General features: G+C 37.5%; 2 protein-coding genes across 6 annotated transcripts; one reads left to right on the forward strand and one right to left on the reverse strand.

Annotated features, from left to right (window-relative positions):
* Positions 1-10,614: 10,614 nt before the first annotated feature.
* On the forward strand, positions 10,615-35,023 carry Slc25a15 (solute carrier family 25 member 15). Of its 5 annotated transcripts, XR_006853823.2 has the most exons (8): positions 10,615-10,724; positions 13,511-13,625; positions 19,521-19,779; positions 24,436-24,573; positions 26,760-26,929; positions 27,324-27,482; positions 27,925-28,146; positions 28,838-29,070. XR_006853823.2 is itself a non-coding variant. In XM_046454078.2 (7 exons), the coding sequence occupies exons 2-7, from the start codon at positions 13,571-13,573 to the stop codon at positions 28,960-28,962; spliced, it is 906 nt and encodes a 301-aa protein (XP_046310034.1). In that variant the 5' UTR covers positions 10,615-10,724; positions 13,511-13,570; the 3' UTR covers positions 28,963-35,023. The 5 variants fall into 5 exon arrangements, 4 of the variants coding, with proteins under 4 accessions (XP_046310034.1, XP_046310035.1, XP_046310037.1 ...); XM_046454078.2 differs by lacking the exon at positions 27,925-28,146 and having other exon boundaries at positions 28,838-35,023; XM_046454079.2 differs by lacking the exons at positions 10,615-10,724; positions 27,925-28,146 and adding an exon at positions 10,919-10,939 and having other exon boundaries at positions 28,838-35,023.
* Positions 34,574-80,405, reverse strand: LOC124099008 (phosphatidylinositol 3,4,5-trisphosphate 3-phosphatase TPTE2-like). The gene is made up of 16 exons (XM_046453963.1): positions 80,365-80,405; positions 78,125-78,286; positions 76,717-76,830; positions 74,770-74,869; positions 74,460-74,523; positions 73,680-73,744; positions 66,362-66,422; positions 65,456-65,537; positions 65,262-65,350; positions 58,020-58,081; positions 56,355-56,435; positions 52,055-52,160; positions 45,153-45,241; positions 39,456-39,548; positions 36,675-36,745; positions 34,574-34,685 (listed from the first exon to the last, which is right to left on the reverse strand). The coding sequence occupies exons 2-16, from the start codon at positions 78,154-78,156 to the stop codon at positions 34,574-34,576; spliced, it is 1,221 nt and encodes a 406-aa protein (XP_046309919.1). The 5' UTR covers positions 78,157-78,286; positions 80,365-80,405.
* Positions 80,406-144,179: the final 63,774 nt, after the last annotated feature.

The raw sequence follows: 144,179 nt of genomic DNA on the forward strand, positions 1-144,179 counted from the left end.
ATATGTAATAGTGCTCATAACAGTGCCTAGCACAGTGCGCACACTAGATGAATGCTTGCTACTGTTGTAAAAATTGAAAGGTGGAACAAAAATATCATTTGAAATTTTATTCAAAATCAAGGAAGCTTCTGGGTACGGTAGCACACACCTGTCTTATAACCCCAGAAGCTTGGGAGGCTGAGACAGGAGCATAACAATTTCAAGGCCAGTCTCAGTAGCTTAGTGAGGCCCTACCAATTTAGTAAGACCCTGCTCAAAATAAAAAATAAGAAGGGCTGGGGATGTGGCTCAGTGGTTAAGCGCCCTGGGTTCAATCCACTGTACCAAATATATATATATATATATATATATATATATATGTATATATATATATATATATATGTATATATATATATATATATATATAGAGAGAGAGAGAGAGAGAGAGAGAAAAGAAAATCAAGGAAGCTGTGCAGAAAAATATCAGGAGTATGTTAGATTATTTAGAAGGTTAGTAAAGACTGTTTTTATAAGTATGCCTTCTGATTTCCAATGCAGTACTCCTAGAGAACACCAAGTTAGTATTTTCATAATTAGTACTTCTGAACTTAATAGTAATTTTTTTATCAGTTAACCCTTAACAAGTAACCCAGAGAGAATATACTATTGTATTTTTTAAAAGAACATCAATGTATTTCTACATGTTGATATTGAAGACAATGAAAGAATTTTAAGAAATAAGGAGAATGCTCTTCCCAGCCAATTTGTGGTGCTGCAAATTCTTGAATCTATGCTTTAAAGGCAGAAATCTAAGTGAAAATTGTGTGGTTCTTGCATTTGACTGGATTGTAAAGCAGTGAGTATTCTCAGCAAAGAGTGTTAAGAATTTTTCTATATTCCTAATTATAGTGTGTCTTCAGATGAGGCCCACCTGGTTGTTCAGGAAGAGTCCTGTTCTGAGATGTAGACAGGAGTTCAAGGTTTCCTGCAGCATACAGAAGGAAGGACTAATACCAAGAGATAGACTCCCCCTGGTGGGCAGGGTCCATACAGGTTCAGAAGGACCACTGGGAAAGGGTTGGTTTGGCTGATGAAATGACTTTTTTTTTTTTTTTTTGTACCAGGGATTGAACTCAGGGGCACTTAAGCACTCAGCCACATCCCCAGCCGTTTTTTGTATTTTATTTAGAGACAGGGTCTCACTGAGTTGAGTTGCTTAAGGTCACCCTAAATTGCTGAGTCTGGCTTTGAACTCATGATCCTTCAGCCTCAGCCTCCTAAGCTGCTGGGATTACAAGTGTGTGTCCCCGCACTTGGCTTGGAATAAAATATTTGAAACTTATGCTAAGTACAATAGTTCTATTTGTTGACATTTAACATACACCCAAACTATATAGATACTGATTCCAAAGCACTCAATGAATAAATGATCTTTGGAAAGTTGATAGCTAATGAGTCAGAGGTGGAATTCAAAGACAAATGGTTCACAAAGCTGAAAAGCTATGCTATGCATAGCATTTGCAATAATATAGAAAGATTGGAAAGGGCTAAATTATACAAAATTACAGCAAAAAAATAAAATAATTTAGCATAATAATACAAGGAACTTCACTTCATATTAATGTACTTCCCACAATACCTAATCAACTCCTATTTATTTCTAATATTTAATTCTAGCTGTGCTCCACATAGTGACAGTTTGGTTTATGATGGACTGCAGAGACAACAGTGGTCCCATAATAAAAAATAGTAGATATGAACATTTCCTATTACCTGGAAAAGGACTGTGGAAAGAGAGGCAAGAAAGCAGGAAAGTGCAGGAGAAGAAAGGAAGAAGCCCCAAGAAAATTCACAGGGAAGAGTTTTACACAGGCTTTTGCAGACCCTGACAAGCTCCTTAAAAAGTCTGAAACCAGGCAGGGTGGCAAATGCCTGCAATCCCAGCTCAGGCTCAGGAGGGACGATCAAAAGTTCAGGGCCAGCCTGGGCAACATAGTCACACCGTGTGTGTGTGTGTGTGTGTGTGTGTGTGTGTCTGTTGGGGATGTAGCTCATCAGTAGAGTGACCCTGGGTTCAATCCCCGAGGGCCAGGAGAGGGGGAGTTTGCAAACATGGATCCCAATGCTGAAAGGTTTTCATTTATAGAGAGGAAAGTTCATGATACATTATCTGCTCATAAGCAGATTTACAAAGAGAAAATAATCACACCAGGCAAAGCTCCATGGATATATTTCTGTGACATCTCCCAGTGAAGAAGAGCCTCTGGCAGCTAGCTCTTCAGGAAGGATTCCAGAAGAAGGCATGGTTGTCGTAGGAGATGACAGCTCCATCCATGTTACTGACCATGAAGAACTTCTGGCGGATGATCCCAATCCCCGGTAGGCCTAGGCTAATGTTTGTGTTTGTTTCTTAGCTTTATATATATATTTTAACAATTTAATGTTATTAATTTTGGGACAGGGTCTAGGTTGCCCGGACGAGGCCTCAAACTGCAGTCTAGCCTCAGCCTCTCAAGAAGCTGGGATTACAATGGGAGGAATAGATAAACTCTAGATAGGGCAGAGGGGTGAGAGGGGAAGGGAGGGGGCAGGGGGTTAGAGATGATGGTGGAACGGGATGGACATCATATCCAAAGTACATGTGTGAAGACATGAATTGGTGTGAATATACTTAGTATACAATCAGAGATGTGAAAAACTGTGCTCTGTATGTGTAATATGAATTGTAACACATTCTGCTGTCATATGTATAAAAAATTAATAAAAAAGAAGTTGGAATTACAGGTTCCTGTCTTTAACCCAAAAGTTTTAAATAGTAGATATGTGCATGCCTGAAATCTCAGCTTCTTGGGAAGCTGAGGCAGGAGGATTGTGTATTTGAGGCCAGCATGGGCAACATAGCAAGAACTCGTCTCAAAAAATAAAATAAAATAAAACATAAAAATAAAAATAGAAAAAAAAAGTTTACAGATAAAGATATAAAGAAAATATTTTGGGATTTCTGTACAATATGTGTCATTACAAAAGTCTGAAAGTTGAAAAATTTATAAAATACAGAGTAAGCTGAGGTTAACTTATTATTGAGGAAGAAAAAAATGTTAACACATTTAGTGTAGTTTAATTGCAGTGTTTATAAAATCTACAACAATGTACAGGAATGTCCTTGGACTTCACATTCAATCCCCACTCACTCACTCACACAGAGCAACTTCCAGTCCTGAGGGCTCCACTTAGAGGCAGTGCCATGCACAGGTGTAATATATTTTTTTAAAAAGTCTTTTATATCAAATTTTTACTGTACCTTTTCTATGTTTAGATATGTTGGGCTACATAATCCATTGTATGATAATTGTTTGCAGTATTCAGTACAGATTTTAGCCAGGATCCTATGGCCTAGGTGTGCAGTAGGCTACCTATCATCCAGGATTCAGTAAGTGCTCTCTGATGTTTGCTTAATACCAATTCACCTAATGGTGCACTTCTCAGAACATATGTCATTAAGCAACACATAATGGTATTGTGCCAGTACCAAGAAACTCTTTCAATCTAGTAACTTATACATTTCAGAAAGAACTAAACAAAAAATACACTTAGAAAGAGTCAGGAAAAGTTAGAAATATTCTGCCAATTTGCTATTTGCCAATGGACCACAAGAGGGCACTTATTAAAAGAAAGCTATTTATCCTTAGTGGAAGGGTAGTGGGACACAAAATATCATCAAAGGAGAGTTTTGCAGGTGCTATGGCTACTTTTTTATGCATTCATCAAAATGAATCATATTTTGCTGATGCTTTTTTTTCACTTCCACTAAGCAATCAAATTTATATTCTGAATTATATTTTGAGTTACTAGGACCACTTATATATAGGACTGTCTCTCAATAAATATATTGTTTTGTTGTCTATGTGCCAGTATTCATTGATATAAATATATTTATTGATAAATCATATATGAAATATATAATTATATAATAAGCATATGATTTATATTTAATTTTAAAGGTTGGTAGACTATGATTATATACCAGGATTTATGATTTAATACCTCCCTTTTATAGAATTGATCTCTTTTTTTCTTCTTGATACCAGGGATTGATTGAACCCAGGGCACTTAACCACTGAGCCATATCCCAGTCCTTTCTTATATTTTTATTTAGAGACAGGGTCTCTCTGAGTTGCGTAGGGCCTCATTAAGCTGTTGCTGAGGATGGCTTTGAACTTGCAATTTTATAAAAATATAAATATCTATTATAATAATATGTATTATTATAATTAACCTACAGAGAAGGAGACAGAGGCCTAGAAAGAGAAAATAATTCACCTAAGTTTACACAGTTACTAAGAGTAGAACAATCTGCATTTGGACTTTGTTCTCTTAGCCACTAGACTATCTTGTTTTAAAAACAACTCTGAACTGTATCCTATAAATATGTGCTGAGTGCCAGAACGTGCCAGCTCTTGTTTTTAGATCAGGGATGTTCAATAACATTTTTGACAATGATGAAATGGCTCTATACCTGTCCTGCCCAATACAGGGACATTAGCAATGTGAGGCTATTGAGCACTTGAAATGTGGCTAGTACAACTGAGAAACTGAATTTTAAATTTCATCTCATGGTAACAAAGTTGAAGTTAAGTAGTCACATATGATTGGAGAGCTACCAAAATAGCATAGTTCTGGCAGAGAGGGAAACATCAGCAAAAATCCAAGATCCTTGTTACTGTGGAGTTCACATTCTGAGATGGGGAGTATCAATGAGAGGGGAAAAGATAGACAAGAGCCGTATAGGTAATAACTTACATAGCATGTAAAGGGCTACTGAAAATGAAAAGGTACCACAGAGTGGGGAGGGGCTGGGATGCATTTTAAAACAGGGTGGTCAGACTGAGATGAGAACTCCTCCATCATTGGCTATTATAACTCAGTCCCAAACAATTTCAATTCCAATCTCCCTCCTCCTCCCCTTTCTCTTAGGAGTTTAGCAAGGGGCAGCAAGGGGACTGGGAAAGGATGCTTGCCTTCTGAACTGGCTTTGCTCTGGGCCCACCTCATGCGGGCAGTCTTGGTCAAGGAGAGCCAGTGGTGCAGGGAGGGCTTCCTAGGGGTCAGTGAGCAGGTTCATCCAGGCCCAGTCCATGGCTGAAAGAGGGCCTCCACTACCGGCCTCATCCCCTCTTCAAATGTGGGTACCACTCTCTTTGGCTTTCTGGGCAACCTGGGGGCTCCTCCTCTTCCGGAAACCAGCTTCCTCCTTCTTGTGGAGCTGTGGGAACCACCGAGAGCCGGGCTGCTGTCCACTAGGCTACAGTCCCTTCGCACCTGCTGGCCACTCCTCTCCACCCTCAGAAATCTCTCTGTGGGAAACCAGAACTGGTCTTCACACTTGGGATCCCTGTACTCCAGCTGTCCCAAGACTCCCACCAAGCTCTCCCAAGACCCTCCGCTGGTACTCTGCTCTGATCCGGCAGTAACCGCACCTGGAGGACTGCAGGTTCAGCAGCTGAACAAGCATCCCTGGGAGAGAGATAAATGTATCCTCTTCCATCTTTTGTTGACCCCCTTGTTTTTATGAAGGGAAAGGGATAAGTCTGGGCACCGCCCTTCCCTGCCTGGCACACTTTGCCTTGACTGAGGACAAGTACCCATCTAAATTCCTCTCCCAGTATGGGCCAGTAGGCAGAGGGACAAAGGAGCAGCAGATTCTGCCGCCTTTGATTAGTCCTAGAAGGTGGTATTGTTAGTCACTCGTGGTGGCTTTCTTCAGAATGCCTGGTGTTTAGCACCTCTCCTCCTAAGCCTTGGCCCTTACCATCAGTTTGGGACAAGAGAATCCTACTTAACCCATCTTACACTGTTGGTATTATATCACAAATGTGATTTTTAACCACACAGTGAATCGTCAACAGAGGACCTAACCCACCCGCTCCCCGCCAGGGTGCAAAGCAAGCCCTGGGGTTTGGTTGTCTTATCTGGTTCATAGAGAAAGGGAATCTCCAAAAGGGGACACTCTTGAAATCCCCACTGACCAAGTGACCAAAACATATGAGGGAGGGAGAGAAATTTGAGAACTGAAGAGAGCACAATTGCTTTCAAACTTTCTTACGGAGGAAGACTGCAGATGCAACAGCACACCCAGAGTCCAGGGGAGCTTTGTCCCTGGCCACCACGACCTCCTGGCTCATCCTCTCCCCTAAGAATCATTTACTCTGCCTCTGAAAGTGCCTGCAGGCCCCACCTCTCCCCGGTAAAGAGGGTTTTAAAGCATCCAACATCCGTTCTCTCCTTTACGTTTTGTATTTTGGACAGCTCCTGGGCTTGTGCACATTAATAAATTTGTTATGCTTTTCTCTAATTAACCTTCCTTTTTAAAATGGGGGTTTTCAGCTATGAGCCTTTATGATGGGCAGGCAGGAAAGGGGTCCACCCCTGTTTCCACCCCTACACTGACGTGTCATCTGCTTTCTAAAAATCATTAAATTCTGAACATTTCCCACATTCTTAATATGCTGTAAGGAATTTAATTTTTTAAAAATTTGTTCTAATTAGTTATACATGACATCAGAATGAATTTCATTTCATTGTACGCAAATGGAGCACAACTTTTCATTTCCCTTGTTGTACATGATGTAGAGTTGCACCACATGTGCAGTCACACATGTACCTAGGGTAATGATGTCCTTCTCATCTACCACCTTTCCTACCCCCATGCCCACTCTCCTTCCCTCCCTCCCCTTTGCCCAATCCAAAGTTCCTTCATTCTTCCAATGCAACTCCCCCACCCACCCTGCCCCATTAAGGATCAGCATCCACTTGCCAGAGAGAATATTTGGCCTTTGGGTTTTGGGAATTGGCTTACTTCGCATAGCATGATTCTCCAACTCCATCTATTTACCTGCAAATGCCATAATTTTATTCTCTTTTAATGCTGTATTATATTTCATTGTGTTGTTCATTTACAGTATCTACTGCTGCTATACCTCTACAATGGCAGCATTGTACAGAGGCCACAGAGACCATATCCCCTGTAAAGCCTAAGTATTTACTAACTGGTCCTGTTCTAAACCAATCATGGCAACTCGATTTTCCTTCCAGTGTTTATTTTTGGGAGGAGCATGAGATCCTCTTCTGGGTCAATAATACACAAAGGAATTCTATCAGAGAGCTGCTGGGGCAGGTTTTTTTTTTTTCCTGATGAAAAGGAGATAGGTGAAAATGCTTCCTTCCTGCTTGAATGTTGCACGTGAGAATATGGTAGACAGAACTGTGGCAGCCATTTTGTAGTTAGAGGGAAAAGTCAAGAGAATCAGGGAGAAATTCACTTAGAAATGGTTGAGCTGTTAAATCAACCAAACCTGGATCCTCTTCTAGATTTCTTTTTGTGTTTAAAATTAATATACTCGTAGGCTGCTGTGGTGACTAGGGAGGTTGAGGCAGGAGGATTACAAGTTCAAGGCCAGGCTCAGCAGCTTTGGAAGACCCTGTCTCAAAATAAAATTAGAAAGGGTGTAGGAGATGTAGCTCAGTGTAGAGCACCCCTGAGCTCTATCCCTAGCAACACAAAAATAGATGAATAAATCAACATGCTGATAATTGGGCATTCTTACTTATAGCCAAACTTGCCCTAAAGCATATGATATGAGGAAATAATCTCTAAATAATGGCATAGTATTTCACCCTATTAATGATTCATAAGAACTTTAGCCATTTATAGGCATTTTCCCAATTTTTTTTCTATTATAAATTTTTGTCTTTTTTAAAAAATATAGAATTTACAAATAAAGCTCATGATATATGCATGTCAATTGACTTACCTTCTTTCTTTTTTGCTGTTCCACTACAAAACTGTCAAGGAAAAGACAAGTAAAAAGACCCCATCTAGAACCTTCTCAGAACAATTGCATTGGATACAAATTATCTCTTTTATTTGGCAGCAATACAAATCCATGTATTTATATTCCATGTTAATGTACTTCCAATGCAAATTACATTTCATTCCAGAAAAGATTTGATGAAGTTTTCAGCAAATTTGTTTCAGCAACCAAGAATATTTAATTGAAGCTGAAATTATGTAATTAAAAGCACTGTTTCTTCTTCCTCATTAACTAAAAGTACATTTGATCAAAATGTTTTGATTTTTGTGGGGGGCACATTACTGGGGATTGAACCCATTTCCCTAAGCTACTAAGGCTGGTCTTGAACTTGTGATCCTTCTGCCTCAGCCTTCCAAGTCACTGGAATTATAGACGTACACCACCATGCATGCCACCATGCCCAGCTTGTGTTTTTGATTTATTTGCAAATTCAGGTAACACACTTTGTGAAATTATTTCTTCTTGTGATATCATTAACCAGTACATTGTGAAATTCTGTTGCATTACCAAAAACTCACTTTTCCATGTAGCCAATGTGTCTGTCCTCTCACTTGCGTCACACTTGCCACCCATCCAGGACCAGCTGCACTGATATCTCTGGGTTATGCAATCCCAAATTCAGCAAACAGCTTTTTGGAGCAGAAGGGACACTGCACTGTCTTTTTGAACCCATCTCTAAAATACTATTTGTTAGACCCATGTGTCCTCAGAGCAGTAATCCTTGCCTATAAAACTCTATTCTCAGGGGCTGGGGGTATAGTTCAGTGGTAAAGCATTTGCCTAGCATGAATAAGGCCCTGGGTTCCATTCTCAGCACTGCAAACCAAACCAAACCAAACCAAACCAAACCAAATTATTCTCAGGAAGCCATTGGGTTCCTAGGGAGTTACCTTTAGAACAAAGTTTGCACGGGCACTTTTTTGATTCAGTGTTGACTAGAATGATTTTCTAATCAGTTCTCTGAGCACCTGGGGAATGTTAAGCATTTTACCATGTTTACATTTGTTTATCTATTGTTAAAATGAAGAAAGTAGAAAGAGGCAATTTTGGGAGGGATTCTAAGCCAATGAGAATTTTATACAATATGGGAAGAGATGTATTCCAAGAGTAAGAACTTCTAGTCTCTGCAACTCCCTTGCTTTGAAAAGGAAGCTTTCTGGGAGGTGTCACTGCACAGCATGATGGCTAAGAGTTGGAACTGGACAGAACTTTGTCCAACCAGACTCTTCCCTTAGGTCCTGTATGATTTGGGGCAAGTGAGTTGGCCTCTCTCTGTGCCTGAGTTTCTTCATGACTCCCATGTACACTGTGCTAGGCATGGGGTTTCAGCTGGCAAGCCAGCCAGGGAACAAATGGATGACAGTTTGTACAGAAAAGGTAACTTTGCAGATTAGGGGTTAATAATTTGAGCAAAATCCTGATCGTTTTGTAGTTTACAGAATAAATGGAGGCTGGGGGTCTCAAGGAGAGGTGGAGGAGAAGAGAAATGTAGAAGGCATGGCTTGGGATTGTAGAGAGTTTGGAACAGCTTTTGTAGGACAGGACAGGAAGGGATGAAAGAAAGACAAGACAAAGCATTAGGTTGGGGACTGATGGCCTTAGCAAGGGTGAAAATCCCCCATTGGAGTAGCAGCCTCATTTAGCACAGGGACTTCAAGGAAGCTGCTGATGCAGCTATCCCATGGCTGGGATGACCTTAAGAAAGGTTATGTGGCTCACTAAAGGTCATACAGGGACTTTGACACAAATATCCTGGCTCCAAGTCCAGTGCTTTCTCATCTCTAACAGGAGCTGGGTCTGTGCTCAATTAGGTTTTCTTTTCCTAGTCTGTAAAAGCCCCAGGACTAACTGGTAGTGCCAGACTGCTATAGGTTCCAGCTTGTTAGTTTACATGTCACTCTGGACAAACTCTCTGGTTTGTTTCTATAGTTAATTGTCTTCCTTAAGCCCAAGTTCCAAAGTGCAGATGCTGCAGAGCGCTTAACTACCAGGCTGTGTTACTTTCATAGCACTCACTGTGGCCAGGAAGGTCTGTTCTGTTGTGCACTCAATGCTACTAATAAGTCCTGTCAGATATTTCAGTCATCAACCTCGAATCATTTAAAGCAATTCGCAATAATCCAACACCATAAGCAAACAAGGCTGGAAGTTGGAAAAGAAAGGGAATAAAACAGTGTGGAAAATGAAAATAAATTTAGGCAGGCTGAAACACAGCAATGGGAAGGCAGTGGCTGAGAGTAGCTGTCTTAATTGGACCAAGTTCCTGCCAAATTGCCACGTATTAGCTCTTTGCTGTAGGCCACTAAATACTTCTTTGATTTTCCACTTTTTAATAAAATGCTAACGAACGGTAGATATGCCCTATAACTTATTAGGAGCCAGGGGAGCAGAGAGGCTGACTTGGAGTTACAGTTTTCATCAGTGCGTCTTCCAGGACGTCATTGGGGATGGCTTCCCTTGGCGGGAGGGCAGGTGGGAATTAAAACAACAAAAACAAAAATCAGGCATAAGCTTGTTGTTTTTTTCATCACTGTCACTCCAGTACGTTCGAATTCGATGAGAAGCTGCTGACGTCCAGCCCCGAGCGCGGCCCGTCCGTCCCGTAGGCGGCTCGGGGCGCAGCCGCTCTCCCGCTCCTCCAGCGCTCAGCGGCCAGGAACCGACTTCCGCCGTCCCGGCGCGCGGACCTGGCGGGCGGGCGCAGCGCGCTCCCGACGCCAGGGGCGCTCCTGAGCGGCGCGGGATGGGCGGGAGGGGTGGGCGGAGCGGAGGGCAGGACGCGGCCAACCCGAGTGTTAAGCGGCTGCCTTGGCCGCCCTGGGTAGCAGAGAGGGCGGCGGAGCCTGAGCAGGACGCAGCCACGCCAACGCGGCGGTGAGCGCAGCCCGCCCGGAGGAGGGAGCGGGGCGCGGGCGGGCCCCGGCCCGGGCGACGTGACCTTTCCGGGCGGCGGGTGACGGCGCACACGTGCCGCGGGCCTCGCGCGCTGTCCCGGGACTGGCCGGCTGCGGCTCATTCGAGCTTCTCCTGCTCCTGGGCCTCCTTTCCGCAGGGCCCACCTGGAAAACGGTGTCCTCGCCTGCCCCCAGGTCGAGTCATCTGGCCTCGGGGCGCGCGCCGCCCGTGCTCGGGCGCTGGGAGCTCCGGGGCGCTGATGAATGGGAGGCTGGCAGGTTCCCCGGAGTGGCTGCGGGGCTGGGACAGCATTCGGACCCGGGAGAGAAAGCTGGAAATGGACCCCCTAGTCTGCGTCTTGCTCGATTCCCTAGTGGCGCGCGGGGTTTGCATCCCAGCGCCTTGTGCCGGGTTTGGGGGCTGGGGTGGCGGGTGGGCCGGTGGCCTCCAGCGTTAGCCTGAAACTGGAATCCTGCGGCAGTTCACCTTCCTTAATGGGAAATGTGGCCTTATCCATCCTCCCGTCCGAGAAATTAATTTCCCCAAGAACCAGAAAGAAGTACGGCCAGCGCCGCGGTTTCTGTCTGCCAAGTCATAGTTTGAAAGAGGGGATTCAGTTTTTCTATCCCAAGTGGTACAATAAGCTCATCAATTTTGATGCATAGTGATCAGTCTTGCCTCCTCCGAGTTTTGTCCTCTCCAAGCCATAGCCACGTATAACCTGAATTAATTGTGCACATCTTCTGAGTTCATCTGTTAGTACTTACCATTATTTTCTATAATTCTACAAGCAGTTATTTGTAGGATTTAATGTGTTTAAATTTGATTTACCTACAGGAGTTGAGTTCACACTGACAAAATAGTATTAACTGCTGTGCTTTTCTTTACTTCTAAGGAAAGAATTGTCCACACAGAAAGAGACAAACGTCTTGAGGTGTATCTGAGAGGCCACCTTGGATGTGCTCTGTGCCTCTGCCTCCCAGTTGCTTGTTTCTTCCTTGAAATATACGGCTGAGGTGTTTCGGGGGCTTTTTGTTTGTTTTGTGTTGTTGTTTTGGCCAGATTGGACTACTTTAGAATGGGAATTGGTTTGTAGGTATAGTCCTGAAAGACAAGCCTTTTTAAGTTGAATCATGTCTGTGTCACTGACTAGTTCTGTGACCCTGAAGATGACCTTGCCTTCCTTTGGTCTCATTTTTCCTTGTGGAAGATGAGGAGAATGATAATCTTTTCTAAGTAAAAGTTGGAGAGCCACCACTTTATTATCCTAGTAATGGTCTGTCTCTCCAAGCCTACCAGTAACCATGAAGCACATCTTGTACTTCAACCTTGAATGCTTTATTAACTATTGCGTTTTTATTACTGGTTAATTTTTTTTTTTAATAAAGGAAGCTTCTTGGAGTTTGGTCATTGGCAAAATGCTTCAAGTGGTTTAAAAACTTCTTTGTGGTTACCATTATTTTCTGTTGACATTGATCCAGTGTACCGACCTGCTCCTCAATGTGATGAGGAATGAAATTTGTTCTCTGCTATTCATGAATATGTCACGTAGTTTTAAAACCATACAGAATTGGTTATTTTAGTCTTCTATGTTAAGTAGCTGCCTCTTTAAATTTCCTGGTTAATATTTATTAAGTCCATATCTCAGCAATAGTTGATTTTTATCCAAAGATAGAATAGACTGCAGTTTCTTCAAATACTATAGGCTCCAATCCAAATATAGTAAATCAAGATTTCATGGAGAGAGGCCTGGTAATTTGAACATTTAACAAGTATTTCCAGGTAGATTTTTTTATCAAGCAAATTTGGGATTCAGTGGCCCAGATACTGCATTTCAAAGTGTGTTTGTTGGGCAGGCATTATCAGCCTTACCTGGGAACTAGTTGTGACCACAGACTCTCTGGTTCCACCTAAAGCCTACTGAGTCAGCATCTGCATTTTTAATAAGACCCTAGGTGAATTGTGTGCACAATAACTTTGAGAAGTGCTGGAGAGGAGGTAGGTTATAAGTACGCAGTTGGTTCTCTATGCTGGGCTTTGTTTTGAGAACTTGTGATCCATGTTCATGTCAGCCCCATGTGACTATCTGTGATTGACTTTTTTATATATATATATATATAAAATATATAAAAGTTGGTCACAATACCTTCATTTATTTAGTTTTATTTATTTATTTATGGTGCTGAGGATTGAACCCAGGACTTCCACGTGCTAGGCAAGTGCTCTACCGCTGAGTCACAACCCCAGCCCCTCACTGTATTTTTAATATTCACCTTGTACAGGTAAGGACCTCTAGCTTTAGGGGTATAACGGGCCACCTTGCCAGAGGAGGCATCCACACTCAGGGACATGGAACTCCACAGAGCTAACCTCTGCTACCTGGGTGTTCTTTTCCAGGCCGCCTTTTAGGCACCCAGCAGCACAGAACCTTCTTCTGAACCCAAAAGTAGTGGGCAATGAATCACTCAGCTTCATTGTCTATCTTGAATCTCCCTCCTTAGGAGTCTGAGCATGGGGGATTGCAGGCATGGTGGTGCATGTCTATAATCCCAGTGACCCTGGAGAATGAGATGGGAGGATTGCAAGTTTGAGGACAGTCTCAGAAATTTAGTGAAATCCTGTCTCAAGAATTTTTAAAAAGGGCTGGGGGATGTAGCTTAATGGTAGAGGGCCCCAGGGTTCAATCCCTAGTTCTGCAAAATTCAAATAAGAACCATGGGGGTCTACAAAATCCAGGCTAATGGTGAACTCTTGCCTCTTCCCAGGGATATGCAGTACCTATCATAAGCTCCTAAGAGTTGCCTTCCACGTAGCCCAGCAGCACCATGAAATCCAATCCTGCCATCCAAGCTGCCATTGACCTCACAGCAGGGGCTGCAGGTAATCCCAGTAAAAAAAACCAATGTTCTGTTTCCTCAAGTACCTTCTCTGCAAGATCAAGTGAAATTGGTATAAAAATATTCCCTTTGTCATCCTAGAAATAATATGCTTAGCCTCAGAGTGAATTTATTAAATGGAAGTATAATATTTTTCAGAACGTGGCAGACAGTAGAGTAATATTCTTTATATTAAAACTTTGAATCAGGAAGAAAGGTAGGAATGTCCCCAATATATTGCTAGAAAACCGCTCAGAGATGAAATCACTTACCCACTGTCACACAGCTAGGATATACAAGTGACATTGGACTCTGTCTCAAGTTTGGAGTCTTCAAATCTTTTGTAGTACAAAAATAATACCATGTCATCTTTCCGGGAAATGCCATGTGCTGTTACTGGTGCTGGGAAAGGAAAGAGGGCACCCTTTAGAAACGAGACTGATATTCCACTGGTTCTTAAAGCCATGGGAGGAAAGGAGAGGTAGTAAGATTTGTTGGGGCTGGTCATATAAGGTGTGCCCATGGGCAGACTGGAACCTGCCAGGTTCCATTTGCAGGCCAGTCTTTAGGATAATCACCTTCAAGATGCAGGCACAGCAGATAGCTCAGCCAAGGCAAATGGTGAAATTGGGTTTACACAGTGATCATTTAGTTTTCCAGAATCCTGTGTTACCTTCGGGTTAGAAGAGCACTGGAATGCTTGTGTTTCCCAAGTGTCCCACTGATTCTCATAATGCTTACAGTTCCCCGGACTGGGGAGGCCAGAGGGGTAAGTTGCCCAATGCTCTGTTATCCACTGGGATTTCCCAGGTCAGCAGATAGGCTATGTACAGGGGCTGCCACTTCTCTCTCTGTCCTTAGTCCAACTGTAAAAAAAAAACAAAACAATCCTTTTCCAGAAAGGAACTAAATATTTTTTCAGGAGCCAAAGGTCGGTCAAAGTAGGCTAATGAGTAAGTCTGGACATGGTCTCACAGACACTGATAAGGTGCCTGGGGCAAGGGCACCTCTATGAGGTTAGAGACCATAAGGTGTGTTCCAGTTGACTAGCAGGCCTGGAAGCTGGCTGAGCTCTGCCACAGTGATCTCTTTCCCACTGTGTGCTTTTGGGTCAGTCTTTCATGCTTCGGGGAGGAGAGCTGCAGTTCCCTACACCCCCGGGTACTGGCCTTTCTCCTCTTCCCCGCACCACTGGAAGACACTGAGAATGTGCAACCATCTGTGGCCTCTGATCTCAAACCATCATAAGAACACTCTGGGTACAGTTCTTGTCTTACTGACAAGAACCACATATTTTATTTTATTATTTTATCACATAAGAGATTCTTAACTTTTGGCATTTTATGTCCTTCAGTCAGTATACAGAAGATCTAAGATCCATTGTGGTAGAATTTAAAAGCTTACTTTTTTCTGTTTATATGCATTCAGGTATTTGGGTCAGTTTTTATGTAATTTATGTTTGGATCCTGGTATAGAAATCATTTGTTGATGAAAGTGTTTTGTAAAAATTACAATATTAACATACATTGGGCCCTTAGATATACTGACACTAAATGGTCCTGCTGACTCTGGGTAGGCATTTCTCCCTTTGCTTAGCAACATAGGATCACCCCTCCCTGATGCAGAGCTGCCATGTTTTGCAACTTCCAAGGGCAACATACTCGTTTGCAGGGGCTCTGTGGGCCAGGGACTGGGCAGAGGAGGTACCCATTAGTGACATAAGAACCTGCATTCTACTGAGAGACAGTGGGAATGCAAATGGGAAACACTAGTCTCACTTTTTTGAAGGCCCCAAAGCTTCTGAATTATTGATAAAGCTTGATGGCCCTTTAGAGATCATTGGCTCTAAGGTCACTGTTTACCTAGGAAAGAGTCCCAGAGAAGGATGGAGATTTGTTCACGGTTACGCAGATGGATGGTGTGAAGTCTGGGCCAGGACTGCGGCTTCCTGGTTCCTTGTCTAGTGTTGTCTGTTTTAGTGCCGCCTGATGGGTCAGCAGCCCTGGAGAAGGTCAGGGGTGGTGTGCGGTCTTAACCTCCCTGGCTTTCTGGTCAGATAAACTGCTGGGCTTTGGTTTTTTTCTGTCAGGATCAGAGAACCCCTAGTGATTTGTGGCCACAGCCCACCCAAGGAAGTGATTCCTTTGGAAGTGTGGAGCCAGCTATGGTCCTGGGCGATTTGGGCAGAGCATACACGTGTTGTTCTTTGCGTCTCTCCTTTTTCTTTTAAAGCTTCCCCTGCCAGACAGGTTTTCCATCCAGCTCATCTCCTCTAAAGTGCCAAGAAGTTATCATTTCCCTGTCTGCACTTGTTGTAGAAGAGATTCCAGGAATGGATCTAGAGCCTGAGGCAGCTAGGATAGGGGGATTTGAAGAAGATAGTTAGATAATTGGGTAATTGTTGAAATGAGGCAATGTGGATCCCAAAAGTTGAATTGCCTTAAAGGGAAATCTGGATACTTTAAGAGTTAGTAGTTCAACATCTTTAATGTCAAGGCAGCCAGAGCCCTGACAGCTCTGTGGCAGCACACCTTATTAACCAGTGTCATTGGGGAATGAGTACTTTAGATTGTTTGTCCTCTCGAATGCTAAAATGAAAATCCTTTTTTGATAAGAATATCTTTTTTTTTTTTTTTTGAAATGGAACATTTTTTTTTAATTGGTTGTGGGATTCTGCAACTTGATAAGAATATCTTAAAAACAATATGCTTCCTTGCCTTTTACTGCTGTTTGTTGAGGGGTGTGAAGTATACCTGCCTATCTTCCCTGTGAGCTGTTCCTTCCCCTGACTGTCCCACCCTGATAGATTTGCCTTCGTGCCTTATGCTTTGCTGCCTGTGTGTCCTGCCTCACAGTCTAAATGACCTGTGGCTAAATGTTGACCACTACCCAGTAAGAATGTCTGTCCTCAAAATGAGGTGCACAGCCAGCTGTGACACCCCTGAAAAATACAGAGGCTGTTTTCACTTGTTTTTCAGGGAGAAAAGCCTGATCATATGTCTGACTTCTACACAAGTGAAGAAGTATTTGTTCCCTGTAATAATTCCTGGCTTTCTTGACTTGATAGGTCTCTGAGAACCTGCCAGGTGTGGGTCTGAGCAGCTGGTGCTGGCATTCTGAATAGTCATCACTTATGGGAAGGGGTACGCAGGACTTGGGATGTGGGGTATATTACAGGTAAAGTTAGCTCACATCCCAGGGATTCACAGGAGGGAATTAGCATTTGAATATTAGCCATCCACCCTCTCCTTGGAAAGGTCATAGATACACAGCAAATACATATTGTAACCTGTGATGTCTGCTCCCTCCAGGCTGATTGATAAAATAGGAAAACTCAGCATATGAAGAATGGAGGAACTTTGGTTAGGGCAAAGGGAAGGGTGGGGATGGGAAAAGGCAGGGGGTAGGAAAGATGGTGGAATGAGATGGACATCATTACCCTAGGTTCATGTATGAAGACACTACTTGGTGTACAACCAGAGAAATGAAAAATTATGCTCCATTTGTGTACTATGAATCAAAATGCATTCTGCTGTCATATATAACAAATTAGAACAAATAAATAAATTAATTAAAAAATATAAATAGGGGCTGGGGTTGTGGCTCAACGGTAGATTGCCCACCTAGCACATGCAGGGCCCTAGGTTCACTCCTCAGCACCACATAAAAATGAATAAATAAAATAAAGGTGTGTGTCCAACTACAACTAAAAAATAAACATTAAAAATATATAAACAATAAAGTGCTGTGGAGTGATATCAGCCAAAAAAAAAAAAATAGGGAAACTCTCCAGTTAAAGTATTAACATGCTGAATTAAAGGTTTAATGTGCTGGGAGCTGAGGCAGGAAGATTTTAAGTTTGAGGCTGCCCTCAGAAACATGGCAAGGTCCTTTCTCAAAAAAAAAAAAGGGTGGGGGGCACTGGAGATGGAGCTCAGTGGTAGAGCTCCACTGGGTTCTTCATTCCCCTGAACTGTAATAACAACAGAAAGGCTTTATGCAGTTCATCTGAATCTAGGTTATCTAAAACATGTACTCTCTTAAAAATTCTGACAGTTTCATCATCTTTTGGAATAATTATATTGCTTGGATGTACTTGGATCTTATTGTGGTCTAGCCCAGCAGTGCCTAGTAGAGAATAATTCTAAATAAATTATAATAAATCATATTGAATTCTATTCCACAAATTCAGAACTGAGGATAATTTGGCAAGACAGAGTGCACGGGTATCATTATTCCCTAGAAGAAGTGAATGGTAGTGATAGGACCACAGCAATTGTACTTTTCTTGTTGCTTAATAGACCAAGCCGTGTCTGTCTCACGGCAACTGCTGTATGTTAACCACTTGTGTAGCGAGTGCTGTGCTAAGCTGTCTCCTCCATTTTGGTTCAACCTCCTGCTAACCCTGTGGTGCCGGCATGGAGTAGGGGCATCTCAGAGGTCGCATCCCCTGTCGGGGACCTCACAACAATAAATAGTCCTTCTCAGTGGCCCCTCCCCATCTCTACTTTCCACAGTTTGGGTGGAATAACTGTATAATGTCAAGATTATGAAATCACAGTTTTTAAATATTTTATGTGACCTTCTTTTTTCAGTTTTTTTTTTTTTTTTTTAGTTTTTTATTGTTGGTTGTTCAAAACATTACAAATTTCTTGACATATCATATTCCACACTTTGATTCAAGTGGGTTATGAACTCCCACCTTCACCCCATACACAGATTGCAGAATCACATCAGTTACACATCCATTGATTTACATATTGCCATACTAGTGTCTGTTGTGCTCCGCTGCCTTTCCCATCCTCCACCATCCCCCCTCCCCACCTCTCCCCTCCCCTCCCCTCCTCTCTCTCTACCCCCTCCACTGTACTTTTTCAGTTTTGATGAAGGTCTAGCAGCCTCATTATTTGGTTGTGACATTTCCTAATATAAACAGGGGCATCTGAGATGTGAGACCTCTCAGGACAGAAAGGGTGGTAAATGTTAATCACTGGCAGTTGCCACAACACTAACCCCAGCCCAGGTTCTGAAGATATCATAGGGAAGTTACAGTTCATTCCTTTCCTTATGTATAGGATTCTTATTGAAGCTATCAAATGCAATTTTGGCCTTGAGTATCTGATATTCTTACAATATGAAAACGGATAAGTATAGGACTTATGCTAAGCACAGGTTAACTTCAATTCGTTTATGCCAAGTAAAGGTAAATTAAGGTCTACTATCTAGCTAAATACAAATGATTAATTTGTAGAGTTAAAATTCAAGCGGTTTTCCCTGGGATGAAATATTGTGCTCTGGAGGGATTAATTAGCCAGGCTCCTTGTTTTCTTCATGTGATGCCTGGTGCCCTGTTATTTTCCCATACTCATCAGACCGTGCCGTGGGGCAGTAGGCAAAGACGAGTGATTCTCTGAATTCTGTCTCTCTCACGGCAACTGCTGTGTGTTAACCACTTGTGTAGCAAGTGCTGTGCTAAGCTGTCTCCTCCATTGTGGTTCAACCTCCTGCTAACCCTGTGGTGCGGGCATGGAGTAGGGGCGGGCATCTCAGAGGTCGCATCCCCTGTCCGGGACCTTACAACAAAGCCAGGCTCCAGCTCCTTCCCTCTGATCCCATTGCCAAGGCACCTAAACACATGCACACCTTTGCAGCCTGGGGCTAGGGTGTGGAACATACATGTCTGCCCTGTGAGTAGACCCCTTCAGGGTAGGATTTGGGTGCCGGACATAGTAGGGACTTGCTCTGAGTTGATTACTGGACTCTGCTAGAAGGTTTGGGGAGGATAAGAAGTCACAAGGAACAGAGGTAACGCCTGGTGTAGGACAGCTGGCCTTCATTTCCATGGGTAGCTGAGAAAACCACAGACTCGTGCTAGAGAACACTTGTGTCCTGGTTCCAGGGGGCACAGCATGTGTACTGACTGGGCAGCCCTTTGACACAATGAAGGTGAAGATGCAGACATTCCCGGACCTGTACCGAGGCCTCACAGATTGCTGCCTGAAGACCTACTCCCAGGTGGGCTTCCGCGGCTTCTACAAGGGCACCAGCCCAGCTTTGATCGCCAACATCGCGGAGAACTCGGTGCTCTTCATGTGCTACGGCTTCTGCCAGCAGGTGGTGCGGAGAGCAGTTGGGTTGGACAGACAGGCAAAGCTGAGGTGAGTCAGGACACTGATGCCTTGTTCTTCTTCTTTTTTTTTTTTTTTTTAACAAGAACAACAACAAACAAACACAAAAACATTGTTGTATCGCCCTGGCGTCTGAGTCTCCTCAGGGGGATGCTTTTTAGATGGACAGAAGTGCTGGACTCAAACCGTACATACAGGTTGGGACCCCAGGGTTAGGTCGTGCTTCATCAGCAAAAGGCAACATGTTGCGAGAGGTTGCCTGAGCCATGTGGGTTTGAGGAGAAATGTGGAACTTCAGGGAGGGTCAAAAACACCTGAGAAAATGCAGATGAGCCCCACCTTTCTTTGGCTGAGTCTTCCCCAAACATCAGATCTTGGCTTGGGCTTGGTCTAGAGATCAAACAGTTCAGGAGATACTGGGATGTTTAGCTAGCCCTCCTTTGAATGCTGATCTATTTAAAATGATGGTTATCAGCTTCGTGGTTGCAGAAGGCAGTCTTGGTGGTGGTGTTGGTGGGACTAGAAGCCCTATTGCAGGGGCAGTGCCCACCTGACTAAAGAAGTTCCTTGTGCACAAAAATACCTCAAGGGCTCAAATGTGCCCTTTTACAGGCAGGAGTTCTGTCACGATAGAGGGAGCTTGTGCTTTCAGGGCTAGAGACTGGATGAAATGACTCCAGGAGATGGCATAGTGCCGCAGTCTGTGTGGCTGCAGCAAACTAGCCGGGGGGTGACGAATAACTTGTGTACTTGATACAGCAGGAGTAGGAGCCGTTTACTGCAGGACAGGAGCAGTATTTATACATTCCACACAGCTTATCTAATTAGCATAAACTAGATACATCAGTCAACCAATAAGGAATCTCCACACTTAATGGCTCGCTTTTGTTACTTCTCAAACCACTCCCTCTGGCATTTTGCCAGGCACCATCCAGACTTGTTTATGAACTCTAACATTCCCCTGGCAAAATGCCAGGTGTTATTTTTGACTTGTTTACAGACTCTAACAGCATAGGGCAGAGCTCTGGTCCTTTAACCCTCCAGCACAGAGGGCAGGAAGGAAAGAGGAAGTAGATGGGAGCAGGTGGCAAACCAGGAGAGGACAGCACCCCACAGTGGAGAACCAACAAAAATAAAACAGTGTATGTAGCTTCCTCCCCACAGAGGGAGGGGCTTCTACTTAAGGAGACCTGGGGTTCTGTTTGCCTCAGCCTCCTTAGTAAAGGATGACACAGGAGAGAAGCCAGGGAATCAGTGAGTACCTGTGTGGGTGCTGGTGGCAGGACTTGGCTTCCTCTGAGCAGAGCAAGCCCTTCTGGCCACAGAGATAATGACTTCTGCCTTCTTAGGTAAGCAAAGCCATTAAGGGATCAGGCCTTAATGTCCCTTCCCTTCCTCTTCTCTCAGCCTGTGAACAGTGAAGACTGGGAGGAGCATCATGCTTTTGTGATGGAGAAGCTTGGATACCTTAGAGCTGCATTTCCATGCAGTTTCTAGAAGCTCAAGTCAGTGTCCCTGAGAAAGGGTTGGGAGACGCTTCTTTGTGTCTCTTGTGTGGAGAAGCACTCTGAACACATGGATTTCATGCAGTATGGTAGCATTTAGTTGGTTGAAGTCAGTAGAAGTTCTTCCTCAAGCCTCGTCTTCTGAGCCTCTCTCGGCCCAGTTTCGGCCCAGTCTTCTTTCTGGTAGATCACAGTTGGGGTTGTGGAATGTTTTATAGGGGTCACATCTAGAGAGAGGATTTATCAAAGAGTGGTGAAAAGGAAAGAACTGCTAGTGAGAGCCCGTTGTGAATTTTTGCAATTACATCGTCAATATTTGTCTTTTCTCGGTTTGAACATGACCTGGAGTGGTGTTCTTCTTTGACCTTTGGCTGGATGGGGTCTTACACAGCAAGAGTGTTCAGGTCATGTTTTTTGTTGAAGAGATGACAGCTGATTCTTACAAAACCCCATCCTGTGCCTGTTGCCCTTTCGATTCCATTTTATACATTTATAGTACACTTAGAACCTGCAGCCCATGTGCTTCATTTTGTGCCCTGGTAGATGAGAGTGTTTATTAGAAAGCCAAAGTCCACTGCAAATCTGATCGGGCCTTGTCCTTGTACTAAATAAGGTGGTTGGTGTTGGCTCAGATGTCTCAGCCATCTCCACACCTGAGGTTAAACCAACTTCCACTTTTATTGACTGCCACCTTTGTTCCAGCAAACTTGGCAAACTCTAGTTAATGATCCTGGACGATTGCCTGTCAGCACGTTGACAGAAAGTCCCTGCGTGAGGCCAATTATGGATCTGTAGGCTGGTTAAAAGATGGCAGAATCCATTTTAAGCTTTGTTTTTCAACAAATGAACTAAGGAGTGACGTGAGGGAGAAGTGAACTGAACAGCCTGGGTCAGTTTGTATACACCAGAAGATTGTGTGTAGGACATTTGTGTACCTGGATGGCTCTGCTGTGTTCATGGTCTTGGTGTAATTCTCCAAGATCAAAAGGAACCAGTACTGCAGTACTGTAAGCAGTGTCTTCCTCCTGAAAGAAAGCAAGCCCACACCAAGCCAGATTTTGAGACCTGGATACCTCCACTTGCATCTGCCAGTGGCATAGAGGCTAGACCACCCACTAGGGACAAGTCTAGAGGGGCCTCAGTTTTATATTAATGTTTAATTCTGATGGAACAGTAGGATCATTGAATGTGGTAGGTCCCCTTGGAGATATTTTTACCCTCTGTGAGGGTGGTTGGTCTTAGCTATCCAGTGACCCCAGGAGGCCAGTATTTACTGGGGAGTTAGGGAACCAACCAGTTTTTTCCTGCCTGGTCAAAGACTGTACCACAAATACCGGCAGTGCTCCTACAAAACACTGTATTGGGGCTACAAGGGGGCTTCTTTTCTGACCCCTGTGAATTTCTGAGAATAGTGCTCAGACTTTCCCCTTATTCTTGAACTCTTCCTGGATTCTAGTTTTAAGATCCTACTGGTAACTTAGGGACCTAGTGGTCCTAAGCCCATATGAAAGGAAGTAAATTCTGTTTGTGTTTATTGCTTTCTCGTCTAGTTTGTTGTTTTCACCTAAAACCATTGAGTGTGCAGACTTCACCCACCTCTGAGGCCCATTGTCCCCTCCTCTTGGCCTGTGTTGCTGAGGTTGTGTTTATTCCATTTTCAGTTCCTATAACAGAATACCTGAGAACAAGTAATGGATAAAGAAAAGAAGTTTAGCTCACAGTTCTGGAAGTTCAAGAGCATGGGGCTGGCATCTGCTTGGTTCTGATGGGGTTTTCTAGCTATATCACAGCACAGCAGATCACATCATGGTGGGAGTATGTGTAAGAGGGAGAGATTTCATGGTGTTACAGTAGGATAGAGAAATTCCCAAGTGAGGCTTATTTTGTTGATAACAATAGTTTGTTCTTGTGGAAACTAACTGGAGTCCTGTAAGAACTACATTGATCCCTTCCAAGGGTGGCAGTGCCCCTAAGAACCTAACTGCCTTCTACTAGCCCCACCTCTTATAGGTTTCACCACCTCATTAGGGAGCAAGATTCTAGCACATGAACCCATGGGGACACATTCAGACCAAAGCAGGAGGCTGGCAGCTGACTAGGAAATCTTTTTGAAATGCAGGGACTTTTCATTATAAATTTGTACTGGGTTTTCATCTGTGGTAGTTCATTACATGACCAATTGTTCCAGGATGGATTATAAGCATGAAGGGAAGACCTGAGAACTTAATCTTTTTAAGGCTTTCTGGCAAATGTACTATAGTTGTGCATGTTTTGAGTGGGGGACCTATGGGTCATTTTTCCTCCTCTCCTTCAGGTGTTTTTGCTTTATTTTGTATGTCACCCTGTGCCTTAGCGTGGTCTACTATAACAAAATGCCATAGTCTGAGTTGCCTAAATAACAAACATTTCCCCTAGTTCTAGAGACTGCAAGGTCCAAGATCAAGGTCCCAGCAAATTCAGTGTCTGGTGAGGGCTCACTTCCTGCTTCATAGTACTTTCACACTGTGTTCTGACATGGCAGAGAGAGCAAGCTCTCTGGTCCCTTCTTCTTCTTCTTCTTTTTTTTTTTTGGTACTAGGAGTTGAACCCAGGGGTGCTTAACTGCTGAGCCACATCTTCAGCCCTTTTTTAATTTAGACACAGGGTCTCGCTAAGTTGCTTAGGGCCCCGCTAAATTGCTGAGGCTGACTTGGAACTTGCCATCCTCCTGCCTCAGCCTCCTGAGCCACTGGGATTACAGGTGTGTGACACTGCGCTAGGCTCTGGTCCCTTCTTGTTAGGGCACTAATGCCATGATGAGGGCCTCACTCTCATGACCTCTCTAATTGCCTCTTAAGGACCCTCTTCAAATATCATCACATTGAGGCGTAGGGCTTCAACACAAGTATTCAGCCCGTATTCAGTACCTAATGAAAACAGCATGGATGTGGCAGTCAGGCAGACCTGGGTGTGATTCCTGCCACTTTGTAGCTGTGTGACTTTGGACACATTATGGATCATTTCTAAGTACCATTTCCCTAGATAGGAATTAGGGTATTGCTGTCACCTCACAGGACATGGGATCCCTTGCTGCAACAGCATGTGCCGATCCCACTTTAATCCCCATGTTCCTGTTCCTTGAGGTGGAAGCTGAAGGAATGAGTAAGCTGACAGAGGTGGCTTCTGTGCTGTGTGCTTTCAGTGATCTGCAGAACGCAGCTGCTGGGTCCTTCGCCTCTGCCTTTGCCGCGCTGGTGCTTTGCCCCACGGAGCTCGTGAAATGCCGGCTACAGACCATGTATGAAATGGAGACGTCAGGAAAGATAGCCAGGAGCCAGAAGTAAGTATTGTTTGAACACAAACGAGAGATCTCTGTTGCCTTGATATAGTAAGTGTTTTTTTTTTTCATTTTATATTGTATTAAAATTTAGTAGATACGGAAACAGATTTATCTACTCCAAAATATTATTTCTAGAACACTTTCCCCTACCAATCAAGGATTATTTTCTGCAAGGATTTTCTGTGATGGTTGTACTGACTCTGAACCCCATAGGACATCTTAGGCAGATATTTAATACCCCAGAAATGGAGAAGCCTGGAAGTTATTCCCCTTTGTCCTCTTGGGTGTGTATAAGGAATGACCCTCAACCATATTGGGTTTTTTCAAATGCATCTGAGAACTGATCCCTCCTAAGTGCTGATTTGGATTCTGAGATGGATATTCAGTGCCCATTCCCAGGTTTCATGCGTTGTTCAGGTTGATCACACCAGATCCTAGTGGTGACTTCTTTGCTCTCTTCCTGCCCTCCCCTGTCCTTCATATATATATCTACAAAGGGTCCAAGTTTTGAAAACATTCACAAAACCCTCTGTAAGCACAGAACTCTTCTGTGATCAAATCGTGCTCCAACTCATCTTACAAGATTCTCACTACCCTGTGAGAATGTATATGTCATTCAAGATAACTTACTTGAATTGAAAAGCAATTTATTATCCTTATTAATCACAAAACTTGGCTATTGCATCCTAACATCTGGCTGACCAAAGTTCTGGTTGAAGATGTTGAAGTGGTGAATTCCAAGCCTGTGAATTTGCTGGGAAAACTGGTAGACAAATCAGCCATTTTTAGTTAGCAGTTTCCTCTCAGCAAGAATGGGGTTTGTAATAGTGCCCTGTTTTCTGCATCCTTGAGATTCATTTCATCCAACCTGAATCTATTATTTGTTGCCAAGAAGTTCCAAAGTATAAGCCTTGAAAATTTTTTCTTGAACTAGAACATACGCATAGTATTGTAAATACATAAATCATAAGTGTTCAATGCTATACACAGTCACAAAATGAATGGGCCTTTGTAACCAGTCCCTGGATTAAGAAATAGAACACAAATAGCACCCAGAAAGTGGTCCTCATATGCCTTAGAAGTAGTTTTAGGTAATTTAAAGATAGCTATGGTTATAACTAAAGGATTTAAGACTGGTAGACACCTTGCAAGAAAAGAATATTTGAGATGTAGCAGATGCTAAACAAAGCAAGTATAGTAACCTGGGGTAGGGCATGGTTTGGATGCAAGTGGTGTTGTGTGTTGGATTAATGTGTCACATTCTCATGGAATGGGAGCAGCACTGCAGGAAGGGCCTGGCTTATGGGGAATGCCCGACAGAGCCTTCTGAAGCTCTGAGGGAAGATCATCACCCTGAGAACTTCAGAGTGATGTGGCCTTGGGGTTTGATCCTTGAGCTCCTCAAGCCAAGTCCCTTGCTCTCTAGAAAAAGGAAGGAGAAGATTCTCTAAGTCACACAGAGTATGACTTTTTCCTGAGGATAAAACCTGCTATGGTGCAACCCATCATGAAGAGGAGTCTGTGGACCAGAAGTGTCCTGGCCTCTCCAGGAGTAGGACTCTGGTCTGCTTAAAAGGAGTTCCCTGTACCTCTGCTGCTCTCAAGAATCAATTCTGGATGCTTTTTGCATCACAGGGTATAGCTCAGCTCTTAGAATTTCTTTCATCTTGCCTTCAAGTAACCATTTACTCCTTGGCATTAAAACAAAACAATGTGTAAATGCTTGAACAAATTCTCCTAAAAAATAGCATAAATATTGAAGAGATATGGATCAAAGGAGGTAAGGGACTGATCAAAGACAATACCATTTTATTCTTGTTGAGTTTGGAGGACTCCTAATTATAATTTAGGTTTCACTTATTTACTTCTGAAAATATAGGTAGTAGCTTTCTTATATATATATTTTTGATAATGTGACTTCTAAAAATTTTGGCATTCATTTTAATAAATTATGCTTAACCATAACAACTTAATGAACCTGATAATAACAGTCTGCTTCTCTGAGATGCTTCTGAGATTCTTTATTCCATAGGAGGATACCTTTTATTTTCAGAATTCTTGATTCTACTTTACAAAATCAACTGCTTCCTTCCTTGTTCTTGATTAGTTCTGTTAATTGGGTGTGAATGTCCTTGTTCTCCCATCCTTCCTGCTGGCAGTAACTGTCACTCACTGTTCCCTCCCAGTACAGTTTGGTCTGTTGTGAAGACTATACTTAGAAAGGATGGCCCTTTGGGCTTCTACCATGGACTCTCAAGCACTTTACTTCGAGAAGTACCGGGCTATTTCTTCTTCTTCGGTGGCTATGAGCTGAGCCGGTCGTTTTTTGCATCAGGGAGATCAAAAGATGAATTAGGTAAACGTGTTTGCATTAACAGCATTTGGGTATGTGGAGGCTGCTCCCTGGTGGTGTGGTTTCCGGGGATTATCTGCTCAATGCACCTCCATTTGGGGAACCCATCTGGCACTAGAAGTTTCTGGGTGCTGAAAAGTAACATGGCAGCAGATTATAGCCCATGCCCTTTCCCCAGGTTTGGTAATTTCCTCAAGACAGGGGCTGAAGCAGAAGCAGCACATCTCAAACTGCTTTACTGGAATAACATTCATTAATTGTTCTGGATCCATTTTAAGGGGTGAAGAAATGCGGAGGTTATTTTTCCCATGGGGAAATCACTTATTTTCACTAGTTTCTGGAAGTATCATATGGCTGTTCTTGAGATCAAATACCATTTGCTGTTTTTCTTCTCTAGGCCCTGTGCCTTTGATGTTAAGTGGTGGAATTGGTGGAATTTGCCTGTGGCTTGCTGTATACCCAGTGGATTGTATAAAATCCAGAATTCAAGTTCTTTCCATGTCTGGAAAACAGGCAGGATTTATCGGAACCTTTCTAGGTGTTGTGAAAAATGAAGGTGAGCCTGGTGCGGTGGCACATGCATGTGATCCCAGTGACTGGAGAGGCTCAGGCAGGAAGGTTGCAAGCTCAAGGCCAGTCCCAGCAATTTAGTGAGACTCTGTATCAAATTGGGGATGTAGCTCAGTAGTTAAGTGCCCCCCTGGGTTCAGTCCCTAGTATCAAAAAAAAAAAAAAAAAAAAAAAACACACACAGAAAGGTGAGTCAACTAGTTTCAGAAACAGAGTAGGTGTGTATATAGAGTGATCACTCGCTTCAATACTGTCTTGCTGAGGTTTGATCAGATGTTTAATTGCTCTCTTCTCCCTGCCTCTTATCCTTTTTCTAGCACTGTATATTAATCCACATTTGTAGCTTTCTGTTTCCAGACTCCTTTCTTTAGCTTATTTTCATTATTCTCAAGAATGTTCACAATTCTTTTTCCTAATCCCTTGGGCAGGTACCTGTAAGGATTCTTTGTCTAAATAGCTTGGAGGGAATTTTTAAGATGTGGACTTTGTCCAAGGGGGCGAATGCTCTGAAGTTAGCACCACCTGCTTTATATAATACAGATATTACAGAAGATAATCTCTAACACGACCACTAAGGGCTTGAAAAGAATGTCCAGCATCCTTAATGCTAAGACTTCTGGAATCAGAAATGGACTGAGCAACTTCTGAAGGTGATTTACTATCAATTTTTAGAGTTATGTAGGAGAATAAAGATTAATAATGCTTGTATAAAGCCAGCTTTATGCAACCTGTTTGTAAAGACCTGTTTTTCTAGTATCCACTGTACATCTTCAAACTTGGGTTATGAACTTCTGTTTTGATTTTTAAAAGGGAAAGAGTAGTAACACAGACAAATTTAATTCATATCCCAAATAGAGTACAGACATCTTGTATATTACTCATACTTACCTTCCTGAAAATTTGCATGACACTTTATAATAATTTTACAAAGTACACATGCTTCCTTTATGTAATTCAGTCTTCATAAACATGCTGGGCAGTGCTAATACTAGAAATAGGTCTGTTATCTCAGTGTTGGTGCTCTAGATGCCATCTTTGGCCCCAGAGTTGCTTCTGTCTGCCCATCTTAGGATCAGCTCTGCCCTCTGTCTTCTAGGCATTAATCAGGTATTGAATTGGTTTATGTTACCTCAGCAACAGTCAGCTTTGCAAGAGACTTGATCCTTATCTAGTTTCTGTTAGTCTATATAGGAAAACCTGGATGTAAGTCCTCCTACTACTTGTGGGGTTTTAATGCTATTGTTTGGATTTGTGAGTTCAAGTGTGCCTATTCTATGCAGCTGCATGGAGTATTCCCAAGGGGGAATTGTCACAGTCTTTGATTGCCCTTTTGTCTTCTAGGAATAACAGCCTTATATTCTGGACTGAAACCTACTATGATTCGTGCATTCCCTGCCAACGGGGCACTATTTTTGGCCTATGAATACAGCAGGAAGTTGATGATGAGCCAGCTGGAAACATATTGAAGTGTCCTGGTGGGCCTGGATCTAGGCACAGGTGTTTGAGGACTCCTGTTCATCTCAGGGTTTCACGGAGTATGAGAACAACGTGGAATTATTTTGAATTCTTGGGAATTTTGTTTTTGTGTTCCCTTCTTCTATCCTACGTCTTAAACTTTATGGAAAGATGTATATCTTACATCATATATTTTCTCCCCAATTGTGTTGTTCTTACCCTTGATAGAATATGCAGGGTGGCAGATGGCCCAATGAACCTAATTTGAAAGGCTGAATATAGTTTTATTAGGGCATTATTACTTCATGAATCCGTATATGTGCATTTTGGATAGTTATATATTAAGAGAAATTGGTTTCATGTTTAATTTAAAATATCAGAAAACCCAGAGGTGACAATTTTTCACTGAATGGTTATAAATGATTGCTTAAACCATTCTAGTTGTAGGGTCTCTAAAGTCTGCTGAACCTGTGTACTGAGGTTCAAGTTTTCACATAGTACCTGAAAACTAAAATATCCATCTTGATTTTTAATAGACTATACCTGCATACTGGTGTGGTTTCCACATTCTTACTCAAGCTTCAGAGTAGGTATCTTGGATTTTCCCAAGAAGCTTTACTCTTAAAATAGTGCCATTCATTTTCTAGGTGGGCTCATATTCCACACTTGACTGTGTTGCTGGGTGTATCCCTAGAAGATCAGGCCTTTGGGAAGCAGTAGTGGCCTTCACCAACTTTCCTTTTTCTCCTTTCCCAAAGAGCTTTCCCTGTGCTGGGCTGTAGATGAAGGAAAGGGCCCGGAGATGGGCTCTGCTGGGCTGTGCTGTTTGATGATGGCTGACAGCAGCTCTTAATTCTGTCTCTGGGTCCTGGGTAGAATTATGGGTGTTCTATTGGCCCAGATTCGGGGCTGTTGATCCACTTTGTACCACGTTGTCCTCTCTGCCCCACCAGTCAGAAAGCCTTCTAGGGAACAGAGAGTGCCAAAGTCAAAAGAAGCCTTTGCTCCCTGTTTGGTGATCAAGTTAATGTGTTCATGGGCAAAGCCCTGTTCTCTCAGAACTGGAAAGAGCTTAGTGCTTAGATTTCACAGTGAATGATGGCAGGACTGACCCATCCTGAAGTTTACCTCAGAATCCACAACTGCTTGCCATGCTTTTTCAGTGTTTGAGCCTTTTGCTTTTGGGGCTGGCGGTTTAAATTTTAATAAGTATAGATGGGGTGTGAATTTACAAAGAAGTGTAACATAAGAAAAGCAATTTTATCAAACTAGGTGGTATTGTAATATAGGGTCCAACCAGAACAAAGCCCACAGTTCATCTGCTCTCCATAGATTTGGAATGGGCAGCTGTGATCTAACAGGGTCATTCTTGTCACCACTAAAGTCAGCCTTATCATTCTGTGCTACTCCAGGACCAGCAGGGCCACTCTCAGTAAGAAGGGTTCTTAGACAGCCTATAGAGCAAAAGTCAGGCAGGCTGACAATTTTAACGAGTCTTACCTGGTGTGTCTGTCCTTGTGGGCAGAATGTAAATGCTGGGCAACACCTCCTGTTTCCTTCAGCTTTCTGCTCTCAGCCAAGCCTGTGGCAACTCTTAGCCATGGTGTCAGGAGAACAGGGTCAGGGAATCAAGGTGCTACCAAATGGGCAGGGTGGAGAGCCAGGGACATTTGGGGTGCGGATGCTTGTCATGCCTGATGTGCTACAGAGCTAGAGCTGGTCCTCCACTGGCTTTTTCTTTATGAAAAAACCCATTTTTTTCTACTTTTCTCTCTATACTAAATGCTCAGTAGCTGCTGAATGGCACTTCGTCTGAACAGGCATGAACTGAAGCAAACAGAACATGGGACTGGCTTCTAATCAGAGTACTGCTTTACAGTCCACAGCCTCCTTCCTCAGTGCCCAGGAGCTAGTCCATGTTAGCTCATTTGGCAGTAGATCTTCTCATGGGTTGTCCATTCAAGTTTAACTAAACATCTTCCATAGAAATAGTGTGCAGCAAGTGGAAGTGAGGAATGGAAACCTAAGTCTGGAGAATTTATTTTTCTTTCTATTTGTTTAATTTGTGATTCAATATTTGGGTACAGTGTGTACCATTTCAGATCTGTACTCCAGACAAAAATATAATAACTTGAAACACTGTGTTAAAGAAATTTGAGTGTTCTGTCATTAAATTATTTACCTAATGTGAGTTGATGATGTTTCATTTAAGTACTTTATGTCTATGCTGAAAATCAACAGTTAGGATTGTTAAGGAGTTACGTATAGTAATGTTACATATAGTAATATTTCCAGGTGATGTTTTATTGTAGCAGGCATTTTTCGTCTGCAGGATTTTAGATGCAAAGTAATTTTACTGTAGGATAGTTGACAAAAACATATGGAGCCTGTACCCGCTGCAGTTAATGGCCCTCTAGAATTCACTCTCTCCCTTTTGCAGCCTCCATTTTTTTTAATTGGTTGTTCAAAACATTACAAAACTCTTGACATATCATTTTTCATACATTCGATTCAAGTGGGTTATGAACTCCCATTTTTACCCCAAATACAGATTGCAGAATCACATCAATTACACATCCACATTTTTACATAATGCCATATTAGTAACTGTTGTATTCTGCTACCTTTCCTGTCCTCTACTATCCCCCCTCCCCTCCCCTCCCATCTTCGCTCTCTACCCCATCTGTTGTAATTTTTAATTCTTTCTCTTGTTTTTTTTCCCCTTCCCCCTCAAATTCTCTTATATGTAATTTTGTATATCAATGAGGGTCTCCTTCCATTTCTATGCAATTTCCCTTTTCTCTCCCTTTCCCTCCCACCTCATGTCTCTGTTTAAAGTTGATCTTTTCCTCCTGCTCTTCCTCCCTGCTCTGTTCTTAGTTGTTCTCATTATATCAAAGAAGACATTTGGCATTTGTTTTTTAGGGATTGGCTAGCTTCACTTAGCATAATCTTCTCTAATGCCATCCATTTCCCTGCAAATTCCATGATTTTGTCATTTTTTAGTGCTGCGTAATACTCCATTGTGTATAAATGCCACATTTTTTTTTTTTTTATCCATTCATCTATTGAAGGGCATCTGGGTTGGTTCCACAGTCTAGCTATTGTGAATTGTGCTGCTATGAACATCATTGTTGCAGCCTTCATTTTTAAAAACAGTTAAATTTCTTGCTAGTAAGTTTTGGATAATTCTATTCCAAGTTAGTAAAATTTACTTAAGAAAACCAGTGTCATTCTAATACATTTCTTAGGTTCTTTGAAGAATGATTCACTTTGAGTTCTAAGAAAGCGGTACCCCAAGAGGCCTAACAAGTTTTCTTTATATGAGCAAAACCAGAATTATGTGGCAATGCATAACTGCCAAAAATTTTGATGAGTCCTGGAGGATTAGGTTATAGTTCAAACAGCAAGGTTCTTAAAATTTTGTTTTCTTCCCTCATTGCCAGAATTAGAGAAAGGCTTCACCGAACTAGCTCCCCCTACCCTGCCTCCCCACTGCCCCTTTGCCTAAATCTACTAACAATCTATCTTCTGAATTATTGCTGCTAGAATTTAAAATGAAATATTATGCAACCTATTCTGCCATAACCATGCTTCTGTAACTCAAATTACAGGGAATGATGTCAGCAATAACATGCAAGGAACTTGAAAACATGCTTTGTGGTCTTTTCCTTCACAAGAAGCCAGATTAGGGGGAGAAATGGAAAAGGTCTATAGTTGGACTACAGCATTGGCTATTGGAAACCTTGTTTTGGGACACTTAGGGGAGAAACAGGGCAGCCAGGCCACCCAGCAGCTTTGCAGCCTTTTGGTTTGTCCAAGTTGCACTCTTTTGTGCTTGCTATAGAGTTCAGAGCTTTATTCCCATCCGTGTCACTTTGGCATTCACAGCCCTTCCTTTTTTGTGTGTGTTGGGGGGGGGTACTGGGGATTGAACTCTGGGGCACTTGACCACTGAGCCATATCCCCAGCCCTATTTTGTATTTTATTTAGAAACAGGGTCTCACTGAGTTGCTTAGAGACTTGCCATTGCTGCGGCTGGCTTTGAACTTGCGATCTCCTGCCTCAGCCTCCTGAGCCACTGGGATTACAGGCGTGTGCCACTGCGCCCAGTTTCATAGCCCTTCTTGTTATATTTCCATGAAAAAAAGAAAAAAAAAACACTATCATAGATTCCACACTTCTGAGTTGCTGCTCCAGGTAATCCAACTGGTTCGTGTGCTTATTACAACAAAGTTGTTTAGTTGGAGTGGACTGCTCCAAACCCCAACTCTTCTATTTTCACAAACTTTTTTACTGTGTGCTTTTTGTAGAGTCTTTCAAGAATGAGTTATATAGCCATGCCCTGCATAATGACATGTCAGTGAGGGACCACATATTCATTGGTGGTCCCATAAGACATTGCTTAGTGACACTGTAGGGGTTGGCTTAGTTTATGCAAGCACACTATAATGTTGCACAGTGCTGGAATTGCCAAATGATGCTGTCCTTAGAACATTCCTCGTTAAGCCATGCATGATTCTACTGTGTTTTAGCAGAGACACTGGCTTTATTAATTGCTACCTTTTATTTCCTGATGAATTCAACTTGGTCTAGATTGTTGAGAACCTTGCCAATAAAAAAAAAATTCAAATAGGGTAATTTTGATAAAGTCAAAATAGGACTATTTCAAAGATAATCATAGCCTCAGGATACAGTGCAAAGGAAGGTGCTTAGCGTAAAATAACAGCCTCAAAGAGAGAATGATCCCTGTGGACACAGGTCTAACCAGTGTGTGTAGCTAAAAGGTGATTTCCCTTCACAGAGTTCCCCCAGCTTTGGTGAAGTTAGTTGTGAGCAGAGGTGGTAGGTTTTAAAATAAATCTAGATTACTCAATATTTCTTTTGACTTCGCTTATGATGTTACTCAAAGCAGAAGTTACTGAGGGTTTTTTATCCTTTGTGTTTACCAAGGCCCTCTCACTCTCCGTGTGTGTGTGTGTGTGTGTGTGTGTGTGTGTGTGTATGTGTGTAATTAAAGGGAGCCTGTCCCATAAGCTACCTGTGCAGGGCTTGGAACAAGGAAGAGAATTGTGTTTGAGGTGAGGGGCTGGTGCTTGAAACATCTCTCTCAGTTCAAAACTCTGTTGTCAACTTTTTTTTATGTTTATAGATAGTTTGTGAATCAAATAGAGGCACAAAATAGGAATAGTTTTCTAATAAATATGAAATCGTAAATATAAAATCAGAGAACAAATAATTGTCCAAAAATGTATAAGTATGTGGATACTGGTGGGATCAATTTTAAAGAGCTCAGTTATTCTGATGTGAAGGGTCTGTTATTTCAAAGTTCCTCAAAATGATACCTAATGTTCCTGTGTACTGTGTCCCGAATTCATCTAAGTACAAGATAGAAACTTGCAAGTATATTCCTTCAAAAAAGAAATCACCATTGACATTTTACCTGTATTTAATAGATTTCTTAGTAACGTGTATATACATATCTGTATATATACACATACACATACCAGCAAGGACATAGGTTTAGAAGAAAAAATACACAAAAAAATGTATTAGAGATTGGAAAGAAGATGATTCAGTCTGAGAAGGGGAACTGTATTTAATCAGATACCAGATATAGCATTAATTTTGGGTTGTTTCATCAAAATACACTTCTACTGCAAAATCTGGACGGTAAATTTTCCATGTTTTTGGTTTATGGGGATTGTCCAATTGATTTCTTGTTAGAGTAAGCCTAAGGATAGAATAAAATTCATTACATTTTATTTTAGGGCTAACAGAAAAGCCATGCAGTTAGTAGGGTACTTTTGTTGGCACTTTAGAAAAGACTTGCCATGTTTAGAACCTCTGCCCTTTTTTGTGTATGTTGGTTGGCTCCTTCCACCTCCCTGTTAAGGGACCAAATACCTTAATCTTCAGTAACAATATGTTACTGATTCTTTTAACATTGTCTCTCATGGAATTAATGACATCTAAGTTTAATAAAATATCTAAATTTCTGTAAGTGACATAAATCAGGCAGATACTAGATATGTAACAAAATCCAGTAATAAAATATTGTCTCTTAAATGATGAAGTTGGTGTTTTTGGCTAAAGAATAGTTTTATAGCTATTTTTTTTTTAAAAAAAAACTTTACCAGGCAGTATATAAAAACAAATGTGATAGCTCTCTGTAGAAACTTATAATAAAGTGAGAATAAAAGTGATTTAATGTGTTAGTTCTTTAATAATATAAATATGACAGTTTGAAAACTGTATCCTTTAGCAAGAACCACTTTTGAGGAACAACGGGAAATGAGATTAAAATCAACTCTCTCTATTGGAGGGACTTTACTCATGTTAGGAGTCAAAGTTCATTGTTGGCATATACCCAGGAAAAATATTTGTAAAAATATTCCTTCAGGGGGCTGGGGTTGTAGCTCAGCGGTAGAGCGCTCACCTAGCATGTGAGAGGCCCTGGGTTCGGTCCTCAGCACCACATAAAAATAAATAAATAAAATAAAAGCATTGTAAGCATTGTGTCCAACTACACCTAAAAAAATATTTTAAAAAATATTCCTTCATATCCAAAGTCCACTCTCTCAAGATCTAAATGTGTGTATCACAAGTGCATAGACCACACATTCCATTTACTCTTGTCTTATTAGACTTGAGGCGTTATTATATCCAGTTCAGATTTGAAGAAAGAGTAGGATTGGATAAAAGAACAATTCATATCACTTACAATCACAACCACTTCTCCAATTATAACCTGAATGAGTTTAGTAGTTATTTTTCCTTTTGTATTGGATAATTTGGTACTACCTAAAATCTTATGTTTTTTTTTTTTTCTCATCACCACAGGAAATACTGCTTAAAATGGAGAACTTCTAGACTCAGGAGTAAGTTTCAGATGTGGTACAAATTTCATTGGAATAATAATCTTCAAATCCAATTAATAAATTAAAAAAACTGTTTCCCAATTTAGATATTAGAAGCTCATGTTTAAATGAGAGACTATTAGGTCAGCAGGTATAGCCACTTGCCTAGCATGCAATTGTGTTCAATTCCTAGCAAAAAAAAAAGGAGGGGGGAAGAGACTTATTTTAGCCATCTTATGTAATACTTAAAGGTGTTTTATAACTTCTCTAGATAGAAATTGCCAATCAGATTTTAAACTAGCTCCCTTGATTACTTATTTATTTTGAGTATTGGAGATTAAACCCAGGGGTTCTTTACCCCAGTTCTTTTCAATTTTTATTTTGAGAAAGGGTTTTGCTAAATTGCTGAGGCTGGCCTCGAGCTTGGACTCCTTGCCTCAGCTTCCCAAGTCACTGAAATTACAGGCATGCATCATCAATTGGCTTACTTAATTACACTTTAGCATAGAATTTGTGATCAGCCATTAACACTGAGTGCCTGCTATGTTCAGTGTACTGGATGCACATTAACCTTCACAGGAGGAGTCCATAACCACGCTCAAGATCCAAGTGTAACACATTTTAACTTGGAGTCATGTAGCACAAAACTTAAGGCTAATGCAACTGTGAATCTCAAGAACAGCTGTGTTTTTTAAATAACCACATTCAAATGAACAAGGCAATGAAGAATTCTGACTTGAATGATTCAAGAATTTTTTTAAATCTGTAAATTAAATTTAAAACAGTGGCAAACACTTGCCATTACACCTTATACAACACATTGAAACTTAAGTTGTTTTGACTGGATTACATTATATTCCTACCTGTTATTTTTTATAAAAGATGTGTGAAACCAGAAAAAAAAACAACAGTTGTCATAGTATTTAGGAAGATCCTAAAAAGACATAGTTAAAGAAAAGAAAGTTATTTTCATAATAAAATTAATACCCCAAACTAATGTTTCTGGAGGGATTAAAATTCCTTCCTTTATATATTTATCAAATAAAGTAGCAATTAAGTATACAGCACTCTACAATCTAAGACAATACACTTAAGATATAAAGAAGGAGGCTTAAAAGAATGCTGTTGCTTTCTCTGTTTTTATCAAACATTTTGAGGAATGTATTTTTTAAGTGTTGAAAATGTATTATCTTTATTTTGTTGGTATTTTGAATGAAAACATAAGGGTCCAAAATAGTGCAGTGAAATAAAATAGGTAAATTGAACTTCATTAAAATTTAAAACCTTTATGCATTAAAGGGCTCCATCAGCAGGGTGAAAATATAAGCCACAGAATGAAAGGAATATTTTCAAATCACATATCTGATGAAGGTCTCAAATCCAGAATATATAACTAATTTTGAAATCAACAAAAAAGATAATCCAGAGAATATATCCAAATAGCCAGCAAGTGCATTAATTGATTCTTAGTCACAATGTCAATAAGGTAACACTTCACACCACTAATATCACTGATTGAAAAAAAAAAAAAAGCAAAAATAGAGTATTGGTGAGGATGCAGATAATTGGAGTCCCTCATATATTCCTGGTGGGACTGTAAAATGCTGCAAGCCACTGTGGAAAACAGTTCGACAGTTCCTCAATAAGTTAAATGTAGAATTACTATATAATAGCAATTCCCTTCTAGAAAAATGTATTTTTGATAGATATTTATAAATTTACACACTGGTCTTTTAAACTGGATTAGATGGTGCTAAACAGAATCTACCAAGGACCATGCCTATTTATATGCAAACATGTCATAATGAATTCTTAAAATATTTTGCCTTGGCATCATTTTAAATGTCAGACTTTCTCATATGAGAAGCCGGGCTCCATTATTATTGACAGTTTCCAGTTCTCTGCTTACTCCCAGTTCCTCAATGTAATCAATTCAGATATCTGTCTTACATAGCTACCTCCTGGTGACCATCTTCCTATGGGACAGCTAGACACAATGCACTTAACTTGCCCCACTGACCCCCATACTCCAGGGGACCTGTGCAGATATGCCACAGAGATTGCTTCTCAGTCACGGTGTGTGACTTCTTGGACCTTATACTTGTTTGCTTTAAGCCCACTCCAATTAGAAAAACTACAAGGAAAAACTATACTCTGGACCCCAATAAAGTCTTTGATCCTCAGGTCTCTTTTTCTCTCTATTGCTCCTCTCTGCTGGTTGAGCAAACATGTCCTTGGCTCCCACCTTCCCTTTGGCACTGTAAGGTGTGCTTCACTCTTCTCTCTGGGATCTGTAAGTAATAAAAAACTGCTTCTGTTACTTCATGTATTTTGTTGTGTGGACTTCTCTGTTTTATTTGACCAACACAACTGAATCTAACCCTCTCCTCAGGGCTGTCTTAGGGAGTGGCCAATAAACTGGACATGTCAGACATGAATCCTGGGGGTGCTTGCCAATATAGACAAGTTTCCTGTGAGAGGGACACCTTGTCACCAGACACTCAAGCATAAGGATGTCCCAGGATAAATAAATATTCTGTGAAAAACCCAATGTAAACATCCGAAACCACTTAACATGGAGCCTCATTAAAAGAAGGCTAGAATTTATAGCCAGTCTTCAGAGAGAGAGAAACCTCAAGACCAAATTAGAGAAAAATACAATACATATTCATTTAAAGAAGGAACAGCTACACTGAATAATTAACCACCAATACTGATGATAATAAAATATTTAAAAAAGTGCTTTCATGTCATGGCTTTTAATAATAACAAAAGCTGGATATTACTCAGACCCCCAGGCCAGTGAGCTTTACATTACTGTTTCTGCTCAGCAACTGCTATTTGAACAAGAACTCAAGAGTGGCCCCATTAATCAAGGGGCAACCATCAGAACAGGAAATATCGAGGTCACTTGCTTCAACACATTTACCATTTTAATATTTAATAGATTCTCTTCCAACAGGGAAAAAAAAGAGATAAAAAAGAGCACAGGGAATAAATTCTAAATCTACCAACATAGTTACTTATTGGAAGTTATATTTGATGATTTGATAGTAAAATGAAATTAGCAAGGTATAGAAATTTGTTATGCACAGAATAATACTCAGATATAATAATAATAATAATAATAATAATCAGATATAATATTATATACTCATGATATTCAGAGTAATGGCAATGGAAAGCATTATCATTTTTCATAAATATTAGATTAATGCATACTGCTTATATCATGAATCAATTCAGAGGAAGGTAGAGTCTCCCTCACTTTAAAATATTTTGTACATTATTGACAACAATGCATTTCAAAAAAATAAAACAAAAATATGATCACTGTTTAGCAGTAAAACATACCTTTAGGACTTTTTTACCATCTTGATTTTTGTACTTTTTTAAATTTTAAAATTAATATATGTAAATTGTATAGAATTTAGAAAAAAGAATGAACAAGAAAACCTTTAAGTTACATGTTCTTCTTTTACAAATTTTTGTTGTAGATTTGATTTGTTGTTTTTCTCCCCTACCCTGGCCATTGATCAATATCAATTCCCCTGTTGGGAATTATAGCAGAGGAAATCCAAAATGAAAAATCACTGAAAAGACCAGAAAATAACAATGGCAGAGATTGTTTCTTGATTACTCACTGTGGAGAAAAACTGCACTTTCACATCATCATACAGAACTGGACTGTTGATTATAATAAATATTACTCTGTCTGATTCAATGTCATGAAATATCTGTGAATAAACACATGAAATTCAGAACCAAGAACCCAGTTGATGATAAGTATAATAATGAAGTTTGTTTTCACTTACCCAGACTTCCTAAACTTATCAAGTACTCTTGGTCTCATAGCCCAGTCATTTCATGTATAAGTAAATGCTAATCATCATTTCTGTGAAGCTGCGATACTACTGAGCTATCCCTACCTGTTTGAGAGTTAGAATGAGGCACTGTTGAGAGCAAAGTATTTGATTTTCTACTAGAGTTTAACCAAGTATAAACATACTGTTTAAAGTATATCATCTGATTTTCATATATTGAGACCTCTTCTAAGAATGTACTATGAAGCCAAATTTTAAAGCTGGCATTGTTATTCAAAAAACAGTGCATAGCAGATGTTTTATCAAAGATCTTGTCCATTGCTGGCTGATGGATGGAGTGACCAAAGATAGGTCAAGTTTCTGGGAAGCTTTGAAACTATATTAAGTATTTCTTCATTAGTGATTTTTTCATCATATAATAATGGCATCCACATTAAGAATGGTCTATATTAGTCCCTTTGAAAAATACAGAAGGCACAGATTCTGTCCCTTCAAGGAGTTGTATATATAAGGAACAATACTAGAATGATAAATAATTGAGTGTCAAGCTGTATATGAAGATTGCGTGTACTGTTCAGCATTGTGGAGACAGGGGTATGAACAGGAGATATTGAATGAGAGAGCTTCACCAAGGAGGTAGAACTTGAGTTGGGCATGAAAAGATGGGGATAAAAGAATAGTCTGAACATGGGGGGAAAGACCAGCAAAAATATGAAGTAGAAATTAGAGTCATGTTCCAAGAGGGGATGACCCATGCTACTCAAATGGAGTCTATAGGTCAAGTTATTGATACAAATAAGCTTAGGTATGTTAGGGATATCATATCTTGAGCACTCATGAGCCAGGGAAATAAGAGTATAGTTGTAGCAAACTAGTGCATCATTTCCTGTGTGACAAAAGGTGACCTGATGGGCTGGGGATGTGGCTCAAGCGGTAGCGTGCTCGCCTGGCATGCGTGCGGCCCGGGTTCAATCCTCAGCACCACATACAAACAAAGATGTTGTGTCCGCCGAAAACTAAAAAATAAATATTAAAAAAATTCTCTCTCTCTCTCTTTGAAAAAAAAGGTGACCTGATAATTATCATATATGCCATTTATTTAGTAATTCTAATTTTCACAACACTTAGATGTGATCTTTATTTCACAGATAGAAATGTTTAGTCAAATATGTTACCTGGCATGACCATAGACATACTGTGTGTTTTCTTCTCTACCTACAGCTTTTTGAAATGAGAGCAGTATTTCTGGATACATATTATAGAACTCCACACACTGTATTGCATAAGGAGAAAGGGCAAGAAGGCTACTGTAGAAACCTTGGAAGTGGCAGTGGGAACATAAAGGAAGAGAAAGTAATGAGAATTTTCAAAGATAGAATCTGCATTGGTGATTAATTGGTGATTAATTGGATTTGGGGGGCCAAGGCAAATAAAGACTCAAAGACAATATCAAATTTTATGACCTGAGAGGAAGTATATTGTGGCATTTGCAGAAACAGTGAAAAAGCTCATTTGATAAATCATGATTGATAAATCATAATTGATTAATGTGCATAAATTGTTAGGATACAGATTGACCTTGTTGTCTTTCTTGTATCTACTACACAGAAGATGCTCAAATATCTGCTCAAAGAACAAATGATATTTTAAAGAAGAGGAATGGATGAGTAAAACCAAGAAAAGAGTATTTGCAAATGAAGTAGAGACCAAAAGAACAAAGGATTGATGAAAGAGTTGATTTTTGAAAGATAAAACAAAATTAACAAACCCTTAACTAAAGTAACCAAAAGAAAGAGTAAGAATGCTGAAGTAAGTAAAATTAGAGGGGAAAAGGTGGTGTTAAAACAGATACTATTGAAATCCAGAGGGTCATTAAGCAATATTTTGAAAAGCTAAATGCCAACAAATTGGAAAATCTAGATGAATGGACAAATTTCTGGACACATATGGCCTATCAAAATTGAATCAAAGGATATAAGTAGATCAATAATAAGCAGTGAGTTTGAAGTAGGAATAAAAAGTCTCCAAACAACAAAAAGCTCAGGACTGGCAGATCTACTGCTGAATTTCACCAGACTTTTAAAGAAGAACTAATATCAATGTTCCTCAAACTATTCCATAAAATAGGAAGGTAAGGATCCCTTTCAAACCCATTCTATGAAACCAGTAAGTATTACCCTGCTACCAAAACATGAGAAGGGCACAATACAACAACAAAAAGGAAACTATAAACCAATATCCCTGATAATGCAAAATCCTCAATAAAATACTTGCAAATTAAATTTAATAGCACATTAATAAGGTCATATACCATGATCAAACTGATTTCATTTTTGGGTTGCAAGATTGGTTCAAATATGCAAATCAATAAATATTAAACAGCACATAAATAGAGTCAGGGATAAAAAAAATCACATGACCATCTGAACAGATGCAGAGAAAACCTTCAATAAAATTCAACAGCCCTTCATTAAGAAAGCCCTGAATAAGATAGCAATAGAAGGACCATACCTCAAAATATGACAAACCAATAGACAACATTATACTATATAGAGAAGAACTGAAAACACTTCCTCTAACATGAGGAACAAGAAAAGGGTATATACTATCACTGCTCTTATTCAATGTAGTACTTGAAATTTTATCAAGAGCAATTAGGAAAGAGAAAGAAATAAAAGGGATATAAACAGGAAAGGAAGAAGTTACATCACTACTCTTTACATATGATATGATTCTATACTTGGAATACTCCACTAAAAGGTTCTTAGAACTAATAAACAAATCCAGCAAAGTAATAGGAGACAAAATCAACATTAAAAAATCAGTAGCTTTTCTATACACCAATAATGAACTTGTTGAGAAAGAAATCAAGAGAACAATCCCATGTATAATAGCCTCAAAGGAAAAAAAGAGAAGAAAACCCTAGAAATAAACCTAACCAAATGGGAAAAGCCCTCTACAATGAAAATTATAAAACACTGAAGAAAGAAATTAAAAGAAGACATTAGAAGATGAAAAGACATTCTATGTTCATGGAATTATTAATATTGGAAGAATTAATATTGTTAAAATGGCCACACTGCCAAAATAATCTACAAATTCAATGCAATCCCCATTAAAATTCCAGTGACAGAAAAAAAAGACATTCTTCACAGAACTGGAAAAAAAAACAACACTAAAATTCATTTGGAAGTTCAAAAGACTGTGAATGGACAAAACAATCTTGAGCAAAAAGAACAATGCTGGAAGCATCACAATATCTGATCTCAAAATGTAGAATCACTGTATGGCATGGTATTGACATAAAAAAGACATATAGACTTATATAATAGAATAAGGAACCCAGAAATAAAGCCATGCCTCTACAGCCATCTGATTCTCAACAAAGATGTTAAAAACATAAGTTAAAGAAAAGACAGACTCTTCAACAAATGGTGCTTGGAAAACTGAATATCCACTTATCAGATAACCAAAAAACTTCCTTGATTCTATTAATTCCTAGTTTTTTTTGTTGTTATTTCTTTACTTTAACAAGAACAGAAGGTTGAAACTAGACCCCTATCTTATCCTGTATAAAAATCAACTAAAAGTAGACCAAAGACCTTAATATAAGACCTGAAACTTTGAAACTACTAAAGGAAAATCATAGGGGAAACACTCTGAGAGATTGGTATAGACAATGATTTCCTGAATAGGATTATAATATCTCAGGAAACAAAGGGAAGAATTGACAACTGAGATTGCATCAGCATAAGAAACTTCTGCATGGCCAGGAAACAATCAACAGAGTGAAGAAACAACCTATATAGTGGGAGAAAATATTTAGTAGCTATTCACCTGACAGAAGATTAGTATCAGAATACATAAAGAACTCAAAAAACTTAAAAGGTCAAGTAATTCAACATTAAAAATGGGCAAATGAGGTTGATACTTCTCAAAAGAAGTACAAATGGCCAATAAATATATGAAAAGTACTCATAATCTTTAGCTATCACTGAAATGCAAATCCAAACTACATTGAAATTCCATCTCACTTCAGTCAGAGTGGTTATTATGAAAAATACAAAAAATTAATGCTGGTGAGGATAGGAAGAAAAAGGAACACACAGATTGTTGGTAGAGCTGGACATACATACAGCTACTATGGAAATCAGTATGATGTTTCCTCAAAAAACTAAAAAGAGACCTGGCTATCCCACTCCTGAGTATATATCAGAAGGAAATAAAGTCAGCATACAAAAGAGATACCTGCATACCCATGTTTACTGCATCACTATACACAATAGCCAAGCTATGGAATCTACCTACGTGCCTATCAACAGATGAATGGATAAAGAAAATGTGGTATATATACACAATGGAGTATTATTCAGTAATAAAGAAGAATGAAATCATGTTATAAGCAGGAAAATGAATGGAACTAGAGGATATCATTTAAGTGAAATAAGCCAGACATAGAAAGACAAGTATCAAGTATCACATGTTTTCTTTCATATGTGAAAACTAGAAAAGAAAAAAAAAAGTGACCTGAAAATAGAAGAGTGACTATTAGGAAAGGAAACCAGAGGGAGAAGGGGAAGAGGGGAGGGGAAGAGAGAGTTGAAGAGAGGGTGGACATGATAAAAATACCATATATGCATATGTGGAAATGTCACAATGAAACTCACCAATTTTTACAATTAATATGCATTAATAATTATTATAAAAAAGAATAGAGTATTTACAAAGAACAGAAAGCTAAGGATTAGGCCTAGGTGAATGCCCCCAGTGAGGGGAGGAAAAAAAATTTTTAAAGTAGGGTTGGAAAGGGTAATAATGTTGGTAAAAGAACTTGAAACAAGAACCCAGGAGGGGATTCTAAAAGTTTATGTTCTTAGATCCACAAAGGAAACTTTCTTATTGTTTCAGAAAATGTCTATAATCTTAAACATTTCTTTTACATTTTAGCTAAACCTTGCCTCTCAGCCCCCATTGCTTTGGGTAAAGAAGTTTCTGTGTACTCCATATACTCTTGTATACTCTCAGGATGCCACTCCATAGAACGTGTGAGTTAGAATTACTGGGGACATTGCTAATTTCTGGGCCCCATTCCAGATTTCCTGAATCATACTTTGGAGGTACAATCTAAAAAAATGTGCCTCTTTACAAGCTCCCAGTCATACTAAATTTTGAGAATCAGTTCTATACAATAAAAGATAAAATTACCAAGAAGATAACATGGCAAAAGCTGACCAGATAGATGAATTCAAATCTTGACAGATTTCTGGGAGTAAGCTTAACATTTATGGAAAAGTAAAAGCAAAACAACTCTCTGAACTGGCTAAAATTCTGGAAAATGCTCTGAAAAAGTACACTTATTTCTAATTTGCATCCAAACCAAGCACCAGGTTAGGTGGTAACCAGAAAGCAACAGGGCATCTCTCTGTGGTGAGTGATGATTTGGGCAGGTCAACAGGCTGATTTGACATTGAGCTTTAAAATAAACACCAGAATTTTTGGATCATTGCTTTCTCTTACCCTACAGTTACTGGAACTAGAAGAAAAGACAGTCTTCCGATGCATTACTATATGTATTTTTAGATCAGTTCCATTGCCTTTTCCAACACCTGAATAAAAGTAAAAAGATATGATGGTTAGAGCAAAGAGTAATGTCGTGCCAATTAACTTTATGGATTAAAAAGAGAAAAAGTTTTCCAAGCTACCATAATAGTGATATTGGATCATTCGGTCTTGCATGAATTTTGTTTTGAAAAACAAGTATTCAAGCTCAATTCTGTCTCCTAAAGCAGAATTTATTAAGATTGGAGAAAAAGAGGAAAAATATGTGTAGTTCAGCTTCTAAGAATTAGAATCCCATTGCTTACCTTTCTGTAAAAAAAGAATTAGGGAAGGTGATTTGCAACCCTTTTTGCTAATGCATTGCTTTATTCAGACTTCTAATCATAATGTTTTTAAATAATAAATGTCTACATTCCTGTTGCTCTATTTTAAGTCCATTTCCTACAGCAACCTCTACGAAAATATGGGAGATTTATATGCAAATATTCCTGTGAAGTTTAGTACATATTTACAGATAAATGATCTTTTTAAAGAAATATTTATTTTTTAGGTGTAGATAGACACAGCACAATACCCTTTATTTTTATGTGGTGCTGAGGATCGAACCCAGGCCCTGCTCATTCTAGGGAAGCACTCTACTGCTGAGCCACAATCTCAGCCCCTACAGATAAATAATCTTAGTTCCCTCTTTTTTGGTTCAAATGACCCACTTCCTTCAGCATTTCCTTAAAGACTTGGTTTCTGAAGCCTCCAATTGATTTTTTCCCCTTCCTTTCATCCTGCATATTTCACTTTGACAAATAATCTAATAGTCATATATTAATCATTCTCAATTACTCAATTCATATTCTGTTTTCATTTAATTGTGTCATTAACACCATGTTATCAATGTGTCCTTAGAAATCATGTTTTTTCTACAGACCAATATCTCTAATGAACTTAGATGCAAAAATCCTCAATAAAATTCTGGCAAATCAGATACAAAAACACATCAAAAAAATTGTGCACCATGATCAAGTAGGATTCATCCCTGGGATGCAAGGATGGTTCAATATATGGAAATCAATAAATGTTATTCACCACATCAATAGACTTAAAGATAAGAACCATATGATCATCTCGATAGACGCAGAAAAAGCATTCAACAAAGTACAGCATCCCTTTATGTTCAAAACACTAGAAAAACTAGGGATAAGAGGAACTTACCTCAACATTGTAAAAGCTATCTATGCTAAGCCTCAGGCTAGCATCATTCTGAATGGAGAAAAATTGAAGGCATTCCCTCTAAAATCTGGAACAAGATAGGGATGCCCTCTATCACCACTTCTATTCAATATAGTCCTCGAAACACTGGCCAGAGCAATTAGACAGACAAAAGAAATTAAAGGCATAAAAATAGGAAAAGAAGAACTTAAATTATCACTATTTGCGGATGATATGATACTATATCTAACAGACCCAAAAGGGTCTACAAAGAAACTACTAGAACTAATAAATGAATTCAGCAAAGTGGCAGGATATAAAATCAACACGCATAAATCAAAGGCATTCCTGTATATCAGCGACAAAACTTCTGAAATGGAAATGAGGAAAAACACTCCATTCACAATATCCTCCAAAAAAAATAAAATACTTGGGAATCAACCTAACGAAAGAGGTGAAAGATTTATACAATGAAAACTACAGAACCCTAAAGAGAGAAATAGAAGAAGATCTTAGAAGATGGAAAAATATACCCTGTTCATGGATAGGCAGAACTATCATCATCAAAATGGCAATATTACCAAAAGTTCTCTATAGGTTCAATGCAATGCCAATCAAAATCCCAACGACATTTCTTGTAGAAATAGATAAAGCAATCATGAAATTCATATGGAAAAATAAAAGACTCAGAATAGCAAAAGCAACTCTAAGCAGGAAGTGTGAATCAGGCGGTATAGCGATACCAGATTTCAAACTATACTACAGAGCAATAGTAACAAAAACAGCATGGTACTGGTACCAAAACAGGCGGGTGGACCAATGGTACAGAATAGAGGACACAGAAACCAATCCACAAAACTACAACTATCTTATATTTGATAAAGGGGCTAAAAGCATGCAATGGAGGAAGGATAGCATCTTCAACAAATGGTGCTGGGAAAACTGGAAATCCATATGCAACAAAATGAAACTGAATCCCCTTCTCTCGCCATGCACAAAAGTTAACTCAAAATGGATCAAGGAGCTTGATATCAAATCAGAGACTCTGCGTCTGATAGAAGAAAAAGTTGGCTCCGATCTACATATTGTGGGGTCGGGCTCCAAATTCCTTAGTAGGACACCCATAGCACAAGAGTTAATAACAAGAATCAACAAATGGGACTTACTTAAACTAAAAAGTTTTTTTCTCAGCAAGAGAAACAATAAGAGAGGTAAATAGGGAGCCTACATCCTGGGAACAAATTTTTACTCCTCACACTTCAGATAGAGCCCTAATATCCAGAGTATACAAAGAACTCAAAAAATTAAACAATAAGATAACAAATAACCCAGTCAACAAATGGGCCAAGGACCTGAACAGACACTTCTCAGAGGAGGACATACAGTCAATCAACAAGTACATGAAAAAATGCTCACCATCTCTAGCAGTCAGAGAAATGCAAATCAAAACCACCCTAAGATACCATCTCACTCCAGTAAGATTGGCAGCCATTATGAAGTCAAACAACAACAAGTGCTGGCGAGGATGTGGGGAAAAGGGTACACTTGTACATTGCTGGTGGGACTGCAAATTGGTGCGGCCAATTTGGAAAGCAATATGGAGATTCCTTGGAAAGCTGGGAATGGAACCACCATTTGACCCAGCTATTGCCCTTCTTGGACTATTCCCTAAAGACCTTAAAAGAGCGTACTCTAGGGACACTGCTACAACAATGTTCATAGCAGCACAATTCACAATAGCTAGACTGTGGAACCAACCTAGATGCCCTTCAGTAGATGAATGGATTAAAAAAATGTGGCATTTATACACAGTGGAATATTACTCTGCACTAAAAAATGACAAAATCATGGAATTTGCAGGGAAATGGATGGCACTAGAGCAGATTATGCTAAGTGAAGCCAGCCAATCCCTAAAAAACAAATGACAAATGTCATCTTTGATATAAGGAGAGCAACTAAGAACAGAATAGAGAGGAAGAGCATGAGAAGAAGATCACCACTAAACAGGGACGAGAGGAGGGAGGGAAAGAGAGAGAGAAGGGAAATTGCATGGTAAAGGAAGGAGACCCTCATTGTTATACAAAATTACATATAAGAGGAAGTGAGGGGAAAGGGGAAAAAAAACAAGAGAGAGAAATGAATTATAGTAGATGGGTAGGGAGAGAAGATGGGAGGGGAGGGGAGGGGAGGGGAGGGGGGATAGTAAAGGATAGGAAAGGCAACAGAATACAAAATACACTAGTATGGCAGTAGGTAAAAAAGTAGATGTGTAACCGATGTGAATCTGCTATATATAGGGTAAAAATGGGAGTTCATAATCCGCTTGAATCAAATGTATGAAATATGATATGTCAAGAACTTTGTAATGTTTTGAACAACTAATAAAAAAAAAAAGAAATCATGTTTTTTTCAGTCAGTTCCCTCTGTCCCATTCTTATTGCAGACTTTCTACTGATGTCTATAAGAAATCAGTAAAATGTATAACTAAACTAAGTCAAATGCTTATCACATGAGAAGTAAAGAATATTGATTTGAGCCCTTAAATTCCCATACATTGAAAACTCATGCAAAAGTATCTGCATAACTTAAAAATTAAAAAATAGCATGAAGTGATAGGTCTCCATCTCACCCACTCTTCACCTATGTAGTTCCTCAGTCCCAAATATATAATCACTCATATTAACTTCTTATTCTTTTGCATGTATAATCAAATATGAATATATATTCCTCCAAATTTTATATATGTGTAAATATACAAATATGAATGTATTATCCCCCCTTTGCCATAATACTGCCATGTACCTTGAATTTTTTTAAACACTTATCAAAATTTGGATTTAAGTCATAAAATAAATGAGAAACCAATAAAATGTTACATATAGTTGGCTCAAAATACTACACATTAATCAATATGATGTACTGAATATACAAATAGATGTATTCCACTTGATACAACTAATTTGCATTTGCATGGAAAAATTATTTTTGAATTATTATCAATTTTACACAGCTTAAAAGAGCTATAAAATAGCTTAAAGACAATGAAAAGTAGAGATAATTCTAGAAAGGTGCTCTGGACAAAAGATTACTCATTTCAGAGTTTTCCACACATCTTACACAAAGATTATTTTTATTCCAAAATAGACTAATCTCGTTAGGTTTAAACTGAGTATTTACACGAGCCCAGGAAGAATTTTGCTCTGCCATATAGGCCTCCATAGGTCTGTTCTACAAATAAAACCCATACAATAATGACCAGTTATGGTCATAATCTTGAGCTTCTATCTGGAAGTCTCCATGAGGAATCTCAAGTTTGACTTTAAAGTTCTCCATTTCATCTTGGCCCACTGAACCCACTAGAATTCACCTTCAGTGCTTATAGATTTGGATTAGTTCCTCTGTTCTCAAGATCTGTACCTTATAGCTTTAAATAAACAGTGTCTCCATGGGGTTAAATAAAATTCAAAACATTATTAAGAGAGCAGTCCCAGTCTTATAATATCAGACTAAGGTAGTAAATAAAATTTGAGAATTTATTAAAAATATTTTTAAGCTTAAATTTTTGAGAAATGATTCTCATTGTTTACATTGGAGAAATCATTAAAATTTCATAGACTAAATGTCTCTTGCCTGTGTGGAACAGTTTAGTACTAGGGTTTGTATAGATACTGTTATTCCCATTGATAACAAAGAGGATATTAAGGCAGAGTATACAATCAGGTATTACACAGGCTGTCATGACCCTTTGTAGTTAGAGCTAAATTTTCTCAGGAAGAAGTGGCTCCCACAGCACAATGTGTTGCCTCTCATGCTGCAGAAAAAAATTAGTCTTCATCTTTTTGGTGGGTCCCACTGAGTGTGGAAAGGAAGGGGATTGAGGCACTGCTGTCCCCAATCTTTACTACCTGTTGGATAAGCCTGGAATCTCTCCTTGTGTGATGTCTGATTCCAGTTGGGGTTTTGAGTTAGGTCTGTGTTAGGCTCCACTACAGCTCTGTCCCTCACAGGTGCCATGAAGCAGTCATGGTGGACTTGGAAGTCTAAAAGTCTTTTCCCAAACAGTTGCTCATTCATGTACCCAGGCAGTCTCCTGTTAGGACAGGCTGGGTTTCAAGAGAGCTTGCAGTGTGCTTATTTGGAACATAAATCAAAATTTTCCATAGGAACATTGAGTTTGCTTTCAAAAGCCAGAAACCTATGTATTTGTTTGTGGTAATCCATCCAAATTCCTGGGGGAAGTAAAACTGTAAATAATTTGAAAAAAAAAGTATTTTATATTTTAATGAACAATATCTCTGCAGTTTTTATTTATATGTCAAAGACTTTTTTCATTTCTGATAAATTGGACAAAATGTCAAATAAAGTATTATGAGATCTTGTTTTGTAATTCCTCAGAAGGCCAGACTACAGCCTAGGCTGTATTGGTGGATGCTAGGACCCTGCCAGCACTTGGTACCTTCCTATGGTCTTCCATCTGGCTGGTTTAAGAGTTTTGCTTGAAAGTTTCAGAAGCATTGCCCCCTTGCTGCCTCCCTGGCAGTGGAGTGGTGAGGTTCCATCTCCTGTTTTTCCACCTCCCCTGAAAATGAACTGTGCAGGGGAAGCACAGGAGGGGGTGAAGAAAGAGATGTGGGGTTGGAGCCCATTCCTCTCCCTGCTTCCTGTCCTTTTTCACATCCCAGAGATGGATAATCTGAACAATTTTCCCAACTTCCCTGGGTAATGGTGGTTTTCAGCCATAGCTTCTCTCTCCTTGCATTCCAGAAGCAGTCAAGTAGTTGGTTCTTGGGAAGTTGGTAAGGATTGTTCTTCCTGGTAATACTTGGTAGCAGCTAGGGGGTTAGAAGACACTCTCCCCACTTTCTCCCAATCCTTTTCGTTTTCATCTAGCTTCATGTAGAAGGGAGCCAAGTGCTTCCCCTTAGGAAGCTTTTCTAAAAACTCACCCCATCTCTGTGTACTCTAACACTGTGGTCTGCTCTTTATATTCTTATTTCTTTCCTCTGTCAACCACGCAGGGACTCCTTAAAGGCAGGGAACACTAGCACAGGACCTGGCCCCAAACAGGTACTCAATAGTTATGTGACAATAAATAAATACATATTTACTGATCAGGTATTTAAGACATCTTTATGGAGATGCTGGGGGTGAGGGTTATAGGAAGAGGAGAGAGGAGAAAGGGAGAGACTCTGGTGATGAGAAAAAAGGGTCGCTGAAAGAAGTAGGTGATAAAATGATATAGGGACACCTCTGCCAAGATGAAACTGAAACAGAGGTGGGTATGGGAAAGAAGTAGTCTTGAGTGCTCACAGGACCTTCTTCCCTCCACCAAAGGATCTGCCTTGAAAAGTCTACTCTGGGCTGAGGCCAAGGGAGCAATAAGAACAGGAGAGAAGGGAAGGGAAGTGAAGGGAAGAGATAGAGCCCTCTCTCTTCAAACTGATGATAGGAAAGGGAAGAAGAGGGACATCTAAGAGTTGTCAATGTGACTACTCACTGCCTGTCAAAACGGACAATTCCAGGGGGAGGAGTTCATGTGTGAAGAAATGTAAAAATACAGCCATGGGTTAGAATAATCTGTGTATATAACTATGTTCCCAAGTAGTGGGAACACTGGCCCTCCTACCCAACCCGTCAATTATAAATAAAGCACTTACCATGAATTGAATAAATGATGAATTTTTTTATAATGAAATTTTGTCTTAGAGGTAGATCCCACTTGTAGTCACTTTTCACTTTTTCAAAATACCTCACATATCTACTCTGCAAAGCAAAGAAGCCTCAATTACATGAGAACTAAAGATCTACAGTCAGAATTCCTAATTAATCAAAACCTCTCTCTTTTGAAAAGGGCCTATTAAGGGTAGTAGGAAATTAAGGAAACACAGTATGCCATCACATAACTAGGTATTTTTATGCTAGGGTCTTACAACTAAATATCTATGATGGAATTCAGTGCTGTGAAGAAGTGATATGAAAGGAGCCAGTTCTTGTTCTCAGGCTTCTTATGATTGAAAGGGTAACTAATCAATGAACCATCTAGAATATTATCAATATGGGGGTAGAAGCTTAGTTTATGACTGAGTTAGAGGAAGGTTTGTGGTTTGGTGGAGAGTAATTTCCCAGTTATGGGAGAACAATATACAAAAAGTCCTCAGAGGAAAACATCCCTATATCAGCAGTAAATTAGATGTCATTCATCTCTGTCCCTGCTAGGTAGTTTCTTCACTTTCCATTTTTCAAATTCTGTTTTTGCAAGGAAACCTTGGAATTCTCTCAGTCTCATTCTTCCCCTATGGCAAGTTGCTCAAGGATCTTTCTTCAAGGATTTGAAGAGTTCTGGGATGAATCAACTGGGATGTGCTAATAAAATTAAGTGCCATACTTCCTGTATGGTTTGGATCTGGAATGTTCCCCAAGAGCTCATGTGTTGAAGACTTGGTCCTCAGTGCAGCAATGTTCAGATATGGAGCTTTTGGGAAGTGATTGGATGATGAGGGCTTTGACTTCATCAGTGGATTAATCCACTGATAGCTGAACAGATTATTGGGAGGTGTGGAAACTGTAGGCAGGTAAGGCAGGGTTGGAGGAGGTATGTCCCTGGGGGAGAGCCCTTCGGGACTATATCTTATCCCTGGCTCTTCTTCCTCTCTCTGCTTCCCAGCTTCCATGAACTGAACAGTTTTCCTCTGCCATACCCATTTGCCATGATGTTCTGCCTCACCTCAGGCTCAGAGAAGTGGAGGCAGTTAACCATGAACTAATATCTCTGAAACTGTGAGACAAAACAATTTACTCCTCCAAGTTGTTTGTATCAGGTATTTTGGTCACAGAAATGAAAAGCTGGCTAGCATACTTCTCATTAGAAGGGCAGTCAGGGGAATGGTTCCCACAAGTTAACCTGAGAGTGGATGCAGTGCATTCACTAGAATGGCCCACAGTGCAGGGGCAGAATGTGGTGGTGTTTAAGAATTACTACCCAACAGAGGTGTCTTTGCCCGGGGCCTTGACAAGAAACTTCCCAAACATTCACCTGAGTCCTTACATTGCTATCAGAGTGAATCAGAGTGTATGCCAGTTTGGAAGTAATATTAGGGAAACTGCATGAGTGCAGAAGGGGAAAGTGAGATGTATAGGGATTGAATTGTTGAAGGAGATTCCCTAAGTTCCTGCTAAGATTCCCTAAGTTCCTGCTACCAGATTCTCCATCTTCCACTAAAGGCTTTAACCCACCAGGTTCTTCAAGCTATTGCTGCTCTCACACTGCTGCAGAACTTAATACAACCAACACATAGTAAGAAATCAGTACAAAGAAGATATCAGGAAAGTGGTGAGACACTTTGGGATGTGTAGGGTAGGAAGTCTGGCAAGACACAGTCTTACTTTTAAAGGAGATACAAAAGTCACCACTTTTTTTTTTCAGTGTGGTCACTGAACCCAGGGTCTTGCACATGCCAGACAAGTGCTCTACCACTAAGCTAAACCCCAGCACAGGGCTGGGGATATAGCTCAGGAAAGCAAAAACCCACAAAAGACTATAACTGAAAAAGCAAATGCTGGAAAGGAAAGGGACTACAGGAAAAGGGACCCATGTGAGACAATGAATGAGGGTGTAAAGTATTGATAGGCTAGGAAACAACAGACTGTCCTAATGTGTCTGAGTATGGGACATAGATGCACACAAACCAAATTGTGGAAGCAATCAAATTGTAGAAGCCAAGAGTAGCAACTTAAAACTTCACTGCCATTGGCAGCAGGGAGCCATTACAGATTTTAGAGCTAGACTTTGGTAAGTTCATGCATTACTTTTAGCCTAGGGTCTGTGGTTATCTTTTCCTTTTTTTTAAGTTTTTTTTTTAGTTATATATAGACACAATATGTTTATTTTTTAATTTATTTTTATGTGGTGCTAAGGATCAAACCCAGTGCCTCACATGTGTGAGGCAAGCTTTCTGCCACTGAGCCACAACCCAGCCCTATCTTTCCCTTTTATTTATTTATTTTTGGTAGTGGTGGGGTGGTTGTTATGGAAGAAAAGTGTAGTAGTAAAGCTGAGTTATTTTGTCTCAATCTAAAAATCAGTAGTAACAGTATTCTACTAACAAGGTCAAGGGCATCTATTCAGCTCCCATCACTATTGGAAGAAAAAGTCTCATTCACAACCATATCCACAACTACTTAAGAATTCCCAACCAGTTTTCTCTTGGTTTGAGGGCAATATAGAGAAGGCAACATGGACAACAATGGGCTGCAGAATCCAAGAGATCAAGACTCTTAGTTCAAGATGTTGATTTCGCTAAACTTCAATTTCCCAGGTTGTAAAATGGGAATCATATTAGTGCCTACTCAGAGTTATTCAGAATACCAAATGAGATAATGAATATAAAGTCCTTCGCATGATTCAACAAAATCTAGAATTTTGTAAGCTCTATAGTATAGAGGTCTTGTTTCCTGGTATAAACAAATTATAAGGAATAAAAAAGAGGCAAGAAATATTTAAACTAAAAACATAACAATCAAGTGAATATGTGGATCTTTTTTGGATCCTGACTGAAGTAAACTAAAGTGCAAAAGAATTTAAGACAACTATGGAAATTTAGACATGAACTAGAAGTTTGATATTGTTAAGGTATTATTAAGATATAATATTTTTAGATATTATAAATGGTATTAAGATGTTCTTCTGTTAGATGTCATACTGAAATGCTTGTGGAATAAAATGATCTGATGATAAATTTCTTTCAAAATGATCCAGATTTAAAAAATGAAGGAATGGAGAGTGGTTCTCAGGGTTTTGAGAAGAATGGGGAGGGGGCAAATGAAACATGGTATGATGATTACAAAAGAATTTATTAGTGGGGTATGGAGGGGGAGCACGGGAGGAATAGATGAATTCTAGATAGAGAAGGGGGTGGGAGGGAAAGGGAGGGAGCAGGGGATTAACAAGGATGGTGGAATGTGATGGACATCATTATCCAAAATACATGTATGAAGACATGAATTGGGTGTCAACCTACTTTATATACAAACAGAGATATGAAAAATTGTGGTATATATGTGTAATAAGAATTGTAATGCAAAAAATACATGTGTAAAGACATGAATTGGCGTGAATATATATTTTATATACAAAGATATGAAAAATTGTGCTGTATATGTATAATAAGAATTGTAATGCAGTCTGCTGTTGTGTATTTAAAAAATAAAATCAATTTAAAAAAAGAATTTATTGTATTATTCTCTGGACTTTTGTATATGTTTGGAAATTTCCATAATAAAATGTTTTTAAGAGGAAAAAATAGCATAATAGCATACATTTCATATGAGTGTTACAAGTATTAAATGAAATGTATGTAAAAGTGCAATAATGTTTGCTATGTTATAGAATTTTTGAAAAATGTTTATTTCCCTTTTATATTCTGTTTCGTAATACAACCTTCTCTTCCCTCTCCCTCCCTCCCTCCCTCCCCCCTCTCTCTCTCTTGTGTGGCATGCATGTGCTGTGGGTAGGCACGCACGCACACACAGAGGATTCATCTAGAAACAGTCCTTGTGATGTTATATGAGCAATGAATTGTCAATTGCCCTAGAGGAGTTGGTGAAAGACTTGGTTCCTCTTTACAGGGAAATCAAAGGCTGGTGACTTTAAGTAATCTTCAGGGGTCTGGAACGCTAGGTATTGACCTTCCAGCTTCCGAAGGATAATCAGATCCTGAGTTCCGTAAACAACCATGAATATGAAATGGAAAGGAGAATGCTCCGGGGAGAACACAGGGCTTGCCAGTATAGATAGCACCAGAGGGGTCGTTGTAGCTTCTGGAAGAGAGCAAGGTCTATGACAAGTCACCCAAGTGTTGTTGCCTGATCACTGGAGAAGAGTCTAAAATGAAACCAAATAACAGGTACCAATTGTAACCCACCCCACAAAGAACTCTCCTTCTTAAAAAGAAAACTTACCTGTGAAGGAGTTTCTACTCCTTGATATTTAGAGCTTTTGCTTTTATCTGTTCGTCTTTGTCCAAAAAAATAAAGGCTTTCCTACAGAAAAGGGGACAGACAATATAACCATGGTTCATCTGCACTCTTCCCTTTTCTATGTTAGGCATTCTTAAAGCTTCTAAGGGCATGCTATCTCCTTAAGTTAGCAGTCTTTGGACAGAGTCTACCTCAAATAACAAAATTAATGAAGCCATATCAAGGATTTCTCTATTTCAAAGACTCATTTACACATGGAGTTTAGAGCTGTAAATCATCTGGTACAATACTTCTTCCTACCTGCCATTTTACAAATGAGAAGACTGAGGTCAAATGAAAACCAAGTGACCTGTTAAGTGGCCTGTTAAGTGAAAACCAAGTGACCTGTAGAGATACTGCAGCCAGTTAGTAGTAGTACAGACCTAAGGCACAGATCCCCAGCTGTCAGGCTAAGGCTCTGTATCAACTGCTTTTAAATGTTTAATTTTTGAAGCTACAACCCACATTAATGATATTAGCACACGTGTGTGTGCACGCACACACACACAATGCTTACTTTTTGATATTTTCTATTCTGCTTATTCCTTTTTATTAAAAATGCTGGACATAATCCAATAAGTAGACTTTATAACAACTCACTGTTATGATCCATAATTTGAAAAGCTGTGTCTTTGTATATTCATTTTTGTTGGGTCAGGCATTGGCCCAGCCAATCCAGCCTGAGAACAGACATGGTGCTTCCCTAATCCCCAAGGGGCCATGGAGAGCAAGGATTGAACACCCATTTTCAAAACCTGTGTGTCTCAAGTTAAAAAACAGAAAAAGTGGGATTAGAAAGCTGAGCAAGTTTGTAGAACCCAGAGCTTCTTTTTGTAGCCTAGGCCAAGAGATGAGCACAGTTGTTGGGTATGTGTCCTATAAGTGTAACTTGTCAGCAAGATCCTGTCAGTAAAACAACTGAAAACTATGCTTTAAGAAGTAGAAACAGCCCACCTTATCCCCTCAAAAATTTTCAGAGGTCACATATTTCCATAAATTGATTATGCAGAGAGAATAATATACAGAGGAAACTATGTTTTGAGTTGGAAACAATACTTTTTATCAACTTAGTAATTCTAAGGATGGTCAAGGTCCTTTGGAGACTTATCTAATTAATCTGATAGTAACTTGTAGGAAGGAAGAAGCCATGTTACTGGTGGTGAGGAGAAGGAAGCATCTTGATTCCTGGAGTTTTTTGCATTTGCATAACTTTGCTCTCCCTCTCTTACTTTAATCCTGCCCCTACCAAGTCCTGCCTTTTAAAATAATGTTGATATTATATACATCATGGATATTTTTACTAATTAAAAATTCTGCAGTAATATTTCTTAATTATTGATATTTTTGGTATTCCATTAAATATTGTGCCTCACTGATATCACTCCAGTCTAGAGGTACTCAGGACAGTTACTAACTGCATAATAAACTTAATAAACATAATAAATACTACAATAAACCAGGAGGTATCAAAACAAGGCTTCCTAAAAATGACCTCTCCAATTTCACTTAAGCACCATAATTCAAAGAATCATCTTAACATTCTACAAGTGATGTTTCAGAATCAGCAAGTTCAACCAGACAGTGTACAGTAAGTAATGTCTTTCCTACCTCTGCAGTTAAAAACATTCCACAGGCAAGAAGGCAGGCACAAACCATAGTTCCAGTTCTTCCTAGAAAATATAAGATGTTAGTTCAAGAAGTCATTTGTTCATTGTAGTACACAGTATAAAAATATACTCAGAAATACTCAAAAAGTTCATTTCATTTGTGTTTTCATTCACCCTGAAAGTGTTTGTCCCAAATATTTCAACTCAGAAATAGTCAAAGGTGTTTCACTACTCTGTGACCGCATTAGGAATTCTGTGTCCTATGGGCATGAAATACATGTTCTTGTGTTTATTTTTATTCCATCACTAATGCTGGGTGTTGAAGTAACAGAAGATACAACTGACTCTTCTAGAAGATTCCAAAGCTAGTGCTACTTACTTATTAAGAACTAATTAACTAATTAACTGAGCACAGCAGCACATGTCTGTAATCCTAGGAGTTCAGGAGGCCAAGGCAGGAGAATCTCGAGTTCAGAGCCAGCCTCAGCAAAAGTGAGGTATTAAGCAACTCAGTGAGACCCTTCTCTAAATAAAATACAAAATAGGGCTGGGAATGTGGCTCAGTGGTGGAGTGTCCCTGAGTTCAATCCCCAGTACCCTGCCAAAAAAACTAATTATATAGTGTTTTTGTAACTAACATAAATAAAACACCAATGAAAGATAAACAGAAGCTGAACCTGTAATACCATCTAAGCATTTACAAGACCTACTAGTCCTTCCATTTTAGAGTTTTAAATTGTTATTAGAAAAAAATTTTCAAATATAACAAATGTAGAGAGAATAGTATAATGCATTCTTATATATGTTTCCCAGATTCTACAATTATCAGTATTTTTTTGTTCAGTTTCTCTCTTTTCTTCCCTCCCTTCTTTCCCTCTCTTTCTTTTTTATGTGAGAGTAAATGGCAGTACTGAGGATCAAACCCAGGGCCTCATGCATGCTCAGCAGGCAATCTACCACTAAGCTATATCACCAGTCTTCTCTTTTTTCTGTGCTGTAACATTTTAAAGCAAACCTTTGACTCTGCTTCTACACTTCATCTCAAAGTATCTTATTTTATTCCAATTTGTATTTTTTTTCTGTCATACAAAATTTGATTTTCCGAAAAAAATGTTTCTTCTTTTATACAATAATTTGTAGCGTTTGATTTACATAATACACATTGAACTTATTTTATGTAATTCAAATCTACTTTTTTACCTGAGAGGCACAAAACTTTCTACTCTATCCTATCTTTTCATACATACATACAGAGCACAATCTTTCATATCTCTAGTTGTGCACAAAACAGAGTCACCCCATTCGTGTCTTCATACATATAAAAGAGCAGTTTATACTACCTCTTGCTATAATCAATAAAAGCTGCCTGAGCTGGGCATGAAAGTAGACACCTGCAATCCTAGCAGCTCCACAGCCTGAGGCAGGAGGATCATGAGTTCAAAGTGATCAGCCTCAGCAAAAGAGAGGTGCTAAGCAACTCAGTGAGACCCTGTCTCTGAATAAAATACAAAATAGGGCTGGGAATGTGGCTCAGTGGTTGAGTGTCCCCGAGTTCAATCCCAGTACCCCCACACCTCCCAAAAAGAGGCTACTGCTCATTAACTGCCAGTCTCTCAGCTGCATTGATTGTTAATATTTCAATTTTGGAAGACATCTCTGGGTCTCTGTAACTCTTTTTTTTTCCCACTTGAAAGAAACTTTGGGAAATTTCCTTAACCAATTATGGATATACCATGAACAGATTCACATCCTTGTGGATAATTACAACTACAGACATAGTAGATGTTCTTTTATCAGTCAAGCAAGTAGGGAACTATAAAAATACTATATACATACCTTAAATATTTTATTGTAACTTCAAACTTCAAACAAAGGCTTTAACTTTTTAAGTATGAGTTCTCTTACCCAGAAACTTTTCTCAAAAAACAAGTCCTACTGTATAAAGGCTACTGTATCATCTATAATCTCTCATTTCAGATTATTTAGAGAAACCTAGGTGCAGAATTCTTCTAGATTTTTCTACTAGAATTGTTCTCCCATCTAGAAAGAACAAATTAAAAAATGCCAAAAAATTGTTCTCACAATGTTTTATAGTGATCTTTCTTGCATTTAATTCAGCTATAATTTTAGTTGTAGCCATTCAACTTCATTGAATATTCCTAAAACATTCAACTTAGTTTTCATAAAATTAAAATTTTTTGTTCACTTTGACATTTTATAGATTTACACATTGATTATTCAATATAATTATTATTTTTTGTCCTAATTTTTTAAATATATTTTTTAGATGTTGATGGACCTTTATTTTATTCATTTACTTATATGTGGTGCCGAGAATTAAATCCAGTGCCTCACATGGTTGTGGCTCAGTGGTAGAGCACTTGCCTAGCATGTGTGAGGCACTGGGTTCAATTCTCAGCACCACATATAAATAAATGAATAAAATAAAAGTCCATATAATTATAACAAGTAGGTTAGATTGATGTTAATATGATAGCTTCTCCACAACCCCAGCCACAGGTCTCCATTTCTTGAAAAGGGCTCTTGTGCCACATAAAACTTATATTAAATAAATTTGTATGTTTTTCAAATAACCCAATCAATAAATGGCTAAGGAACTGAACAGACACTTTACAGAAGAAGAAATACAATTGATCAACAAACATATGAAAAAATGTTTATCATCTCTAGCAATTAGAGTAATACAAATCAAAACTACTCTAAACTTTCATTTCACTCCAGTCAGAATGGCAATTATCAATAATACAAGCAATAAGAAGTATTGGCAAGAATGTGGGAAAAAAGGTATACTCATACACTGTTGATGGGACTGCAAATTGGTGCAACCACTATGGAAAGCAGTATGGAAATTCCTCAGAAAATTTGGAATGGAACCAACATTTGACCTAGCTATCTCACTCCTTGGTTTATACTCAAAGGACTTAAAATTAGCATACTACAGTGACTTAGCCATATTAATGTTTATAGCAGCTCAATTCACAATGGCTAAACTATGGAACCAACCTAGATGTCCTTCAACAGATGAATTGATAAAGAAAATGTGGTACATATACACAATGAAATATTACTCAGCCTTCTTTAAGGGTTAGGCTTAGAATGAAATTATGGCATTTGCAGGTAAATGGATGGTGTTAGAGAATATCATGCTAAGTGAAATAAGCCAATTCCCAAACACCAAAAGCTGATGTTTTCTCTGATAAGTGGATGCTGATCTAGACAGGGGCAGGGGGATAGGGAAGAATGAAGGAATTTTGGTTTGTCTAGAGGGGAGTGAGGAGAGGGTTGGGATTGTGGGGATGGGAAGGACGATAAAAAGAGAGAGACATTATTACCCTACATACATGTATGATTACATCACTGGAGTAATTCTAAACCATGTACAGCTAGAGGAATGAGAAGTTGTATTCCATTTGTGTACTATATGTCAAAATGTAAAATAAATAAATAAAATAATTTTAAAAAAATTTTGTATGTTTTTTTCCTGTCAATCTGTCATATGTCAATTTGATTCTTAGGGTCCGATGAAAAGTCCTAAAGGGGCAAAGGTAAAATTTTGCCTCCTTTATACCACCTTTTATGACTTTTTATAAAAATCCTTAAACTTCTTTTCCAAGCTGTATCTGTCATCCTTCCCCACGAAGTAGAACTTACATTCCAAATTCCTGACTCTATAAAGCAGAAAACTAAAGTGATTATCCACATACCAACAATGGGTAGGGGTGTGTGTGTATGTGTGAGTGTGTGTGTGTCCCTTAGTTATTTACAGCACTTAAAATCTAATTGAAGTAATTTCTTATTTAAGATCTTCAGACTAAAACAGTCCTTTGAGAATTTGACTGCCTCAGTGATACAACAAATGAAGGTATACCTTGCAGCATTCAGTAAAACACGTTGAAATGCTAGAGAAGTTTAAATATTCACCTGTATTATTTAAATAAAAAGTTGTTCATTGCTTACCTATAAAGTTAAGGAAAGATAAGTTTAGTATTATAAACTGATGGTACAATGTTGAAGGATACTATAACAGCCAATATTATTGAGTCATTGTCATTTCTTGCCAGGTACTCTACATTTTTCATTTTAATCTTTACAACATAACTATGAAGTTTGTACTGTCATAATATGTGCATTTTACATATCATAAAACTAAGGCATAGAGAGTTTAAATAATTTACTCAATACCACATAATCATTAAATGACACAGTTTGAGGGCTGGGGCTGTGGCTCAGCGGTAGCGCACTTGCCTGGCATGTGTGAGGCACTGGGTTTAATTCTCAACAACACATATAAACAAACAAATAAATAAATAAATAGATATCTATAAACAAGTTAAAAAAACATTTTAAAAAAATGACACAGTTTGAATTCAAACCCAGATATTTTATTTCAAAATCTGTGTTTTTAACCATTATGTTATAATAGCTGAAATTCTTCAACTGTCTTTTATTTTTTAGTCCTTCAAACAAACAAAAAACAACTGACAAGGATAGACTTTTATATATTTATATATATCAACATCTTTTGCAAGTTTGTTCAGTCAGGGATATATATATATATATATATATATATATATATATATATATTTATTTATTTATATATTTATTTATTTTAGATGTAGTTGGACAAAATACCTTTATTTTATTTATTTATTTATTTTTATGTGGTGCTGAGGATCAAACCCAACACCTCACACATACTAGGCAAGAGTGATCTACCGCTAGGCCACAACTCCAGCCTCAAGGATAGACCTTGATTAAAAAAAAAAAAAATCTATAAAAGAAGACTAAGTAAATTCTCAGTGAATTCTAGTGTTTGGACCCAGTTGGAATTATATTTCAGAAAATTTAAAATCCCTGACTGATCAAACTTGCAAAAGATGTTGATCAACATCATTAGATATTCCCCTGGTAGAGAACATGAGGGGTGCTTTTAACCTAGCACTGATCTATCTGACTTACTACTTTGAAAATCAAGAGATGGTAGATTCTCCAAACTGTAAGACAGTAATTTCGATGTTAATTCAGGGAGAAATTTTAACACAGATATACTTAAAAGGATTGGTTGTGTTCACCTTGATGAAGAGACCATGATCATTCAAGCCCGATATGAATTTTCAAAGTTACAGTAGATTTATTTCATTTATTTTTGGTAACCTTCATGGTATTCTTTATCACTCTGTTCTCTGTATACCATACTCTCATGATAATCTTTTTATAACATCTCTGCTCAAATATAATTTTATTGGTGACACTCTCTTTGACCATCTATATATCAATAAGCAACCTCTCCCTGACTTCATATTCTCCTTTTTATTTTTCTTTTATTTTTCAGTTGCACTCATCACTATCCAATAATACACACACATGTTTTTTTTCCCTTGTTAAACAATACACTATGGTTTCCCCAGGGGACAGTAAATGTATTTGCTTTGTACATTGTCACATCTCCTGCAATTGGACAGTATCTGTTTAGTGTATGAATGACTGAACATGTTTGCCCTTTAAATTTATCATGATATCTAGTCCATGGACCACTCCTTTTTCTTTTTTTTGGTTTCATTTCCTTGTCTATCTAGATGCAATTCAATATTGTGGTTAAACATTGCCAGTAACATTACAACTTTGAGACTTCTGGGTCCTTTTGCTGTACCCACTCTGTAAAAGCCTAGTACTAATTTTAGAAAAGGAGGCTCAGAGACACAAATAAATGGGTGGGGCAAAATCACTGATATAATGTATATTTAATAGCACCATAAGAGTAACTTTATGCCCATCATTTTTAAACTTTAAATGAAAAAAATACTATTTAAAACATTGGTTCAACAAGAGAAAGCTTAAACACTACAATAAAATTGCATTAAAAATTACATTTAGTCCAAGTCTTTCTCATCACCTCCAACCAAAGGACAAGGTAAAATTCTTGTAAAGTCTATAAGAAAGCAATGATTCCTATATTTTATGAATTATTGTAAATAATGATAAAATTCCTAATTCAATACATTATTATAACTGATTCCCAAACTTCACAATTACAGAAGATTACTTTAGTCCAGTCTCACTTATGAATGTAGATGTTTTTAAAAACTCAACTGAAATATTTTTGCAGTTAATTCAGTAATGTAGAAAATACAAAGGATGCAAGTATCATCTTATATCAGAAATCCATATTTATTTAATATATTCACAGATTAAAGGAGACATACCTTACACTTATCTTGGTAAGTTCAGGAAAACATATTCATTAAAACTTACCATACATTCACGACTTTAAAAATTAAGAAAAATTATGAAATTTCCTTAACTTGCCAAAAAGAATCTACCAAAATACCCACTAAATACATCATGTTAATGATGTAATGTCTTAGTATTCTCTTTGAGGGCAAAAACTAAAAAAAAAGAAAAAATTCCTACCATTCACTGCCTCCATCTAATAATGTGCCTCAGGACATAGCTAATATAGTAAGAAAAGAAAACGAAATGAAACATACAAGGATTAAAATAGAAGTAACAAACTTTCATATTTGTAGACTGGAAAAATCCAACCAAATTTACAGGCAAACCTGTAAATGTAAATAAAGAATTTAGGAAGAATGCTAGATATGAAGTCAACATTAAAAAATCAATAGCTAAATCCAGGATGTAGACTGAAATCTTCAGAATAGTTACTAAAAGAAAAACTGGGATGGGGGTGTATCTCATTGGTAGAGTGCATGCGTAGCATGCATAGGCCCTGGGTTCAATCCCTGGCACTGAAAAAAAAAAACAAGTTAAACACCATTTATATTTTGACAGATATAAATTGGCAATTTAAAAATGAAAAACCCAGGGCTGAGGTTGTGACTCAGTGGAAGAGTGCTTACCCAGCACGTGTGATGCCTTGGGTTCGATCCTCAGCACCACATAAAAATAAATAAATAAAATAAAGATATTGTATCCAACTATAACTAAAAAATAAATATTAAAAAAAATGAAAAACCCAAATAATCAATACTCAAAGGCAAATATGCTTGACCTTCTTTAGCTTTTTTTCCCTTGCTTTATTCCTTTCTTTACTCTTTCCGGCCCCTTCCTTATTTCCTTTCCTTCCTTCAGTCTTAAAGCTAATATTTTAAAATGTTAAAACTACTATACTGATTAATAGCAATGTTTATCTTGTTCTTGTACCTCTAGTTATCTTTTCAATTTCTTTACAAAAAAGGAAATAAAAGAAAAGCATTATTACCTTTGCCTCCCTTACAGTGAATCACTAGGATATTTTTATCATCTTGAGCCATCCACGCATTTGCTTCCTTGGAGAACACCACCATCTCTCTGATTTTAAATGTAAGATTTTCAGTTGAATTAAAATATTTTTTAAGAAAATCAAGCCCGATGTATTAACTCTTTTTTTAATAGTCAATGTGGAATAAAACTTACTTCAAAGTAGGGACATTATGATCATCAATCATGATTCTATGGATCCTATTATGGAAGTACTTAGGATCATAACTTCTTTCACCTAAAACAAAAAATACATATGTCATATCTCTTTTCCTAATAACATAGTAAATGATGAAGTTATGAATAGTTTGAATTTTCCTTTAGGAATTCCCTATCTATCTTCAGAAGAAGCTTTTTGAGTAGCTCTTACTGCTCTAAAATAATTGTAGAGAATCTCAAAAACATAAAGACAGTTGTGGTTTGTCCATAGCAGGTACTCTACATTTGTATTAGTTTTGTTTAATAGATTCCCTTTTAGCTTTCTAGAAGGCTACTCATTATATAACTGTAGGATAATTAGAAACCAAGGAGTAGAGGAAAATGTAGCTAACCAAAATGCTTGCCATTGAAGATGTTTATTTTATAATATACAAGTGGAAGAAAATAACAGGAGAGATAGAGTGGTAAACTAGAGTATAATCTGTTTTCTAAAGGGTCGTTTTATTTATTTATTTATTTTTCCCATTAGGTTCCCTGTTTTCATCAAAACCCACTCTTGATGGGTTAGAGAACATGTTTGTTTAATCGTCTAATGTCTTCAACACAATTTGTCAGGAAAAACAGATTTTCCTAAACCTGAACACTTGAGCAGACCTTTCCTAAAATTGTTTGCCTCCATTCCACCTCTTTGGTCCCACAAGGCCTGCTTCCCTCAGAGCAAACTATACTGTTGAACTAACTTTTCTTACAAACAGGGCAGCACAAGATGAAGATTTTTTTTTTTATCAAATTCTCCACCATTAAATACTTATGATTAAATATAATGTAAAAGTGGAATCTTCTTCTTATATACAGTAATCTGTTTTCTATCTATGATAACAAAGTATTGAGTCATATACATACTGCATAGATTATACACTTGATAGTGGTTTTCATGCTTCAAGTCTAAGAATCGTGCAACTTCCTAAAAAAGACAGACACAAATTTTATATATCCAGTATAACCCATGAGTAACCTAAAATGATTATTAATTTTTATTCACCTGTCACTGGTAGCTTCAGGGAAATTTGAGACATATGAGGGTATGTGCATTCTAAATCATATGTAACCAGCTGATTATTTTCAAATAGCCCACAGAGCCAGCTTGGCTATTCAGATTAACCTGTACTATACATAGACATTGTTTAAGCTACCAGAGAAGGAAACTGGCTGGTTAATTAGCTTAGGTAAATTTCTTTCAAATCATTAATTCATGGCAAGTAATAAATGGTTGCTATTCAAATCTAATTCTGAATAGATATCTCCTATATAATTATCTGGATATTACAGTCTAAGCACTATGTAAATAAATAAGCATAAATATAATATAGTTGTGTGTGGTATAAATGATAGAAAAAGATAAATTATATCAAATTTTAGATAAGTGATAGAAACATGGAGACTTTTTAGCTTATCTGATTTTTATGTTATAGGGCTGGGGTTGTGGCTCAGCGGCACAGTGCTCGCCTCATTTGTGAGGGACCCTGGGTTCCATCCTCAGCACTACATAAAAATAAATAAATAAAATAAAGGTGTGTGTCCAACTACAACTAAAAAATAAATATTTAAAAATATGAATATGTATATATGTGGGCATATGTAATGTACATAAATGCATAACTTTTAAAACAAGAAACAAATAGTAGTTATTATTGAAAATAGAGTTAAGACCACCATATTAATCCAATAATGTTTCTAGAAAACTTATCTACCTGAAACATGCACATACATATTTCTGTGCAATAGAAAAAATAACTGTCACAACATTAAAAAGCTGATTAGTACCATCAGAGCGTGTTTACTGGCTTAATATTTAGAAAAAGTAAACTAAGCTATCAAAGTAATCACATTGTAAATTAGTTATTTCTGTGTCAGAAGGAAATGATAAGTAAAAAGACAAACACCTTGAGTCTGCACAGAATGGGAGTTTTATACACTTCAAAAATTCATGTGATGTTTTTCACTCAAATAAAATCCAGATACAAATGAGAAATCAAATGTAAAACCACCCAAATATCTCTAAGAAATTTACATAAACAGTATTCAATTCTTTGGATAATGACTTAAGTGTTGAGTAAATGGAATAGCAATAGGTTTAGGTTTGACTTTGTAAAAATGGGCAACTTCTGTTTTAAAAAATGCCAACTTCTGTTTTAAAAAAGGGCTGGGGACGTGGCTCAAGTGGTAGCACGCTCTCCTGGCATCCGTGCGGCCTGGGTTTGATCCTCAGCACCACATACAAATAAAGATGTTGTGTCTGCCAAAAAATAAAATATTAAAAATTCTCTCTTTTCTCTCTCTCTCTCTCTCTCTCTCTCAAAAAAAAAAAAATGCCACAACAAACAGGGGAAAAGATTTATCATTAAAGTCAACTGAATGGCAACCATGCCGAGTGTAATAAATTAATAACTCATTAATTTAATTTAAGTTAGTAACCACAATTTTAAGTAGTACCTTTTCAACCAATAGATAAATGGACCAAAAACCTAAATAACCACAAAAGAAAAAAATCCAATGAATTAACAACCTATGTAATATACAGCCTTGCTGATCAAAAAGTGAAAACAACAATGAAATGCCATTTTCACTTACGAAATCAGCCCTTTCCTTTCAAATGAGAAAGTCCAATGCTGGCCAATATGGCATGAAAATAAAACTTTTGATTTGTTGCTATTACAATCCCATGGATTTGGCAATATGTAGTAAGAACCCTAAAAATATTCATATTCTTTAACTAGGTAATTTCACTCCTAGGATTCTAACTAGAAATAGTCTTCTGCTCAATAGTGTTATTTATAATAGTGACAGTGCAATGAAATATCATGCAACCATTAGAATACAGTCTTGAACTGCATTCTCTCAATAAGAAAATTCTCTCTCACACTGATAAATTTATGTGCAGCTTTTTTAGTATACCTATATGTAAGAACAGCATATCTGCTTCTTTGGTGAAAATAATAATATACCTAGGTAATTAAGTTTTAGAGACTCCTTGGATCTCCTTCATATTTCTCTTAATGTCCCCAAAATTATTTTAATGATTTGATTTTCCAGCATGAGCCCATCCTTGACTCAATGTATAGATATTGTTGTACTTTTGTTTTCTGATCTAAGTAGTTCACTGAACAACTCTAAATACCTCCTAGCCAAATTAACTGAGAAGGAACACAGGCATCTAGAGAAAAGTTCAACTCTACCAAGAATCTACAAAGGCCACAATCTGTCACTAAATAGATAATTTGGGTCCTCACCCAGAATAAAGAGTATTCAATTGAACCAAGGCCAAAAAATTAAAAGATAGCCAAGAAGATTTTAGGATTGTAGGTAAGGTATATCTGATTTTCCTTAATAGCTCAACCTTTGTGTGGGCTAAGTTTACAACCTCATTTTCTGTGAAAGCAGAAAATTTGTCTTTCACCTTTGGGTTTTCTTAAATCTGCCAAACACTTCTTTCTGCCCAGAGTAGCACATTTCTTGATGTAGGAGCAAAGGCACATCTTTACTGGTATGATGTGGCAGTGGTGGCAAATTTGTTGATGCTTCCACCATCATATTTTTTTCCCCATTAATTCTATGGGTCCCACATCTGTATAATTCTTGCTACTTTGAGGAAGCATTTAACATTTTTCTGCTAGCCAATTTCCCATTTGTGAAAATTTATCCATGCTTTATATACTCATCGTTGCCCAAACCATAATTCTAAAACTGTCATCTCTTTTAAGTATAATCATGTGGAATCACATGACTCCTGGACATCATCCTGGGAGTTAAGTATGCTCAAACCTGAATTCTTCACCCTTTAGTCAACCTTGATTTAAAATAGTTCTTATCTATAACATGACATTCACTGTGTAGGATATCCTGTTACCACTCAATATACCATCACTTAAGTAGCTTCATAGCCTAGTTCTCAGTCTGCCCAGGTAATTGAACTAATAGTTTAGATTTGAGCCTATGCCTTGGCAAAAAAGAAAGACTAAATATTAGTTCAGCCAGTAGGTATGCTTTTTTTTTTCTTTTTCTTTTTTTTGGTGCTCAGAATTGAACTTAAAGGTACTCTACCTCTTGCTACATCCCCAGCCCTTTTTATTATAAAATAGGGTCTTTCTAAGTTGCTGAGGTTGGCATCAAACTTGTGATCCTCCTGCCTCATCTTCTCGAGTATCTGGGATTAAAAGTGTTTTCACTATGCCTGGCAAGTTATGTTTTTTGGGTGGCTCATGATTTGTGGACTTTATGAAAATAGGTGATTCATCTTTGGATATTTTGATTAAAAATGGTAAAGAGATCAATGACTTATTAGGGTATTTGTCAATACCAAGCAAGTAACAGTAAAAAAAAATGATAGAAACCAATAATCTAGAGACCAGAAGCCAAGAGTAATGTTTATATTTGTATTTACATGCTAAATGATGGGCCTGGGTTTTATTTTTTCTTTTTAATATTTGGTACTGGGGATTGAATCCAGGGGCACTTAACCACTGAGCTATATTTCAGGCCCTTCTTATTTTTTGAGATAGGGTCTTGCTAAATTGCTGAGGGCCTCACCAAGATTCTGAGGCTGGCTTTGGATGTGCAATCCACTTGTCTAAACCTCCTGAGCCACTGGGATTACAGGTGTACACCACTGTGCCCACTAGGTCCTGGGTTTTTAAAAACACATTCCAGATATTATTAAGTACCACTAAAATACTAACCACCAAATCTATAAAAAGAAAAAATGGCTCCATATAGACAAACTGTAATTAACTGACAATAATTAATTCAACATACTAAAAAACATTATTAGCAATCAAAGGATGCTTTATACCTATAAGATGATTCTGCCAGTTTGGGGAAGTGAATTAAATTTGTTAAACATGCTCCTTTGACAGTATTATATTTGTTAAATATAGATTACTCTAACTCAATATTTTCAGTTTCATATATTTTAAAGTTATGTGAGCTATGACTTCCCTGTCAAAATTTCTGGCTCCCAAATTTAAACCTCTTTGTTTTTTCCCTCCTTTTCTAATTGGTGCATTATAGTTGTACATAAGGTGGAATTTGTTGTTACATATTCTTACATGCACACAATATAATTTGGCCAATATCATTCCCTAGTATTTTCCCTTTTTCCTCTCTTCCTCCCTCCCTCTGTTCTCTTTCCTCTACTGTACTGATCTCCCTTGATTTTCATGAGATTCCCCCCTGCATCTCCCTCCCACCTTTCCTTTTCCTTTTCCTCTCTAGCTTCCACATATGAGAGAAAATATATGACCCTTGACCTTCTGAGTTTGGCTTATTCACTTAACATAATGCTCTCAAGTTCCATCCATTTTCCTGAAAAATGATATAATTTCATTCTTTTTATGGCTGAATAAAACTCCACTGTGTATACATACCACATTTTTTTTGATCCATTTATCTGTTGATGAAACACCTATGGTGGTTTCATAGTTTGGCTACTGTGAATTGTGCTGCTCTAAAACTAGATTTGTATGTGTCACTATAACATGATGACTTTAATCCTTTGGAATAAATATTGAAGAGTGGTACAGCTGGATCATATGATGTTCCATGCCTAATCTTTTGAGGAACCTCCATACTGATTCCCATACTTGTTGTACTAATTTACTCCCATTACCAGTGTAAGTGTTCCTTTTTCTTCACATCCTCTCCAGCATTTATTATTGTTTGCTTTTGATGCCTGCCATTCTGACTGAAGTGAGATGAAATCTCAATGTAGTTTTGATTTGCATTTCTCTAACTGCTAATGATGCTGAATATTTTTTCATATATTTGTTGGATATTTGTATTTCTTCTTTTGAGAAGTGTTAGACCCCTCTTTTCATTTGTACTTTTTGATATTTAGAATTTTTAAATTTATGTAAAGTGGATTTTGTAGAATGTAATGTGTTTTGCAGGATGTAATGTGACTGTCAAGCAGTATATAATTATATGCTTTCTGTGTGCACATGCTTGCATTTTAATTATAGTGTTCTATAAAGCAATAAATCTCAATGTTTTCATTGTTTTAAAAAAACAGCTATCAGTTTATAAAATATATAAGATGAATCTGACAGAATTTATTTTGAAGATTAAAAGCCAGTTACAAAAGACCTACTATATGATTCCACTTACATGAAATTCAAGGAAAAGTAAAATTAATCTGTGATAAGTCAAAATAGTAATTGTTTCTGGTGTTTTGCAGTATTGTCTGGAAAGGGGCAAGAAATTTGCAATACCTTTATAGGGGTGTTGGCTACATGCATGTATACTTATACATAATTTCATCAAGTACACAGTTAGTGCAATTTACAGTATACTTCAATAAACATAAAATTTTATATGCATATGTATATTTATGTATATAGTCATGTGCCACATAATGACCAACAGTGGTCTCATAAGCTTATGTTCCCTAGTGTCCCTGTAACTGTTTTAGTTTATTTAAGTACTATATTTCACTGTTTTTTTTTTTCAGTCTCAAAATTAGTTTATGGGCTGGATTGTGGCTCCATGGTAGAGCACTCACCTAGCATGCATGAGGCACTGAGTTCTATCCTCAGCACCACATAAAAATAAAATAGAGGTATTGTGTCCACCTACAACTAAAAAAAATGAATAAATAATTAAATATTTAAAAAATAAAAAATAAAAATTAGTTTACAGCCTTTCATTGCATAATTACCACATGGTATAATTCTGTTCATCATGTATTCACATATGGATGCACATTTGTCTTCTTATGCACTGGTACTTGAGCCTAGAAATTATCCTCAGTATACTTCCAAAAGTTGACTTGGGTGTCTGTTTGGTGTGCCATAGTACTAATGGTAAACACATTTTTTTATGAGTAGCACTAAGGACTGTACACCAGATATGAAAATAAATGATGCTGGCACCGAATCTTCCAACACACAAGATTAAGTTTTGCAAGTCCATAGCTTAGAAAACCATGGTAAATTTTCTCAAGGTAATATTTCAACTATAAAGCACAAATCAAAAACAACTAATGGTTAACTTTTTTTTTCCCAGACCAGGAAAATGAAAGCTAAACTCTTATGAAGAAATGATATGTGTTAACTTGGATTGTTTGATTTTAACATATATTTATGAGTATTTCATATATTCTAATCTTGCATCAAAGGGAGTTTAAATAATTTTTAAGTAATATTAATCATCACGATTAAAAAAAATCTTAATAACGGTCATATCTCACTTTTTTTTGCAAATATTTGGCAAATCTGCAATGATTATGTGGTGAAATAGGGTGTATCTGTGATGCTCACACAATGATGTGATCACTCAATACAACATATCTTATCATTAAAAGACACATGATTGCATTTATATATAGGCATACATACATACTGATATATAATTACATTTTTATTGGGGTAAAATAAATGTAATAACACACACATAAATGCTAACTTCTTAATGTCTTTCAGCTGGAATTTCTTCAATAGCAAACATCCCTATATGTTTGAAATTAATTTAGTCATCCACAGAGCCCAAAATGTTATTCTTCCATTATAATTTAGAATACCAATCTAAAAGCATACATTTTAGTTACAGCTTTCCCTTTCTTCTCCCGATAAACAATGAAAAATGACCATAATTCTTTGCAATTTCTCCCATTCTACTCCTTGAATACAGACTGGTTTTGTAGTTTGCTTCGGCCAATAGAATGAAGTAGATGCCACATTATACTAGTATAGAGTCTGGGTCATAAGAAGCTTTGCATTCTTTTGCTTGCTGTTCCTTGGACCTTTGCTACTGCCACCATGTAAACAAGGTCAACCTAGTCTGCCTTGGGAAGAGACACTATGTAGAACCATCTAGCCAGGCATTTTAGACTAGCCAGTACTCCGATGACCCAAAAGCTATCCACAGATGCATGAGCAAGTCCAGATGAGATAGCCAGTTCTGTCCCTGATTATCAGAACCACCCAGTTAAGCCCAATCCAAATTCACAAACCATGTCATAAGTGAAATAAAATGTGTTGTTATAAGCCAGTATGTTTGAATGGTTTGTAAATAATAAAATCAAATTGATATCAACCCATTATGATTTTTTTTTACCTGAAAGAGCAAACTTTTAGAAAAGTATTACCATCTCTGGGTCAGTATCAAGCTTATGACTTCACTGTCCATATTCACCGAGAAGTGAATATTTGTATATTAACATCCTTACCTGAATTGGATTCCTATAGAAAGACTGCTTTCCAGAAGATGGAAATGACATGGCAATAATACGCTCTGGAAGTCAAAGTAATCACTACTATGAATGTCATTATAGATGTGAAACAATATACAAAAATCTAATCTACATTTAATCAGACTCCCTTTTCACAGGAAAGAACTTTCAGGATAGAGAAAAAAAAGCTAACACATTCTCAGTGTACAATATTTTATATTATATTTATGTAATTTATTTAGTTATTCAATAAATTTAGATAATATATTTAGTTATTCAAAAAAATTATCATTGAACTGACTGTATGCCATATGCCACAGATTTGTATTGACATCAGTCTAGAGCTTCCCCTGTAGTTGGAATTTATTTCTTGAACACCAAAGAAAAACCAGGAAGTCTGGGATCCAGTGATGATAGAAACTCCAGGTGCTTTCTATCCCTCTTGACTCAGAAAACCTGAGACCTACAAAACAGTGACCTCATTCTTTTGGGTTCAAGGGAAAAAAGGAGTCTCTCTGGGACTTTTGGAACCCAGGATGACTATCACAACTCAATAAATTCTAAATCAAACTCAAATAGAGTCAGCTGAAAATCCATTCCACCAAGTAGACCTGATTTGAAATGAATGAAATTTTCCATTACCAGGGAATGTGTCTTCATGGGTAAAGGATAATTTAAAAGAAAATACTTCAACAAGGCAAAACCAAAAGAAAATATTATTACTCATAAGAACAACTAGAAATTAATATAAATAAATCAACAGTTAAAGTCACAAACCAGTAATGTAAGTGAGGTCCAGGTCAAATCCATCCTTTGTGTATCTCCTTTTGTTTCCTGAAACCTGGGAATTTAAAGAAATTTTACAATGTGTAAGATATAAATCAACATAAAAATAAAACATTATGTAAATATCTATAACCCTTATATTTTCTTAAACACAAAAGAAATGTGTGTGTGTGTGTGTGTGTGTGTGTGTGTGTGTGTGTGTGGTATTGAGGATTGAACCTAGGGCCTTGCACGTGCTAGGCAAATACTCTACCACTGAGCTACTTCCCCAGCCCAAAACAAACATGTTTTCCTTACTCACCAGCCTTCTGGTCAGCTTTTCAAGTTGTCTTTTTTGGTAAGCCAAATGAAACATTCTGATAAGACTGATAAGTCGCAGAGGTCGAAATAAAACGGTGAACCTGAATAAATTTATAGATAAAATTTAAAGATCCATTTTTGTTTCAGAAACAGAAGATTTTGTCAATATGGATTAAGTTTAACATTTTTTTTTAAGTGGTACTGGGGATCAAACCCAGGGCCTCACACATGCTCATCAAGCACTCTACTACTGAGCATACCTCCTCCAGCCTTGTATTGTTTAGAGCAGTGGTTCTTAGCCAGGGGTAATTTTGCCTCAACTCACCTTGCCACCCATCTAGAGGATATTTGACAATGTCTGGAAATACTTCTGGTTGTCATAACGGTTGGGTGTATACATTGGTGGGGTGTTACATCTAGTGAATAGAGGAATGTTGCTTAATACCCTACACTGAATAAAACTGCCCTTTCCTGTAAACAAAGAATTATTTGCCTAAAATCTTAATAACGCTAAGGTTGAAAAATTCTGGTCTAGAGGAAGTAATAATACTCTTAGAATTTTTGGATTTCTTTTATGGTTTAAGACCAGCATGTTGGGGCTGGGGTTGTGGCTCAGTGATAGAGCACTTACCTAGCATGTATGAGGCACTGGGTTCAGTTCTCAGCACAGCATATAAATAAATAAAAAATAAAGGTCCATTCACAACTAAAAGTATATTTTTTAAAAAATCAGTATGTTTTTCATTTTCCCCTATGAAAACAAACTAAGGATTCTTGTTCACCTATGTTACTACTCCCTTCAGTAACAGAGGTTCACTACAGCCTGTATATGCTCATCAGGCAGGCTGCAGGCTGAGAGACTTCCCAAGTGCATTGGTTGGTGTTTCTCCTATCATTGGAAATACCATAGCAGAGAGCTGCTGACTAGTAGTGTCTAATTTAAACATAAACAAACATCACCTAGAAAAGCTTGTTAGACCCCAGGTTGCAGGTTCCAGAATAACTAATTTGGTGGGTTTAGGTTAGACATGAGGTGTTTTTCTTGCATTTCTAGCAAGCTCTCACATGATGCTGAGGTTGCAATTGGAGGACCATATTGACTCCAATTATTTTCCAACTCCAAAGTCTATCATATAACACATTTAGTTGGGTTCTGAATTGAAGCCATGAGAAGCTAGGTTACCAAAAGGTGGTAGCTATTTGATTAATGAATAAGCCAAGAAAGCCCTTCAATGTCTACATCCTTATAGACATTTACTCTTCTTCATTGCCACAGTGAAAGAGAGGGGTAGGGGGAAGGAAGAGGAAGGAGAAGGAGGAGGAAGAGAGGAAGGGAGGGAGAGAAAGAACTATTATTCACACACATTTACTTTCCTAATCTCTAATGGTTCTAACTTTGCCTCAGCTTTCTTCATTTCTACTACAAGTATACTTCAAAACTCTTCCTCTGTGTTGTATCTGTGTCACCTCCTGTTTTCCTGTTCAATGTGCTATGTTTTGGAGAATATGATTAGAGTCACTCAAATTTTCATATGCTTAAATCAATATACTCTATGTTGTAGGAAAAATTCAGGTAGATATATAGAACTTCATGTGTAAGGAATTTATGGCTGAAGCACAAATGGAATTTAGAGGGAATTTTAAAATGTAGTGAAGTTAAAGTAAGCACAAGAGGCCAAGTCCCCACTCTCTTTGAGTGCTCCATCTTCTTTTTTCACCAAAAAGTATTTAGTGTATATACCTTTCACTGGCCCCTAAATGCCACCATCTTTTATAGTTTCAAAGTATGTGGAAGTCTATCTTAACATTTCATTTTCAAGCAGCTTATTTGGCACAAAAGCAGAACACTCAAAGTTAAAAAGATGATACAAAATTAAAGCCATTGGAATGTAAAAAAAAAGAATGAAAGAAATGAAAAACTTCTAGAGGTAAGCCACATGTTTCATACCTGGAGACATTGCTGTGAAAGTCAAAAAGCATGTATAAGAGGTCAAATGCCAAAGTCACCCCAATAATGACAGAATCGAAGACATTAAATACATCAGAAAAATAATGTTGTTTCCTGCAATATAAAATAAAATGTTTATTCTCCCCAAGAAGGGATAGGAATATTTTAAGAGCACAAGTTTTTGACTTATCTTCAGTATGAATTCTACTTCAATGGTTTATTTAAAATGCATTGTTTACACTAGAATAAGGGAAAATATAACATTAATAGAAAGTTTTCAAGCAGTTTAGACACACACACACACACACACATACACATACATATGAGAAAAAGCAACAATATGGCAACTTAAGCTTAGTAAATAAGAGATATAACCAAACTATTACACAAGAGGCAAGCTTTGTTTTCTCCTAGGCAGATGGGATGCTGGGCAGTTGGACGGTGGAAACTGAATATTTCACAGCCTCAGAGGATTTGGGACAGTGAGGAGTATATGAGAGGAGCTTGTGAGAAGAAGAAACTTTCACTATTTTGAATTCATGGTCTGGCCATGAATCCCAAAGGGCTTACATGGCCTCTGGTTGACTTCCAACTACCACATTTCCTTCCTCAACACTGGCTCCTTTAAACCTCAGCATTGGTCCTCCAGGGAAAGCTTCTGATGTTGAGGCAGCCTCTTTCAGGTTCTGAGTAACCTGACACTGAGCAAATGTCTTCAGATCAAAGGCATGAGGATTAAAAAAGAATCATCAGGAAAGGAGACAAACTACCAGAATTGCTCTGGAAAAAGTGAGTCTGGGGAACTTTCTTCATGACTTCCACGACAGTCCAGCCCCAAACCTTGGCTTACCCCTACCTTCTCAGCAAAAACAGAAGAAAAGAAAAACAACAACAACTGCTGTGTTGTCCTGCCAATGAGATGAGTATGCCTCAGATCTCCTCTACACCTTAACAAAAGTTGTCATTTTAGCTGATGCAGGGATTATTCATGATCTATTATTTTGTATTTAACATACTATAAACTCTTGTTTGGAATTCAATTCTTAATGAAAGTATTAATATTTATACTTTACACGCACGTTCCTCTTCTTAATGTACATGCAGACATATCATGTACATCATGTACATATGCCTGGTTCCTTTTAAAAATTCCTTTAAATTTTATCTTTTGAAGGGACCATCTAGAATATATTGTAGGAGACTGTAGTGACAATTGCAATAATAACATTATTAAAGCCCCGTCTATAATAAACTAGGTTTGGATTGTTGTTTCTCTGTGAACTATGCCTTCTAGGAGAATTATTTTGATAAAGAGAAGCCCATTTAGTTGGGTTAACCTGATAATTATTTTCGGATGCTTCTTATAACAGTACAAAATAGCTTTAAGTTAAAAAAAAATCAAACTTACCCTACTACATATATTTGAAGAAGAATATCCATGACGAAAAATAAAGCAATAGATAAAGAACTTATACGACATGCCAAAGAAACATGTATTTGGCGCTCAGTCAAAATTATGTCATTAACAACAAGAAACACATCCACAAAGATCAGCAAAATTCCAAATATTCTAAAACAAATAAAGATAATAAAAATAATGGGGATTTGCCTCCATAAATAGACAACATTAAAGCTAACGATTAGATACCAAAATGTCAATATGTAGGATTAAACTGTTCATTGGGAGAAAGAACTGTATTGCCTTAGAATCTTAAAAAAAAATCACTAATTTTTACTGAATAAGAACAGTTGTTTGTGAATAAAATTCCCATCAAATCACTGTAATGTATGTTATCATGTTCTCCTACAACAGATACATCAGACTAATCCAAGATAGAACTGGAACTGTGTGTGTAAACTCTTTTTAAATTTTGAAAATTTCAATCATTTCTCATCATAAATAAAACATTAATCTGAAAAAATTTTAAAGAATTTAGTAATAAAACCCAAGTGAAGGCAAGACTAATGTAAGACTATTTTCTTTTCCCCACCTTTTTTATTAGTGCATTATAATTATAAATAATAGTGGGATTAATTTTTACATATTCACACATGCATGTGATATGATAATATAATTCGATCAATATTATTCCCCAGTATTTCCCCTTTCTCAACCCTCTTCCCTCACTGTGTCCCTTTCCTCTCCTGGTCTCCTCTCCATTTTCATGAGACCACCTCCCACTCCCTCCCCTACCACACTTTCTTTTCCTTTTTCTTCTCTAGTTTCCACATAAGAGAGAAAACATGTGACTCTAAGCCTGAGTTTGGCTTATTTTGCTTAAATTAATGTTTTCAAATTCCATCCATTTTCCTGCAAATAACATAATTTCATTCTTCTTTATGAATGAATAAAACTCCATTGTGGGGCCGGGGGGTTGTGGCTCAATGCTTGCCTAAGCTTGTGCAAGGTACTGGGTTTGATCCTCAGCACCCCACATAAAAATAAAATATTGTATCCACCTAAAACTAAAAAATAAATATTAGAAAAAACTCCATTGTGTATATATACCACATTTGCTTTCTCTGTACCTTGGCTGATGGACACCTAGTCTGGTTGTGTATTTTGGCTATTATGCATTGTGTTGCTATAAACATGGGAATGCATATATTGCTATAGTAATGATGACTTAATTCTATAAGACCATTTTGACCAGTAAGATTTTTTTAATCAGTGAAATTTTCAACAAATACATTATTACATATTCATGGGCATTCCTAGAACAGTGATGGGCACATGAGAAGGAATTCAAATCCATAAATATTTCCACAAATGAACTCTTAAGTGCTTTTCTCTTATATATTTTAAAAACATTCCCTGATATTTGACTATATTTTTTGCATGAAACTATTATTAATTTAAAAGGAAGCAATCACATTGGTGTATATTTGAATCATAGTAGTAAATCTTCTTCTCACATAGAGAAGAAACCTAAGTAAAATATTTCCAGAATTAAGAAGTAATTCTGGATGCATAAGGTATTTAATAAAATACTTTACCTATAATTACAGAATTTTAAAATGCATGCTTCATTATTTTTACTTTTATTAGTAGGAAAAAAAATGAATCTTCCACTAGTTAGACTTAGGCAAATGTCATTGTTTTGGGAAAAAACATTTTTTAAAAGCTTTATTTATACGTAGTAGTTGGGTTCATCACTATATGCTCATTCACACATAGAAATTGATTTCAGTTCATGATCCCTCCTTTTCCCTCCCCCTTTTATTTGGAAATATTAATGTCCAACTGAAACCAAAATTCCAAAAAAAATTAGATTATATTCAAAATGTGGGTATACAGGCTATTTAGCAACATTTTGAGAGTAGAAATGCTTTTTTTTTTAATACTAGGTATTTAACCCAGGGGCAATTTACCACCAAGCTACATTTCCAGTCCTTTTTATTTTTTATTTTGAGACAGGGTCTTACTAAATTGCTTAGGCCCTTGCTAAGTTGCTGAAGCTGGACTTGGACTTTTGATTTTCTAGTGTTGGCCTTCCGAGACGCTGGGATTACAGGCCTGGGAAATATGCTTTTTATTTTGTTCTGTTTTGCTTCCTATTAAAAATGTTGATATTAAATGTCATAATCAAATTAAAAAAAATAAAAAATAAATGTCATAATCATTTCCTTTTCTAAAGTCTCACATACCTGAATGGAAAGGATGATACAATTAAATCCACAATATGCTTAATCTTGTCTCTATAAAAATTAATAAAAACAAATTAATAAAATTTCCTCTAAAATATATTATGAACTTAACAAAAACTCAAGGCCTTTATAAGGCCTTGAATTTAACAGAAAAAAATTCAGAAGTTGTATAACAAATTGCTTTTTACTAATAACTAAAATTTTTACATTTATACTTCATGAGATTTTTACCTTCCTATTTCAAATATACATGAATAAAATGCTGAACTTTGGATATTTGATAGCATTTCCCTTGCACATAAAGTTCCAACTCCAACATTATGGTAAAATTAATAGTAATTAGTTAATATTATCATTGAAAATTTATGGTAATATTAAATTTGGGGTCATCAACTAAAGAAATATCACATGAAGATGGAAGAGAATGGTAAAAGAGAACTGTATTCCAGCCCGAGCCCTTTGGTTAACAAACTGCAGGATATTGGGCAAGTCATCAAACCTTGTCCAGACCTCCATTTCCATAGCAATGCAACAAGGATTTCAGGGATGGACACAGATTCTCCTATCCTCTATATTCACTTCTTGAAACTAGACACATTATGTCTAGTTTCAAGAAGTGAATATAGAGGATAAACATTAATGGGAGGTTTACTTGGGGTTGCAAATGCACTTTGGAGGTATCTTAGTAAAACATATTTCAAAAAAAAAATACACCCTAAAGATGAGGTTCTTTCTATTAATCAAAGGAAGGAGAGCCTGTTTGATGGTGCTTCCACTAATGCCACATTTTACCCTACTGCTAGAGACAAAGTAGCCATCAGGAACAATTTCTTGCCCTGCTAAAGCTTTTAACATAGGATCCAAATTCCACCCCAAGTAGAGTAAGTCCCAAGACAGCATTCATATCCTGTGCCCAAGACAGGAGAATGGAGAGAATAAATTCTGAGTAGAACTGAGGCATGACCAAAATCATCCATGGATGAATGCAGTTAGATTAACTTGAAATATAGGGATAATTGTTATAATCTTCCAAGATTCAACTGTATCTACCACCTCCACTCTGGTTTGGAGAGCTAAGGATGATGTGGATGGGGAACCACATGGCTAAAAGATAAATTCTCCCCCAAGGCTACCATTCTCTTACTACAAGCCTCTTTTGATCCCACACAGTCTATTGCATCTCTTGTAGCAACGAAATGCTATAATAAATCTGAACTTGCCTGACAAAATTGACCATATGGAACCATGCCTCACAGGATCATGAAGACACAAGGGGATGAGTTGGGGTCACTTTAGTTCCTCCAATCTCTTTCAGTGTCCCCCAAAACTATTCTAAATAGATATACAATTTAGCTTTGCAGTTGTTGTTAAAAAGATTGTGTTATGTAAACGTAGCTTCAAACAGTGAGTGCAGATTGCAGGGTAAGGACCATGAGTCAATAAGCCTATATCTGGGAAAAGTACTGCTCATATCTGAGGAACGGACAAATACTTCAACATGCAGCAACTCAAAGCAGGACAGCCATGTACCTTTCTTAAAAACAATTATTCAAAGCAATGTTCAAGTCAACAGCAATGAAGCAAAATAAAGATGTAGGAATAAGAAAGATGCCTCATAAAAGTGGTAAACAAAATCAAACTCAAAACATAAATAATAAAAATGTTGTAGGAAATATAGCAGGTAGAAATGCAAATAAATTATCTTAAAAGCAAAGACAACAGAATTCTCAATAACAAAAGAAATAGAAACAAATCAACTATAGTATGGATTTGCAGGTTTTCTCATCAGTTTAGGGATTAATGCTTGGAAGAAGACAGAAGTGAAGTTAGATTGCATTTTTTTTTTCTGAAGTACAAGTTCAAGATGTTAATGGAGAAGCAACACTACTATTATGTTTTCTAAACATTAAGATACAAATGCTTATAGGTCTATAACTTTCACATCAGTAAAAACATCAACAGAGTAAAAACAAATCAATTAACTAGCAAAATTCAAAGAAAAATATAAAGAAAGTATTTTTAATACAGAAAACGAAATAAGATGATAAAAATAAAACCAAATATGTCAATAGTTACAAGTACACATTATTCTCAGGTTAAATATTGGCAGTACTTTTAGATAAGTTTAAAAACTAAATGTGAAAAAAAACTAAATGTACTTTGTGCTATATGTGAGACAAAACTAAATTTAAATGATAGTTTGAAAATAAAAAGACTGACAAAGATATGAGATGCGAAATCTTAAAACACTAAAAGTCACAATATTAATATCAAAGTAATTCAAAGCAAAAATATTAACTATGATGAAGATATGTGATATCAATAGACATAGAACCTGTAAAACACAAATAAGACTGTATTAGGGGCTGGTCCTGTCTCTCCCCATTGGATGCTATATCTTGGGTACAGATGCTGGAGGAAAGGACGTGGCCATGACCCAAAGCACTAACTGCACTGGGATGATTCTATGGTCTTCCTGCTTTCATTTGGAAGGCTCTGGCTTTTTATCCCAATCTATCCACAACACACAAGGCCAACATTACTAGATTATAGTATAAACTCAAGTTGAATTTAGTAGAATCAGGCTTTAACCTGGGAGAAAAGTAGATTACTACACTTTTATATCTCAAGATGAGATTTCTGGGCAGATGTTTTATTTAAACGCATGAAATAAATCTACAACATAGACATTTTGGTGGATATATTTAAAATCTTGGAGTACAGAACAACTTTCATACTTTTTTAAGTGTGAAACTAATGCATAGCTGGGCCTAGTAGTGGCACATGTCTATAATCCCAGGGGCTCAGGAGGCTGAGGCAGGAGGATCATGAGTTCAAAGCCAGCCTCAGCAAAAGCAAGGTGCTAAGCAACTCAGTGAGACCCTGTCTCTAAATAAAACACAAAACAGGGCTGGGGATATGGCTCCTTGGCCAAGTGCTCCTGAGTTTAATCCCTGGTATGCCTAAAAAATATTTTAAAAAATAATAATGGCATATATCCCAAATAAAAGTATAGATGTATTCAATTGTTTGAAGATTATAATTTCCAGGATGCAAACCTGAAGAAGTTAAAAAATATATCATCTCAAAATATGCTGAATTGATATGTTGATTAGTTCAAGCTGAAATTACTCAAGGAAGTGTAACTTCAGAAAAAGTCATTTGACCTTTTGCTATGCGCAAAAAGTCATAAAGTTTTAGGAGGAATGTTGTTATGATTTGTATCTGGAATGTCCTCCCAAAGCTCGTGTGTTAAAAGCTTGATCCCTAGTGTAGCAAAGTCCAGAGGCAGGGTTTTGAGGAAGTGATTATATCACTAGGATTCTGACCTCATCAATGAATTAATCCATTGATATATGAATAGACTACTATGAGGTGGTAGAAACTACATGGAGGCATAATTGGAGGAAGTATCTTGTCCCTGTCCCCTTTCCTCCAACTCCACCCTCACTCTCTACTTCTCACCTGCCTTGAGTCAAACAGCTTCCTCTGCCACTCCTTGCCCCCATGATATTCATCCTCATCTCAGGCCCAAAGCAATGGATTCAGTCCACCATGGAGTGAAACCTCTGAAAGAGTGAGCCAAAATACCTCTAAGTTGCTTATGTCAGGTATTTTGGTCACAATTATAAAAAACTGACTAACTCATATGTTCTTCCCATATCAAGGCTGGATCATGAGACTGGGTAATAAGGACTGCAATGAAACAAATAATTTCTGAAGTAACCTAATCTTCCACTAACTTCTGTATCCCCATATATCTCTTAGTTACATCCCTGTAATTGACTACCTTATCTAAGTGATCTCTTTGTCCTGCTACTCCTTCAAAAATGCATTGTCTTTTGTAGAAAATATAAAGGCATCATGCTTTGGTCACTTCTTTAGACTTCACTCTCTTGTGAAGATCCCCAAGTTCATGTAAACTTTCATGGTTTTCTCTAGTTAATCAGTTTTTGTATCTAGCCAAAGAACCCATATAAGAACTAAGGGAGGCAGAGAGGATCTCTCCCTCCCCCTTACAAAGCAATTTTTTAAAAAAATCTGGCAATATTTATAAATAGGAAGAAGTGGGAAAATAGCAGAGAAATGAGAACAGATTAACCACATCTGTCTAGGCACATCCATTGCTCTTCCATATGCTATGCATCACCTCTAGCAGTTTGACATATTCTAGCTCCAAGACAGTGGGAAGCTAAGGATTTTCTCAGAGACTGTATCTCTGCGTTGCTTCTCACCTCTTTTTTGTGGACCCACATTTAAAAAATTTTTAATTTTTTAAAAATTTGTTATTACTAGTCCTACATAAGATTAAAAAGGATTGACATATCAAATAAAGAACTTTTCAATCCAATGACAGATACAAACACCCAGATTTTAAATGAACAAATGTACTTTGAAAATAATGAATTTCTATTTTTCTATTATAAACTTGTTATGTTTTTTTAAAGCAGAAAACCTATAAAACTTTATAGAGTTTTTAAAGCACTTTCATGAATATTATTTTACTTTTTCACCAATTTCATATAATACATAGTAGGTAAATAACACAGATAGCATTATTACTAGTTTCTATTTGAATAATCTAAAGTTTAAAGAGGTTTAGTGACTTGCTGAATGTCAAGTGAATATGAGATGACAAAGACAAACTTTTGATTCCTGCTCTTTTTCCGAATCCAAGACCAAAACCCTAGTGTGACACAACAGTGTTTCTCATAAGGACTACTGAAAATGTCTCCTATATATATGCAATGAGCTTTTGTAGTTTTCAAAAAAGAATGCTTTATGTTGTTCTGAGTATGGTAAGAAGGAAATGCTTGCTTTGCTCAATCCTTCCAAACTTTGCCACATCCCTGAACAGCCATTACACAAAATGAATAGGTAACATGCAGACATAAAATTTAATAAAGGGCAGTATGAACTCGTCATTGATTGTTCATGATGTAAAAAGTTACAGGAAACGGAAATTCCAAGTAATTGAATTATTTTCATTCATTAGTTGGCCTTTTGTTTTCTGTGTAATCTTTGTTTAGACACCAACAAATTGCAACAGTGACTAGTTAATTTTTAGTTTCCTCTTTGGCAGTAGATATTCTCTTTCCAACATGATCATAAACTGATGAATAGTTAAATAACTGGCCAAGAGAGCAGCAGAAGAAAAATCTCCTTAACATTTCTTCAGTTCTGGTACAAGTGATTTTAAGAATGTATTGTTTTGTGGGCTGGGGATATAGCTCAGTTGGTAGAGTGCTTGCCTTGCATGCACAAGGCCCTGAATTTGATCCTCAGCACCAAAAAAAAAAAAAAAAAAAAAGAATGTATTGTTTTGTTATAGTGAGTACAAATAAAAATGCAATCAAATCAGTGCAACAGAAAGTACTCCAGGTAACACTACTCAGAAACATAAAATTAATAAAATTCCAATAAGCATGAAGGGGATTTATTCAGCAAAACAGGTTCCCTTTCAATCAGTCCCATTTATACTTAGACAAAATCTATAAAACTGGGAATCAGAAGATATCCAGGAAAAATGAGAAAGAACCACTATGAAGGAATAAACAACCTGTTATTTATTCAATTCTGTTATTTAATTCTGTTAAAAAAGAAACTTTGAAATAAAATTACTGTCTATAAAGGATATAGTCAATTTTGAAACTACAAAAAAATGTTTATTTGTGAGTAGATGGAAATCTTTTTTTTCAAACATGGTTCCTGTCTGTAAATTCAGTTGGAGTACTCTTCCTCCCATATACTTTTATATCTTTTCATAGTTTTCCTTTCTGTATCAGTACAAACCTTGTTTTCCCAAAGGTAAGAGACATACCGATGACTCCCTCCCTTCCATCAAACTTCAAACTAACTTACTGATATGTTTTGGAATAGTCACAAAAGTCATCATCATCATCTTCGTCATCAAACATGGGGAGATTGTCTAACAAACTTCAACCACCAACAAATGCAAAAATACATCATTAGAGATTTGCAACATGGAACAGTGAAAAAATTATTTAAACAACAAGAATTTTCTAAATTTAAATATAACTTAAAAAAACTTTTATAATCATAGCCCAGAAAACTCTTATTTTCCCATGGGTACTTACAAGACTGAATTTTGTAAATTTATCTCTTCTCTGTTAGTCTCTGTGTCACTCTGTCTCTGCCTCTCTTTATATACACACACATATATGTTCTTTATATTTCATATATATCTCCTTTATATCATTTTATATTATATAAATATGTATACACATATATCAAGATTCTTCAATGACAACATCATTGAAAGTTGAGATATATCAAAAACCTATCAAAGTAGTCAAAGATTACCAGTATCATTTTATTCAAGTAAGTGTTAAGTATTAAAAATATGTAAGAGCCAAGTGACTTCAGAGACTTAACTTATTTTTTTTGGTTGAAATACACACAATTGTTCTACAATTTATTATCTGTTTGAACTCTAAAAACTTATATGTTAACTTGGTATTTGGAAATTGGCATCAGTTTTACCTAAAATTAAGCCTCATGTGATGTAGCGACGATTTTGGTCCTCACAAAACAGCCTAGTGAATCAAGTTTAAAGTGAAGTTTTTATACCTCACCAATCAGGTGTACCAGCACTTTAGGGTAAATTTATTTCAAAATTCAACTTGACATTTTGAAGGTACTCATAAATCTTTCCCTTTCTAGTTTCCTGATTCTCAAATCCCTCTACCACCCTGTATTTTACAAATTATGGGCTTTTTTCCCCCTCCATTGGATAACAGGTTTCAAGTAACAGGACTGAGATAAGGACTCCATTTGGAGTGATAATGGGTTTGGGTTTGGAGCACCAGTCTCACATGGTGGCAGAGCTCTGGAGGGTGAGGAATAGATTGAGGGTTTATTAACTGTTCTTTTTTTGCTGCCACTTCTCTCTGCCTGCTGCTACCTCCTCCTTGTTCTATATGAAATTATTACCTCTCTTGACCTCTCTAGAAGAGTGTCATATATAAATTCTCATATTTTCTTAAAGCTTTTGTCAGCTACTAAGGATGACTAACAGATTAGGAGTAAGAAGCATTTTTCTTACAACAACTAGCATACATTTTTCTTACATACAACTAACGCAGCAAAATATCTACAGACACTACAGCAAGAACACTTTAGAAAACAGTAAAGACATTCTATATTGTCACTGATGCTCCTGAAAATGAACTTTCCAAATGTCAATTTCTTTGTATGTGTATGTTTTCATGTGTGTGTTTATTTTGATCTCACCTTTCATTAGTGATTATCTCCTGACTTTTTGTTGTCGATTGAGATGATACACTACTAAAGGTTAAAAAAAAAGTATAGTTAGACACCATATGATTTTCTGGACTCGATTTTTGGTGCAGATTAGCTACAATTACTCTTTAATTTACAAAAATATGATAACTTTCTTTTCAGTACTGGAGATAGAACCAGGGTTTCATGCATGATAGGCAAGCACTCTGCCACTGTGCTCATTCCAAATGTCCATATATGTTGACTTTTAAAAATTCAATTTAAATATTTCTAAGCTGGCTTTTGAAGGAGAAGCAAGAATTTTCCCTATGTTTTCTAAAGGTAATGAACCAATCCAAGTTATAAAGACCATAAATGGTAGATAATGGTAGATAATCTAGTACAATTGAATTGACACTCTTGAGCATTTCAGTGTGAAGGAGAAGAGATGAGAAGATCTAATAGTAAGTTAAAGCAAAAAATAAATATTTTTTTAATAGGTTCAGATAGACTGATCAGGTGTTTTGGGTGTTCTCTTCAATTAGTTCTGAAAACTCTGAGATAGATGTTATGATATTAATTTTATAGACAACCACCCCCCCCCCCCCCGCGGTATAGAGAAGCTACATATTTTGTTTAGTACAATACAATTTTAAACGACCGACTCAGATTTCAAGGATAAATCTCTTACTCTGAAGCCTGAACACTTTTAAGTATGTAATGATGCCAACTCTATTTATTCAGGTCAGATAAATACTTCTAGGTAATGGTTCTTTTTAAGCAAAAGATGGTTTAAGATAGGAATTTTTTTTAAACTAAACATTAAGGCAAGAAAATATTTAGATTCATTGTTTTCAGTTGGGGAATTAAACACAATAGATTAAAAAATTATTAAAAAAGCAAAACAACAACATAGAAACATGGTTTCAAACATAAATTCATGATAGGCAATGTCTGATTTGATCATAAGAACATTCTATTCTTTAAACACAAGGATAAAACACTCTCCTGAAATGTGTTTTATTATACAGAGAAATTACGTTTTCAATTGATATATTCAATTGGTTATTGTCTTAGGTATTCTTTTCAATTAATGACATAAATTTTCATGATGATTATTTAATGACGTGGCAGCTCCTGGGCTAAAGCATATACTTGTAAATCAAGTAGAATATAATATGTAAAATATTCAATTAAAAAAGTTTAAAATTTAAATATGTCAAAATAGTTAATATCACAAAATTCAAAAATAGCTCTTTATTACTGAACCTAACCCCAATGTGTAAGAGCATTTTTTTTTTTTTTTTTTTTTTTTTTTTTTAATTTTTTATTGTGGGTTGTTCAAAACATTACAAATTTCTTGACATATCATATTCCACACTTTGATTCAAGTGGGTTATGAACTCCCACCTTCACCCCATACACAGATTGCAGAATCACATCAGTTACACATCCATTGATTTACAAATTGCCATACTAGTGTCTGTGAGCATTTTATAGTTGAATTTATTTCAAGATTTAACTGCTCTCTCTCTAGTTTTTATTAACTCGTGTTAATTGTAGGGATTTGTGTGATTTTTCCATACATGTATACAATGTGCATTGATGATGTCAATTGTCCTTTTTCTACCCTTGCCCTCCCCCTGCAGCACCCTTCCCAATACCTAGTAATCAATATTCTACTTTAAGGTTGACCTTTTTTTTTAGTGTCCACATACAAGAGGGAATATGTGATACTAGCCTTTCTATGTCTCTCTCTTTTTTTTTCTTAACATGATGTCATCCAGTTCCATACATTTTACTGCAAATGACAGAACTTCATTTGTCTATACGACTTAATAATACTCCAGTGTGTATCATGCTTTCTTTATCCATTCATCTGTTGGGGTGCATATGCTGATTCCATATCTTAGATATTGTTTATAGTGCAGTAATAAGGAGCAGAATAAACATGAACACATGTGCACCTCATTATGTAGGTTGTTTCTTTTTTAATATTTTATTTTAGTTGTAGTTTCACACAATACCTTTATTTTATTTTTATGTGGTATTGAGGATCGAACCAAGGGCCTCGCACGTGCTAGACGAGTGCTCTACCGCTGAGCCACAACCCTATAGGTTGTCTCTTTATTGTTTCCTTTGTTGTGCAGAAGCTTTTTATTTTAATATAATCTCATTTGTCAATTTTTTGCTATTGTTAAGTTTTTTTTTGTTGACTTCATTTCCTTTGAATACAGACCCCAGAGTGTTATAGCTGGATCATATGGTAGTTCTGTTTTAGTTTTTTGAAAAACCTTCATACTGTTTTCCATAGTGACTGTACTAATTGACATCAACTGTGCATGAGAATTCCCTTTTCTCAAATACTGGTGAAAGATATTGGCCAAATTATATTATTATATTGTGTGCATGTGTGAATAGTTAATAACAAATTCCACCATTATGTACAATTACAATGAACAACAAAAAAAGAGAATTCCCCTTTCTTCACGTTCTTATCAACAATTTGTTAACTTTTTCTTTTTGATAATAGCCATTCTAACTGGAATGAGATTATTTCATTATTATTTTGATTTGCACTTCTCTGATGGCTAATGATATTGAGCATTTTTCATGTATTTATTGGCCATCTATAATTTTTGTTTGGAAAGGTATCTATTCAGATTATTTGCCTATTTTTAAATTGGATTACTTATTATTAGTTTTATTGAGTTCTTTATATATTCTGAATGTTAACTCCTTTGTAAGATAAATAGCTGGTAAATAGTTTCTCATATTGTGTAGGTTATTACTTCACTCTGTTGATGTTTTCCTTACTGTACAAAAGCATTTTAAGTTGATACAATCCAGTTTTTCTTTTGTTTCTTGTGCTTTGGGAGTCCTATCCAGAAATTCATTGCCTGAACCAATATCTTGAGTATTTTCCCTAAGAGTTTCAGGGTTTCATGTTTTACATTAAGATCTTTGATCCATGTTGAGTTTATTTTTGTACAGGGTGAGAGACAGGGGTCAAGCTTCCAGTCTTCTGCTGTGGTCATCCAGTTTTCCCAGCACCATTTGGTGTAGAGGTTGTCCTTTTCCAAATCATGTTTTTAACACTGTTGTTGAACATCAGTTACCTGTCGATGTGTAGGTTTATTTCTGAGTTCTCCATTCTGTTCCATTGATCTATATGTCTGTTTTTATACTATGCTATTTTGGTTACTTTGGCTCTACAGTATATTTTGAAATCAAATATTGTAATAACTCCAGCTTTACTTTTTTTCCCCTTAAGTTTGCTTTGTCAATGCAGAGGTTTTTGTTTGTTTGTTTGTACTGGGAATTGAACCCAGGGGCACTTAACCACCAAGTCACATCCCCAGGCCTTTTTAATATTTTATTTAGAGACAGGGTCTCTCTAAGTTTATTAGGGCTAAGTTGCTGAGTCTGGCTTTGAACTTGTGATCCTCCTGCCTTAACATCCAGAGTCGCTGGGATTACAGGCATGCACCACTGTGCCCGGCTCAATTCAGGGTCTTTTATACTTCCATAAGAATTTTGGGATTTTTTTTCTAGCTTTGTTAAGAATGTCATTTATATATTATGGGGATTGCATTTAACAAGCTTGAATTTTAATTTTTAGGTACCCCTTACTTGGCTCATCTCATTTTATGATTCTCAAGTATATCTTCCATCTTTGAATATTCACAAATTATGCCTGTCTTTCTTGCCCCTCAAACACGGTCCGGTAATTAGGAATCTGAGGCAAGGTCTCCATTGAAAGTGATGATGGGTATGCATTTGGAGCACCAGCCTTACATGATGGCAGAGCTCTGGACAGTGGAGAATATAGTGAGGGTTTATTAGCTTCTGTCTTTCTGCAGAGGGCTGTCTGCTCCCTGCCTGCAGTTACTTTCGTACTTCCAAATGGATAACTTCCAAATGGATAACTTGGCCTATTCTAACAAAGTGTCATATATAGATATTCTGGTACTGATCTAAGGGTGTTGGCTGCTAATAACTAATGATGAGACTAGGAATAAGAAGTCTCCCTCTTTGACCTACTCCTTTCTTTCATGAACCAAAACATCAAGAATATTCCATCAGAGGCGATCACCAACATGGCGGCGGGCGGAGAGGCAGCGTTTTCAATACCCCCCCAGTGATGGGGTCATAAAGACGCATAGATAACGCTTAGATTCTACCAACGGGGATCTCCTAGCAAAATTCCACTGCAGAGAGACAGGCCGGGAGCTACTAGGATTTTTTGAAGCGACAGACTGCCCCAGACGAGCAAATCCCTGCCAGGAGACGCAGAGGTCCAGTTCCGCCAGCCACAGTCCGCGCACCGCGGTGCGGCTGCCGGCCCGTCCGCCAGCCGCAAACGTGACTGGGTCCCGCTAACCTCCGAGACACAGCTTGGCAGGAAGAAGTCTTTAGCCAAGCCTTCATGAAATAGCGAGCTGGGAGCTGAAGCCAACCGGGGACAGACCAGTCCCACCCCTCCCTTCGGACACTCTGGCAAGGAGCCTGGGGCCCGCCATAGCAGAGAGGTAACGTCATCGGAGGTCGGCCAATCCACTTTAGCAGGTGTGTGACTCCCTTCCCATCCAGATACAAGCAGCCAGGAAACTTCATGGACCTCTCAGGGGTCGTGTCTGTAGGGAAGCAGAGGGGATCCCCAACCCCCAACCCCCCATATCACCAGCGGTGACTCCCAAGGTCTTAGCCGCCAGTTTATCACAGCACTGGGGCTTAAATGGGACACGCGGTGGGGCTGCAAGTGTAACTAGATCTCTGGGGAACCGCTTCTGGTGAACAGGACCTGGCTGGCTGGCTGACAAGAGGAAGTGGGGTAAGGGCTGGAGAAGTGAAATGGCTCTGGACTGACAAGTCCGAGAGACTACCAGGAGACGCCTTACAGGGATTGCTATGGGCAGGTAGAGAGCAGAAGCTCCGCTCAGAGGGCACAGCTCCGCCTACTGGAAGAGAAGAAAATGGATCTCTAAGACTTCAATATTTTTTTTTCTTTTTTCTTCTTCTCTCTCTGTTCCTTTCTCCCCTTTTCCTTCTCTCTTTCTTTCCCGTTTCAAGTTTTATTGTTCTTTTCATTCTCCTCTAATCTATCTCTCTCCTTCTTTCTTTTTAAGAGCACCTTCATTCCCCTACCCCCCAACTTTCATCCCAAGCATTACGTCTTCCATTACGTGTAATTGTCTAAATGCAAATAGGTGAATGTCTCGAGGCTGTCTATAGGGCTCCTAAATACCTAGCTACTACCAACACCTTGATCCAATTGCCTGTTAGTATCCACCTTCAGTAGAGCAATCTGCTAAAGTAGCCAAGACATACTAACCCTCGTACCATCATAGCACCTAACCTAAACATAAAGTCCTAAAACAAACAACAAATCACTATATGCATACAAGATCCAGAAGCCTTTTATGAATTGAATGAATCAGCTTTAAAGTACAATAAAGCCCAACATTTCTAGACATAATCTCCCACCACAAAGGAGAGACAACAGAGATATACAAAGCCAAAACAAATGTATAGGAGAAAGCAGTTACAAAGCAGTCAAACAGAGCTGGAAAGTAAGGTGAACAACATGAAAAAACAAGGGAAAAAAGGATTACAAACAATGCAGGACAATTTAAATCTACAGGAGGATCTAGAAGCATCAGAAACATGGACAGGGAAAGAAATCAAGGCATACCTAACTCAGATGGAACGGAATATTAGAGAAGACATGAGACAGCAAGTCCAAGCATTGAAAGTATATTTTGAAAACGAACTAAACAAACAAATTCAAACTGCAAAGAACGAGCTTTACCAGGAGATAGAGATTTAAAAAAAAAACCAAACAGTAATCCTAGAAATGCAAGAAACCATAAACCAGATTAAAAACTCTAACGAGAATATTACAAATAGACTAGATCAAGTAGAAGTCAGAACATCAGATAATGAAGACAAAGTTTATCAACTTGAAAAGAATATAGTCAACACAGAAAAGATGCTTAAATCTCACGAGCAATCTATCCAAGAGATATGGGATCTCATAAAAAAACCAAATCTGAGAGTCATTGGGATAGAAGAAGGCACAGAGGATAAACCAAAGGAATGGACAACTTATTAAATGAAATAATCCTAGAAAACTTCCCAGAGATGAAAGATGGGATGGATTGCCAAATCCTGGAAGCCTACAGGACCCCAAACATCCAAAACCATAATAGACCAACTCCAAGACATATAATTATGAAGATAGCTAACATACAGAACAAGGAGAGAATATTAAAAGCTACAAGAGAAAGGAGGCAGATTACATTCAGGGGTAAACCAATTAGGTTAACGACTGATTTTTCATCACAGACTTTGAAAGCGAGAAGATCCTGGAACAACGTATTTCAAACGCTGAAAAATAATGGATTCCAACCAAGAATACTGTATCCAGCAAAATTAAGCTTCAGATTTGACAATGAAATTAAAACCTTTCACAATAAACAAAAGCTAAAAGAATTCGCAGCCAGAAAACCAGCACTGCAAAGCATTTTGAGCAAAATACTACAAGAAGAGGAATTGAAAAATAGTGCCCAAACCTAACAGTGGGAGGTATCTCAGTAAAGGGGGAGAAAAACAACCAAAGAGGAAAAACTAGCCAAACTAAAATAAATAAATAAATAAACATGACTGGTAGTACAAACCATATTTCAATTGTAACCTTAAATGTTAATGGCTTAAATTCACCAATCAAGAGACATAGGCTAGTAACCTGGATTAAAAAAACAAACCCAACAATATGCTGCCTTCAGGAGACTCATATGATACGAAAAGACATACACAGGCTGAAGGTGAAAGGTTGGGAAAAATCATACCACCCACATGGCCCTCGGAAGCAAGCAGGAGTGGCCATACTCATATCGAATAAAATCAACTTCAAACCTAAGTTAATCAAAAGGGATAAAGAAGGACACTATTTACTGTTAAAAGGAACCATCCACCATCAAGACATAACAATTATCAATTTGTATGCACCAAACAATCGTGCTGCAACGTTCATAAAACAAACTCTCCTCAAGTTCAAGAGTCAAATAGACCACAACACAATAATTATGGGGGACTTCAACACACCGCTCTCGCCATTGGACAGATCCTCTAGACAAAAGCTGAACAAAGAAACTACAAAACTCAATAACACAATCAATAACCTAGACTTAACCGACATATATAGAATATATCAACCATCATCAAGTGGATACACGTTCTTCTCAGCAGCACATGGATCCTACTCAAAGATAGACCATATATTATGCCATAGGGCGACTCTCAGTAAATACAAAGGTGTGGAGATAATACCATGTACCATATCTGATCATAGTGGAATGAAACTGGAAATCAATGATAAAAGAAGGAAGGAAAAATCCTACATCACATGGAAAATGAACAATATGTTACTGAATGATCAATGGGTTACAGAAGACATAAAGGAGGAAATAAAAAAATTCTTAGAGATAAATGACAATACAGACACAACATACCGGAATCTATGGGACACAATGAAAACAGTTTTAAGAGGGAAATTCATTTCTTGGAGTTATTTCCTCAAAAAAAGAAAAAACCAACAAATAAATGAACTCACACTACACCTGAAAAACCTAGAAAAGGAAGAGCAAAACAACAGCAAATGTAGTAGAAGACAAGAAATAATTAAAATTAGAGCAGAAATCAACAAAATTTAAACAAAAAAAAGCCATTGAAACAATTGAAAAAACTAAAAGTTGGTTCTTTGAAAAAATAAATAAGATTGACAGGCCCTTAGCCATGTTAACGAAGAGAAGAAGAGAGAGAACTCAAATTACTAACATATGGGATGAAAAAGGCAATATCACAACAGACACTACAGAAATACAGAAGATAATTAGAAAGTATTTTGAAACCCTATATTCCAATAAAATAGAAGATAATGAAGATATCAATAAATTTCTTAAGTCATACGATCTACCCAGATTGAGTCAGGAAGACACACACAATTTAAACAGACCAATAACAAAGGAAGAAATAGAAGAAGCCATCAAAAGACTACCAACCAAAAAAAGCCATACACCGGATGGGTAAACAGCGGAGTTCTACAAAACCTTTAAAGAAGAATTAATACCAATACTTTTCAAGCTATTTCAAGAAATAGAAAAAGAAGGAGTTCTTCCAAATTCATTCTATGAGGCCAACATCACCCTGATCCCGAAACCAGACAAAGACACTTCAAAGAAAGAAAACTACAGACCAATATCTCTAATGAACTTGGATGCAAAAATTCTCAATAAAATCCTGGCGAATCGAATACAAAAGCATATCAAAAAATTGTGCATCATGATCAAGTAGGATTCATCCCTGGGATGCAAGGCTGGTTCAATATATGGAAATCAATAAATGTAATCCACCACATCAATAGACTTAAAGACAAGAATCATATGATCATCTCGATAGATGCAGAAAAAGCATTTGACAAAGTACAGCGTCACTTTATGTTCAAAACACTAGAAAAACTAGGGATAACAGGAACTTACCTCAACATGGTAAAAGCTATATATGCTAAACCTCAGGCTAGCATCATCCTAAATGGAGAAAAACTGAAGGCATTTCCTCTAAAATCTGGAACAAGACAGGGATGCCCTCTATCACCACTTCTATTCAATTTAGTTCTTGAAATACTAGCCAGAGCAATTAGACAGACAAAAGAAATTAAAGGCATAAAAATAGGAAAAGAAGAACTTAAATTATTGCTATTTGCGGATGACATGATAATATATTTAACAGACCCAAAAGGGTCTACAAAGAAACTGCTAGAGTTAATAAATGAATTCAGCAAAGTGGCAGGATATAAAATCAACACGCATAAATCAAAGGCATTCCTGTATATCAGCAACAAAACTTCTGAAATGGAAATGAGGAAAACCACTCCATTCACAGTATCCTCAAAGAAAATAAGATACTTGGGAATCAACCTAACAAAAGAGGTGAAAGATTTATACAATGATAAACTACAGAACCCTAAAGAGAGAGATGGAAGAAGATCTTAGAAGATGGAAAAATGTACCCTGTTCATGGATAGGCAGAACTAACATCATCAAAATGGCGATATTACCCAAAGTTCTCTACAGGTTTAATGTGATGCCAATCAACATCCCAATGGCATTTATTGTAGAAATAGATAAAGCAATCATGAAATTCATATGGAAAAACAAAAGACCCAGAATAGCAAAAGCAATTCTAAGCAGGAAGTGTGAATCTGGAGGTATAGCGATACCAGAGTTCAAACTGTACTACAAAGCAATAGTAACAAAAACAGCATGGTACTGGTACCAAAACAGGCAGGTGGACCAATGGTACAGAATAGAGGACACAGAGACCAATCCACAAAACTACAACTACCTTATATTTGATAAAGGGGCTAAAAGCATGCAATGGAGGAAGGATAGCATCTTCAACAAATGGTGCTGGGAAAATTGGAAATCCATATGCAACAAAATGAAACTGAATCCCTTTCTCTCGCCATGCACAAAAGTTAACTCAAAATGGATCAAGGACCTAGATATCAAATCAGGGACACTGCGTCTGATAGAAGAAAAAGTTGGCTACAATCTACATACTGTGGGGTCGGGCTTCAAATTCCCTAATAGGATGCCCATAGCCCAAGAGTTAATAACAAGAATAAACAAATGGGACTTACTTAAACTAAAAAGTTTTTTTCTCAGCAAGAGAAACAATAAGAGAGGTAAATAGAGAGCCTACATCCTGGGAACAAATTTTTACCCCTCACACTTCAGATAGAGCCTTAATATCCAGAATATACAAAGAACTCAAAAAATTAAACAATAAGATAACAAATAACCCAATCAACAAATGGGCCAAGGACCTGAACAGACACTTCACAGAGGAGGACATTCAATCAATCAACAAGCACATGAAAAAATGCTCACCATCTCTAGCAGTCAGAGAAATGCAAATCAAAACCACCCTAAGATACCATCTCACTCCAGTAAGATTGGCAGCCATTATGAAGTCAAACAACAATAAGTGTTGGCGAGGATGTGGGGAAAAGGGTACACTTGTACACTGCTGGTGGGACTGCAAATTGGTGAGGCCAATTTGGAAAGCAGTATGGAGATTCCTGGGAAAGCTGGGAATGGATCCACCATTTGACCCAGCTATCGCCCTTCTCGGACTATTCCCTGAGGATCTTAAAAGAGCGTACTATAGGGATACTACCACATCAATGATCATAGTGGCACAATTCACAATAGCTAGACTGTGGAACCAACCTAGATGCCCTTCAATAGATGAATGGATAAAAAAAAATGTGGCATCTATACACAATGGAGTATTACGCAGCACTAAAAAATGACAAAATCATAGAATTTGCAGGGAAATGGATGGCATTAGAACAGATTTTGCTAAGTGAAGCTAGCCAATCCTTAAAAAACAAATGCCAAATATCTTCTTTGATATAAAGAGAGCAACTAAGAACAGAACAGGGAGGAAGAGCATGAGGAAAAGATTAACATTAAACAGAGACAATTGGGGGGAGAGAAAGGAAGAGAGAAGGGAAAGCATATGGAAATGGTAGGAGACCCTCAATGTTACACAAAATTACATATAAGAGGTTGTGAGGGGAAAGGGGAGGGGTAAACAAGGGAGAGAATTAAACAACAGCAGATGAGGTAGAGAGGGAAGATGAGAGGGGAGGGGAGGGGGGATAGTAGGGGATAGGAAAGGCAGCAAAATACAACAGTCACTAATATGGCATTATATAAAAATTGTGAATGTGTAACTGATGTGATTCTGCAATTTGTATTTGGGGTAAAAATGGGAATTCATAACTCACTTGAATCAACTGTATGAAAGATGATATGTCATGAGCTTTGTAATGTTTTGAACAACCAATAAAAAAAAAAGAATATTCTATCAGCAGCTTAGCATGACAAGACATTAGAGAGAGAGAGAGTATGAAAGGAACCCTGCATTCTCATGCATAGGCTTGACGGTATATATCTCAAATCACAATCCCTGTGTAGGTTATGTGTGTGTACAGGCAAATATCTATGGACTTGCATACACACACACACACACATGAATTCATTTATATCTTACTAGGTGTTGGTGAATCTACCTGAGGATGCTCTTTTCATTCAGATGCTTTAAAGCTAAAAGATTTTTTTTAAAGTACATAGTAAGATACTATGTGACTTCCTATAATTACTGTTTTATTTCAAATTAGTTACAATCAAAATTCAGTTTAAAAAACAGTTGACCCCTGGGGGCTGGGACTGTAACTTAATAGCAAAGTGCCTGCCTAGCATGCAAAAGGCCCAAGCACTGTAAAACAAACAAACATGTAAATCACTTATTTGATATCTATTAAATCATATTTCCCACAAATGATGCTTTATATTTTTAATAAATATTTTAGTATTATTAAAAAAGGTAATGATTCAAGATTTAAGTAGAGTTGTTTAATACTGAACCTGAACCAATGCACAAAAACCTTTTAAGTTAAAATTTATTTCAAATTCAGTGTTAGTACATAGGAACCCATCCTTCTTATCCCATTTAACGTTCTGTTGCCTAAGTCCTTCCTTCACCTCCTTACTTTCACATGTCATGGTTGTCTTTACTCTTTCTCAGAGAGGGTATAATAGCTACAGGTTGAGTCAGAGCTCTTTAATAATGATATTGTTTTTGGTTTGGGGGACACCTGCTTAAGCTGGTAGTAGATGTCTAGAGGGTAAAGGACACGTGTAAGGTCCATTATCTTATTCTTTTCTGCTGAAGTTTCCTCCATTTCTTATCCATGACTACCTCCTCATTGTTCCAAAATAGGATTCTCTCTTCTCTTCACTCAATATGATAAAGTTCATACACAGGAAATATTCCTGAGGGTTTTCTTTTGTCTGGTGGTTACTTAGGGTGTCAAACTCAAACACACCAGGAGGAAAAAACATGTATGTACCTTTTAACCCAAATTGATCCAAAAGAATAGAAAGGTGCCTACATATTCTAGAAAGAGACCATTCTGAAACAGTGTCAATGACATGGTATTGCTATACTCCTATGAACTTCCAAATCTCAAGGTTTCTCTTTTGCTAGGTGCATGTGTATATGGGTACATATGTTGATGTATATATGTAAGTGTGTGCATATATAAATAATATATATTTATATCCTTCTATCTGTAACTTCTTATTGATATATGTTTTTAAATATATATCTCACGGTTGATTGGTAGTTCCATCATGTTCTGTTGCAAGATCACACGGGGAAACTCTATAGGATTTAAAATTACATACAGTCAGATGCCATGTGACTTCCTAGATTTAACTTTCTAGTTCAATTTAGCAATAATTACTTATAAATTCTAAACTGGTTGACCCTTTATTTGTAGGTAAATCAGTTACTTGGAAACTTCTATATGCTTTTTTTTTTTTCCAGAAATGACTATTCTTATGTCTGTAACAAATATCTTAAGTGTATGAAAAAGTTTAATGACTCAAGATTTAAATTCAGTTCTTTATTACTGACTCAAATCATAATGTGAAAGTATTTGATGACTTAATTTCAAATTGAACTGTGGTTTCTAGCTTCAAATCCTTCTTACTCTAACTAAATTCTTAGTCCCTCTATTGACTCCTTATTTTCATCATTATAAATGTCTTCCCTCAACACAGAGTCAAGATGCTATATGTAGAAGCAGGGGCTCCATTGAACATAATGATGGGTGTGGGTTTGGGGTACCAGCCTCACATGGTAGCAGAGGTCTGGAGGGTGAGGAACAGTCTTTTGACTTCATTCTTCTCTGCTGAAAGCTCCTGCCGATTATTGCCTCTTCCTGGCTCCAAATAGGATTTTCTCCTCAATTTTCTAACTTTAGCAATAGAATATCATACACAATAAGTAGAGTCTCATTAATAGAGGCTCATGCATATTAATTAATGGTGACAAACACCAAGAGCAAGAAGTTTCCCTCCAGGAATTGTTCTTCCCTTTCATATCTTAATTCCATAGACAAAGAATATTCCACACAAAGGTTTACCATGATAAAAATTTAAAAACAACATCAGGAACTGTATTCTCATGGTGTTCCTAGGACTGAATATCCAAATCAAAAATATCATTATACGTAGAATGTGTGAATGCATATACACATATATATGCATATATATATTTTTAAACACAGATACACATATATTAAATTATATCTTACGTTGCATTGGAGACTTCACGCCAGGAAACTGACTTCATTTTACTAGGAAGAGTTCTAAAAAATTAAAAAGGAAAATAGCAAGAAACAATATGACTGCCTTGGCCTAATTTTTGGTTCAAATTAGGTAAAAATATAATTTATAAAGTGAAATTTAATACACATGTAATTAGTTATTTGAAAACGCATATCTTCTTGTCACAGAAATGAATCTGTGTTTCTAATGACCTTTGGCCTGTGAAAAAAACAATGATCCACAATTAAGTTTAATTTTTTATTATTAAACCACAACTGAAAGAATTTCATAAGTAATTTATCTCAGTTTAATTAGTTTCTAGAAGCAAAACCCATCTAAATTGATGATTCTTAGGTCTCTCCATTGACTCCTATTTTCACCATCATAGCTGTCTTCTCTATCCTCACTCAGTTCAAGTAGCAACAGACCTGAGATAGGGCTCCATCTAAAGTGATAGAAGATTTGGGTTTGGGGTACCAGCCTTTAGTGGTGGCAGAGCTCTGGAGGGCAAGGTACACTTCCAATGCTTTTAGATCTATTCTTTCCTGACATCTTGACTGCTACCGCCTCCTTAAAGGTTCCAGTTAGGTTTCTTCCCTCCCTTAACCCACTCTAGCAGAGTGTCAATATGCAGTAGCCAAGGAGGACAAACATTAGGAGTGAAAAAAAAAATCTCCCTCTATGATTTATTTTTTCTTTTATCACCTTTATCCAAAAGTCAAAGTACATTAGATACAGAACAAGTGTGAGGCACTGGGTTCCATCCTAGCACCACATAAAAACAACTGAAGGCATTGAGTCCATATACAACTAAAAATTTTTTTTTAAAAAAGAGTAAGAGATGAAAGTAAACCTGCATTCCCAAGGATGTTCTAGACAATGAACCACCAAAAAGTTATATCTGTGTGTATTCATACACATGTATTAATTATTGATAACTTACTCTACATTGCTGACTCCACTTGTTCTTTTCAAAATAGATGAGGCCAACCTAAGGGATTAAAAAGGTACACAGTAAGACACTACAGAACTTCCTAGACTACTATTATTATTACTATAATGACAACTTCAAATTAGTTATCATTACTTTTCGCTAAAAAACTGGTTGACACTAAAACACTTCACACTTGTAAATCTATTATCCAGAATCAGATATACCATTTCCCCTGGAAATGACCTATGTAGGGCTACACTATTTTGATCTTATCAAAAATGTAATGACTCAAGGTTTAAGTAGCAGTGGTTCACCACTGAACTGAGTCAACACATAACAATTTTATGATGCAATTATTTTAAATTCAAATTCCATTTGTAGATACTCAGCCCACAAGTCCCATCTAAAATCCTAATTTCTAAATCCCTCTGTTTCCTCCTTACTGTCACTATCATGGTTGTATTCCCTGCCCCTCAGTTAGGGTCTAGCAGCTACAGGCCTAATATGGGGCAAAATCCAATGATATTGCTTGGGGGTTGGGGCACTTATCTCCTTTGGTGGCAGAGCTCTCAGGATTCATTTTCTGTTTCTGTCAAGCTGTCAGAAAAGAACAGATCTAAAAGCATTGTGCAGTTTTCTGTTCATTGCTATTTTCTCTTTGCTCCGAAGAAGATTCTCTTCTCCATTCACCCAATCTAAAAAAAAATCTCATGTAGAGGTATTTTAAAAACATCCTGAGGGTTTTGGCTGATGGTTACTCAGACTGTTAAACACACCAGGACACAGAGGAACTTCTCCATAACAGGTACCTCTGTCATCTCTGTTGATCCCAAAGATTTAAAGTGCTTACATATGCTAGAGAGAGACCACTTTGAAACATTGTCAATGATACTTTGTATTGCCAGGGATGCTCCAGACTATGAACTTTTAAATCTCAATCTTCATTTCCCTCTGTGCATATGTATAGGGTCAGATGTCCGTGTGTGTGTGTGTGTGTGTGTGTGTGTGTGTGAGAGAGAGAGAGAGAGAGAGAGTGTTAGTTTATATTATTTTTATTCTGTGGTGCTGGGGAAGGAACCCAGGGCCCAGTACATGTTAGGCAAATGCTCTACTACTGAATTACACCCCCAGCCCTGTGTTATATATGTGTACCCATGAACAGTATATATCAATACCTATAACTTCTTTTACTGGTCCTTATGTGTTCATTTATATGTATATTTTAGTTCTACATGGGCACAATATCTTTATTTTTTAATTTATTTTTATGTGGTGCTGAGGATCAAAGCCAGGGTCTCACATATGTGAGGCGGGCGCTCTACCGCTGAGCCACAACCCCAGCTCTTATGTGTTCATTTGATCCTGTATATATCTCACATTTTGCCAGCAGCTTCATCACAGGGTACTGATTTGAATTCATAATGGTAGAGTTAAACTATTTAAAAATACAGATATGTAGTCAGATATCACATGACTTACTAAATTTTAGGTTAAATTAACTATAATTTCTGAATAACTTCTAAACTAGTTGATACTTAACTAATATTTAAAAAAGTTATTGGGAAATCAGAGGTCTGTGTCTCATAGAATATAATCTATATTTCCTTTCAGAGTTTCTTGGTTGTAAAAAAGTTTAACTTCTAAAGATTTCTGTTCAGTTACTCCCAGTTGAATGCTAAGGACAGCATTTTGTGGTTTGATTTACAATTTAACTGCAGTTTCTCAGTATAAATACCTATTAGTCCTGATTCTCAGATCTCACCAAACATTCCTTATTTTCACCACAATAGGTGCCATCTCTGCTCTCACCCAGAGATGATAATCTGCAGGCATGTGGCAGGTGCTCTGGTAGGTGTGGGTTTGGGATGTTCACTTCACAAGGTGGCAGAGCTCTGGAGGGTCAGGAGCAAATTCCAGGGCTCTTAGCTCCAATTTTTCTGCTGATGAATCACTGTTAGCCCCTTCTTGCTCCAAATATGACTGTCTCCTTCCTTCATCCAATCTAGTGAAGTCTTACATACAAGAAATTTGAGTGTTTTCCTGCCACTAATGAAGGATAACACATTAACAGTAACAATCATCCAGTATGATCTATTTCTCTTTTTTCTAATGCAGTCTAGCAAAGATGGAAATTTATCTACAGATGTCACAGTGACAAAATTAGGAACACTGTCAAAAATACTCTGTGTTGCCATGGATGCTCTGGACTATGAACTTGCCAAATCTCAATCCCTACCTTTTTTCTATATGTATATGTGGGTCTGTAACCAATACATGCCTGTGTGAATATGCATATGCAAAGTATCATATGTTTCCATCTCTCTAACTATATAAATTTCTTTTATTGTCTGTGTAAATGTGTATGTGTACATTATTGGTAGCTCAAAAGGTACTGATATGGAAGTGCTACAGTATTCAAACTACATATAATTAGACACCACCTAACTAGACCTTACTTTTGGGTTAAAATTAGCTATAATTTCTTTATAACTTACAATCTAATTTACCCTTAATACACATCTGAAGCAGTTATTTGAGAAATTTTATACCTGTTTTTCACAGAAACTTCGTATGTTTTTCCTTTTTTAATTGATTTTATTTTTTAAAATACACGACAGCAGAATGTATTACAATTCTTATTACACATATAGAGCACAGTTTTTCATATCTTTGTATAAAGTTCATGCCAATTCATGTCTTTCTATGTATACTTTTTTTGCATTACAATTCTTATTACACATATATACCACAATTATTCATATCTCTGTATATAAAGTAGGTTTACACCCAATTCATGTCTTCATACATGTACTTTGGATAATGATGTCCATCACATTCCACCATCCTTGCTAATCCCCTGCCTCCTCCCTTTCCCTCCCTCCCCTCTTCCCTATCTAGAATTCATCTATTCCTCCCATGTTCCCCCTCACTACCCTACTATGAGTCAGCCTCCTTATATCAGAGAAAAGATTTGGCATTTGTTTTTTGGGGATTGGCTAACTTCACTTATATATGTTTTTAATGAATATCTTAGACCTTGAAAATCTTTTTTTTAAACTGAGGCTTTATTTTATTTTGTCCAAATAAAGTCTCTTTTAAAAATTTGTTCTAATTAGTTATACATGACATTGAAAAATCTTAACGATTCAATATTTCACATTAGTTTTTCTTAGTCTTCTTCCCCTTCTCACTCTCCTTTTATTTGTTTTGGTATAGGGGATTGAACCCAGAGGCTCTTTACCACTAAGGTACATTTCCACATCCTTAGCCCTTTGTTGTTTTGTATTTTGAGACAGAGTCCTGTAATGTCCTGAGGCTGGCCTCAAAACTCATAATCCTCCTGCTTCAGCCTCTTGTGTTGCTACAACAGATTATTTCTTTACTAACCACAATGTGAAAGGATTTTGTGAGTACTTTATCTTACATTTAACTACAATTTCCAGAAAGAAAACCCCATCTAAATTGACAATTCTTAGGTCTCTCCATTGACTTCCTATTGTCACCATCATAACTGTCTTCTCTATCCTCACTCAGTTAAAGCAGCAACACACCTGAGGCAGTCGCCCCTCAGGTATCTATTGTGATGAAAGATTTGTGTTTAGGGTACCAGCCTCTTATGGTGGAGGGCTCTGGAGGGTGAGGAACACTTCTAAAGCTTTTAGCTCTCTGTTCTTTTCCGTCAGTTGACTGCTACCACCTCCTTGTTCCAGATAGGTTTCTCTCCATCGCCCAATCTAGTAGAATGTCAGCATGCATTAGCTAATGGGGAAAAATAGGAGGAGCAAAAAAAAAAAAAAGTCTTTCTATGACTTATTCCTTCTATTGCTACCTTTATCCAAAGTTAAAATATATACAGAAGCTTACTATGTAAAGACATAAGAAAGAAATGAAATGAAACCTATATTCCCACGGATGCTCTTAACAACAAACATCCAAAAAGTAATCCTGCTATAGGTTTTGTGTGTGTTCATGTATATATGTTTGTGTGTGTGCATACACATATACATATAAAAATTATTGATAACTTATGATGCATTGGTGATTGCACTTGGTGTTTTGAAAGCAGGTTTATCTACTCTAAGTGTTAAAGAGTACATAATAAGACAACACATGAATTTGTAGGCTTACTATTTTTTAGTTCATATTATATTTATCATTATTCTTCAACTTAAAAACTGGTTGACATGAAGATACTTCACATGTAAATCTGTTATGCAGAACCAAATATACTGTTTTCCCTGGAAATGACATTATGTTTGGCTACAACACTATTTTCATGTTATCCTCAAGACTAAGTAGCAGTTGTTCAATACTGAACCTGAGTCAACACATAACTATTTTGTGGTGCAATTTATTTTAAATTTAATTTCAATTTGTAGACACTCAGTCCTTTAATCCCATCTAAAATCCTGGTTCCTAAATCCCCCTATTTCTTCCTGTCAACCATCATGGTTAGGGTCTAGTAGCTATAGGCCTGATATGGGACACCAAAAATTAATATTGTTTTGGGATTGGCACCTATCTCCCTTGGTGTTGGAGCTCTTGGGGGTAGGAGATGCATTCAGGGTTCATTTTCTGGTCCTTTTGTGCTGTTTCCAGTTTACTGCTACCTCCTCTTTACTCCAAAGAAGACTCTCTTCTCCTTTCACCCAACCTAATAAAGTCTCATGCAGAGGTATTTTGAAAATGTCCTCAGGGTTTTCACTGATGGTTACACAAGCTGTTAAACACACCAGGAGGTAGAGGCATTTCTCCATGACAGGTACCTCTGTCATTCTTGTTGATCCCAAAGATTCAAAGTGCTTAAATATGCTATAGAGAGACCACTTTGAAACAGTATCAATGACACTTTGTATTGATATGCATGCTCCTGAGGAGGAATTTCCAAATCTCAATTTTCTTTTTCTTTTTTATGCTTCCCATGCTCCCCCTCCACCCCATTATGAATCAGCATCCACATATCAGAGAAAACATTCGGTCTTTGGCTTTTTGGGATTGGCTGACTTCACTTAGCGTGACATTCTCCAACTCCATCCATTTACCTGCAAATGCCATGATTTTATGCTCTTTTATTGCTGAGTAATATTCCATTGTGTATATATACCACATTTTCTTTATCCATTCATCTATTGAAGGACATCTAGGTTGGTTCCACAATTTAGCTCTTGTAAATTGTGCTACTATAAACATTGATATGGCTGCGTCACTGTAGTATGCTGATTTTAAGTCCTTTGGGTATAGACCAAGGAGAGGGATAGCTGGGTCAAATGGTGGTTCCATTCCCTGTTTTCTAAGGAATCTCCATACTGCTTTCCATATTGGCTACACCAATTTGCAGTCCCACCAGCAATGTATGAGTGTACCTTTTTCCCCACATCCTTGCCAATAATTATTGTTGTTTGTCTTCATAATAGCTGCCATTCTGACTGGAGTGAGATGATATCTTAGAGTAGTTTTGATTTGCATTTCTCTAATTGCTATAGATGATGAACATTTTTTCATATATTTGTTGATTATATATCCTTTTCTGAGCACTGTCTGCTCAGGTCCTTGGCCCATTTGTTGATTGGGTTATTTGTTTTTTTGGTGCTTAGCTTTTTGAGTTCTTTATATACCCTAGATATTAGTGCTCTATTTGATGTGTGAGGGGTAAAAATTTGCTCCCAGGATGTAGGCTCTCTGTTCACCTCACAGATTGTTCCTTTTGCTAAGAAGAAACTTTTTAGTTTGATTCCATCCCATTTATTGATTCTTAGTTTTAATTCTTGTGCTATAGGAGTCTTATTAAGGAAGTTGGGGCCTAATCCCACATGATGAAGATTAGGGCCTACTTTTTCTTCTATTAGATGCAGAGTATCTGGTTTAATTCCTAGGTCCTTGATCCACTTTGAGTTGAGTTTTATGCATGGTGAGAGATAAGGGTTTAATTTCATTTTGTTGCATATGGATTTCCAGTTTTCCCAGCACCATTTGTTGAAGATGCTATCTTTTTTCTAATGCATGTTTTTGGTACCTTTGTCTAATATATGATAATTGTAATTTTGTGGGCTAGTCTCTGTGTCCTCTATTCTGTACCACTGGTTTACCAATCTGTTTTGGTGCCAACATCATGCTGTTTTGTTACTATTGCTCTGTAGTATAGTTTAAGGTCTGGTATAGTGATGCCACCTGATTCACTCTTCCTGCTAAGGATTGCTTTAGCTATTCTGGATCTCTTATTTTTCCAGATGAATTTCATGATTGCTTTTTCTATTTCTATGAGAAATTCCATTGGGATTTTTATTGAAATTGCATTAAATCTGTATAGTGCTTTTGGTAGCATGGTCATTTTGATAACATTAATTCTGCCTATCCAAGAGCAAGGTAGATCTTTCCATCTTCTAAGGTCTTCTTTGACTTCTTTGTTTAGGATTCTGTAGTTTTCTTTTTTAAAAAAATATTTATTTTTTAGTTGTAGTTGGACACAACACCTTTATTTCACTTGTTTATTTTTGTATGTGGTGCTGAAGATCGAACCCAGGGTCTCACATGTGTGAGGCGAGCGCTCTACTGCTGAGCCACAACCCCAGCCCCAGGATTCTGTAGTTTTCATTGTATATATCTTTCACCTCTTTCGTTAAGTTGATTCCCAAGTATCTAATTTTTTGAGGTTATTGTAAATGGGGTAGTTTTCCTCATTTCCTTCTCAGAGGACGTGTCACTGATATACAGAAATGCCTTTGATTTAAGGGTATTGATTGTATATCCTGCTACTTTTCAGAATTCATTTACTAGTTCTAGAAATTTTCTGGTGGCCATGTCTCAGTAATAACCCTGTATGTTAATGGCTTAAACTCACCAATCAAAAGACACAGGCTAGCAGACTGGATTAAAAAAAAAAGACCCAACTATATGCTGCCTACAGGAGACTCATCTGATAGGAAAAGACATACACAGACTGAAGGTGAAAGGTTGGGAAAAATCATACCACTCACATGGAGTGCAGAAGCAAGCAGGGGTTTCCATCCTCATATCAAATAAAGTAGACTTCAAGCCAAAGTTAATCAAAAGGGATAAAGATGGACATTACATACTGCTCAAGGGAACCATACACCAACAAGACATAATAATCATAAATATATATGCCCCAAACAATGGTGCAGGTACGTTCATCAAACAAATTCTTCTCAAGTTCAAGAGTCAAATTGACCACAACACTATAATCTTGGGTGACTTTAAGACACTTCTCTCATCACTGGATAGATCTTCGAAACAAAAGTTGAATAAAGAAGCTATAGAACTCAATAATACAATCAATAACTTAGAATTAACTGACATATATAGGATATTTCAACCTGCATCAAGCAGATATACTTTCTTCTTAGAAGCACATGGATCCTTCTATAAAATAGGTCATATAATATGCCACAAAGCAATTCTAAGCAAATACAAAAATGTAGAGATTCTACCTTTTATCGTATCAGATCATAATGGAATGAAATTGCAAATCAACGACAAAATAAAAAATAAAAATTTCTGCATCAATGGAGACTGAACATGTGCTTCATATTGAACAATGGGTTACAGAAGACATCAAGAAGGAGATTAAAAATTCTTAGAGGTAAATGAGAACATAGATACAACATATCAAAATCTCTGGGACACTAAGAAAGCAGTATTAAGAGGAAAATTCATTGCATGGAGTTCATTCCTTAAAAGAAGAAAAAGACAACAAATAAATGACCTCACACTACATCTCAAAGCCCTAGAAAAATAAGAACAAATCAACAGCAAAAGCAGTAGAAGTCAAGAAATAATTAAAATTAGAGCTGAAATTAATGAAATCAAAACAAAAGAAACAATTGAAAAAATTGACAAAACAAAAAGTTAGTTCTTTAAAAAAAATAAATAAAATTGACAGACCCTTAGCTATGCTAACAAAGAGAAGGAGAGAGAAAACTCAAATTACCAGCATACGTGATGAAAAAGATAATATCACAACAGACACTACAGAACAGAGGATAATTAGAAATTATTTTGAAAACTTATACGCCAATAAAATAGAAGACATTGAAGCATCAACAAATTTTTTAAGTCATATGATTTTCCTAGATTGAATCAGGAAGATATAGACAATTTAAACAGACCAATATCAAGTGATAAAATAGAAGACACCATCAGAAGCTAACCAACCAAGAAAAGCCCAGGACCAGATTGAAACACAGCCGAGTTCTACAAGACCTTTAAAGAAGAACTAATACCAATACTCTACAATTTATTTCAGGAAATAGAGAAAGAGGCAGACTTCCAAACCCATTCTATGAGGCCAATATCACCGTGATTCCAAAACCAGGCAAAGACACATCAAAGAAAGAAAACTTCAGACCAATATCTCTAATGAACATAGGTGCAAAACTTCTCAATAAAATTCTGGCAAATCAAATACAAAAACATATCAAAAATATTGTGCACCATGATCAAGTGGTATTCATCCCAGGGATGCAAGGTTGGTTTAACATATGGAAATCAATAAATGTAGTTCATTGGGTTGGGATTGTGGCTCGGTGGTAGAGTGCTCACTTAGCACTGGTGGGACCCAGGTTCGATCCTCAGCACCACATAAAAATAAAGGCATTGTGTTGTGTCCATCTACACCTAAAAAAATAAATATTTTTTAAAAAATGTAGTTCATCACATCAATAGACTCAAAGATAAGAATCATATGATCATCTCAATAGATGCAGAAAAAGTATTTGACAAAATACAGCACCCCTTCATGTTCAAAACACTAGAAAAACTAGGGATAACAGGAACATATCTCAACATCGTAAAGGCTATCTATGCTAAGCCTCAGGCCAACATCATTCTAAATGGAGAAAAATTAAAGGCATTCCTTCTAAAAACTGGAACAAGGCAGGGATGCCTTCTTTCACCACTTCTATTAAACATAGGTCTTGAAACGCTGGCCACAGCAATTAGACAAAAGAAATTAAAGGGATAAGTACAGAAAAAGAAGAACTTAAATTAGCACTATTTGCTGACAATATAATTCTATATTTAGAAGACCCCAAAAGCTCCACCAGAAAACTTCTATATTTCTTTTCAGAGTATCTAGGCCTGTAAAAAAGTTTAACTTCTAAAGATTTCTATTTAGTTACTCCCAGTTGAAGCTAAGGACAGCACTTTGTGGTTTGATTGATCTCCAATTCAATGGCCGTTTCTCAGTACTAATGCCTTTTAAGCTATGTAACTGCCTGATTCTCAGACTCCACCAACCATTCTTTACTTTCACTACCATAGGTTCCATCTCTGTTCTCACCCAGAGACAAGAAACTGCAGGCATGGAGCAGGTGCTCTGGTGGGAGTGGGTTTGGGACATCTGCCTTACAAGGTGACAGAGCTCTGGGGGGTCAGGAGCAATTCCAGGGCTCTTAGCTCCACCCTTTCTGATGTTAGTTTCTTCTTATTACAAATATGATTGTCTCCTTCCTTCACCCAATCTAGTGAAGAGTTATATACAGAAAATTTGACATATATATTTATCATCAATATTATATCCTTCAGATAAATTGATTTCTTTATCATTAAAAAAAGAAATTTGAGTTTCATAAATGTTTTCCTGCCACTAATGAAAGATGACACATTAACAGGAAGAATTATCCCAAATGACCTACTTCTCTTTTTTTCTAATGCAATCTAGCAAAGATGGAAATTTATCTATAGATTTCACAGTGACAAGATTTAGGCACACTGTCAAAAATTTACTCTGTGTTGCCATGGATGCTTTCGACTATGAACTTCCCAAATTTCAATCTCTGTTATTTTCTATATGTATATGTCAGTCCATGACCAATACATGCATATGTGAATATGCATATGTAAATAGTATCCCTTTCTAGCTCTCTAAATATAACTGTGTATATATATATTTGATTGTATATATATAATTGTATATATGTACATTTCCCTGGTAGCTCACAAGGTACTGATATAAATTCATACTGTGCTACAGTAAGTGCTACAGGATTGAAAATACATATAATCTGAAATGACCTGACTATCTAGACTTCACTTTGGAGTTAAAATTCGCTATAATTTCTTTAAATTTTCAATGATTTACCCATAATCTATATCTGAAGAAGGTATTTAGGAAACTGTATTTCTGTTCTCCACAGAAACTTCATATGTTTCAAATGAAATTTGTTAACCTGGAAATTTTTAATGATTCAAGATTTCAGAGTAGTTCTTCCTCTTTGTCATCTTCTTCTCTTTGTTTTTGTACTGGGGATTGCATCCAGATTGAGATACACCACCATAATCTCAGCCCTTTTTTCTTTGATATTTTGAGACAGGGTCCTGCAAAGTTTTTGTGGTTGGCCTTAAACTCATCATCATCCTGTCTCAGCTTTGTGAGTTACTGGGACGGATTATTTCTTTACTATTGAACCTAACCACAATGGGAAAGCATTTGGGGAGTAATTTATCACACATTTAACTACAGTTTCTAGAATCAACCCCCATCTAAAATTCTGTTTCTTAAGTCTCTCCATTGACTCTCTATTTTCACCATCACAGCTGTCTTCTCCATCCTCACAACAGACCTGAGGCAGGGGCTCCATTTAAACTGATGGAAGATTTGGATTTGGAGTCCCAGCCTCTCATGGTGGGAGAGATCTGGAGGGTGAGGAACACTTCCAGTGCTTTTAGGTCTGTTCTTTCCCAACACCTTGACTGCTACCACCTTCTTGTTCCAGATAGGTTTCTCTCTTGCCTTAGCCCACTCTACAGAGTGTCAATATGCAGGAGCTAAGAGTAATAAACTCTACAAGCAAAAAAAAAAAACCTCCCATTATGACTTATTTTTTTTCTGTCACCTTACAAAAAAATCAAAGTATATTATATACAGAAGTTTACTTATGAAGACAAAAGAAAGAGATGAAAGTAACCTGCATTCCTATGGATGCTCTTGACAATGAACATCCAAAAAATCATCTCACCATAGGTTTTGTGTGTGTGTTCATATATATGTTTGTGTGTATACACATACACACGGGTATTAATTATTGATAACTTATGAAGCATCTGTGAGTCCACTTGATCTTTTCAAAGTAGTGTCCACCCTACAAATTAAAAGTGTATATAGCAAGACTAATAGACTTCCTAGACTATTTTAGTTCAAGTTAATTACCATTACACTTCAACTTAAAAACTGGTTGACACTAATATACTTCACATCTAAATCTGTTATCCAGAATCAAATATACCATTTTCCCTGGAAATGATACTATGTATGGCTACAACACTATTTTCATCCTTTCAAAAATGTAATGACTCAAGGGGCTGGCACTGGGGCTCAGTGTTGGCACACCTGCCTGGCATGTGTGAGGTGTTGGTTTCGATTCTCAGCACTGCATATAAATAAATAAAATAAAGGTCTGTCAACAACTAAAAAAAAAAACTCAAAAAACCGTAATGACTCAAGTTTACGGAGCACTTTGCCGGGAGTCATCCCTGAACTATGAGTGAACCAAATCAACGTGAAAGCCATTAGGCAGGAAAGCCTGGAATTGGGAATTTCCAGAGGCAACCCTACTGGTTTGAGAATGTCCAATTCATGTGAATTCCTACCTACCTCCACAAAGTTCTGCACAGCATTGGAGACCGGGTGACCCACTGGAGCAATGCAGCCTCTTGAAGATGGGTGTGGCTTGCAAAAATGCCAATCAACCTGTTTGCAGCAAGACCCCTGCTACACAGAGAAGCAAGACTCCTCCCATTGAAACCTTATCCCTGCCTTTGAATCGGAGCCATTTTTCTGTCATTCAGTTCTAGCTCCTATCAGAACTGGAAGACCTCTCAGACACTCCACTAGTTTGCTAACTCTGTCTCTATTTCTTACTAATTATTTCAAACTTTATATTTCTCAGATGTCTCATACTTCCTGAGCAGGAATCTACCCTGGTGGGGTGCTGGCAACCCTGCAGTAGCACTTGTTCCCTACTGAACCTGAATCAACACATAAAAATTTTGTGGTGCAATTTATTTGAAATTCAATTTCAATTTGTAGACACTTAGCCCTCTAATCCCATCTAAAATCCTGATTCCTAAATCCCTCTGTTTCCTCCTTACTGTCACCCATCATGGTTGTCTTTCCTGTCCCTCAGTTAGGGTCTAGTAGTTACAAGCCTAATATGGGGCAAAATCCAATTAATATTGTTTTGGGGTTGGGCTCCTATATTCCTTGGTGTTGGAGCTCTCAGCAGTAAGAGACACATTCAGGGTCTGTTTTCTAGGTCCTTTTGCACTGTTTCCCATTCACTGCTACCCCTTCTTTGCTTCAAAGAGGACTATCTTCTCCTTTCATCCAATCTAATAAAGTCTCATGCAGAGGTATTTTGAAAATGTCCTGAGGGTTTTCACTGAGAGTTACTCAGGCTGTTAAACACACCAGGAGGTAGAAGGATTTCTCCATGACAGGTTATCTCTGTTATCCCTGTTGATCTCAAAGATTCAAAGTACCTACATATGCTAGAGAGGATCACTTTGAGATAGTATCAATAACATTTTGTATTGTCATGCATGTTAAAGAAGATGAACTTCCAAATCTCAATCTTCATTTCCTTCTCTGTTTACATATGGGGTTAGTTGTCCCTGCAAGTATGCATTTATATATGATTTCTATTTTGTGTTGCTATGGCAGAAACCCAGGACCCTGTGTTTGGTAGCAGTGCTCTACCACTGAGCTACATACAATCCTGGCCCTATGTTTATATGTAGTGTACTGATTAGTAAGTATTCATTTGATTTCACTTTTCCCCCTTAGATTCATTGCAGAGTACTGATTTGAATTTGAATGAAGTGCTAAACTATTTAAAAGTACATAGTCAGATACCACATGACTTACTAATCTAAAATTTTTATGTTCCAATTAGGTAAAATTTCTGTATAACTTCTAAAGTGGTTAACCTTTAACACACATGTTATTTGGAATCCTGGATGCCTGATCTTCAGAGAAAGGAATCTTTAATTATTTTCAAGGATTATCTTGGCCTGTGAGAAAGTTTACCTACTAAAGATTTCTGTTTAGTTACTCCCAGTTGAAGCTAAGGACAGCATTTTGTGGTTTGACTGATTTCCAATTCAACTGCAGTCTCTTAGTACAAATGCCTTTTAGTCTATGTTTCTGATTCTAGGATCCCAACAACCATTCTTTATTTTCACCACCATAGGTGCCAACTTTGCTCTCACCCAGAGAGAAGAAACTGCAGGCGTGGGGCAGGTGCTTTGGTCGGTGTGGGTTTGGGACATTTCACCTCACGAGGTGGCAGAGCTCTGGAGTGTCAGGAGCAACTCCAGGGCTCTTAGCTTCACCCTTTCTGTAAGTGAATCCACTTGCTCCAAAGATGATTTTCTCTTCCCCTCACCCAATCAAGTGAAGTCTTATATACATGAAATTTGAGTTTCATTAGTGTTTTCCTGCCACTAATGAAGGACAACACATTAACAGGAAGAATCATCCAGTAAGATCTATTTCTCTTTTTTCCTAATGTAATCTAGCAAAGATGGAAATTTATCTACAGATGCTACAGTGACAAGATCTAGGGACACTGTCAAAAATACTCTGTGTTGCCATGGATGCTCCCAACTGTGAACTTCCCAAATCTCAATCATTCATATATATATATATATATATATATATATATATATATATATATATATATATCCATGACCAATACAAGCTTGTGTAAATATGCATATGTAAATAGTGTATGTTTCTGTCTAACTGTAACTATGCAAATATCTTTTATAATATACATATATGTATGTGTATATGTATATTTCACTTAGGGTACTGATATGAATTCATAATGAGTAGTGCTACAGGATTTGGAATGCATATAATCAGACAGCACCTGACTATCTAGACTTAACTTTGGGGTTAAAATTAGCTACAATTTACAATATGATTTATCTTTATTCCACATCTGAAGCAGTTATCTGAGAAGTTGTGTATCTGTTCTCCACAGAAACTTTGTATGTTGTAATGAATATGGTAGACCTTGAAAATTTTAATGATTCAAGATTACAGATTAGTTCTTCTTCGTCGTCTTCATCTTCTTTTCCTCCTTCTCTTTCTTTTTGTTTTGGTACTAGGGATGGAACCCAAGTGAGGTACACCATCACTAGCACTTTTTTATTTTTTAGACAGGGTCTTGCAAAGTTTCTGAGTCTGTTCTAAAACTCACGATACATATGCCTCAGCCTCTTGTGTTGTTGGGACAGATTATTTCTTTACTGTTGATCTTAACCACAATGGGAAAGCATTTTGTGAGTAGTTTATCCCATATTTAATTATAGTTTCTAGAAACAAAACCCCATCTATGTTGTTGATTCTTAGGTCTCTCCATTGACTCTCTATTGTCACTATCACAGCTGTCTTCTCTATCCTCACTCAATGTCAAGCAGCAACAATCCTGAGGCAGGGACCATCTAATGTGATGGAAGATTTGGTTTTAGAGTCCCAGCCTCCCATAGTGGCAGGGCTCTGGAGGGTGAAGAACACTTCCAATGCTTTTAGGTCTGTTCTTTTCCAACACCTTGACTGTTACTGCCTCCCTGTTCCAGAAGACATAGTGACTCTAGCAGAGTGTCAGTGTACAATCGCTAAGGTCCAACACTAGGAGCAAAAAACCTTATGACTTATTCCTTCTTTGTCACCTTTATCCAAAAGTCCAAATATAATATGTACCAAAGTTTACTTATGAAGATTTAAGAAAGAGATAAAAGTACACCTGCATTCCCATGGATGCTCTTGACAATGAATGTCTTAAAAGTAATCTTTACAAGGTTTTATGTGTATGAGTGTGCATGTATGTATGTATGATTTATTGATAACTTATGAAGTATCGGTGAGTATACTTAATCTTCTCAAAGAAGATGGGATCAGCCTAAGACAAGAAAAAGTACATAATAAGAAAGAACATGACTTCCTATTCAATTTCAATTTGTAGACACTCAGCCTTCTAATCCAATCTAAAATCCTGATTCCTAAATTCCTGTTTTCTCCTTACTGACACTCATTGTGGTTGTCTTTCCTGCCCCTCCTTTTCTACTGTTCTATATATATTCACTGGATCCTTTATATTCCTTACATTTTTGCCCTTAGGTTCATTACAGGGTACTGATTTTAATTCATATGAAAAGTGCCAAACAATTTAGAAGTAAATATAGCTAAATACTTCATGACTTACTAAATTTTTTAAAATATGTTTTTAGTTATAGATGGACACAATGCCTTTATTTTATTTATTTATTTTTATGTGATGCTGAGGATCGAACCCAGTGCCTCGCACATGATAGACAAGCGCTGTACAGCTGAGCCACAACCCCAGCCCCATGACTTACTAATTTTAATTTTTACATTCAAATTAGGTACAATTTCTGTATAACTTCTAAAGTGTTTTACCCTTCACTAACATCTAATCCAGTTATTTGGAATCCTGGATACCTGTTTTTCAGAGAAAGGAATCTTTATTTCTTTCAGGTGGTATGTTGGCCTGTGAAAAAGTTTACCTATTAAAGATTTCTGTTCAGTTACTCCCAGTTGAAGAAAAGGACAGCACTTTGTAGTTTGATTTCCAATTCAACTGCAGTTTCTTAGTATGAATGCCATTTAGTACAGATACCACAAACCATTCCTTATTTTCACCACCATAGATGCCATCTCTGCTCTCACCCAGAGATAAGAAACTGCAGGCACGGAACATGTGCTCTGGTGTGTGTGGGTTTGGGACATCCGCTTCACAAGGTGGCAGAGCTCTGGAGGGTCAGGAGTAATTCCGGGGCTCTTAGCTCTAAAGTTTCTGTTGATGAATCTACTGTTAGCTCCTTCTTACTCTAAATATTGTTTCCTCCTTTCACCCAATCTAGTGAAGTCTTTTTTTTAATGTCTTTATTTTGTTTATTATTTTTATGTGGTCCTGAAGATTGAACCCAATGCCTTGCACATGCTAGGCGAACCATCTACTGCTGAGCACAACCCCAGGCCCCTCTGGTGAAGTCTTTTTTTTTTTTTAATTTTTTATTGTTGGTTGTTCAAAACATTACAAATTTCTTGACATATCATATTCCACACTTTGATTCAAGTGGGTTATGAACTCCCACCTTCACCCCATACACAGATTGCAGAATCACATCAGTTACACATCCATCGATTTACATATTGCCATACTAGTGTCTGTTGTGCTCCGCTGCCTTTCCCATCCTCCACCCTCCCCCCTCCCCTCCTCTCCCCTACCCTCCCCTCCTCTCTCTCTACCCCCTCCACTGTATAACCCTGAGGGTCTCCTCCCATTTCCATGCAATTTCCCTTCTCTCTCCCTTTCCCTCCCACCTCTCATCCCTGTTTAATGTTAATCTTCTTCTCCTGCTCTTCCTCCCTACTCTGTTCTTAGTTACTCTCCTTACATCAATGAAGACATTTGGCATTTGTTTTTTAGGGATTGGCTAGCTTCACTTAGCATAATCTGCTCTAATGCCATCCATTTCCCTGCAAATTCTATGATTTTGTCATTTTTTTAATGCAGAGTAATACTCCATTGTGTATAAATGCCACATTTTTTTTATCCATTTGTCTATTGAAGGGCATCTAGGTTGGTTCCACAGTCTTGCTATTGTGAACTGTGCTGCTATGAACATCGATGTAGCAGTGTCCCTGTAGCATGCTCTTTTTAGGTCTTTAGGGAATAGACCAAGAAGGGGAATAGCTGGAACAAATGGTGGCTCCATTCCCAGCTTTCCAAGAAATCTCCATACTGCTTTCCAAATTGGCTGCACCAATTTGCAGTCCCACCAGCAATGTACAAGTGTACCCTTTTCCCCACATCCTCGCCAGCACTTGTTGTTGTTTGACTTCATAATGGTTGCCAATCTTACTGGAGTGAGATGGTATCTTAGGGTGGTTTTGATTTGCATTTCTCTGACTGCTAGAGATGTTGAGCATTTTTTCATGTACTTGTTGATTGACTGTATGTCCTCCTCTGAGAAGTGTCTGTTCAGGTCCTTGGCCCATTTGTTGATTGGGTTGTTTGTTCTCTTATTGTCTAATTTTTTGAGTTCTTTGTATACTCTGGATATTAGGGCTCTATCTGAAGTGTGAGGAGTAAATATTTGTTCCCAGGGTGTAGGCTCCCTATTTACCTCTCTTATTGTTTTTCTTGCTGAGAAAAAACTTTTTAGTTTGATTAAGTCCCATTTGTTGATTCTAGTTATTAACTTTTGTGCTATGGGTGTCCTATTGAGGAATTTGGAGCCTGACCCCACCGAATGTAGATCGTAGCCAACTTTTTCTTCTATCAGACGGCATGTCTCTGATTTGATATCAAGCTCCTTGATCCATTTTGAATTAACTTTTGTGCATGGTGAGAGAAAGGGATTCAGTTTCATTTTGTTGCATATGGATTTCCAGTTTTCCCAGCACCATTTGTTGAAGATGCTATCCTTCCTCCATTGCATGCTTTTAGCCCCTTTATCAAATATAAGATAGTTGTAGTTTTGTGGATTGGTTTCTGTGTCCTCTATTCTGTACCATTGGTCCACCCGCCTGTTTTGGTACCAGTACCATGCTGTTTTTGTTACTATTGCTCTGTAGTATAGTTTGAAGTCTGGTATCGATATACAGGAATGCCTTTGATTTATGTGTGTTGATTTTATATCCTGCCACTTTGCTGAATTCATTTATTAGCTCTAATAGTTTCTTTGTAGAGCCTTTTGGGTCTGCTAGGTATAGAATCATGTCAGCTGCAAATAGTGATAATTTAAGTTCTTCTTTTCCTATTTTTATGCCTTTAATTTCATTCGTCTGTCTAATTGCTCTGGCCAGTGTTTCAAGAACTATGTTGAACAGAAGTGGAGAGAGAGGGCATCCCTGTCTTGTTCCAGATTTTAGAGGGAATGCCTTCAATTTTTCTCCATTCAGAATGATGCGAGCCTGAGGCTTAGCATAGATTGCTTTCACAATATTGAGGTATGTTCCTGTTATCCCTAGTTTTTCTAGAGTTTTGAACATAAAGGGATGCTGTACTTTGTCGAATGCTTTTTCCGCATCAATCGAGATGATCATATGGTTCTTATTTTTAAGTCTATTGATGTGGTGAATAACATTTATTGATTTCCTTATATTGAACCAGCCTTGCATCCCAGGGATGAATCCTACTTGATCATGGTGCACAATTTTTTTGATATGTTTTTGTATCCGATTCGCCAGAATTTTATTGAGGATTTTTGCATCTAGGTTCATTAGAGATATTGGTCTGTAGTTTTCTTTCTTTGAAGTGTCTTTGTCTGGTTTAGGAATCAGGGTGATGTTGGCCTCATAGAATGAATTTGGAAGTTCTCCCTCTTTTTCTATTTCCTGAAGTAGCTTGAAAAGTATTGGTATTAGTTCTTCTTTAAAGGTTTTGTAAAACTCTGCTGTATACCCATCCGGTCCTGGGCTTTTCTTAGTTGGTAGTCTTTTGATGGTTTCTTCTATTTCCTCAATTGATATTGGTCTGTTTAGGTTGTCTATATCCTCCTGATTCAATCTGGGCAGATCATATGACTTAAGAAATTTATCTATGCCTTCACTATCTTCTAATTTATTGGAGTATAAGGATTCAAAATAATTTTTGATTATCTTCTGTATTTCTGAAGTGTCTGTTGTGATATTGCCTTTTTCCTCCCGTATGCTAGTAATTTGAGTTCTCTCTCTTCTTTTCTTCGCTAGCATGGCTAAGGGTCTGTCGATTTTGTTTATTTTTTCAAAGAACCAACTTTCAGTTTGTCAATTTTTTCAATTGTTTCTTTTGTTTCGATTTCATTAATTTCAGCTCTGATTTTAATTATTTCTTGCCTTCTACTTCTTTTGCTGTTGTTTTGCTCTTCTTTTTCTAGGATTTTGAGATGAAGTATGAGATCATTTATTTGTTGGTTTTTTCTTTTTTTAAGGAATGAACTCCAAGCAATGAATTTTCCTCTTAGAACTGCTTTCAATGTGTCCCATAGATTCTGATATGTTGTGTCTGTGTTTTCATTTATCTCTAAGAATTTTTTAATTTCCTCCTTGATGTCTTCTATAACCCATTGATCATTCAGTAACCTATTGTTCATTCTCCAAGTGATGTATGCTTTTTCCTTCCTTCTTTTATCGTTGATTTTCAGTTTCATTCCATTATGATCAGATAAGATGCATGGTATTATCTCTACTCCTTTATATTGTCTAAGAGTTGCCCTGTGACATAATATATGATCTATTTTTGAGAAGGATCCATGTGCTGCTGAGAAAAAAGTGTAACTGCTTGATGTTGGGTGGTATATTCTATATATGTCAATTAAGTCTAGGTTATTAATTGTGTTATTGAGTTCTATAGTTTCCTTATTCAACTTTTGTTTGGAAGATCTGTCCAGTGGCGAGAGAGGTGTGTTGAAGTCTCCCATGATTATTGTATGGTGGTCTATTAGACTCTTGAACTTGAGAAGAGTTTGTTTGATGAACATAGCTGCACCATTGTTTGGAGCATAAATATTTGTGATTGTTATGTCTTGTTGGTTTATGGTTCCCTTAAGCAGTATGTAGTGACCCTCTTTATCCCTTTTGATTAACTTTGGCTTGAAATCTATTTTATTTGATATGAGTATGGACACTCCTGCTTGTTTCCGAAGTCCATATGAGTGATATGATTTTTCCCAACCTTTCACCTTCAGCCTATGCATGTCTTTTCCTATCAAATGCGTCTCCTGTAGACAGCATATTGTTGGGTCTTGTTTTGTGATCCATTCTACTAGCCTGTGTCTCTTAATTGGTGAGTTTAAGCCATTAACATTTAGGGTTATTATTGAGATATGGGTTGTTCTTCCAGCCATATTTGTTTATTTCTGTTACTAAACATGGTTTGTTTTCCTCTTTGATTATTTTCCCCCCCTTTACTGTCCTACCTCCCACTGTTGGTTTTCATTGTTATTTTCCATTTCCTCTTCCTGTAATGTTTTGCCGAGGATGTTTTGAAGAGATGGTTTTCTAGCTGCAAATTCTTTAATCTTTTGTTTATCGTGGAAGGTTTTAATTTCATCTTCCATCCTGAAGCTTAATTTCGCTGGATACACAATTCTTGGTTGGAACCCATTTTCTTTCAGTGTTTGAAATATGCTATTCCAGGATCTTCTAGCTTTCAGAGTCTGTGTTGAAAGATCAGCTGTTATCCTGATTGGCTTACCCCTAAATGTAATCTGCTTCCTTTCTCTTGTAGCTTTTAAAATTCTCTCCTTATTCTGTATGTTGGGCATCTTCATTATAATGTGTCTAGGTGTGGATCTCTTATGATTTTGCACATTCGGCGTCCTGTAGGCTTCTAGGATTTGGGATTCTGTCTCATTCTTCAAGTCTGGGAAGTTTTCTCGTATTATTTCATCGAATAGACTGCTCATTCCTTTGGTTTGGAGTTCTGTACCTTCCTGTATCCCAATGACTCTTAAGTTTGGTCTCTTAATGTTATCCCATATTTCTTGGATGTTCTGCTCATGGTTTCTTAACAGTCTTGCTGAGTTGTCTATGTTCTTTTCCAGTTGAAATACTTTGTCTTCATTGTCTGATGTTCTATCTTCTAAGTGTTCTACTCTGCTGGTAGTATTCTCCATTGAGTTTTTAAGTTGGTTTATTGCTTCCTGCATTTCTAGGATTTCTGTTTGTTTGTTTTTTATAACCTCTATCTCCCTGTATAGTTGATCCTTTGCTTCCTGGATTTGTTTGTGTAATTCATTGTTGAAGTGATCTTTCATTGTCTGATTTTGCTGTCTAATGTCTTCCTTGATACTCCAGATCATCTGAAGCATGTATGTCCTGAATTCTTTATCTGACATTCCATCTGCTGCAGCTGTTACCTCTTCTAAAGTTGCATTGACCTGCATTGCTTGTGGTCCTTTCTTTCCTTGTCTTTTCATACTGCTTGCGTTTCTTTCTTGCAGGCGCGGGCGGCGGCTCTGCTCTCTCCTTATTCCAATTGGGGTGTCGTGACTACCACGCCGGCAGGTCACTGGGCCTGTTCTGGGCGCTGGCGGCGGCTCTGTTCTGCCCCTACTCCAATTGGGGTGACGAGTGTACCACGCCAGCAGGCCACCGGGCCTGATCTGCCGGTCGGTTGCAGGTTTGCCTACCCTGCAGGCGCGGCTCTGCTCTGCCCCTACTCCAAATGGGGTGACGTGTCTGTCGTACCGGCAGGCCACTGGGCTTGTCCTGCTGGTCGGTCGCAGGTCTGCCCACCTTTTGGGCACGGGTGGCGGCTCTGCTCTGCCCCTACTCCAATTGGGGTGTCGTGACTACCCCGCCGGCAGGGCCTGATCCGGGCGCGGGCGAAGGATCTGCTCTGCCTCTACTCCAGTTGAGGTGACGTGTGTACCACGCTGGCAGGCCGCTGGGCCTGACCCGCCAGTCTGTCACAGGTCTGCTTACCTTGCAGGCGCAGGCGGCGGCTCTGCCCTGCCCCTCCTACCACGCCTGTGTACCACTGGGTCGCGGGTCTGCCCACCTTGCGGGCGCGGGTGGCGTCTCCGCTCCGCCCCCTCTCCAATTGGGGTCACGCGATCACCATGCCGGCGAGCCGCTGGGCCTGCTCCGGGCGCTGGCGGCGGCCCGGCTCCGCCCCTCTGGCTCGACGACAAATTGAGAGAGACTCGGGTGTCTGTGCCTCACCCCCCCTACCAGGAGACCAACTGTTTCTGTCGCCGCTGGTATTGATGAAGTTCTCTCCTCCGCCGCTTTCTGATGACATCAGATCTCTGCCATGTTGGTATCCTATGCGAATGGCAGCATTTCGTTCCCCTTGCAGGGCAACCAAAGCAACGGGTGAGTCCTGACCGGCCCTCAGCAGGACCCGGACCGAGAAGCAGTTTCCACGGGCTCCTAGCCCTGGGCCAGGGCAGTTCCGGGAGCCGGAACTCGGCCGCTCCGTGCTCGGTGTACGCTCCGATAAGAGCAGGCTCCAAGAAGCAGCCTCCGCGGGCTCCCCAGTCCTGGGCCAGGGCAGTTCCGGGAGCCGGAACTCGGCTGCCCCGCACTCGGTGCACGCTCCGATAAGAGCAGGCTCTAAGAAGCACCCAGGCACTGAGCCCGAGCAATCTGTCCACAAGCCGCAGGCGAATGGCAGCCTGAAATTACCTGTTCTATGGCTGAATGAGCTGCGGTCAGTCGAAAACAGGGATGGTGACGTCAGCTCTCCAACACGGTGGCCGCTGGCCTCCTCTGTGGTCTGACTGGTGTGGAGAACCGAAATGGACCGCTTCCTTCCCCCGTCTCGAACCCAGAATTCAGCCCTGAGTACGGTGCTTGCACGGCTGGCAGAAACTGCAGCGCTGTATCCCTGCGTCACTATCTCCTCGTTTCCCAGCGCGCGCTGCAGACTCTAGCCGCGGGGCGATTTGCTGAATAAGCAGTGTTACCCTCCGTGCGACAAATCTCTTGCGTTTGAGTCCCCGTAGCCGATCCTCGTGCAATGGAAATCCTTCCTCCAGGTTCCAGAGCACCCCACTATTGCTGGAAATTCCTAACAAGATAGCCTTTAGCCGTCCTGACTTGTCATACTCCCACACAGTGACGCAGCACACGGGGGCAATGCATTCCCCTCGTCGCCATCTTGTCTAGTGAAGTCTTATATACAAGAAATTTGAGTTTCATAAGTGTTTTCCTGCCACTAATGAAAGAGGACACATTAACAGGAAGAATCATCAAAAATGACCTATTTCTCTTTTTTCTAATGCAATCTAGCTAAGATGGAGATTTATCTACAGATGGCACAGTGACAAGATTTAGGAACACTATCAAAAATACTCTGTGATCCATGGATGCTCCCAACTGTGAACTTGTCAATATTAGTCTCTACTTTTTTTTATGTGTACATGTGGGTCCTTGACCAACACAGACATGTGTGAATAGGCATATGCAAAATAGTATACATTTCTATCTCTCTAAATATAACTGTGCATATATCTTTGATTGTATATATACTTGTATATATGTACATTTCACTGGTAGCTCACAAGGTACTGACATGAATTCAAACTGGGAAGTGCTAAAGGATTTAAAATACATATAATTGACACTGACATCATAGATTTCATTTTGGAGTTAAAATTAGCTATGATTTCTTTACAATTTTCAATCAGATTTACCAGTAATCTACCTCTGAAGCAGTTATTTGAGAAGTTGTATATCTGTTCCTCACAGAAACTTCATATGTTTGTAATCTTGAAAATTTTAATGATTCAAGATTCCTAATTAGTTCTTCTTTTTCTTCTTCTTCTCCTTATTCTTTGGTTTGGTACTGGAGATTGAATCCAGAGGCTCTATATCATTGAGATACACCACCATAGCCCTAGCCCTTTTTATTTTTTATTTTGAGACAGGGTCCAGCAAAGTTCTGAGACTGGTCTCAAACTCACGAACCTCCTGCCTCAGCCACCTGAATTGTTGGGATAGATTATTTCTTTACTGTTGAACCTAACCACAATGGGAAAGCATTTGGGGAGTAATTTATCTCAAATTTAACTACGGTTTCTAGAAACAAAACCCCACCTAAAATGTTGAGTCTTAGGTCTCTCCATTAACTCCCTATTTTCACCATCATAGTTGTCTTCTATGTCCTCACTGTCAAGTAGCAACAGACCTGAGGCAGGGATCCATCTAAACTGATGGAAGATTTGGGTTTGGAGTCCCAGACTCTCATGGTGGGAGAGCTCTGGTGGATGAGGAATACTTCCAATGCTTTTAGGTCTGTTCTTTTCCAACACCTTGACTGCTACCACCTTCTTGTTCCTGATAGGTTTCTCTCCTCTCTTAGCCCACTCTATAGAGTGTTAATATGCAGGCACTAAGGGGGACAAACACTAGGAACAAAAAGAAAATCTTCCTCTATGACTTATTCCTCTATTGTCGTCTTTATCCAAAAGTCAAAATATATTATATACAGAATTCTAGTATGTAAAGACATAAGAAAGAGATGAAATTAAACCTGCATTCTCATGAATACTCTTGACAATGCACATCAAAACTAATATTCCTGGCTGGGGTTGTGGCTCAGTGGTAGAGCACTTGCCTAGCATGTGTGAGGCACTGACATTGATCCTCAGCACCACATCTAAACAAATAAGCAAATATATGTCCATCAATAACTAATAAAAAATTTAGGGCTGGGGATGTGACTCAAGCGGTAGCGCGCTCGCCTGGCATGCGTGCGGCCCGGGTTCGATCCTCAGCACCACATACAAACAGAGATGTTGTGTCCGCCAAATACTAAAAATAAATATTAAAAAAAAATTTAAAAACCCTAATATCCCATAGCTTTTATATGTGTATGTGCATGTATATATGTGTGTGAGTGTGTGTATACACACATACATGTGTTAATTCATTTGTAACTTACGATGGAATGGTGAGTCTACTTGGCGATTTTATGTTAGATGCTGTAGTCCTGTGGGATTAAAAAGATCCATAGTTAGACACCACATGACTTCCTAAACTTACTATTTTAGTTCAAATTAACTAACATTACTTTTCAACTTAAAAACTGGTTGATACTAAACAATTCACATATAAATCTGTTATCCAGAATCAAATACACCGTTTTCTCTGGAAATGAGCATATATGTATGGCTACAACACTATTTTTGTCCTATCAAAAATGTAATGACTCAGGCTAGGGCTGTAGCTCAGTGGCAAAGCACTTGCCTAGCATGTATGAGGCACTGGGTTCGATTCTCAGCACCACATAAAAATTAACAAATAAAATAAAGGCATTCTGTCCATCTACAACAATAAATAGATAGATAGATAGATAAATGTGATAACTCAAGATTTAATTAGCAGTTGTTCACCACTGACCCTGAAACAACATATCACGATTTTGTGGTGCAATTTATTTTAAATTCAATTTCAATTAGTAGACACTCAGCCCTCTAATCCCATCTAAAATCCTGATTCCTAAATCCATCTATTTCCTCTTTACTGTCACCCATCATGGTTGTGTTTCCTGCCTCTCAGTTACGGTCTAATAGCTACCGGCCTGATATGGGGCACCATGCAGGGGGCACTTATCTCCTTTGGTGGAGGAGCTCTCAGGGTCTGTATCTAGGTTATTTTGTGCTGTTTCCCATTCACTGCTACATCCTCTATGCTCTAAAGAAAATTCTCTATTCATCCAATGTTATAAAGTCTCATGCACAGGCATTTTGAAAACGTCCTGAGAGTTCACTGATGGCTATTCAGGCTACTAAACATACAAGGCACAGGTGTTTCTCCATGACAGGTACCTCTGTCATCCCTATTGATGCAAAAGATTCAAAGCACCTACATATGCTAGAGACAGACCACCTTGAAACAGTATCCATAACAATTTGTATTGCCATACATGCTGCTTATGAAGAACTTTCAAATCTCAATCTTCCTTTTCTTCTGTGAATGTATCAGGTTAGTTCCCCTGTGTGTGAGGAGGTTTTGTTTGTATATGATCTTTATTTTGTGTTGCTTGGGGAGGAACCCAGAACCCTGGGCATGGTAGGCAAATGCTCTTCCACTGAGCTGCACACCATAATCCCTGTGTTTATTTTATAGTTATAGGTATCAATACATGCCTGTGAACAGTGCATATGGATACCTATAAGTCTACTTCTACTGATCTATATATATTCGTTTGATTCTGTGTTTCACATTTTTCCCAAAGGTTCTTTACAATGTGCTATTTTGAATTCATACCAGGAAGTGCTAAACAATTTAAGAGTACATATATCAGATACTGTATGACTTACTAATTTTAAATTTTACATTCAAATAAGGTAAAATTTCTGTCTAACTTCCAAACTGATTGACCCTTAACTAACACCTAAACCAGTTATTTGGAATCCTGGACACCTGTTATTCCTATATCAGGATCTTTATTCCTTTTCAGGGAGAATCTTGGCCTGTGAAAAAGTTTACCTACTAAAGATTTCTGTTCAGTTACTCCCAGTTGAAGCTAAGGACAGCACTTTGTGGTTTGATTGATTTCCAATTCAACTGCAGTTTCTCAACATAAATGCTTTGTAGTCCATGTCATATCCTGATTCTCAGATCCCCAAACCATCCCTTACTTTCACTATGACAGGAGCCATTTCTGCTCTCACTCAGAGACAAGAAACTGCAGGAGTGGAGCAGGTGCTCAGGTGGGTGTGGGTTTGGGACATCAGTTTCCAGAGCTCTGGGGGGTCAGGAGCAATTCCAGGGCTCTTAGCTCCACCCTTTCTGCTAATGAATCCCTTGTTAGCTCCTCCTTGCTCCAAATATGATTGTCTCCTCATTTCACCCAATTTGAGGAAATTTGAGGTCCATAATTGTTTTCCTGCTACTAAAAAAGGATGACACATTAACAGGAAGAATCATCCAGTATGACCTATTTCTCTTTTTGTAATGTAATGTAACAAAGATGGAAAATGATGTATAGACATTACAGTGACAAGATTTAGGGATACTGTCATAAATGCTCTGTTTTGCCATGGATACTATGAACTTTACAAATCTCAATCTCTTCCTTTTTCTATATGCATATGTGGTTCCATTGCCAATACATGCATCTGTGAATATGTATATGTAAGTAGTGTACACTTCTATCTCTCTATAATTGTGTATCTATCTTTGATTATACATATATGTATATATGCATACATTTCACTGGCAGTTCTCAAGGTACTGATATGCATTCATACTGGGAAGTGCAAAAGTTTTTAGAATTCATATAATCAGACACCATATGACTTCCTAGACTTCACTTTGGGGTTAAAATTAGCTATAATTTCTTTACAACTTACAATCTGATTTACCCTTAATATATATCTGAAGCAGTTATTTGCAATGTTGTATATTTATTTTCTACAGAAACTTTGTATATTTGTAATGAATATATAGACTTTGAAAATTTTAAGGAATCAGTTCTTCTTCTTCTCCTCCTCCTTCCTTTTCCCTCCCTCTCCCCTTCCTCTGCACCCCCCTCCTCTTTCTGTTTTGGTACTGAGGATTGAACCCACAGGCTCTTTACCATTGAGGTACACCCCCACATCCCTAGCCCTTTTTTATTTTGTATTTTGAGACAGGGTTCAGCAAATTTCTGAGTCTGGCCTCAAACTCACGATCCTCCTCCCTTAGCCGCTTGTGTCATTGTGACAGATTATTTCTTTTTTTAAAAAAATATTTATTTTTTAGTTTTTTTTAAGGTGGACACAATATCTTTATTTTTTTATTTTTATTTTTATGTGGTGTTGAGGATCAAACCCAGCGCCCTGTGCATGCCAGGTGAGCACGCTACTGCTTAAGCCACATCCCCAGCCCATTACAGATTATTTCTTTACTATTGAACCTAACCACAATGTGAAAGCATTTGGGGAGTAATTTATCTCAAATTTAACTACAGTTTCTAGAAACAAAATACCAGCTAAATGCTGAATCTTAGATCTCACCATTGACTCCCTATTTTCACCATTACAGCTATCTTCTCTTTACTCAATGTCAAGCAGAAATGAACCTGAGGCAGGGGCTTCATCTAATGTGACAAAAGATTTGGGTTTGGGGTACCAGCCTCTCATGGTGGCAGAGCACTAAAGGTGAAGAACACTTCCAGTGCTTTTAGCTCTGTTATTTTCCAGCATCTTGACAGCTACCACCTCCTTGTTTCAGATAGGTTTTTCTCCTCTCTTAGCCCACTCTACAGAGTGTCAATATGCAGGAGCTAAAGGGAACAAACACAATGAGCAAAAATCCTCCCTCCATGACTTATTCCTTTTCCTGTCACCTTTATCCAAAAGTAAAAGTTTATTATATACAGAAACTTGCTATGAAAATATATGAGATGAAAATAAACCTGCATTGTGTTAATTCATTTGTAACTTACGATGGAATGGTGAGTCTAAAGGGCCATTTAGATGCTGTAGGCCTATGGTATTGGAAAGATACATAGAAAGACACAATATGACTTTCTACACTTACTATTTTAGTTTAAATTATTTGTCATTACTCTTAACCATAAAATCTGATTGACACAAAACACTTCACATGTAAATCTGTCTCCAACATAAAATATAATATCTTCCCTGAAAATGACACTACGTATGATTACAACACTATATTCATCCTATCGAATATGTAATGACTCAAGATTTAAATAGCCCTTGTTCACTACTGAACCTGAGTCAACATATGATGATACTGTGGTATAATTTATTTTAAATTCAATTTCAATGTGTAGACACTCAGCCCTCTAATCCCATCTAAATTCCTGATTCCTAAATCCCTCGATTTTCTCCTTACTGTCACCCATCAGAGTTGTCTTTCCTGCCCCTCAGTTAGGGTCTAGTAGCTACAGGCCTGATATGGGGCACCATCCAATTAATATTGTTTGGGGGAGTTGGGGTTGTAGCTAGTCGTAGAGCACTTGACTAGCATGTGTGAGGCACTGGTTCGATTCTCAACACCACATATAAACAAACAAAATAAGGGTCCATTAACAACTTAAAAAATGTTTTAAAAATATTGTTTGGGGGTTGGGTACCTATATCCCAGGGTGACACAACTCTGAGGGGTAAGAGACATTTCAGGGTCAATTATCTAAGTTATTTTGTGCTCTTTCCCATTCACTGCTACTTCCTCTTTGCTCCAAAGAAGATTCTCTTCTCCATTCACTCGGTCTAATAAATTCTCATGCAGAGGTATTTTGAAAATGTCCTGAGGGTTTTCGCTGATGGTTACTTAGGCTGTTAAACATATCAGGAGGCAGAGGCATTTCTCCATGACAGGTATCTCTATCATCCCTATTAATCCCAATGATTCAAAGTGCCTACATATGCTACAGAGAGACCACTTTGAAACAGTATCAATGATACTTTTTATTGCCATACATGCTCCTGATAAAAAAAACTTCCAAATCTCAATTTTCATTTCCATTCCCTGTGAGTGTATATGTGTGTGTGTGTGTGTGTGTGTGTTTGTATTTACATGATTTCTAGTTTGTGTGATGGGGAAGGACACAGGAATTTGTGCATGGTAGGTAAATTCTCTTCCACTGGCTAAGCCCTGTGTTTATATATGTACGCCCATGAAGAGTACATATTGATAAAACTACACTTCTACTAATCCATATGTATTCACTGGATGCTGCATATGACTCACATTTTGCCAGAAGGTTCATTATAAGGTGCTGATTTGAATTGGTACCAGGAAGTGTCAAACAATTTAAAAGTACTGTCTTCTTCATCTCTTCTCATCCTTCACTTTCTCCTACTTCTTTGGTTTGGTACTGGAGATTGAATCCAGAGGTTCTTTACAACTGAGGTATCTCCCCATATCCCTATCCCTTTTTTATTTTGACTTTGAGACAGGGTCCTTCAAAGTTTAAGTCTGGCCTCAAACTCATGATCCTCCTGCCTCAACTTCTTCTGTTGTTGGGACAGATTATTTCTTTACTGTCGAATCTAACCACAATGGGAAAGCATTTGGGGAGTAATTTATCTCAAAATTAACTATGGCTTCTAGAAACAAAACCCCATCTAAAATGCTGATTCTTAGGTCTCTCCATTGACTCCCTATTGTCACCATCACAGCTGTCTTCTCTATCTTCACTCAGTGTCAAGCAGCTACAGACCTGAGGGATTCCGTCTAAAGTGATGGAAGAAAAAAAAATAAAGTGATGGAAGATTTGGGTTTGGGGTACCAGTCTCTCGTGGTGGCAGAGCTCTGTTTAGATATGTTCTTTTCTGACAGCTTAACTGCTACTGCTTCCTTATTCCAGACAGGTTTCTCCCCTCCCTTAGTCCACTCTAGCAAAGTGTTAATATGCAGTAGCTAAGGGGGACAAACACTAACAACAAAAAATCTTCCTCTGTGACTTATTCCTGTTCCTGTCACCTTTAATGAAAACTCATAGTATATTATATACAGAAGCTTACTCTGAGAAGACATCATAAAGAGATGAAATTAAACCTGCATTCCCATTGATGCTGTTGACCATGAACATCAACAACTAATCTCCCACAGATGTTGTGTGTGTGTATATGTGTGTGTGCATGGATATATGTGTGAGTGTGTATACATACATACACGTGTGTTAATTAATTTATAACTTACAATGGAATGGTGAGTCCACTTGCTGAATTTATGTCAGATGCTGTAGGCCTATGGGATTAAAAAAGTATATAGTAAGACACCACCTGACTTTCTAGACTTACTATTTTAGTTCCAATCAGTTATCATTATTCTTCACTTTAAGAACTAAAACATATCACATATAAATATCCAGAATCAAACATACCATTCTCCCTGGAAATGACCATATGTATGGCTATAACACTATTTTTGTCCTATCAAAAATGTAATGAGGGCTGGGGATGTGGCTCAAGCGGTAGCACTCTCACCCGGCATGCGCGGGGCGGTGGGTTCGATCCTCAACACCACATAAAAATAAAAAAATAAAGATAGTGTGTCCACCAAAAAAAACCCTAAAATATAAATATTAAAAAAAATGTAATGACTGAAGGCTGGCATTGTGGCTCAACGGTAGAGCACTTGCCTAGCATGTGTGAGGCCCTGGGTTTGATCCTCAGCACCACATAAAAATAAATAAATAAATAAATAAAGATATATTGTGTCCAACAATAGCTAAAAAATAAAAAAAAATTAAAAATGTAATGACTGAATATTTAAATAGCACTAGTTCACGTCTGAATCTGAATTTTGTGGTGTAATTTTTTTAAATTGAATTTCAATGTGTAGACACTCAGCCTTCTAATCCCATCTAAAATCCTGATTCCTAAATCACTTATTTCCACTTTACTTTTATCCATCATGGTTGTCTATCCCTCCTCTCAATTACAGGCCTGAAATGAAGCACCATTCAATTAATATTGTTTTGGATTTGGGCACCTATATTCCAGGTGATACATCTCCAAGGGGTAAGAGACATATTTCAGGGTCCTAGACACATTTTTAGGTCCTTTTGTGCTGTTTCTGGTTCACTGCTACCTCCTCTTTGTTCAAAAGAAGATTCTCTTTTCCCTTCACCCATGCAGTCTCATGCAGAGAGGTACTTTGAAAATGTCCTAAGGGGTCCACTGATGGTTACTATCACTGCTAAACACACCAGGAGGTAGAGGCATTTCTCCATGATAGGTACCTATGTCATACCTATTGATCCCAATGATTCAAAGTACCTACATATGCTAGAGAGAGACCAGTTTAAAATAGTATCAATGACACTTTGTATTGCCATGCATGCTCCAGATTATTAACTTCATTTCTATCTGTGTGTCAGGTCGGTTATCTCTGTGAGTGAGGGTGTGTGTGTATGCGTGTGTATGTATGTTTATGTATGATTTCTAATTCATGGTGCTAAGGAAGAAACCCTGGGCCCTACACATGGTAGGCAAATACACTAACAGTGAGCTATATCTGCCCATGAACATATATAATGATACCTATAACTCCTTTTCAACTGTTCTCTATATATTCATTGAATCCTGTATATTTTTGCCCTTAGGTTCATTACAGGGTACTGATTTTAATTCTTATGAGAAGTGCCAAACAATTTAAAAGTAAATATAGCTAGATACTTTATGACTTACTAATTTTAATTTTTACAATCAAATTAGGTACAATTTCTCTATATCTTCTAAAGTGTTTCACTCTTCACTAACATCTAATCCAGTTATTTGGAATCCTGGATACCTGTTTTTCAGAGAAAGGAATCTTTATTTCTTTCAGGTGGTATGTTGGCCTGTGAAAAAGTTTACCTATTAAAGATTTCTGTTCAGTTACTCCCAGTTGAAGAAAAGGACAGCACTTTGTAGTTTGATTTCCAATTCAACTGCAGTTTCTTAGTATGAATGCCATTTAGTACAGATCCCACCAACCATTCCTTATTTTCACCACCATAGATGCCATCTCTGCCCTCACCCAGAGATAAGAAACTGCAGGCATGGAGCAGGCACTCTCGTGTGTGTGAGTTTGGGACATCTGTCCCAAAGTGACAGAGCTATGGAGGATCAGGAACAATTCCAGGGCACTTAGTTCCACCCTTTTTGCTAATAAGTCCACTATTAGCTCCTTCTTGCTCCAAATATGATTGTCTCCTCCCTTCACCCAATCTAGTGAATCTCATACACAGGAAACATTAATTTTATAAGTGTTTTCCTGCTACTAATGAGGGGTTACACATTAATAGGAAGAATCCTCCAGTATAACCTATTTCTCTTTTATCTAATGCAATCTAGCAAAGATAGAAAATTACCTACAGATGTTACACTGACAAGATTTAGGGACACTGTCAAAAATATTCTGTGTTGCCATGGATGCTCTGGACTATGAACTTGCCAAATCTCAATCTCTACCTTTTTGTATATGTTTATGTGGATCCATGCAATATATACATGTGTGATTTATACATATGTAAATAGTGCACATTTCTATCTCTCTATGACTGTGTATATATCTTTGATTATATATGTTGTGTGTATGTGTACATTTCACTGGAAGGTCACAAGGTACTGATATGAATTCATACAGGGAAGTGCTACAGAATTGAAAAGAAATACGATCAGATACCACCTGACTATCTAGACTTCATTTGGAATTAAAATTAGCTATAATATCTTTACAACTTACAATCTGATTTACCCTTGATCCACATTGAAGTAAGTAGTTATTTGGGAAGTTGCATATCTCTTCTCCACAGAAACTTTATATGTTTGTAACGAATATCTTAGACATTAAAAATGTTAAATCATTAAAGATTTCCGATTAGTTCTTCTTTGTTGTCATCATCTTCTTTTCCTTTTCCTCCTTCGTCATTTTCATACTGGGGATTGAAATCAGAGGTTCTTTATCACTGAGGTACATTCCTGCTTCCCAACCCTTTTTTATTTTTTATTTTGAGACCTGAAAATTTTCTGAGGCTGGCCTCAAACTCTTGATCCTCCTGCCTCAGACTCCTGAGTCACTGAAACAGATTATTTCTTTGCTCTTGTACCTAACCACAATGTGAAGGCATTTGAGGTTTAATTTGTTTCTAATTCAATCATCCCTATTTACAAATTCCTTTTACTTAATCTCTCTTCCTGATTCTCAGGTCTGTCCAATGACTTCTTATTTTCACCATCACAAATATATTCTCTGGTCTCACATAGGGCACCATAGTTTGGATCTGGAATGTCCTCCAAAGACCCATATGTTAACAGTTTGGTCTTCAAGTTTGTTCTATTGGAAGGTGATGAAAATTTTAAGAGGTATGGTCTAGTGGGAGATTTAAGATCACTAAGTTATATATTTTTTAGATTTTAAAAATTTGTTCTAATTAGTTACACATGACAGTAGAATGCATTTTGATACATCATATATAAATGAAATATAACTTCTTATTCTTCTGGTTGTACAAGATATTGAGTCACATCAGTTACATACACAGGGTATGTCCAATTCATTGTACTACCATTCCTACCCATATACCCTCATCCTCCTCTATCTAATCTAAAGTACCTCTATTTTTCCATAGCCTCCCCTTAATTGTGAATTAGCTTCCACATACCAGAGAAAACATCTGGACTTTGGTTTTGTGGGATTGGCTTATTTCGCTTAGCATGATATTCTCCAGCTCCATCCATTCACTGGCAAATGCCATAATTTCATTCTTCTTTAAGGCTGAGTAATATTCCATCATATATGTATACCATACTTTTTAAATCCATTTATCTGTTGAAGGGTACCTAGGTTGGTTCCATAGTTTGGCTATTGTGAATTGAGCTGCTATAAACATTGATATGGCTGTGTCACTGTAGTATGCTGATTTTAAGTCCTTTGGGTATAAAACCAGGAGTGGGATAACTGGGTTAAATGGTGGTTCCATTCCTAGTTTTCTGACAAATCTCCATACTGCTTTCCACAGTGGTTGCACCTATTTGCAGTCCTACCAATGAATGAGTGAACCTTGACAACATTATTGTTACTTGTATTCTTGATAATTGCCATCTGACTGGAGTGACATGAAATCTTAGAGTAGTTTTATCTAATTTCTAGAGATGTTGAACATTTTTTTTTTCATATATTTGTTGATTGATTGTATTTCTTCTTCCGTGAAGTGTCTATTCAGTTCCTCAGCCCACTTATTGTGTTATTTGATTTTTTTGGTGTTGTTTGAATACTTTATATATTCTGGATATTAATGCTCTATGTGAGGTAAGTGTTGTAAAGAGTTTCTCCCATTCTATAGGCTGTCTCTTCAAGTTATTAATTCTTTTGCTGAGAAGAAGATTTTCATTTTGAATCCATCCCATTTATTGATTATTGATTTTATTTCTTGCACTTTAGGAGTCTTGTTGAGGAACTCAGGTCCTAAGCCAACATGATGAAGATTTGGGCCTACTTCTTCTATTAGGCCCAGGGTCTCTATTCCAGTACCTAAATATTTGATTCACTTTGAGGATTGTTCATAGATGTTTAATTTCATTTTGCTGCATATGGACTTCCAGTTTCCTAGCATCATTTGTTGAAGAGGCTATTCTTTCTCAAATATATGTTTTTATGACCTTTATCTTGTATGAGGTAACAGTATTTATGTGGGTTTGTCTCTGTGTCTTCTATTCTGTGACAGGGGTCTGTCTATTTTGGTACCAATAGCATGCCATTTTTGTTACTATTGCTCTGTAATATAGTTTAAGATCTGGTTTGTGATGCCTCCTGCTTCACTCTTCTTGCTAAGGATTGTTTTGGCTATTCAGAGTCTCTTATTTTTCCAAATGAATTTCATGATTACTTTTTCTAGTTCTGTGAAGAATGTCTTTGGGATTTAAATAGGAATTGCATTAAATCTGTATAATGCTTTTGGTAGTGTGTCTATTTTAACAATATTAATTCTGCCTATCCAAGAACATGGGAGATCTTTTCATTTTCTAAGGTCTTCTTCAATTTCTTTCTTTAATGTTTTCTAGATTTCATTGTGATCTTTAACCTTTTTTGTTAGATTGATTTCCAAGTTTTTGTTGTTGTTGTTGTTTTGTTTTTTGAGGCTATTGTGGATGGAGTAATTTTCCTAATTTCTCTTTCAGTGGATTCATCACTGATGTATAGAAATGCATTTGATCTACGGGTGTTAATTTTATATCCTGCTACTTTGCTGAATTCATTTACTAGTCCTAGAAGTTTTCTGGTGGAATTTTTTTGATCTTCTAAATTACAGAATCATGTCCTCAGCAAATAGGAATAGTCTGAGTTCTTCTTTTCCTATTTGTATCCCTTTAACTTCTTTCTTCTAATTGCTCTAGTTAAAGTGTCAAGGACTATGTTGAACAGAGGTGGTAAAAGAGGGCATCCCTGTCTTGTTCCAGTTTTTAGAGGGAATGCTTTCAATTTTTCTCCATTTAGAATGACGTTGGCCTTGGTCTTAGCATAGATGGGTTTTATAACATTGAGATATGTTTCTACTATCCTAGTTTTTCTAGTGTTGAACATAAAGGGGTGTCGAATTTTATCAAATGCTTTTTCTGCATCCATTGAGATGATCATATGATTCTTGTCTTTAAATTTATTGACGTGATAAATTCCATGATGAATTATGTTGAATCAACCTTGCATCTGTGATAAACCCCACTTGAATCGTGATGCACTATCTTCTGAATATGCTTTTGAATGTGATTTGCCAGAATTTAATTGAGAATTTCTGCATCTATGTTCATCAGAGATATTGGTCTGAAGTTTTCTTTCCTTGATGTGTCTTTGTCTTATTTTGGTATCAGGGTGATACTAGCCTTATAAGATGAGTTTGGAAGGGTTCTCTCCTTTTCTGTTTCATGGAATAATTTGAGAAGTATTGGCGTTAATTCGTCTTTGAAGGTCTTATAGAACTTAGAATCCATCTGGTACTGAGCTTTTCTTTCTTGGTAGGCTTTTGATGATGTCTTCTATTTCATTGCTTGAAATTAATCTGTTAAAATTGTGTATGTCCTCCTGATTCAGTTTGGATAAATAATAAGCCTCTAGAAATTTGTTAGTGTCTTTGAGGTTTTCTATTTTACTGGAGTATAAATTTTCAAAATAGTTTCTAATTGTCTTCTGTATTTTAATACTTTATTCATGCTTTTTTCTTTTTTCATCACAAATTTTAGTAATTTGAATTTTCTCCCTCTTCTTTGGGTGGCTAAGGGTTTGTCAATTTTATTTATTTTTCAAAGAACCAGCTATTTGTTTTGTCAATTTTTTGAATTGTTTCTTTTGTTTCAATTTCATTGACTTCAGCTCTGATTTTAATTGGTTTTTTTGTCTTCTACTATTTTCAGTGTTAATTTGTTCTTTTTCTAGGGCTTTGAGATGTAATGTTAGGTCATTTATTCATTGACTTTCTATTCTTTTAATGAATGAGCTCAATGCAATGAACTTTCCTCTTAGCACTGTCTTTGTAGTGTCTCAGAGATTTTGATATGTTATATAGGTGGTCTCATTTACTACTAAGTATTTTTTTATTTCCTCCCTGATTTCTTCTGCTATCTGTTCATCATTCAATAGAGTATTATTTAGTTTCTAGGTGTTGGAGTAGCTTCTATTTTTTATTGTTGATTTCTAATCTCATTTTATGATCTTATAGAATATACAGTATTATCTCTATGTTTTTGTATTTGCTAGGAGTTACTTTGAGGCCTAAGATATGGTCTATTTTAGAGAAGGATCCGTGTGCTGCTGAGAAGAAAGTGTATTCACTCGTTGATGGATGAAACACTGTATATATGCCCATTAAGTCTAATTATTGATTATATTATTTAGTTCTACAGTTTCTTTGTTTAGTTTTTGTTTTATAGATCTATCCAGTAGTGAGAAAAGTGTGTTAAAGTCACCCAGTATTATTGTGTTGTGGTTTATTTGATTCTTGAAATTGAGAAGGGTTTGCTTGATGTATGTAGATAATCCATTATTTGGAGCAAAAATATTTACAATTGTTATGTCTTACTGATGTATTATTCTGTTAAGCAGCATGAAATGTCCTTCTTTGTCCCTTCTGACTAACATTGGCTTGAAATCCACTTAATCTGATATGAGGCTGGAAACCCCTGCTTATTTACACAGTCCCATGTGAGTGATATGTTTTTTCCCATCTTTTCACTTTCAGTATCTTTGTCTATGAGGTGTATCTCTTGGAGACAGCATAATGTTGGTTCTTATTTTTTTGATCCAATCTGCTAATCTTTGTCTTTTAATTCATGAGTTTAGGCCATTAACATTTAGGGTTATTATTGAGATATGATTTATATTCCCATTTATTTTGGCTTATTTCTCATTTTTAATTTTTTTAAAGACAATATTTTCCTTTTTGAGAGAGAGAGAGAGAGAGAGAGAAAGAGAGAGAGAGAGAGAATTTTTTAATATTTATTTTTTAGTTTTCGGTGGACACAACATCTTTGTTTTTTTTTTTTTTTTTTTTTTTTTTTTATGTGGTGCTGAGGATCGAACCCCAGGCAGCATGCATGCCAGGCAAGCGCGCTACCGCTTGAGTCACATCCCCAGCCCCTCATTTTTAATTTGACTTGGTTTCTCCTTTGTTTATCTTTTCCTTAAGTGTAGTTCCTCCCTTTTATGGTTTTCATTTTTTTTCCATTTCCTCCTCATGGAATATTTTGCTGAGAATGTTCTGTAGTGCAAGCTTTCCAGTTGTGAATTCTTTTGACTTTTTTTTTTTAATCATGGAAGGTTTTTATTTCATCTTCAAACCTGAAGCTTAATTTTGCTGAATATAAATTTCTTGGTTGGCATCCATTTTCTTTCTTTTTTTTAAAAAAAAATTTAGGGCTGGGGATGTGGCTGAAGCAGTAGCACACTCGCCTGGCATGCGGGTGGTGCTGGGTTCGATCCTCAGCACCACATTAAAAAAATAATAAAATAAGGATGTTATGCCCACCAAAAACTAAAAAAAATAAAATAAAATAAATATTAAAAAATTCTCTTTCTTAAACAAAAAAAAATTTAGTTGCCAATGGAACTTTATTTATATGAAGTACTGAGAATTGAACCCAATGCCTCCCACATTCTAGACAAGCACTCTACCACCCACTAAGCAACAACCCCAGCCCAGCATCCATTTTCTTTCAGAGCTTGGTATATGTTGTTCCAGAACCTCCTAGCTTTAAGGATCTGGATTGAAAAATCAGCTGAGATCCAATTGGTTTCCCCCTATATGTAATCTAATACTTTTCTTTTGCAGCCTTTAAAATTTTATCATATATGCTAGGCATTTTCATTATAATGTGCTTTGGTGTGTATCTTTTGTAATTTTGTGTATTTTGGGGTCCTGTAAGCCTCTTGTAGTTGGTTTTCCATTTCATTCTTCAGGTTTGGGAAATTTTCTGATATTATTTCATTGAAAAGATTGTGCATTCCTTTGGTTTGTATCTCTTTCCCTTCATCTATCCTGATAACTGTTAAAACCCTTAAATTTGGTCTTTTCATGTTATGCCATAATTTTTGGACATTCTGTTTATGGTTTCTTACCATCTTTCTGTGTTGTCAACTTTATTTTCAAGATTATATATTTTTTTCTTCATTGCCCAAGGTTCTGTCTTCCAAGTGGTCTAGTCTGTTGGTGATACCTTCCATTGACTTTTTAATTTTGTTTATTGATTCCTTCATTTCAAGAATTTCTGCTTGTTTTTTTTCATAATATCTGTCTCTTTATTGAAGTCATCTTTCTTTTTTTTTTAAAGAGAGAGAGGGGGGGGAATTTTAATATTTATTTTTTAGTTTTCGGCAGAAACAACATCTTTTTTTTTGTATGTGGTGCTGAGGATCGAACCCGGGTCGCACACATGCCAGGCGAGCGTGCTACTTCTTGAGCCACAGCCCCAGCCCCTTGAAGTCATCTTTCAACTCCTGAAATTTATCTCTGATTTAACTCCTTACATTATCCTTTATGTCAAAGATCAGTTGAATTATATACATACTGAACTCCTTCTCTGATATTTTTCTACTGTGTTGTCAATGGATTCTATTATTGGAGCATCCTGGTTTGTTTGGGGCACTTCGTTCCCTTGTTTTTTCATATTGTTCATGTGTCTTCACATCTAGCAGTGCGGGTCTGCAGTAGAATAGTTTCTACCCTATAGACTTATAGTGTTCCTGAAGGTCTCCAGTACATTGTGCTAAAGGGGGAGATCAACATTAAGAGCACCCAATGCAAAAAAAAAATACAGCCTTAAACTAAATGGCTCCTATTAAGATATCAAGCACTTCTATCCCAGGCAATCCTGGGGGCAAAGCACTGGGACCTGTGCACCTGTCACAGAGATGTAGCTGTTCTGTATGGGGCATATCAGGACTAGGCACTGAAAGTGCAGGTCTGCCATATAGCTGTAAGTACTGGGCCTGGTTGGTGGCTAGGAAGGGTTGGGAGTCTGTAGATTGGCAAGCCAGGGGGCCCCTGTTGGGTGCTGGACTGATGCCGGACCTGGTGAGACAAGGGGATCAGTGGATGCTGGACTGGTGAGGGAGTTGGGGGCCAGGCTGGTGCCAGGGCCCAGTGAATGATGGCCTAAGTGGTCTCAGGAAGCTGGTGAATGCTGGACTGGCTGGATGTGCAAACTGAGAGCAAGATGCCCTCATCCAACCTTCCAACCCTCTGCTGCTAGTCCTGTGTTCCCACTCACTTCAGGACTCATGGAGCTGGGGAGAGCCTGGCTTTCACCCAGCTTTCTCCCGCCTCTGCAGCAAGATGGTGGCTATAAGCACCTCCAAAAGGAAGACCTAGGTGTAACCAAACCTGTAGGCACCTTGACAATGGACCTCCAGGCTCTGGTTAGTGTCCCTAGACAGAAGCAGCCATGTACTAAGATGGCAGCAGTGACAATAAACCTACAGGCACCCCAACACTGGGCCTCCAGGCCCTGGTGAATGTCCCAAGATGAAGGCAGCTTCATCTCAAGATGGTGATGATGGTAGGGGCAGCAGTGTCCTGAGATGGAGGCAGCTGTGCTTAGAGATTTGGCAGCCTAATGGCATGTTTTTGAAAATGATTATAGTAATCCAGTATCTTCCTCTCTCTTTGCTTCTTTATCTTGCTCTAGGATACACCCTCTACCATGATGTGTTGTCTTAGCACAAACCCAAAAGCATTAGAACCAACCAACTATAGACTAAAACCTTCAAAACTATGAGTTGAAATAAACCTCTGCTCTTTTAAGTTGATTGTTTTAAGTATTTTGTTATAGTAACAGATAGCTAGCTAACACCTACAGTCAAGAAACTGCCTGTTTGAGGCTGAGGCTCCATCCAATGTGGGTTTGAATTTGTGGCATCAGCTTCACATGGTATGAGATGTCTCTAGGGTGAAGAACACTTCCAGTGCTGTTAGCTCCATTCTTTTCTTTGAGGATTTTTTTTTTAAGTAAGGGTCTCTTTGATAAGACTTCCAAAGCACAGGTAACAAAAGCAAAATTAGGCAGATTAAATTAAAAAGCTTCTGCACAGTTAAGGAAACAAATAATAATAGCCAAGAGACAACTTTATTCTGCAATCTGTATTTGGGGTAAAAATGGGAGTTCATAACCCACTTGAATCTAATGTATGAAATATGATATGTCAAGAGCTTTGTAATGTTTTGAACAACCAATAAAAAAAAGAGACAACTTTAAACAGTAGAAGAAGATATTTGCAAACTACATATCTGATAAGGGATTAAAATCCTGAATATATAAAAGAACTCAAGAGCAAAACCACCCCAAATTGTCCAATTAAAAACTGGGCAAAAGACATGAATAGATATTTCTCAAAAGAAGATATATAAATCACTAAGAAGTATATGAAAAATATCTTCAACATCACCAATCATCATGGGAATTTAAATAAAAAAGCAATAAGATATTGTCACAGCCCAGTTAGAATGGTAATTGTCACATAGGCAAAAGAAAATAAATGCTTGTGAGGATGTGGAGAAAAGTTGACCCTTGTACACTGTTGGGGAGAATATAAATTAGTACCACCATTATGGAAAACAGTGTGGAGATTTCTACAAACATCAAATATAAAATTAACATATGACCCAACAATTCCAATACTGGGTATATATCCAAAGGAAATGAAATCAGTATGTCCAAGAGATATCTGCATTCCCATGGTTATTACAGTACTACTCACAATAGCCAAGATATGGAATCAACCTAAGTGTACACCAATGAATGAATGTGGGGAAATATGGTACATATGCACAACAGAATACTATTTGGACATAAAAAGGTGAAATCCTGTCATTTGCAATAACATGGGTGAACTTGAAGAATACTATGTTAAGTGAAATAAGCCAGGTGCAAAAAGACAAAAGATATTCTACTTCATTCGTATGGCTAATCTAAAAAAGTTGATCTCAAAGATGTAGAGAATAGTATGATGATTATCAGACTGAGAGAGGCTAAGGGGATGGGGAGATGAAGAGAGTTTGGTCAATGGGCACAAAATTACAGTTAGATAAGAGGAATAATTTCTGGTATACTATTGCATGATAGGGTGACTACAGTCAAAAAATAATGTTTTATGTATTTCAAAATATCTAGAAAAGAGAATTTTGAATGCTTGACCATGAAGAAACAATAATGTTTTGAGGTAATGAATATGCCAGTGACCCTGATGTGGTCATTACATAATGTACACTTGTATCAAAACATCACATTTTAGCCTATAAATCTGTAAATTTTTTAAAAAGATACTGTTTGCCATAAATACTCCTGAGAGTCAATCTCACAAATCTTAATCTCTATGCCATCGTTTAATGTTTTTTTTGTGTGTGTGTACACATGCATGTTGATAGAAGTAAATATATGGGTGTGTTCATATAGATACATATCTTAATTTATTCTTTAAAACTCACTTTTCTTTTTTTTTTAAATATTTATTTATTTTAGTTCTCAGCGGACACAACATCTTTGTTTGTATGTGGTGCTGAGGATCGAACCCGGGCCGCACACATGCCAGGCGAGCGCGCTACTGCTTGAGCCACATCCCCAGCCCCTAAAACTCACTTTTCATTGATGCCTCTATCACAGGTTACTTCTGTCTGTTCGTTCAGACCAGGACTAAAAGATTAAAATGGTATAAAATCAGACACAGCGTATAATTCTAAACTTACTTTTTAGGTCAAATAGCTAGAGTTATTCTGAGTTATACTTTGGCTAATGTTTAAATATTCATGTGTACATCAATAATCTGATCTGGTATGTCATTTTTATTAGAAATGAGATTCTTTATGCTAGCAATGAATATTTTAGTCTGTGAAAATAGTAATGAATTTAGATTATGTAATTTTATCTTTTGTGTGTGTGTGTGTGTGGGGGGTACTGGGGATTGAACCAAGGGC

This window comes from Marmota monax, unplaced genomic scaffold (genome assembly GCF_021218885.2).
Source record: "Marmota monax isolate L192 unplaced genomic scaffold, Marmota_monax_Labrador192_F-V1.1 WCK01_AAM20220418_F8-fsc00011, whole genome shotgun sequence".
NCBI classification, from domain to species: Eukaryota; Metazoa; Chordata; class Mammalia; order Rodentia; family Sciuridae; genus Marmota; species Marmota monax.

Coding starts and splice junctions, on each gene's coding strand:
- Slc25a15 (XM_046454078.2), top strand. CDS start 13,571: ATGAAATCCAATCCTGCCATCCAAGCTGCCATTGACCTCACAGCAGGG. Junction 19,780..24,435: donor GACAGACAGGCAAAGCTGAG/GTGAGTCAGGAC, acceptor GTGTGCTTTCAG/TGATCTGCAGAACGCAGCTG. Junction 27,483..28,837: donor AGGTGTTGTGAAAAATGAAG/GTGAGCCTGGTG, acceptor TTTGTCTTCTAG/GAATAACAGCCTTATATTCT.
- LOC124099008 (XM_046453963.1), bottom strand. CDS start 78,156: ATGGATATTCTTCTTCAAATATATGTAGTAGG. Junction 52,161..56,354: donor GAGTAGAAACTCCTTCACAG/GTAAGTTTTCTT, acceptor TTTGCTTTGCAG/AGTAGATATGTGAGGTATTT. Junction 34,686..36,674: donor TCTTTTATAAAAAATAACAG/GTAGGAATATAA, acceptor TTCTATCCTTAG/GCTTACTCTAACAAGAAATC.